Source organism: Heterocephalus glaber, unplaced genomic scaffold (assembly GCF_053883595.1).
Source record: "Heterocephalus glaber isolate CG9 unplaced genomic scaffold, H.glaber_assembly_v1.0 deba00000470, whole genome shotgun sequence".
NCBI classification, from domain to species: Eukaryota; Metazoa; Chordata; class Mammalia; order Rodentia; family Bathyergidae; genus Heterocephalus; species Heterocephalus glaber.
In genome coordinates, this window is record NW_028258145.1 from 14,090,320 (window position 1) to 14,212,215 (window position 121,896).

The window sequence follows — 121,896 nt, forward strand, 5'->3', positions numbered from 1 at the left end:
CTGGGCTGCCCCAGCTGCCACCCCTACTGTCTCCACCTGTTGGGAGCATTGCTCAGATGAAGCCTGGCTTTAGCTTCACTGGGAGGTTGGTAGAGGGTGGAGAGAGGTTCCTCTGCACCTAACTCCCTTTCCTCCTCCTCAGCTCCTAGGGCACTGACATCACAGTGCCTGTGCTGATTCAATGGAGGACACAAGAGTGTCCATGATCATTGTGCATTATGGCATCATTTTGGATTCACACAGCATTGGAGAAGCTCTTCTATGTTTTCCTCTATGTTTAAACACTTACATCATTTTCAGAGTAGAAGTAAGTTCACAACAAAATTTCTGGTGCAGAAGTGCCCCTTATACCCACCCCCCAGATACAAAGTCTCTATCACCAGCATCCCATTACAATTTTTTTGCAATCAGTCAATATCAAATTACACCAAAGTCCACAGTTCACATTGAGGTTCACTCTCAAGTTATGTGTAGTTTTCAACAGCATAAACCAACATATGATGACATAATACAACATTCTGGCATCTCAAAATGTTTCACTGTCCTAAACATACTCTATATTCCACTTGTTCTTTGTCTTTGTCCCCATATCCTGTAAGTCATTCATGATTCAGCATCCCTAGAGTTTTTCTCTTTGAAGATTGACAAACCCCTGGAATTTACAGCATGGGCTTTACAAATACTAATATAAAAATGCACTGAATTGGGCCGGGGATTTACCTTAGTGGTTTCACCACCTACTTCACAAGTGCAAGGACCCAAGTTCAATCCCCGGTACCAAAAATAACACATACACTGAATTATGGAACACAATTATGAAAAATATTGAATAATACATCTGGCTAACTTCCCTTTAGGGAGCCACTAAGGCAGCAGATCTCTGGCCAGCTCTCAGGACTCACAGGACTGTGGGGCCTTGAGCAGGATGGGCCATGTTTCTCCCACCTTCCAGTTCCTTAGTATTTCCTATTTTACTTTGTGATTGGAAACACACCTGGCTATGATGACCTTTCCTGGAAGATCCTCCCACTCAAAACTCTGGGCAAGCATTGTCACAGCATGGAAGAGATCATAACTCCCACAACTGAAGGGGAAAACAGAGCCCACAGAAGCCATCCCCATTCAGGCATGCAGAGGAGGTGCACTAGTGGATTCCCATAGGAGAGGGGAACCTGGGCAGGGAGAGAGACTGTGATTTCAGACCTATTCCCCTGTCATACACTTGAGTCCTCAGCACAGAATCCAGGTGACTGCTTTGTCCACATGAGCTGAGAGTGGATCCTGAGCCTCATGCTGCTCAGACTCTGCAGTGGGGCAGGGTCACATGATGATGCACCCACCAAGCTTTCTTTCTTTCTTTTTTTTTTTTGATACCAGGGATCAAACTCGGGTCCTTGAGCTTATGAGGCAGGTGGAGGAACCATTGAGTAAATCCCCAGCCCGAACTGACCTTTCTTCTCTTCATGTTCAATTTGCCAGAATTTACAATAATATGGTACACTGATAATAAAAATTATGATTACTATATTAAACTAACACTGTAGTTAACGTATTAAATGCACAGAACAGATAAATAATATACATATTCATTTGTTTAACACATGCTCTTAATGGTTCTAAGCCGAATAAATGCCAACTGAGTCAAGACTCTGGGAATGAGGGATTTGCTGAATTTCTTCTTGGCCTCTGCCCATACTGAGAACAGTCAGCCCATAGAGCCAGGCCCAGCTCTGAGGTCCTGGTCTCTCATGGTCTCCTCCACTGGGGGACTCTCAGCTTGGTCAGCACCCAGAGGTGTTGAGCACTTTCCTTCCCTCAATCCCCTGCCAGCCAGCACCATGGGCAGGGCCTTTGGTCCCTACCAGGTCCCCACAGCCCAGGGCCAGAGCCCAGCAGCGCTCAGCAGAGCCAGCCTGACCTAAGCCCTGATTTGAGATCCCTGTTCCAGTCTCTCCTTTTCATGCCAATGCCTGTAAGCTGTACTGGCCTTGAATTCACAGGACCTTTCCACACTTCCTGAAGCCAGCATTGCCATCTAGAGAAGTAAGATTCATCTCCACTGTCATCTTCAGTCCTTCTTGTTCCAACCCCAGCAGATAAAGTTTTCCTTCAGATTTCTTGTCTCCATTCAGTGGAAGTTATAGGCACAGGGAAATTTTTTAAAGGGTCCTTTAAAAATTTCACATGTTCACAGGAGTCATTCCTTTTCTTTTCTTTTATGAAGCACTGGCTCTGACTTGCTGTGTATGGTAAACAAAGATGAGCCTCTTCCAGCCTGGGGCAGGAACAGGGATTTGGAGGCCCATTTGACCACCTCAGGAGTGAGACATAAGAGGAATGAAGAGGATGGACAAGAACTGGAAAAGATTTCAAAATAGACCAGGTGAAAACTTCCTGAATTTCTTCCTGAAACAGCCCTGAGAGTACTTGAAACTTTGAGACACTGTAGCTCTCTTGAGATCATGAGGCATTAGGACCAACATTGAAAATTCTATATGACAAAGCAGGAATAAAGAAGTTGAAGCTTTTCTATTGTCTCTAAGTTGTTGCACCAATCCTATGTTCTTTAAAATTCAGACTTCCTTTATAGTCTTAATAATAGCCACAGTTTCTTCTATTGCTGTCTAAAGTGATTCAAAGGTATCCTGAAAACCAAATTAAGAGCAAGGACCTGGGTGAGACTTAGAACTATTCTTTGTTAGCAGACAGGCAAAATCATGTGCTTTTGTGTGTGTTGTGTGGGAGCCTCAGACATGAAGGACTAGAAACCATAATTGCTTATGTCCTCCCCTGCCATCTTAGTCATGGTGTGATGCTATGTAGAGGAACCCAGACAAGTTCAAATGGTTCATAAATTCTATTCACTTCCTGCTTTCAGTTCCTTCCTTTTTATCCTGTTCCTGAAGCATCCCCTTGTTTTGCTAAATTCCTCCTTGTCCAAGGCCCCTAAATACAGAACAGTGGTTAAGGAACTCAAGCAAAGTGTGCTCTGAACCGTGAAGAGAACAATAGCTCACTCTACCCATGGGAGAGCAGCCTGATTCTCTCCTGTGCCCAGGGGAGAAACATGTTCTCTAAAGACAAATCTCTGCCAAGCTGGTCTGGAAAGGGACACCAGGGGACACTAGTAGTATACTGATAGGAGCCAGCCCTGCAGCTGTGTCCAGGGCCTGGGGATTGGCATGAACCAGGGCACAGCCCACTACCCTGAAGCCTTCAGGAGGCTGCTCACAGCCTGTGCAGGGTCAGTCCCAGTCAGGACACAACATGGACATGAGGGCCCCCACTCAGCTCCTGAGGCTCCTGCAGTTCCTACTCCCAGGTAAAGAGGAACAGCATTGGGGATATAGTCAGTAAAATGTTGTTAGTACTGTCTGCCCATCAGGCAGGTCCTGTTTTTTCATGATTACTTGTGTTGATATTTGATATGCTTCCATTATTAGGTGCCAGATGTCCCATGCAGATGACTCAGTCTCCAACCTTACCTGCATCCTTAGAAGACAGAGTCACCATCACTTGTCAGGCCAGTGAAGATGTTAGAAAGTACTTACACTGGTATCAGCAGAAACTGGGGAAAGCTCTTAAGCTCCTGATCTATGATGCAATCAACTTACAATCTGGAGCCCATCAAGATACAATGGCAGTGGATCTGGGCAGATTATTCTCTCACCATCAGTGGTGTGGAGGCTGAAGATGGTGCAACTTATTACTGTGAACAGGGTAGCAGCTGGCCTCAGACAATGATGCAAACCATGACATAAAGCACCCAGGGAAGCAGAGTGTGAGGCTGGGCTGCCCCAGCTGCTCTTTCTGGTGTTGCCACCTGATGAGCACATTTCCCAGATGCAGCCAAGCTGTGATGGTAGCTGGGAGGTTTCAGTAGAAGGATGGAGGGAGGCTCCTCTGCTCTCTAACAATCCTTTCTCCTGCTCAGCTCCTGCAGCACACACATCACAGTTCCTGTCCTGATGTAATGCAGACACACTTGAGTGCCCTGAACAATTTGGGTGATGGCAAAATTTTAGATTCACATACCAACAGAGAAGCCCTTGTATGTATTCCAAGCAAGACTTTTACAATTCCTACATCATTTTTAACCTAGATCCAGCCACATGCAGTGTCTACCCTCGCTGTAGTGCATCTGAGCCTGGTGCAGCATTTGGGACAGACCCTTGGTTAATGCCTAGCAGCTTCCTGTTCCTAGAGATATTACTGACCATCCCCATCTAAACCTGTGCTGTGTCACAGGTAAATGTCAAAAGTACATTGCTAGACAAAACTAAATTAAAATTAAAATCTTAGTTCCTTAATTACACTATGTACATTTCTAGTGCTGACCAGGCATATATGGCACTAGGCCAGGCTACTGATCAACACAAATACACACATTTACATCATGTTAGAAAATCATTTTGATCATCACTGTTCAAATTACAAAAGTCATTCATGGTGTTACAGCCAGAGCAGAAACCTCACCAACTTGTACTCCACCAGGCCTGGGGTCCCAGATATTCTCTTGGCTGTCCAGCTGTTTTCCTTCATTTCCCCCCATACTGAACCAATATTTATCTCAGGAAAGGCCCTGCAAAAATAAATCTAAGGAGACAACCTTTCATTTAACAGTCTTAATGTGTTATAAAAAGAGTTTACAACACCATCCCTTCTTGGAGTACACCTTAGAGGTGTGTGTGGGCTGAGGGTTATCTGACAGCATTTCTCAGTGTTGTTAATCCCAAGATTGTCTGTATATTACAAGTTGACAGTTATTAAGAAGAGGAGGAAGAGGAAAGACAGGGAATTATCTCAACTAGGAGTTTTCCTGCAATGAGGAAATGAAGAAGTATGAGGTTACTTTTGTTTTCTTTTCATCTTGATACAGTGTTAACTGCTTGTTGCAACATAAATTTTGGAGGTCACGTATTTATCTCAGTGGTTCTGCTGCCTGCCTCGAAAGCACAAGGACCCAAGTTGCATCTCCCATACCAAAAAAACAAAATGAAACAAAAAAGCCACATAAATTTAGGAAACTGTTCTTGATCTGTTACTCAGAAATATCCCTCCTGAGAATAATATATTTGTAATTATGTTTATTACCTGAGAGAGCAACCTCAGAATAAGCAGCAAATTTGAAAATGATGCATTCCCAGTTTACTTTGTTCATAATATTTTAAGAGAAATACATGTCACCTCAGTGACAATGCTCTAACTAAATGCAATAAAACAACTAAAACTTGAATATTTAAAAAGTACAAAAGTTTCTATCATTTTAGATAAAAATATAATTGCATTTGAAATATAAAACCTTATCAAGATCCATGTGATAGTAATACAGTGATACTGAATCACTGTAGACAAGAGATACAGATCTAAATGTCTAATTAAGTAACTAAACTATATAGCCTTTGAAAACCAGCATTTTAAAATGCTAAAAGTAGGGAATAAACCTGAATAATATTTAGTTACCATCATCAACTTGAACACAAACATCTATTGTAAAATATGCTATTCTGAGAGGGTTCCTTCAGTTGTGAGCTTTATGTAAGATCACCTCCTCATTCTGTTTGGACTGCATCAATGCCCTTGGATGTTTTCTGGAATGACTTATCATTTGTGATACTGTGAACAACACTTGCAATAGCAGAGTCACCAAAGTACCAGCAACTGGGCTCCCCACGATTCCCGATTGCTCTGTCTCCTAGCTACAATATTATATTTCTATCTTTCAAGTTTGTTGTCTTCAATAAAAAGTCAAAGCAATTGTTGCCTAAGAGAAGTTAAAATCTGAGACATGAATCTGGTGATTCTGGTGGTTTTTAAGGGAAGGAGGTGTTGGTGGCAGCAGGGATACAACTGGGTCCCAAGGCTAGCTGTGATCCCTTCCTCACACCCTGTGCAGAGGCTAGGGAGGGAGAGGAGGAGGGTGACTTTCAGGAACCAGCACTCCTGGGACCTTCCCATGTCTCAGCTGCCACAGCTGCAACCACTGAAAGACTGCTGAGTGTGCAAGCAGGGGAGCTGCTGGGTTCTCCCAGGCTGCTCTGGAAGGGTTCTGGGATAGGGAGGATGGGCTGGCTTTACAGATGATGCCACAATCCCTGAGCACACACTCCCTGCAGGGGCTCCAGGACCCCATGGTCTTTGTAAAATCTCTATCTTTGTCATATCATGTTGGTCATTATGTAGTGTGCATTGTCCTGTGACCATTACCTTTTTAGAACTCTAGGTGAACCCTTAGTCTTTTGTTCTTAATACTTGGATGATCTATTAAGAGGAATCATTTGAGTTTTCTACAGAATCCTGCCTGGTAATGGGTAGAAAAGGATCAGCTTCATGAATACAGGTGAAGAGGTTCAGTCCAGGCCTTAGGGCCCCAAACCAAATAGCTTCTATGTTACAAATCTCCTATTAGATGGCAAGAAAACTCCACAATGCACAAAACACAGAATCTTCATCCTAGCAACACTGGGACTGCAGAAGAGATAATTTTCCTTTAGGGAACAGAGCTGAGAACTTTCACAGTGTCCCTTCTCCTGGCCACTCTCAGCTTAGTTTTCAGCAAGAGGTGCTGAGGATTTTCCTTCCCCTAATCCACTGAAAGGGAGAGCCATGGACAGGGTCTGTGGTCCCCCCATGTCCTCAGCCCCATGAGCCAGGAGAGCAGCCACTTCCTCCACAGCCCAGGGTTAGAGCCCAGCAGCTCTCAGCACTGCAAGCCAGACTTCAGCCTTTACACCCCTTTTCCAATCCTCTCCCATTTATTCCAGTGCTTGAAAATCTTTTAAGATCTTCAGTTCACTGGCTACACCTCCTCATTTCTTGAAACCACACTTAGCACTTGGAAAAGAAGGACTTGCTTCATTGCTTTCCTCTGAGTCCTGCTTGTTTCTAACACAGTACATAAATTATTCCTTTAGATTTCTTTTCTCCATCCAATATAAATTACAAACTCAGGGATGTATGTATTTTTTAAAGGGCCCATAAAAACGTAACACGTAAACATTAGTCATCCCCCTGTTCAGCCCCTGCTGATTTGCATGTGCCCAGAGCACAGCCAGCTGCTTGAAGACTTCTTAAGGGGCTGCTGCTCACACCCTGTGCAGAAATCAGGCCAAGTCAGCACACAGCATGGACATGAGGGTCCTCACTCAGCTCCTGGGGATCCTGCTGCTCTGGATACAAGGTGAGGAAAGTTTGAACTGAGAATTTATTCCACTTAGTTTGGTCAGAGTGGCAAGATCTTCTAGAAGTCCCTATTTTATCAGGATTGTGTTGATATTTGTTATGTTTCTAATCTCAGGTGCCAGATGTGACATCCAGATGACCCAGTCTCCATCTTCTCTGTCGCCATCCATAGGAGACACTGTCACCATCTCCTGTCAGGCGAGTCAGGGCATAAACTATTATTTAGCTTGGTATCAACAGAAACCAGGGAAACCTCCTAAACTTCTGATCTATTATGCATCTAACTTAGAATCTGGGGTCCCAGCAAGGTTCAGTGGCAGTGGGTCTGGGACAGATTACACTCTCACCATCAACAGTATGGAGGCTGAAGATGTAGGAACTTATTACTGTCAGCAATATGATAAGCTTCCTCCCACAGTGATACAAGCCATAACATAAACCTCCCAGGGAAGCAGAAGTGTGAGCCTGGGTTGCCCCAGCTGCCACCCCTGCTGTCACCACCTGCTGAGAGCATTGCTCAGATGAAGCCTGGCTTTAGCTTCACTAGGAGGGATTGGTAGAGGGTGGAGGGAGGCTGCTCTGCACCCTAACTCCCTTTCCTCCTCCTCAGCTCCTGGGGCACCGACATCACAGTGCCTGTGCTGATTCAATGGAGGACACAAGATGTCCCAGCACACTGTGGGTTATGGGGTCATTTTGCATTCCCACAGCATCAGAGAAAACATTCCATGTGTTACAAGCAAGAATTTTTAAAGACATGTCATTTTCAGGGTAGATGTAAGTTCACAACAAAATTTAATGTGCAGAAGTGTCCCTTATACTCAGCTCCACAGATACATAGTCTCTATCATCAATAACCAATTACAATTGTGTTACAGTCAATTAGTGTCAAGCTACACCCAAAGTGCACTGTTCACACTGAGGTTCACTCTCTGTGTTGTATGCTTCACCAGCATAAACAAATATGTGATAACATAATCCAACATTCTGGCATGAGACAATGTTGTTTCACTGCCCTCAAAATACTCTGTATTCTACCTGTTCTTTGCCTTTTCCCTCATTGCCTGTAAGTAAATTATGATTCAGTATTTCTATATTTTTTCATTTTACAGAATGACAAAACCCTGGAATTTACCACATGGGAGCTTTTTAAACACTTATATCAAAATATACTGAGTAATCCACCCTGCAAGGACCAAGGAAACCATCATGGGCCTGAAAACACCAGGAAACTTCACTGAATCCATTAAATGTTTACTGAAAATAAATATTTCTACTCATATGCAGTACTAAAGTCAATCAGTAATATAAAAATTAGATCCTTGTGATTTTATTCTCTTAAGAGTGGAAATTTTCCTAATAAATTTCAGCAAACATGTGGTCCTAGCCACACTCATGACATAAACATTGCCCTCTGTTCAGAACCCACAGGCCCTGCTGTGCACTGCTTCCTGTTCTACAAGCTCCCCAAAGCCTCTGCCTCAGGAGCCCTTAGCTGAGTTTGGTCACTATTTCAGGACAGGAATCTACCTGAGGGAGGTGTAGCAGCTGACATGGTCATGGGGACATTGATCCCCTTAGGGACCCAGGGCTCGGGCTGGAGTTGAGACAGTGGAGTATGGATAGATTCACATGACAGTGCTCACAGGTCCCAGGAGTTGAGGCCTTGATCAGTGTGCACAGCATGCACCACCCACTTGATCCCTCTGCACGACTCTTTCTGGAAGGACCATGGGTTGGGACATCATTAATTCTGAAACAAATCTGTCTTTTGTTTTTACCTTTATCTTCTAGTAATAAAATTGTGGTCTCCAAGCTCTAGCTATCCTTTCAGTGTCTCCCAGAGAGAGGGTCACCATCACTTTCCTTTCAGCAGCAGAACCAGGCAAGTTGCCACAGATCCAGCCATGCACTGTGTCTCCTTGGCTGTAGCACATCCCAGCTGGATGCAGTGACATGGGACAGTCAGAGGTTTAGACTTCAGTGTTCCATAGTTGTGTTGTGCTGTTTTATGCTTGCAGTTCACTGTTTTCAATAAAAATTCAAGCAATCATTGCCTGAGAGATGTTAAACTGTCACACATAAATCTGATGATCCTGGTAGTCCTTGAAAAGGATATATTTTTGGAAGCAGGGATGTGCCTGGGTCCCAAGTCAAGCTGGGATCCCTTCTTCCCACCCTGTGCAGAGTCTGGGAAGGGAGAGGTGGAGGGGGATTGGCAGGAGCCCAGCACTCCTGGGACCTTCCCATGTCTCAGCTGCCACAACTACAAGACTGAACAATTCCTGAGTGTGCAAGGAAGGGACCAACTGCAGTTGTCACAGGCTCCTCAAGCAGGGGCTTTGTGGATGGCAAGGATGGGGAAGGATTCACAGACCTGGACCAAGAGCTCTCACACTCCCAACACTGCCTAGCAAACCATGTGGCAAGGTGTTAGAGGACCACTACTCTTTGCCAAATTTGCATCTGTGTCATTTCATGTGGTCTCATACCTAGAGTTAATTGTCTGGTGCTCATTATCTTTTCAGAACTCCATGCAAACTGTTAGTCTTTTGTCCTTAATAGTTGGATGATTTCTTTAGAAGAATCATTTAAATTTTTCTATATACTCTTGCCTGGTAGTGGGCAGAATAGGACCAGCTTCATGAATATGGGTGAAAAGATTCTATATAGACATTGGGGCTCCAAAGCAAAAGGGTTGCTATGTAATGAATCTTCCATTAGATGGCAAACTGACCCCACAACGCACAAAGCACAGAGGCCTCATCCTAGCAACACTGGGACTGCACAAGTGATACTTTCCCACTAGCAAGCCACTAAGGTAGGGCGTTCTCTGAGGGACTCTCTAAGGTCACCTGGCTGCAGGGACTCTGAGACAATGGACCTCATCTCCTCACTTGCCAGTTCCTTAATATTTGCTATTTTACTTTGTCAATACAGGAAATACACCTGGCTATGATGACCTTTCCTGGAAGATAATCACATTCTGGACACTGGGTGAGCATTAGCACAGGATGGGTGAGAGAATATCTCCCACAATTGAAGTGGAAAACAGAGCCCACAGAAGTCATCCCCATTCAGAGATGCAGAGGAAATGCACTAGTGGATTCCCATAGGAAAGGGGAAGCTGGGCAGGGAGAGGGGCTGTGATTTCAGACCTGTTCCCCTGCTGTTCCCTAGAGTCTTCATCAATGAGCAAAGGTCACTGCTAGGTCCACAAGGGTTGAGAGTGGATCTTCAGCTGGGAGTCTGATGCTGCTGAGACTCAGCAGTGGGGCAGGGTCAGGTGATAATGTGTACACTGAGCATTCTTCTGTTCATGTTCAATTTGCCAGAATTCATAATAATATGCTACACAGATAATATAAATTATTACTACATTAAATGCACACTATAGTTAAGGCATTACATGCACACAACAGATAAATAATATACATATTCATTTGTTTAACACATGCTCTTAATGGTTCTAAGCAGCCCAAATGCCAACTGAGTCAAGACTCTCAGAATGGGGCATTTGCTGAATTTCTTCTTGGCCTCTGCTCATCCTGAGAGTAATCAGTATGAGGTCCTGGTTTCTCATGGTCCCCTTCTCTGGGGGTCTCTCAGCTTGGTCAGCACCCAGAGGGGTTGAGCACATTCCTTCCTCTGAATTCCACCCAAGCAGTGACATGGGCAGGGCCTCTGGTCCCCCCCAGGTTCCCACAGCCCAGGGCCAGAGCCCAGCAGCCATCAGCAGGGCAAGCCTGACCTCAGCCCTGGTTGAGACCCCAGTTACAAACCTCTCCATTTTAATCTAATGTCTGAAAGCTGTACTGCCCTTGAATTCACAGGCCTGTTCTATCCACACTTCCTAAAGCCAGCTTTGCACCTGGAGAAGTAGGATTCATTTCCATTGTCATCCTGAGTCCTGCTTGTTCCAACCTCATCAGATAGTTTTCATTCAGATCTCTCTTTTCTATTCAATATAAGTTAGAGGCCCATGGAAATTTTTAAAAAGGATTTAAAAAATGTAACATGTGCACAACAGCCATCCCCTCTTTATTTTATTAAGCACTGGCTCTGACCTGCTGGGCATGGTAAACACAGAAGAGACTCTTCCAGCCTAGGGCATGAGCAGGATGTGGAGCCCCATGTGACTATCTCAGAAATGAGATTTAAGAAGACTTAAGAAGATGGACAGGTACTGGGAAAGATTTTCATACATCTACAAAGAGGGAAGGAGAAACATTTTGCCTGAATTTCTTCTTGAAATTCGTATGAGAATCCTTGAAGACTAGAGACACTTTGAGTAGTCCTTTACAGAACATGAGGCATTGAGACCATCATTAAAGTCTGTGTATATTCAGTGAGAAAGTAGAAATATAGAATTTGTGTTCTTTCTGCTGTCTCCAAACTGATCCACAGATCCTATGTTCTTAAAAATCCAGACTTCCATTTATGGATTTAATAATTACTACAGTTTCTTTATTGGCTTCAAAGATGATTCTAACTTAGCCTGAAAAGAAAAATACATGCAAGAACCTGGATAGGGCTTAGAACAGCTCTTCCTGGGGTGACAGGAAAAATTACATACTCAAGTGTTTGTTTTTGAGACATGAAGGAAGAAAAACCATGAGGTGGAGAGATCTCAACATGTTCAAAGAATATATAAATTCTTCTACCTTCCTGCTTTCAATTTCCTTTCTATAGCCCAAGCCTGAAATGGCCCCTTGTTCATTGCCACTTCTCTAAGGGTCCTTAACACAAAAGTGTGTTTAAGGATCATAAGCAAAGTGTGTTCTGAACTACAGAGAATAATAGTTCACTGCACATGGGGGAGCAGCCTGGTTCTTTCTGTGCCCCAAGAGAGAAACACATTCTCTGCAGGAAATCTGTGCCACCCTGGTCTTTACAGGGAGCCCAGAGCACAGCTGGCCTGCAGTGAGAGGAGCCAGGCCTACAGCTGAGCCTTGCACCACCCAGCCCCAGCTGATTTGCATGTGCACAGAGCACAGCCCCCTGCCACGAGGACTTCTTCATAGGCTGCTCACACCCTGTGCAGGAGGCAGTCCCAGTCAGGACATAGTATGGACATAAGGACCCCCGCTTAGCTCCTGGGGCTCCTGCTGCTCTGGCTCCCATTTAAGGAGGGACAGCACTGGGAATTTACTTAACCTCCTGTGTTCAGTATTGCCTGGCCTTTCAGAGAGGCCCAGTTTGTCCTAATTAATTGTACTGATATTTGTTACACTTTGGATTTCAGGATTTCCAGATGTGACAACCAGATGACTCAGACTCCATCCTCCTTGTCTGTGTCTGTAGGAGACACAGTCACCATCACCTGTTGGGCCAGTGAGGATGTTAAACAATGGTTATGCTGGTATCAGCAGAAACCAGGGAAAGCTCCTAAACCCCTGATCTCTGCTGCATCCAATTTGCAATCTGGGGTCCCATCGAGATTCAGTGGCAGAGGATCTGGGGCAGATTATTCTCTCACTATCAACACTGTGGAGGCTGAAGATGTTGGAACTTATAACTGTCAACAGTATGATAAGCTCCCTCCCACAGTGACACAAGGCATAACATAAACCACCCAGGGAAGCAGAAGTGTGAGCCTGGGCTGCCCCAGCTGCCCCAGCTGCCATCCCCTGCTGAGAGCACTGCTCAGATACAGCCAGGCTTTAAAGGCCACTGGAAGCTTTCCTCCTAGGATGGAGGGAGAATCCTTTGCACCCTAACTCTCCCTCCTCCTCCTCAGCTCTTGCAGCACAGATCTCATAATTCCTGTGCTGATTTAATGAAAGACATAGCTGAGTCTTGCAGAGCAGTGTTGGTTATGGCAGCATTTTGGATTCACACAGCAACACAGAAGCACTTATATGTGTTCTAAGAAATAATTTTTTAAGGTTTATTTCATTTTTTAGAGCAGACTTCAATTCAGATAATATTTAAAGTGCAGCATTATCCCTTGTACCTCAGCTGCCACACTTACACAACCTCTCTATCAGCAAGATCCAATTACAATTATGTTGCACCCAGTCAAGATCAATTGGCACTTAACATCCATATTTCACATTAAGGTTCACTTAGGGTTATATTTTATTATGCATATTATACATTTCACCAGCCTAAGCCAACATGTAATGATATATACACAACATTTTGGTGTGACTCAATGTGGCTTCTCTTCCCTAAAACTCCACTAGATTTTACCTGTTAATCCTCTTTTCCCAATTTCCTGTGTGTCACTCATGTTTACCATTCCTATAGTTTTTCCTTTCAAGGACAACTAAATCTTTGAATTCCAAGTATGGAAGCTTTTCTAAAGCTACTCTCAAAATACACTATAGTATGGAATATCCTAGTGAAAATGTTGAATACAACTACTGTGGAACTCAGTATGGAGATACCTCAAAGAACTAGGAGTGGAAGTCCCATTTGACACAGCTATTTCCCTGCTGGGTATCTTCCACAAAGAATCAAAAGAATCATACCACTGTGATATATGTGCACCCATGTTCATAGCAGCACAATTCGTGATAGCTAAAACTTGGAAACAACCCAATTACCCATCAACTGGAGACTGGATAAAGAAAATGTGGGTTTTTTAAAAAATAAAATGGAGTATTACTCAGCCATAAAGAAGGAAAAATTAGAGACAGTTATAGCTAAATGGATGCACATTGACGCGATATTATTAAGTGAAATAAATAGGACACACATGTAAGTACTGAATAGTTTCTTGGTTGTGAGAAACTGAAAGTGTAAATAAGGATCAAAATGTATAATAGATAATGTGAAATTGGAAGAAAAGAGGCAAAGGGGAAGGGGAAATAGGAGTGGTATGGGAAAAGAAAGAAGGGAGTGGAATTAATATTAGAAAAAGAAAAAATGGAAACAAAGTCTTTGTAGATAGAGAGGGATGGAGGGGTTGAAGGGAGGCAGGGGAATGGGGAAAAATTAAGAACCAAGATGGATTTTGTAAAGGGGCAAATTTCAATGATGAATGTCATTATATTGTATACCTTAAATGTACCAATTTAATGGATTAAAAAAAAAGAAAATGTTGAATATACATGGTGCCACTACAAAGACTCCCTTTCCATCCTGTTACTATCCTGAATATCTAGACTTGGTGAAGGTATTGTATTAGCAGCTTTCCTAATATTGATTATGTCTTGGAGATGCAGACTTGCTTGGCCTTAATGTTAAGAGGCTACCCTAAGTTTTAAATTCTGGTGCCCTTATAATAGACTGGATTTGCAGGTGGAACACTAGAACTGTCCTTGTTCTTTTAGATCACCAAGAGCCATTCCCCATTTCATGGAACCTAGCTTTGGGTCTTTGTCTACCACTGAGCAAAGCCTCCAGCTTAGTACTTTTGCTCTTGTTGATCTGGATCTTCAGCATTAAGAAGAAAAAGAAGTCATTTTATTTCATGCTGACAAATATCTGCTACCCTAATTTTCATATTTTCTATATGCTTTTCAGGACTGTGAAACTTGAATACATCCCATAAATGAAATATCTCATCCCAGCATGAGCAACAAAGTCAAATCTTCTGGAAGACAATAGGAGGTGGCTTGGTTAACAAATGGACACTAACAGGTATTTTATTTTTCCAGCCCACATGATAGCATCAGAGGAGGTGTCAGTCACTGTAGGGACACAGTCATTAGTGTCTGCACTATTTTTTCCCCAGAAAAATCTCAGATTCGGGTATAGAATGCATCACCTGTTTTCTCTTTCCCAATTCCTCCTGTCACTAATGGGATGTTTATATTTATTCCTTACCTTACAGTACTTATTAACTTCTTCTCTACTAATTCTGCCTTTTCAGAGGATTTTATTGATGAAGATGAGTTCTAAAACATGTGAAAACACTAACAAATAAATGACAGTACATGGCTTAGTGAATTCTGGTTTGCTTGGTTATTGTTGAATATCAATTAAGTTAAATTAAGAAAAACACATGCAAGTTCTGGGAGCACCTGAAACTCTACCCATTCTTGGTGGAAACAAAGAACTTATAACCTCTTAGGAGAACAGTTTGGCAGAGGTCCAGAAAATTATTCTTCTACTCACCAGATGCATCTGGATTTGTTTCTGAAACAGTTATGAAAACAGTTGAGGCATAGAGGTACTGTAGCCCTCTTAAAATCATTAGGGCCAACATTGAATGGCTATGTGTTGAGTCCCAAAGCAAAAGTAAACAATTTGGGTCCTTTCTACTGTCTCCAAGCTGCTGTGCCATTCCTAAAATTTCCAGCACCCAGACTTCTGTTCATGGTTTTCAATATTGTCAGTTAATTACATTGGCTTCTTTAAAAGATTCTAACTTATCCTGAAAAGAAAATCAAGACCAAGAACCTGGCTGGGCCTTCGAACTGCCTTTGTTGGAAGACAGACAGGAAAATGTGTTCATGTTTATATGCCTAGGGGAAGCCTGGGGCAGGAAGGGCTAGAAAGCATGATTAGTTATGCCCTCCCTTGCTGCCTTAGTCATGCTGTGCCAGTGCATAGAGGAACCCAGACAAGTTCAAAGAGTTTATAAATTCTGCACGCTTCCTGTCTTTCTTTGTCATTTTATATCATTAACTTGAAACAACCCACTTGTTTCCCTTAATCCCTCCTTCTCAAAGGGCCAATAACATAGGACTCTGGTTAAGGAATTCAAGTGAAGTGTGTTCTGGACTGTGAGGAAAATCTCAGATTGAGCCATAGGAAGCATTCCCTCTGTATAACCCATTCTCTGCTTCCTCACCCCACTGAGGATGTTTTCCTTTATCCCTCCTCTCTAGCTTTTCCTGTATTAATTTTTGCCTTTTCAATTTTTGCTGATTAATTAAGATTAGTATTAATTAATTTTAGTTAATTAAGATTAGTTCTCAGTATTCTAAATGTGCCAAGCACAGGTAAATAATAAATTCCTTAATGACCTCTACCTTGACCTCTACCTAATCTTGTTACTATTGCATATCAATTAAATGAAATTTTACAAAGCAAGTAGTGGGAGTATCTGAAATGCTCATCAATTCCTGCTGGAAGTGGCAACCATATGACTTTTCAGGAAAATGGCTGGGCCAAGTTTTAAAAACCTACTGTCCTAGTGTCATAGCCAACAGTTCTTTGACTAATGTACTTAAAAATTCAACATCGTGTGTAAGACTATTCAAACCAGTTTTATTCATAATAGCCTGAAGTGAAAACTACCTACATTGTTATTGGCACATGAAAAAATAAATTATGACATTACCATTTATGAAATAGTACTCAGAAATAAAGAAGATCACATTATTGGTACATCAATAACATGAAATGACCTTATAAACCTGTGTAGCGCAAAAGTAGGAAGCCAGAAGAGAAGAGAAGGTATATAATTTATTTTATCTGCAATTCTAGAGAAGCAAAATCTATAGTGAAAATTAATAGATCTGAATTTGATAAGTCTATGGGGTGGAGAGAAAATTTTAAAAATTAAAAAAACATAATTTTTTTTTAAAAAGCAGGGTAAAGCTTTGCTTATTCAGGTTAATTTGTTATTCCATATAAATTTTCTGCCAGTGGAATTTTGATAGGGATACCATTGAATCTGTAATTCACTTTGGATGGTATGGACACTTTAGCAGCATTAATTCCTCCAATCCATACATGAGGTATTTTTCTATTTATTTGTCTCTTCTATAATTTCCTTCATCACTCTTACTGAAGTCTAATTTATTAATATTTATCTCCTGTGATTGTGTGTGGATGTTTGTGTCCTGTTTAAATGTTTGCCTACTTTTAGAGCCTACAGGGATCTTCCTATGCTTTCTCCAGAAGCTTCCCTACTCATACCTACAGACTATAATATTCCACCAATTAATATTTTTATCTGATGCTATATGGATCAATATTTTTTGACATGTACATAATGTCATCTTGATTGCCAATTGCTCCTCACAATTTATTGAAAACATGGCACATAAACCTATAATTCCATTTACTATCTTTGTAGAAATAACTGGGTATATGTGAGTCTTTTTTCTGGACTCTTCTTTTTGGTTGTTCTGTTTATTTATCTTTGTTGCTATGGTGCACAACAATATCTTCCTGAAGTTCTTTAATAACCCTCCACCCTCTTTTCAGAGCTGGATGCCAGAGACTACTGCAGGAAGTCTCTATTGTCCACTTGCTCATTGTGCAATGCAAGGTTGAAGAAAATCTTAAGACAGAATTAAAGAGAAAGTGTGAAATGGGACAGAAAAATGCTCCTTGGGGAAAAGGCACTTGTCTGACTCTTTCACCAAATTTTATTATTCATCAATCAGGGTGTTGTAGTCAGCAGGATTTGGCAAGGGAATACATCAAATACAAGACACATAACTTACAAGATCATTTTATGATAATTACCCAAAAAGTCAAATGCAAAGGAGTACAAGAGATTAACCACAGAATAGAAGCCCAAAGGATTCAGCTGAGGGCCTAGATCCCAGCAGTTTCCCACACAAGTCCAGCTAAAGGCTTAGAGTCCAAGGCAACATCCTGCTTGAGTTCAGCCAGTGGCCTAGAGCCTATGGCAATGTCTCTTGCTTGTCTGTATTGAGGATCTGCACTTGGAAGGCCCAAAGAACAGTGGTAGAAGCCAGAAAATCTATACTGGTGAGATGAAGGATTTGTACCACCAAGCTAAGGGATCCACATTGGAGCCAGGAAGTGGTGCTCACAGTGAAGATCAGAGCTCCCCTGATGAGAACAGTAGCCATTCTCAGAGACAGTGAGGTCCCAAGCTCCTCCTCCAAAGAGAACAGCCAAGTTTGCATCAGGAAAACCATCTGCAGCAAGCATCTCCTAGAAAATCAACAGGCCAAGATCTTCTCCAGCTCTCTTTTTATGGCTATTGGTAACAATCTTCAGGTGGATCCTCCTTCCCTAGACCACACTGATTCAGTTCAGCTGGACATTACAAGTTGACCATTAGTCAATCCACTACACAGGCTAAAAAATAAAGTATGTGTATAGATGGGCAATACATGAAATTTCCATGGAAACCAATACAGGTAAGAGTCAGGCACCCAGACGGAAGCTCCCCCACTGCCATCCCAAGCTCCTAGGGCAGTGAAGGTGAGCCTCTTGGGCACCAGAAGCACCCACACACACACACCGTGGAAATGAGAAGATACATAAACAAGCCTCAAAACCAGACTTCCAGATCACCAACAGCAACCCCAAAGGGAAATGAGATGGAACACTCTGATACTCAACAACCTGGACTCTCTGAACTAGCAACAAAAGAGGATCTGGAAAAAATGAAATCAGAAATAATTACTCAGACAACAGCAAAGATTTTGCTCATGGTGCAAGACATGATTAATAAATCTAGAGAGGATACAGATAAAAAAATAGAGGATCTGAGGAACATGATGGAATCCCAACATAGGAAACAAATGGAATCCGTAAAACAGATACAAATAGATTTCGAAGAGATTAAAACTCCATTGAGCAGCAGAATGAACCAATGTGAGGATAGAATTTCACATATAGAAGATAAGATTGCAATTAGTGAGGAGAAAAAGAAAAATTGCTTTAAAATTGTAAGGGAGCATGAGAAATCAATCCAGCAACTGCTAGACGATGCAAAGAAGAATAACATAAGACTCATTGGAGTCAATGAAGAAAGAGGAGAGAGTGCAGATGACATAAGAAAACTTCACAGAAGTGATGGCAGAAAACTTCCCAAGGAGGGGAAAAGAACTTGATATACAGATAAGTGAGGCATATAGGACTCCAGCTAGCCTTAATCAAAAAAAAGTCTACACATAGGCATATAATAGGATTCCAGAAATCCAACAGAAGAATAAAATTCTACAAGCAGTGAGAGAAAAGAAACAAATCACATACAAAGGAAAGCCCATCAGAATTACAGCAGACTTCTCAATGCGAACCTTCAAGGCAAGAAGAGCTTGGAGTGATGTATTTCAAGCCCTAAGGGAAAACAGCCTCCAACCCAGATCGATGTGCACTGCAACACTATCTTTCAAAATTGATGGAGAAATAAGATACTTTCATGATAAAGAGCACCTCAGGAACTTCATGAATACCAAATCGGCACTCCAAAAAATTTTAGACAATACCCTAGGAAAAGACAAGGAGGATCACAACCCCAGAAAACCCAGAAGAATGAATCCATTGGGCGTGACAAATTAAAAGCAAAGGGGGAGAATCCAACAAAAAGAAAAAGTCATGACAAGGCTTTTAAAACTTTTGACTTCATCTCCCTAATGAGTGTATAATTCAATCTTATTACTGTACTGATTAGTATTTTTCTGATTCTAGAATTGCACACCATTCCTTGTGCTATACTGGCTATTTATCATCTTCTTATGTCTACATTTTAATTGGGTTGTCTATTAATGAGCTCTAAGAATTCTTTATATATTCTGCTCATAGATTATATGCATTGCAAATATGGTCTGTATAAGGACTACTTTTCATTTTAATGATGTCATTTAAAGTTCTAAATTTTGATGGAATCTCATTTATCAATTTTTTTCTTTTATACATCATGTTTTTTGTATCCTAGGTAGTTCTTCCCTACCCTGAATTCATAAATATTTTCCCTTATAATTTCTTCTTAAAGTTTTATACTTTTAGGCTTTCTTATTTAGGTTCATAGATCCCTTCAAGTTATTTTCATGTATGGAAAAACAAGGTTGAGGTTAATTTTTTATATACAGATACCAGGTGTTCTAGTGCCATTTGCTGAAGACACTATCTCTTCTTCGGCTCTTGAATCAAGTTTATAGTCTATAAAATGCTGATGTTGGATAGTCTTTCAAAACTCAGTGGACCATGTGTATGTGGTTTTATTTCTAGATTTTCTGTTTTATTCAAATGATCTATATGTCTTTCCTTACACCAACACTGCCTTGATTACTGTAGCTTTAGAAGAAGTCTTAAAATTGGGTGCTAAATGTCTTCCAACATTGTTTTTGCTTTTGGCTTTTCTGGGTCCTTTGTACTCCTGCATGACTTTTAAGTTTCAATGTCCAGTTCTTCATTTATAGCAAGTGTGCACAGACCTGAATTTTTGTACGTGCCTTGTGTTTTCTGGTCCTGCTGGATTCGGGTACAGGTTCTGGGGGGCTCCTAGAGATTTCTTGGTGTTTTCTCTGTAGAGGATCGTTTCATCTACATGTAAAGATTTTGCTTCTGCCACGCCAATCTTATCCTAGTTATGTCATTTTATTGCCAGACTATTTTGGTTTGGACCTATGTTTCAGGTTCTAATGGACAGATGAAGAGTGGGCATATATGCCCTTGCTCCCCACTTGAGGGAGAAAGCATTGTATCATCTCCATTCATAGAAGGAGTTTTTTTTTGGAAGTATGGAGTACATGTCTTTGATCTGTTGAGAGGGTTCTGTTCTACTTCTGGTCTCCTGGTGGCTTTTGCTGTGAACAGCTGTAGAATTTAGTCCAGTGCTCTTTCTCCAGCTGGTGACAGGATCATGTGGCTTTCTCCTTTCTTCTGTTGAAATGATTACTTTTGGGGGTGGATCTTCCAATGCTGAGCCAACACTGCCATCCCTATAGTGAAACGACTTTCTACATACTGCCAGATCTGACTTCTAAGAGTTTGTTTTGTTCAACAAATTTCTATCTATGTTCATACTTTTTCTTCTATTATCTTTATCCAGTTTTAGGATTAGCACAATGTTGATTTCCTAAAATGAGGGGAGAAGTGTTCCTTCTTTTTTCTGCTTTAAATGTTTGATATAATTTATCAGTTAAAATGTTTATGAGTCTGCTGTTGTCATATAGGTAGATTTTCAAGCTAAGAATATACTTTCTTTAATAAGTGCTATTCAAAATTTATATTTCCTCCAGAGTTAGTTTCATTGATTTGCCTTCTAAGTTACTTCTTAGAAGTTGTCAATTTATTTCAAAAAAGATTTTTGTAATATGCTTTCTATATCCTTTTAAATTCTGTAAAATCTGTGGTAACGTCTCCTAGATCTTAATATTGTAATTTTAAAAATGTGCAACTGATATTGTGTAACAGGAAGAAAATGTCTAAAAGTCCACGGGAATTGGGAGGGGCAGGGGAAGGGAAAAAAAGGAAAGGAAAAAATATGAGAAGAGGAAACAAATGGAAACAAGGTCTTTGCAAATAGGGGACGGTGGAGGGGGTGAAGGGAGGGCAAGGAAAGGGGAAAAAAAAGAAGAACCAAGAGACTCATATAATGGTACAAGATCCCAATGATGAATGTAACTGTATTTTATAACTAAAATGTACCAATAAAGTTAATGGGGGAAAAAAATAAGAGTCAAAGCATTTTCAAATTAGAAGCAAGATAGACAAAATATATGGTTGTAATTAGAGCATTGTTCTTCAAGCTATGAAGGAACTAATTATGGGAATGGAATTTGGGGTCAATTACTCCAACCTCAGCTAAGGATGTTATCTCGCACTACCTCACAGCTTCATACTCTGATCTCAGACGGGGCCATTAGCAGGGAGGTCATATTGCCCTGTGCACTACCTCAGTACACATGAGATACTTCTATGAGTCACATAGCTTCAGTCAGACTTGCTTCTTAAAGCAAGCTAATTGCGAGATTTAACTCTTGCAGGCTCCACTGCTTACTGCATGTTTTAGGCATAATCAATATTGTGGGCTCTGGCACTGGAGATTAAACCCAGGGTCTTCTGAATGCTAGGCAAAGGCTCTACTAATGACCTATATCCCACTTCATATAATATGTCTTAAAACATAGTTTCATTCACATTCTACTTTTCTTCATTAAAAATTTGTGGATGTCATAGGTCCTCTTAATTTTCTTGTATATTCCAGAAACTGCTCATCAATTTAAATAAATCATTTGTAGATCAATTGGATTTCATTACATGAAATACATTTGTGTATGTATATGGCTTTCGAAAAAATTGAACCTCAATAATATCAAGTTTTCTACTTGATGTACATGGAAAAGTCTCTACCTAAATGTTCTTTACTGTACAAGACAGTGATTGTATTTGACAATGAACCCAGAGACTTTATGAAATTATTATTATAGTGATTTTTGGTACTGTCTTTAGGAATTTATGTAAATATTTGTTATAAGTATGTGAAAATATTCTTTTTCCCTTCAAAGCTTGTGGATTTTATTATTTTCTTGTCTTACTGCATTTCCTAGCACCTTCAGTGTAATTATGGATGAAAGTGGACATCCTTATTTTGTCCATTCTGAAGGATAAAATTCTCAACACTTTATTGGTGAAGATGATGTTTTTAGAGACTCCATGAAGACTTTAAACATAATTTTCCAAGATTGTTAAGGTGAAAGGGCCAGAGCTTGGGTTGATTGATGCATTGTAATAGAATGGTATGGAGAATCACTGAAGAAATAGTCCTTTGCCTGCATAGAAAGTTCTATTCCTGATTTCAGTGAAATGGTATCAGTATAATGAAGAAAGAGATGCCCAGAGCTGCTCATCTGTGTAGCTGTGGCTGTCCACTGACCCACACTCCTGAGCCTAATTGAAGGTTACCCTTTCCAAATCCTTACAAGGGTAAAGCAGCATTAGGGACCTTGGGAAAGATTGCAAAATGGCAAAGGAAAAGAATATCTGGAAGACAAATCAAATACAAAGATTTATCTCAACCAGACATGGTCATGCACCTAGGGAGCTAATTAGTCACATTAAAGGTGGAGAGAAGCAATGTCCCCATAGGCTTCTGTCTTGTTTCTTACAGGTTTGTACTCAACACCATCTGCCAGACACTAGAGTTTTGGTAAGACAGAAAGACACCAAGATCAAGTTCTGTGATCGCAGAGGAGAAAAGTTGATTCAGGCTGAACCAAAGGCCTTCTGACCTGACCACCTGGGCATGGCTTGCTCAAGTGTGGACAAAAATGGCCAGTGTTTCTGTATCTGCAAGGTCAGCTCATCTGGCCTTTACTGCTTTGTATGCTCCTCCCAACACCCACTGCTGTTCACAGCCCATATCAATGCCTGAGCCAGAGCTCTCAGGAAGATCTGCACCAGGGAGGACCTAGAGTGAACCCTGGAAGCCCTGGCTCGACTCTTCTGTCTCCTGTTACTCTGGGTCCTGGGTAAGAGCTATATGGGGTGTTTTTTGCTATCTGAAAACTCTTAAAGTTGACTCCTATGTACTAGCATCTGTATTCAATAAGCACAGTAATTAAATTTCAATGTAGATCAATGAGAAGACAATTGGTATGATCTAGATTACATGGGTGGCATTTCTATTTTATTTTTCTATCTTAGATTCCACTGGAGAAGACTTGTTGACCCAGTCTCCAGCCTCCCTGGCATTTTCTCCAGGAGAAACAGCCACCCTCACCTTCAGGGCCAGTCAGAGCATTGGCAGCAGTTTAGCCTGGTACCAGCAGAAACCCAGGAAGGCTCCCAAACTCCTTATCTATGATGCATCCATGAGGTCCACTGGCATCCCAGCCCGGTTCAGTGGCAGTGGGAGAGGGACAGACTTTACTCTCACCATAAGCAGCCCGGAGCCTGAAGATATTGTAGTTTATCACTGTTACCAGTATGGTAATGGGAGTCCTTCAGTGGTTCAAAATGAAACAAAAATCTCCCTGAGACCATGGTCATTACTTTGTGCATACCACGTGTTTCCTTGATGGACAGCTGCTGTGGTATCTGCTGAATCATAATGTTTCTGCCTCAATTTGAAAATCTTATGATTTTACTGATAAGATTTCAACTGAATGCTGGACTTTTCTTCAGCCTCAGTTGTGTAGCCCTGTTCAGGCACAATTTCCCTGGTACTGTTATCAGATCAGACTCACATAAGCGGACACCTATAAAGATATACATTTCATGTCCAATACAATAAGGTAACACAACAACCAAGAAAATGAAATACATTATACATATGTGAGATTTACCCTGCCAAATTTTTTGTTTCATCAAATTACAAATAATAATAATAATAATAATGATGATGATGATGATGATGATGATATAGATTCCTTTCCATATGTCATAGATGAGCCAGGGTCACCAAGTGTAAGCAGTCCAAGGGGTTACAAGTTCATGCCTTCTTAGTGTCTTCATGGACACATGTGTCACCATGATCTTTTTGTCCTGGAATGTACCTGAGTTCCAAGCTACTCAAAGTACATTGTATTATAACAGTGGTTCCCTTTCAATCTGAAGATAGGAACCAAATCATGTAACATTCATAGAATAAGAACAATTTGTTGCAGAGCACTTTTTATCTCTATGAATGAATGGAAGCCACTAACATTTTTACTCACCAAAAGGTGAAACAAAAACACACACACCTAGTCATTCCTACCACCCAATTCAGTAGAGATGACAGGAATAAAATTCAGACAGCGGTAAGAGAAAATTTTGGAATCTCATATTAGGACAAAGCTTTCTTTAGTAATTCTGAAGATGTCAATTATAATGCACAAAGGACATCTCAGAGCAACAGGTCTCAGATGCAGGTTACAAATACCTTCTGTGTATGCATTCCTATTTTTCCTCTCCCAAGGTCTCTTTGCTCTTTAAGTCTTAAAGTATAGCTAAAATCTTTATGGTAATATAATTCACATGCCATATAATTCATCAATTTATACTGTGTAATTCAATGGTTTTTCTTATATTCGCAGAATTAGGCAATCATCACAAGAATCAACTTGGAACATTTTTTTGTATCATTTTTTTTTGGTACCAGGGATTGAACTCTGGACCTTGCACTTGCAAAGCAGGCACTGGAACCACTGAGCTCAATCCCTGGCCCAACTTGGAACATTTTTATCACACCTGAAGAAACCTTTTATCTGTTAGCAGTCAGTCTCCTTTTACTCACAGTTCAACTCAGCCCTATACAGGTACAAAAAGCATCTACTGTTTCTGTCGTTTTATCTATTATTATATGTTAGGACATCTTTTCAACTTCAACAACAATTCTCTGGAATTCTGTGTGTTCAGCTTTCTGTCCCTGTTATAAAATACCTAAAAAAAAAACTTAACAGATGAAAAGTTTATTTTAGTTCAGGATTTCAAGATTTCAGTCTAGGGTCAGTGGGTGCCATTGCTTTTCAGCCTATAGATAGTGAAGCAGAAGCATCCCAACAGCGGGGGGTGGCAGAGAAAAGCTGCTCACTTCTTGGCAGCCAGGGAGCAGTGAAAAAGATAAGAACCAGAGAAGAAGGGGCAAGGGATAAGATATAGTACCTAGGGTCATGGCTCCATGACCACTCCACTTTACTAGGCCTCAGCTCCTAAAATCTACAGGCTCTCACCAATTCTATCAAATTACTCTCTATTAGCGGGTCAGTCCATGAGGACAGTTAGAGTCCTCATGTTCCCATAACCTTCTGAAAGCTCCACCTCTGACACTGTAGGGGCACATTTTCAATCTAAACCATAATACAGTCTGAGTTTTACTCTCTGTGGTCACATACACATACATACCAGGAAGGGATAGAGAGAGAGACAGAGAGAGAGAGAGAGAGAGAGAGAGAGAGAGAGAGAGAGAGAGAGAGAGAGAGAGTGCTCTGTGGCCCAGCTGCTGCCCACCTGTCTTCTGTCCAGGTGTGAGAAGTGCAGGTTTTGTCCTCCAGGATGGGCCTTTAAGGTTGAGGGTGAGGGAAGTTCCAGAAGGAGCAGGAATGCATGCTCTGGTGAGGACTCTGCCAACTATGCAGGGAGATGGTATGGAAGACTTCCACAGGCCCCTTAATACTTTGCCTCACTGGCTCCAGCCACTCTGGATGCAGAAGCAGAAGGGACAGTGAAGTAATGCAAGTGCTTTGTGAGCAACCAGCCATGATGACAGGGAGAGCAGACTGACAGCACATCCGGGTCCTCCCTGTCTGCCCAGTTGTCAAGGAAACAGCATAAGAACAAGAGAACTCATGCAAACCAATACAACGAAAGTTGAATAGATGTTGAAAATTTCAAGTTTGGGGTATATTTTTTATAGGATTACATTTGGTCACATTCAGAAATTTGTATTTTCCACTTACTCAAGTTCTAAAATCCACATTACCATTTTTTCTTTTACTAACATTGAGACAGAATCCTACAGAACCTATCCATAGGAGGAATATGCTGGGAATGATTATTGATAACTTTTCCCTTTTGAGTATTCTGGTGGACTTTTACAAATTCATAATAGGCACAAGATTCTAATAACAAGAATGTTTAATTTGCCTCAATTATTGTTTCCTAATTGAACACGGATTTCTTGCAATTTTAAAAGTGTGCTTTGAAATTCAAAAGGACAAAGTGAAATGTGAACAGTATAAAGTTTACCTCGAGGTTCTGCTGTGATGGGTGACATGAGATGAAGACCAGATTCCACATATGGTGGTTAGGGGCAGTGATAGAATACACACCAGGTGCTTATTTCTCAAAGGGCTACACTCTTGAAAGAAAATTGTGAAAAATGTGTGATTCAAGAAAACTGAGAGGGGATGTATGGGACACTCAGATGACAATCACATAGCTTGTTACAAAGAAACCTTAAAATTCAGCGAATTAAATGTGATGAGATGTCCCTGTCTTTGGCAGAACAGCCCAGAAGGAACCAGGTGTGGGCAGAAGGCAGGGGCCCTTCTCCGTGAGGTCACTCAGGGGAGCAGATGGTTCTGTTGTCCTCTGCCTGCAACTTCCCTCTCCCCCCACATAACTGCTCCTGCTGTATCCACTCCTCAGCCAACACAGGAGATAAAAGTAAGAAGAGAGAATCATTCTCTTCTTAAAAACAGTGAAACCCAGGCTTCTCATCAGTTATAGTCTGTCTGATAATTTGAGAAATCATCCATTGAGAGGATCTGTTGATAGACTCACCTATTTTGATTATGTTTGTGTGAATTTGAAAAGGCATTCCAATGAGTCTTAGAAAAAATGTTTATGAGCATAAAGTCCACTTGTTGCAGCCCTTTTGAAACAGCCATTTATTTGATTGTTGCTGTTACAAAATTGGCTGTGACTCCAAATCCTTGAAAAGAGATCTGTTTTTCCTTCAGTCTTCTTTTAGTCTCTTTACTTGTTTTGGGTTTTATATAGCTTCAATGTATTAGATGCAATTTATATATGACAAACATTCATTTTCAGTACACAAGCTACTTTCTTAGTGTTTTCACCCATGTTTTACCACATCAAACATTGCTTACAAGAATATAATTCAAATTTATACTATCTTAGGTGCAGTGAGACATACAAATATTATTATTTTTCAGTTTCTTCCACCTTGATTCATGTTTTACTTGTTCTACATCTATATATGTTATAAGTTTCAGAATGGAATTTCTGTCTAATATAGTTTTATGTGTATATAAACTTGAGAAATAAAAGAATAAGCATATATTTATGTAGTTAATTTAGTGAATTCTACCAACTTTCTAATTTATCCTTTATGGTTCTTTTCATTTGTTCATGTAGAACTGAGTTACTGTCTGGTGGCTTCTCCTCTCTCCAGTACAACTCTATCTGTGTCAATGTTATGGGAACAAATGTAAAGTTATGCATGTACTTTATACAATTGCTTTTTAGATCAATGAAGAGAGAAAAGTAGGAAATAAGTACTTTTTAATGATCCTTCATAGCTATGTATCTCCCGATTCCCAGCTCTCCAGTTCCTAGTACTACCTGTTGTACCTCTTGCTCCACAGGCTTTTGTCTTCTAGGAATCTAATGCAGTTGAGTAATATAATGTGTTTTCTTCTGTACCTGGCATATCCTATTAAGGATAATATTTATGTTGAAAACATATTGTAGAATATAGTCATGTGATGCATCATATTTTGGTCAATGACAGATCACATCTATCACTGTGGGTCCATGGGATCACAATGCAGCTGAAAAATTCATATCACCTATTGGTGTTGTAGTCAGTGTCATAGTACACTGCACTGTCCACACACTTGTGGTGACACTGGGATAATCCAACCTACCACTTGCAGTCATATAAAAACCTACAGCATGTAATGCTTGATAATGATCACAAAATCATTATGTCACTAGTTTATGTATGTATTATTCTACACTTTTGGTCATTATTTTAGTGTGGTCATTATACTTATTTAAAGCTTACTGTAAAGTAGTATGCTGTGTAAAACAGTATGCAGCCTCACACATCTCTTCTTTCTTTCTTTTAATATTGTATTGACTGCATCACTTTCTCTCATCTTTGATATATATAGTTCATGATATTGTTTTTATCATGGCTCCTAAGAATATGAAATCCACTGCAAATGTTGGTAGTAAGAAGCTATGTCAAGTGGTTGACATGGAAACAAAGTTAAATATGATTAAGTAATACAGAGGTTGAAAATCACTATAGTTGTTAATTGTCAGTAAGCCCTGTCCCATCCCACCATAACAAAGACATTTACAAACAAAAGGAAAGTGACAGAAGCTGTTAAACATCTGGGTCATTAAAAGCACCAAGACCAACAAAAGTTTCAGGAGGCCCAGCCTGAGATATGGAGAGGCTGCTAAGGACTTAGACTGAAGGACAGACTCGGAATTATATCCCTTTCATTGTTGTGACAGTCACGGTCAAAGCCCAAAGTTTGTTTGCAATTTTCAAAGGAAAAGATGGACTTCAGTATGACGATCATGCTGAGTGATTTAAAGGATTCAACTATCACTGTTCATTACATCATGTGAAAGTGAGGGCCGAGTCTGTGAGTGCTGATATGAAGACAGCTGAATAATATTTGGGAGCTCCAGAGAAGCTGACTGTAGAGAACGATTATTTGCCAGAGCAAATCCTCAATATTCTGGAAAGAGATTCCTCAAATGACTTTCACACATAAAGAAGCCCAGTCACTGCCAGCTTTCACAGCTTTGAAGTACAGGCAAGTAATCTTGTTTGGGGGCAAGATTGCAGTCAGATTTCAGGGCAAAATTGAAACCCTTTGTGATCTTAAAGCCCTGGGTCTTCAAGCATGTTAATAAGTACACAGTGCCAGTGGACTGCAGGAGTCATAAAGTTGTGGATAGTCCAGCTCTTCCTGCAAGATGCCCTCCTAAGCTGCTTTGGCATCGAAATGGAGAAGTGCCGTTTACACAGTAAATAACATGCCTTCAGAATTGCACTTTTTGGTGACAGTCCTCCTGTATGTCTTCCTTTCTTTGTAGTCTTCATTCCCATAGAAAGTGATATTTCTTTCTCCAAACACTATCTCTTCAATGGAACCAATGGATCAAGGAGGTATAACACACCAGGAAATGGTCAGCCTGGAGGCCAGAGCATCACCATGATTGAACCCTGTGGCATGTGGTCAGACACACGTATGCCCCAGCACCTGGGGAAATGAATATAAATTTAAAACTAAAAGGTGTTTTTTCACTTGGCGCAGAATCTTAGAAATTATTCTACAGATTAATTTTATATTTAAAGAGTATTACAGTAATAGTACACCCTATATAACTTTTTCTATTTGCAAAGGGTTATTTGCAACACAATCCAAATGTACACATAAGTGCAGGAGAAACATTTCAGCTGGCTGGAAATGCAGAGAATACAACTTATCCTGTAGTTCATCATCAGTATATTATTTGTTATCTAGTAAGAAAACTAAAGAAAAATTTATGAAGAAGCCCCAAAATACATCTGCCAACCCAAACCTAAGCCTACTATACCTATTAGGATCTTAATTGTGGGGCCTCCAAAAGCTGGAATAACTGCAGGTGAGCATGTACAGTATTTGTCTTTTTTTTCAAGCTAAAAGTATCCTCTGAAGCCCAGTGTCACCTCTTCAGGAAACCAATTAGCAAAATTGAGTCAAAAAGAGGAAACCAAAATAGACCAACACCCATTGAAGAGAAGTGTGTTCGTCATCTTTTCATTACTGTAACAAAACACCTAAGGTAACCAGTTTAAAGGGGAAAGGTTTACCAGGGCTCGAAGGAGTGTAAGTTTTGACCCATGGTTGACTGGCTCCATTGTTCTTGGACCTGTGGTGAGGCAGTACATTGTGATGAGAGGCACATGGCGGAGAAAAGCTGCTCACCACATGGATCCAAATGGGAGAGAAAAAGGATGAGATGGGGTGTTGTGGTTCCCTTCAGAGGTCCTCCCATGACACAAAACCTCTCACAGGGCCCCTGTCTTAAGTTCCCACCTCTCCCAGTAGCACCATGGATGGAGAGCAAGCCTGCAGCACACTGACTTTGGGGGACATTCTGGGTCCAGACTTGAGAAAGAAGGAAGTCAAAATATAACTTCATTTTAATGCACTCCAGGATCAAATAGTTTTAGAGAAAAATCATACCAAATCTTGAAAGAATGAAAAATTCAAAAAGTAATCCTATTTTTAGTAGAACATGTTTACAGTACATAATGTTTACATTAATCCTAGGGATTAACAGATTTTGTTCTTTTTATTCCCTTTTGCCTCCCCTCTCTCCTCTCTCCCACCATCACAGGATCCCCTTCCCCATTATTATTATTATTATCATCATCATCATTATTATTGATCATATTTGTGACACATAATGATTCCATTTACTCTGGGGAGCTGGGACACACACATGACACACCTTGATTCTTTTTACATCCCCTTCTTCGCACCCTCCATCTCTTGGTTCTCTTCTTATTTGAAAAGATCTCTCTCCCTTTTTCCTTTTATCTGTCTTTCACTTTGCTCTTTCTCCATACTACCTATCTCCCCAATGAGAGAAGCCATATGGTACTTAGGTGTATGTGTCTTATTTATGTAACTTAACATTATGTTTTCAAGTTGCATGTTTCTAAAAGCTTGTTCATAGCAGGAGGAAGGATAACAAGCTTTCCAATTTATTTTAATTTTATTTTTATTAAGTAATGTAGCCTATATAATCAAAAAGGAATAAAGAATACAAATATATTTTAAATTAAAACTCTGATATCCAAACCCAACTAATATAGTACAAGAAAAGAAATTGCAAGCCAATATTAACTATAATTAACCCAAATATCCTAAGTATGATAATATATAATTTACTATAAAAAGCATGTTAAAAGATTTTAGCTTAAATATTTATTAAAGTATTTTATCAACATAAACTACTATGTTAAGACCGGCATGTACTGCATAACAATGTTTCCATCAGTGGCAGACCAGGTGTACCATGATGGTCTCACAGATCATATCACCTGGTGATGTCTCAGCCATCTTAGTTTGTGTAAATCCACTCTATGATGTTTGGAAAATAACAAAACTGCTTCATGTTGGATTTCTAACAATGTACACATTTTTGAAATGACACATGACTGAAGTTTACAAAGTACCAATCAGCTGGGCAAGGTGGCACAGACTTGTAATCCCAGTGGCTCAGAAGGTTGACTCCGAAAGATCACAAGTTGGAGCCCAGGTTGGGAAACTTATAGTCACCTTGTCTCAAAATTACAAAAGAGGAAAGATTGGGGAAGAAGTTCAATGTACAGGCTTTGGGTGCAGTCCACTCTTTCTGCCTGTCATTTTTAGTCATTGGCAGAATGTGCCCACAGTTCCTAAGGAGCTGGAGAGTTATATTGTTTCAGTCTGATCTCTGAAGCCAAGAGGACACGGTGGCTGTGGGCAACTGTGAGTCTGATAGACTGTGGGGAACACAGGTTTGTACTTTTTCCACCTGGATGAGGACCACTTTGATCCCTGTCCTCTTGACACCCAGCAGTGTGAGTAGTTCACACTCCAGGGACGAGGTCCACGGTCCCTTTCCTTCATTAGAAAGGTCCTGTTCAAGTGTAGGCACCTCGTGAGTCATTTCCTCAGACCTGTACAGGACATGCATGTCTCTGAATGTGAGGGCAGAACGGGGTTTCAGACAATTCCGTCATTGACCGTTAGGTCATTCTGAGACTTGCATGATTGTTCATTGTCCTAAGGACAGGAGTCTACTGGAAAAAATGGCAGTGGGAAAGGTATGAAATTATTCCCGGGTGAAAAGAGTAGGCTATGACAATGAATGAAGAAGCAGGAATTATAATGCCTAGGACCAGTCTGTAGCCCTGGACATTCTTAGACACATGTAGAGGCTTCTGTGTCGTCACTGTTGTGCACGTTCACCCTCTTGTGGTCATATGCGGAGAGAAACCCTGAAGAGTTTTCCTGTTCTGTGACAGCACCGTTTTTAATGTATTATGAACGAATTTCTTTCTTGCACATTTCAAACCATTTTTTATGGTTTGCTTCTTTGTTGAAATACAAAAATCATAAGTTTTTCAGGCACTGGAAATGACCTTGCCCGCGCCTGCCTGTCCGCCCCCCTGGTGTCTAGACCCTGAGATTCCGAGACAATGGCCCAATTAACCATTTGCTTCTCTATTTCTATTGAAACTATGCTGTGATTTAGCACACACTGGAAATCCGAGACAGTAGGGATTGTTTTCCACCTGTAAGTTTCTTCTGCAGGCACCGCTGAAGACAGCCCCTATTAAGAGTTGCTAGGGCCCGGGGTCCTAGGTTTCTATGACAACGCAAGGCGTTCCGGGAAAAGGTGAGGCTGCCAGCGCCTGGCGAAAAACACATTTTGCTGGTTCAGCTTTCAAGTGTCCGTTTCCCTTCCGTTTAAATGAAGAAACGATGAAAGCCCTAGCGCTGCCAGCCCCCTGAGTCCCGAGGGCACTGCTTGTGGGAGAGGTTGGAGTCCCTATCTGACTGCCTAGAGCTCGCCACCGAGCTGCCGCCGGCCAGTGCGCAGGGTCAGCGGGTGGGTTGTGCGGGTGTCCTTCCCGGCCTCTGCCCAGAGCCTGACGCCCCTGCAAACTTGAGTCAGGACAGATGGCCTGAGAGATCACAGAGGACTCTGAAAGAGGGTAAACCACGGAAGAGTGATTCTGAAACCCCAGTCTAAACATAAGCACTTTAATGAGTCTTTTGTTTGTTTTGTTTTCCCTACAGGACAGTGTAGTAACCTGAAAGTCCCAGAAGTGCCTGTAGCAGACTGATTTATTTGTGAGTTATCTTTCTGAAGGAATATGTCACATTACTAAAATGGATGATGGGAAGCATTATTATGTCTCTCCCGAAAACGCCAACCTCACCGTTAAACTCTCCAGCATCTTATGACCCTAGGAAGTCAAAAGTATCGGCCCTCAAGGAGACAAGAAGTAAAGTTGAAGGATCTCAAAGACAAATGATTACAGTCATTGCTAGGTGTGGTGGCACAGGCCTGTAATCCCAGCACTCTAGGAGGCTGAGGTAGGAGAAACATAAATTCCAGCCCATTTTAGGCAGTTTAGCGACTTATCAAACACTGTCTCAAAAAACAAACCAATCAAAGTAAAATAAAAGAGGGCTGGCAAAGCAGCTCAGTGCAAAGGCCCTGAATTTTATCTCCAGTACCATGCCACCCCCACACCTGCCTAATAACAGCCACTGACAAATCACAATCCTGTATTTTCCTTATCCTTTTTTGTTTTCTGAGAAGTCTCTTTGTGTTGGCCAGGCTTGATCCCAGTGATCCTCTGACACAGCCTCCCTGTTTCAAAAGCAAAAACCAAATAATAGCAGAGATAACACATACAAGTAAGTACAAAATGACTGTATCAGGTTTTAGTAGTTTTTCTAAATGAGAGTATTTCATCCCAGCACTCTGGGAAGCTGGGGCAGGAGGATGGCACATTGGAGCCCAAATTCAGCAATTTAGCAAGACCCTGTCTCAAAAAAAAAAAAAATTGAAAAGGCCTACGTGAATCTGGCTCAGGAAGGCCCTGAGTTAATATCTTCAGTACTTCAATATATAGAATATATTGATATAGATAGATATAGATAGATATGTAAATATAATTGCAGATCTGTACCAGGATAAGAATCAGCTAGAGTCACCCCTCCCCTTGTTAGGACAAAGCTTTGTCTAACCTCACCTTCCCTAGTTTTTAGGGGAGATATGCTAAGGTCCCACCCAGCACTTCCCGCCCCCTTTCTCTTTCTCTCTCACTGTTAATTCCTTAACTTGTGACTACATACGTTATGTAGCAAAAAGGATTTTGCAGTGTGATAAAGGTTCAGGACCCTGAGATGGAGGAAATCCTGGTTTTTCAGAGTGAGCCCAACCTAGTCACCCGAATCTTTAAAGTGGAAAAAGTAGTCTCTCTCTCTCTCTCTCTCTCTCTCTCTCTCTCTCTCTCTCTCTCTCTCTATTTAATAATACAAACTTTCAGGAGTTTTTTAAATCAAAGTTTCCTTATAAAATTAATGTCAGTTGTTCCATGTGGGAGGCATTAAAAATGGTGGCAGCTCAACTCTACTGACTGAGTTCATAGAAGGCCTTTTCCAATCTTAGACCTCCTAACCATTTTTTTTCATTCCTCTGCCCTAGTAAGCTGAGTAGAATTATTTTTACAGTTTTTATTGCAATGATTTTCTCAGATTGTTCCACTTTTCATTTCCCACCATCCCAGACCTACTTTTAGTTTTCTTTTGGCCGGAGGTTGAACCCTGGGTTTTGTGGATTCCAGTTAAGCAGTCTATCATGAGATATATTCCAGTTCCTACTTTTATTTTTGAACTCAATTCAGATCCCTCCCAACCTCAGTGCAATGCAATTATTTTTACCTTTAAATTTATATAAGAAAAATTACTAAACAATCTAGTAATTTGGAGGAGAGGCTTCTTTTGTCATTTTTACATCAAAGGAAAAACAGATGTTCATTCCCATCATCTTAAGACTACCCCAGTTAATTAAGTGAAGTGAGTGTAATTTTCAACTTCGAATTTTGTATAATTCAGGTATATCTTTGCACCTGAGGTTTTGAACCTGTGTCTGATGTGATGTGAATAGGACAGGCCATATATTTCTCTTATGCAGTGTTTTAAGTATTACTTGTTACCATTCTTGTCAATTAGAAGGAGTGTTTCTCTCTTTTAGAAACAGATAGATGAGGATGATAAGGCATTCTAGGATGCTCCATTAAAAAAACTACAATAAGAGCTTTTCTTATTACTTTCTTAGGACTTCCTGACATAAGGGAGAAAAAAAAATATGGTGGATAGTTCCAAACCTCTTCCTACTTCCCTTCAGAATGAGTTCATCCCTGAGGAAGTTCTGCTTTCCCTGAGCTTTGCCACCAGTGATGGTCCTTGTCCGGAAAATGTACTGCCTCCTACGAAAGTTAAAACCCTTAAGGTGCGTGTGTATGTATGTAGAGTACTTGGGAACATTATCTTTTTGTTATCTGCTTCATTAAGTGTGAGCATATATTAGGTATTCCAGATGGTCTTAAAATTTTTTGAAAGTAATTTTCTAGATTGAAAGCTTAGATCTTTTACACCAATATTTCCAAGGCTTATTTCCATTAACCTGTTTTTATGTAAATTTACCAAAATGATTATTACTACTCATCAGTCTTAATATATTCATTCATTTTGGAATTATCCTAGTTTCAGTTTTGTCCACGTTATTGAATAAGTTCTTTCTTTCTTTATTCCATAGAGTATCCAAATTCCCCTAATGTAACTATTCAAAATCAGTTAATATTTCATTTGACTAGTGCGCCCTCTGTTGGACATTTCTGTGCTTTTTGCTTTTTCCCAGGGTACCCTTCCACGTGCTGTAGACCATGTCTGGCAGCACCCTATTCGAAGGAATAAATTCAAATACCTGATTGACCATCCTGACTCCCTAACAGGAGCTGCAAGGTAAAGAAGGAAGAGGTCAGGATAGAGGCAGATAAATAGAGTTGTCTTCTCATTTCATATGCTATCCTTGGTAGGGGCGGGATTGAAAATATAAAATCATTGATTAGAAAACATGCTGTATCTTTAGTAAATCAGAATACAGTCCAGAAGGACAAAGGATCACCATTTTGTGTGTGGTCATCATCAATATGATAGCTATAGGGCTGGGGATTTAGCTCAGTGGCACTATGTGCCTGCCTTGCAAATGCAAGGTTCTGAGTACAAAAGAAAGAAAGAAAGAAAGGAAGGAAGGAAGGAAGGAAGGAAGGAAGGAAGGAAGGAAGGAAAGAAAGGAAGAAAGAAAGATGATAGCTCTAAATGCAGACTGTACACGATTAATTTTTTTGCATGAATTTGTCTTAATTGTCTTAATACTGTCCTATTCCTTGTTTTTGTCTGTTAAAATGGATAGGGTCTGTAGGCAGAATTACTTTATAATGCATTTTTTTGGGTACTGGGGATTAAACCTTGCCTTCACACTGAGCTACATCCCATCCCTTTAAACATTTTTTAAATTTTGTAATTGGTGCCACTAAGTTGACTATGCTTGGATTAAACTTGTGATGCTGCTGTCTCTGCCTTCCGGAATGCTGGGATTGTAGGCATGTGCCACCATACCAGGTGGTGGATGCTTTTAGTGCCTCCTTTTTTTTTGTACATCTTAGAAGAAATATAGCTTCATGACATGGAAAACCTTCAAGGACAAGTGTTTAAATCCTCATTCTCTTCAAAGGGAACCCTTAACTTTACATGATTTCAGATAAAATCAGCAAATACTATTTTTTTAATGATTCGAAACATACTCTAAATGTCAAATTTTTTTCTTGTGAAGATCGTGACCTGTTCATTTTCTAAGTGTTATTTTTTTTTTAATTTTTTTCCGGTACCAGGGATCGAACTCAGGGCCTTGTGCTTGCGAGGCAGGAACCACTGAGCTAAATCCCTGGCCCCTAAGTATTATTTATCTACAGATTTTCTCCCTATCCACACCTCTCTGTATGTCTCTTTCTTTTTGTTTGTTTGCTTTTTCCTGTCATTTTCATCTGAAAGGGCTACCATACTTGGATAGGTTATCTAGTCTTTCTGAAGTTACTTTTCTCATCTGTAAGAAAGGGAGTGGTAGACTTTTTCAATTTTGTGTGCCTTCCAGGGATATTGTAAAGCACAAATGAGATAATGGATGCAAGAGCACTTGTAAAACCATTAGTGCAGTATCTAAGTATAAGGTATTGTTACTCAGCTATGTGTCAGTGCTAGAAAGAGTGGCAGAAAGGTAGCCAATTTTGACTTTTATGCCCTGAACTGTAGTATCATAAAGTACATGTACTTTGTTTTGTGCCTTCAGATCATGGTTATATTTAGTACTAATTAGTAGTTATGAAATGTTTGAAGTACTTTGAAAAATTAATTAGCTATTTCAGAATGCAACAGTAAACTGACATTAAAGTTTTGATGTCAAATGACTTCTGAGTGGGAATTTTTTAAATGTGAAGATTAGGTAAGAAGATAATGCTCCCTGCCCACTTGCTAAAATACCCTTACTTTAATCCCAGAACTTGTGATGGCATACCTCACATGGCAGAGAAGACTTTAGAAAGGGCTGGAGATGTAGCTCAGCATAGAGAGCTTGCCTAGCATGTTCAAGGTCCTGGGTTCAATCTCAAATATGATGAAAGGGAAGAGAAAAAAATGCAATTGGGTTCAGGAGTCGGGGACTTCTAGTGACAACTAAGCTGACAACTATCTAGAAAACGGGGATCTCAGTCTTACAATTTCAAGGAACTGAATTCTGTTAAACACAGATGATCACAGATATGGATCTTCCTGTAGTGTATCCAGACAGAAACAGCCCTGTCAGCACCTTGATTTTAGCCCAGCGAGACCTGCATTGGCCCTCTGACCTACAGAACTGGGATAATAAATCTGTGTTGCTTAAGCTAAGTTTGCAGTAACTCATTATGGCGGAAATATGTATATGCTCAATTAGTAGTAACAAGAGGAAACTTGCCCAGCAATCTCAAATATCCAGAGCACAGCAATAAAATACCAATGACAAATTGAATATTTTTTTCAACTCTGTCAGAGCTCAATGAAAAAATAAATTACTGTATATATTTCAAGTAGGAAAAAGCTAAAGGTAGAAACCTGAGTGTGTATAGAATCGTTGGAAGGGTTAAAGGAGTTGGTGTAAACAGTTTCCATGGGAAAAACTCCCAGTTTGGGCAGAGTTGACTCCACAAAGAAGCAACTCCCTCCAAAGCAGCCACAAGAGCTCTGGTTCAAGAATGTACCCCTCTGAGCAGACATTTGTACACAGCGCATACAATTAATTAATTAATTACTCTATGTTTTTTCTTTGTGGCCTTTTCTCTTCCCCTCTTTCTCTCTTTCTTTTTTTCTTCTTTCTCTTCCTCCTCCTTCCTCCCTCCTCTTCATCCTCTTTCTCCTTCTGGCTCCATAGAGATTTCTTTCTTTTTTCCTGTCTCTATACTGCCCTGGGAAGAAATTACAGAAATGAGTAACGTAGATCAGGACAGGAGTAGATAAAGTTATGAGAGGATCATGTGGAAGGCATCTGGGGTAACTGGTAAAGTTTGATCTTGTAATATGGTTGGTAATTACAAGGATATATATCTCAGAATAAATATTTGAGTTATACAGTTTTAAAATTTTTGTCAAAAAATTTAAAAGTGCTAATCAGAAAGAGAGCTTCAAATGTTGCTGAATATGTATTCAACATAAAAACATTCCTATACACAGGTAATCATGAATCAGAATACAGTAAAAGATCTCATTTACAACAGCAAAAACCAACACATTCAGATATCTTGAAAGGTATATAGGGAACAAATCTATCAAAAAGCAAGACCTGAGTGAATCCCCTCCACCCCTGGTACCAGGGCTCTAATTTAGGACCTTGCACTTGCAAGGCAGGTGAGATGGCAGTGAGTGTTCTGAAAATGTTCAAATGGGAAGGGGAACAAGGGAGGAGGGAGGGAGAAAGAAAGGAAGGGACAAGAAAAAAAGTGAAACTAGAAGAAAAAAGTGGAAACAAAGCTTTTGTACATAGGAAGAGGAGGGGGCTTGAGGGGGGAATGAGATAAAATAAAAAATAAAATTTATTAAAAAAATAAAATAAAATCTAAACTTTCATTAAAAAAGAAGGCCCACGTGAATAGAAATGTACCATAGCCATGAACTCAAAGAATCAGTTAGTAAGATGTCAATATTCCAAATTAATCTATAAATCCCATGTAATTTCACTTCAAATTCCAACAGATTTGTCATGGAATTCAACAAGCTAATCCCAAAATTCATATGGAAAAGAAAACAGCAATAGGCAAACTATGCATATTGTAGGTAATTAATAGAGTATAACACCACTTATGATTTAAAAACATTCAAAATTGTACTACATATTCCTTAGGATTATATTTATGTAGTAAACCTAAAACCACATACACATGGAAATGATAAATATTGAATTCCAGATAGGGAAGGAAAGATGAAGAACTTTTAATCTAAAGCAATTTGGTTAAATCTGTCAAAATTACAAATTCAAACTGTTCAATCTAGCAGTTTCACCTGTTGGAATTTATTCTGTAGATATAGTCATGTGAGCAATAGCATATTGGCAAAAATGTTAATTTTAGTTTTGTTTGTAACAGGAAAATATTGAAAAGATCATAGTATTTGGTATTAAAGAATTAATGATGGTATATTTATAATATATATATAATAGGATTCTATGTTGCCAGTTTAAAAACAATAAGGCTGAAGGGTGTAGCTCATAGTAGAGTGCTTGCCTAGTATACTTGAGGGCCTGGGTTTGCTTTCTAGTACTGCAAAAACAAACAAATACCCAACCAAAGAAACTCATTATATGCTGAGATGATGTGATTTCTAAAAAAGTAAGTAAGTTAAAAAAGCAAAGTGCAAAAAAGGATACAAATATTGAACATACATGCCCATTGCTTCTTGCTAATGTACAGTTTAATCAAAAAAAATTTTTTTGGTACCTGGAATTGAACTCAAGGCCTTTTGCTTGTGAGGCAGGAGGCAGAACCACTGAGGTAAATCTCCAGCCCTATCAAATATTTTTCTTCCCATTACCAGTTTGATGGGTAAAAAGTGGTATTTGATGGTTGTAATTTATGTTTTACTTACGATGTGCGAGGTTGAACATGTTCTCATTTGTTTAAGGTCTATTTGCATTTGTTTTTCTGTGACTATATTTACATACCCTTTGGAGCTATTTGGCATTTATTTTTTTTGTTTTTGAGGGAGATTAATTAGTTTCCTATTGAATTGATAGGTTTTTTTCACATTTATAGGAAGACTTTTAAAGGATATTGTCTCTTTGTCAATGATTTGACCAGAAAATGTGTCTTCTTAGTTTGTTTCCTTTTGAATTTGTTTTGGTGAAATTAAAAGATGTATGTAGTCAAATTTACCAGTCTTTTCTGTTATGACCTCTGCACATGAAATCAATTCCATGCAAATTGCTGAGATTTTAAATAACAAAATGACTATACACACCATAGTATCAGAGTCTGGGTGATAAATTGTGACTATTCAACAAATTTATTCCAAAAATATTTAATTACATCTGCCATGTGGAAAGCCTGGCTCTGCATATTCTGAGAAAGTCCACATGCTACATAGAAAGAGTTCAAGGGTAGAAGAGACATACTTTGCTGGGAATGGCAGGCATGTTTTCATGAAGGTAATACTTTGCAGTGGATCCTGAGAATTTGGACTTGTCTGGGGAAGAGGGACTTATTGGGTACTTGATGCTTAGTTAAGAAGCTATCTAGTTTGTGGAAACTATAATCTGAAAGTTAAAAGTAGAACACAGGCTTGAAAGAAAAACTGAAGAATCAGACTCAGAAATACTGTATAAGAGTCTAAGGTAGCTCTAGGGAAACTGTTAGCAGCACAACATATGTTTCCATCTAATGGAAAATCATTAGGGGTTTGTTGTGGCAATAAATTAATGCCTACTATTTTCTGTTTTGGAAATCTTAAGATTCAATCACTCAAGGTTCAGTTTCTTGGGAAGGTGTATTTAGCTTAACTTAGACTGCTTGTGCTGTGGCTAAGAGGACTTACTTGGTTTTTCATTTTTTCTTTATTTTGTTTTATTATTTTGAATAATTTTAGACTTTTGGAAAAGCTGCAAAAATAGTTCAATTTCATTTTCTTCATTACCCAGCCTCAGCTTTCCAAAATGTATATTTAAATTTTTTTTATTTTAATTGGTATGTGCTTACAGTACAATAATGATTACATTTCTTGTGGGAAGTTAGTATGTGTGCATAACAAATCTTAATTCTTGGGCTTGGGATTTAGCTCCGTGGTTCTGGTGTGCAAGGTCCTGAGTCCGATCCCCAGTAGCAAAAAAAAAAAACCCAAAAAAATGTTAATTCTTTTTAAAATTCCCCTTTTCCCTCCATCTCTTAGTCCCTTTGCCTTTTACAAAAGATCGATCTCCCTATTTCTTGTTATCTATCTTTTATTTTACTCTTCATTTATGTTTTGGGTTTCTCATGTCAGAGAAAGCATGTGATATTTAAGCTTGTGTGTCTGATTTATTTTATTATGGTCTCATCCTTTTTTCTACAAATGAATCACATTTATCCTTCTCAACTATTATCTAGAATATATAAAGAACTCAAAAAATCAGACCACCCAAATTTAAAGACCCAATGCAAAAATGGGCATGTGAAATAGAATGACACTTCCCAGATGAAGAATTAGAAATGTGGAATGTGGGAATAAGGACTGAAATGTATAGTAGATGTTGGGAAGTGGGAAGAAAATGTTCAAGTGGGAAGGGGAACAGGGAGGAGGGAGGGAGAAAGGAAGGAAGGGACAAAAAAGATGAAAATTGAAGGAATAAATGGAAACAAAGCTTTTGTATGTAGGGAGGGGAGGGGGCTTGAAGGGGGGAAAGGGATAAAATAAAATTTATTTAAAAATAAAATAAAAACAATTTTTTTCTTTCTTATGGAATCTCCACAGTGATTTCCACAGTGGTCGCACCAGTCTATACTCCTACCAACAGTGGAGAAGCGCTCCTTTTTCCCAACAGCTTCTCCAGCATTTGTTATTGGCTGTTTTCTTGATAGCAGCCATTCTTTCTGGAGAGAGATGGAATCTCAGTGTTGTTTTAATTTGCATCTCTTGAATGACCAGTGATGTTGAGCATTTTTTCATATATTTATTTGCCATTTGTATTTCTTCATCTGAGCAGTGTCTATTGATTTCAGATGCCCAGTTTTGGATTGGGTCTTTAAATTTGGGTGGTCTGGTTTTATTGAGTTCTTTATATATTCTACATAGTAGTCCTTTATCTGAGGAACTGATGACAAAATTTTTTTCTTACATTGTGCATTGTCTTTTCACTCTGTTGGTGGTTTCTTTCCCTGTGGAAAGAAAAAGCTTTTTTTGTTTGATTCTGAGGATCAAACTCGGGTCCTTGCACTTGCACAGGAGGCGGTGAAACCACTGAGCTAAATCCCCGGCCCTAAAGCTTTTTTAATAAGATGAGATCCCGCTTGTTGATTCTTTGTGATAGTACCAATGTGACTGAGGTTTTATTCATAAAATCTTTACTTACACCAATGTCTTCAAGAGTTCTGCCTATTCTATCTTTTAGCAGTTAAGTGTTTATGTTTTAATACTTAGATCTTTGATCCATTTTGATTTTAGTTTAGTGCATGGTGAAAGACATGTGTCCCATTTTAATCTTTGGCAAGTAGGAAGCCAGTTTTTTCAGCACCATCTATTAAAGAGGTTATCTTTCTTCTAGCAAAGGTGTTTGGCTACTTTGTGAAGGATAAGGTGGCTGAGTATGTCTGGAATTGTTTCTTCATCTTCCAGTCTGTTCCATTCATCCTCAGGTCTGTTTTTTTGTTTTGTTTTGTTTTGGTTTTTTGCCAGTACTAAGCTGTTTTTCTCACAGTAGATTTGTAGTATAATTTCAAGTCAGGGATTGTGATGCCTCCTGCCTTGCCTTTCTTGCCCAGGACAGCCTTTGCTATTCAGGGTCTCTTCTGATTCCAAATGAATTTAGGATTATTTTTGTTAATTCTGTGAGATATGCTGTTGGAATTTTGATTGGAATTGCATTAAATCTGTGTAACAGGCCAGGGATTTAGCCCAGTGTCACTGTGTCTGCTTTGCAAGTGCAAAGTCCTGAGTTCAATCCCCAGTACCCCCTGAAAAATCTGTACAACAATTTTTCAAGTATGGCCATTTCCACCATATTGTTTCTTTCTACCCGAAAATAAGGCATATCTTTCCATTTTCTGATATCTTCTTCAATATCCTTTTTTCAGAGTACAGTAGTTTTCAATGTAGAGGTTTTCTACTTCTTTTGTTAGTATGATTCCTAGGTATTTCATTTTTTGGATGCTATTGTTTTTTTCTTGTTGTTGTTTTGTGGGGTTTTTTTGGTGCCGTGGATCAAATTCAGGATCTTGTACTTGCCTGGCAGGCTCTATGCCACTGAGCTAAATTCCAAGCCACAGATGCTATTGTGAAAAATGTTGTTTCCTTAATTTCTCTCTCTGTGAGTCTGTTATTTATGTACAGGAAGGTGTGGGGGGCCTTGCCCCCCCGCTAGAAATCTTGAGTGCCTTTTACGGACATATCCGGGCCTGCTGCAAATCTACCCGGCAACAAGGAAGTAGCCCCAGTACCCTCCTCTTGCTCCTCCCCTCTAGCCCTACGGTATATATGTTGTAACAGCTTCTGCAATAAACGAGACTTGATAAGAAACCTGTCTTGTCTCCATCTCTCGTGTCCCCTGTCCTTTGTCATTCTCGCTCCCCCTCTAGGGTCTCCATTGACTTACCCGCGGGCTGGGACAGGAAGGCTACTGATTTTTGAGTGTTGACTTTATTTCCAGCTATGCTGCTAAATTTGGCTATTAAATCTAGAAGTCTTTTGGTGAGGTTTTTGGGATCTTCTATGTACAGTTATCATGTCATCCACAAATAATGATAATTTGAGTTCTTCCTTTTCTATCCTTATTCCTTTTTTCTTTCCTCTTGTCTAATTGGTCTGGCTAAAGTTTCCAGAATTATGTTGGATAGGAGTAGAGATAGTGGACATCCTTGTCTTGTTCCTGATTTTAGAGGGAAAGCTTTCAATTTTTGCCCATTAATATGATATTGGTTGTTGGTTTGTCATAGATGGCTTTTATCAGATTGAGATAAAGACTTCCAATTTTCTGTAGAGTTTTTATTATGAATGAATGTTGGACTTTGTCAAATGCTTTTTCTGCATCTATTGAGATGATCATGTAGTTTTTGTCCTTGGCTCTGTTAATATAGTATATTACACTTGTTGATTTGCATATATTGAACCATCCCTGGATCCCTGGGATGAATCCTACTTGGTCATGTGTGTAATCCTCTTGATAATTTGATGCATTATGTTTGCCACTATCTTATTGATGATTTTTGTGTCTATGTTCATTAGGGAGATTGGCCTGTAGTCCTCTTTTTGGTTGGCTCCTTCTCTGGCACTGGTATCAGGATAACACTTGCTTCTAGGAATGAATTTGGGAGTATTGTTTCCCTTTGAATTTCATTAAAGAGTTTGAGAAATAGCAGCATTAGGTTTTCTCTAAATTTCTTTTTTTTTTGCACATCATTTTATCTCTTATCACTTACATCATGCCTGGCACACAGAAAATATCCAGTAAGTACTTTTTTAAAAAGTGAATGGCATCCCTATTCAATCTTTAGGAAAGCTATTGATAGGCTTCTAGCACATTATGGATGCCATGGCAACTCTAAACTTTTCTTTTTCTTTTTTTTTCCTAAAATTTTTTTATTGGTACATTTTAGGTATACAATATGTTTACATTTACATTGGGTGCTTGTACCTGTACATGGTGTATCTTGGTTCTTATGTTTTTCCCCATTACCTGTGCACCCTTCAGCCCCTATACCCTTCCCTATTTACATAGATTTCATTTCCATTTTTTCTTTTCTCATAATTTTTTTCTTTCCTTTCTTCCCCCCCCCCACGCCCAACACCCCTACACTTTTGGAACTTTTTGTCCCGGCCCACGGGTAAGTCAACAGAGACCCTAGAGGGGGAGTGAGAGTGACAAGGGACAAGAGACACGAGAGATGGAGACAAGACAGGTTTCTGATCAAGTCTTGTTTATTGTGGAAGCTGCTACAGCATATATACCGTAGGGCTAGAGGGAAGGAGCAAGGGGAGGGTACTGGGGCTACTTCCTTGTTGCCGGGTAGACTTGCAGCAGGCCCAGACATGCCCGTAAAAGACACTCAAGAGTTCTAGCGGGGGGGGGGGGTGGGGCAAGGCCCCCCACAGGTCCTCCCTTTAAAATTATAACTATAGTAGAAAGGCATCAGGAGAGCCAAGCCTGTGGGGGCTGAGCCTGTCTTGGGTCAGAGCGACATACGTGTCTGCACCGTGCACCTTACCCATCATCGGTTAACCAGAGAATCAAGGCTCTGGCACCTGTCTTAGGCGGCGCACGAGGGCTCTCTCATTGCATGGCATGCTTGCTCAGTTGCCCGTCATTGGCTTGCCAGCCCACTCACCAGGTGGGGTGAGAACACTTTGCCATGGCAAGGACCTAATCGATGATCCGGCATTTGTCCTGGTCAGCCATTGTCAATCTATGATAGTGGACCTGTATGGGCACTGTTTTGTACTCGCTCTTCCCTGAGCTGATCTGAAGGCCCGCCACCATCAGATATATGAATTGGGGCCTGTGGCAGCCAGCAGACATCTTTGCCGGGATTGCCGCTGCAAGAGGCTTGGCCAAATTTCGGATATCCAGTGGGACTGGAAAAGTCTCAGTCACCCCCGACGGAGCCCCTGTAAGTTTTTGTAGAACAGCAGTTAGATATATTTTTCCATTGGAATGTGCACATTGTTGGACTTCAATGTAACAGGTAGAATGTATCTCTGTGGCCATGGTACAGCCGGTAGGGCATGGCCCTGGTTTGCCATTGATTGTTAGTATGACTTTAGGCTTAGTGACACAATCCCATTCTTGGTTATATCCTCCCGTTATCGAGGCCTCATAAACCAAGTAGGCAGTCTTGCTGCCGCAATCAGTACTACGGGTGTAACCTGTGGGTACGGGCCCGCCAGAACCCCCGGCACAGTCACAGGGGTTACCAGACAGGGCAATGAGCAGTTGTTCCTTGTTAACTGGTTGAAATCCACTTTTTGCTGTCGGTGCCAGGAGCAGCAACAGGCCATGTAACAGAATCAGGGATGTCATCTTTTTTAACCTGTAAGCAAAATTTCGTCCTGTGATGTAAGCAAGGCTGGGCTGTAGATAAGAGAATTAGGCTAACCTGATTAAGCTTTTGAAGATGACCAATGTGGACATATTACAATAACATATTTAGAACTTAACCAATGTAAACATTTTGTAATAACATATTCAGTGCTTAAATATCAAGGATAACCAATGTAATCAATTTATAACATATTTAGACAATATTCGTTGTGATGTGTCTCCCATGAGATCATAATATAAAATTTACTAGGGGGTCCCTTTAATGAATTAAGACCAGAATAATCATTTTCTGGGTGGCCACTTCTATATTCATCAAAGGGAGTCCCCATAGTCTCTAATCATTTTGACAAGCAATTAAGAATATATATATATCTTTTTATTTTACAACTGTTTATTGTAATTTGATTATTGCCTGTAGGTGACAATACACATTACTTTTATAAAATAAATTTGTGGCACTTTAATTAATTAGCAACCTGGGAAGGAAGGCATGCCTTTAATTTAATAACATTTATCTGTAAGCCAATTTAATGACAGGCAAGTATCTTTTGAAAAGGAAGGAAAAGAAATATTGAGCTCAACTATACGAACACAAACAACAGACAACAGACAAACATATGAGACAGTTTATAAAATTAGGGTGCACTCAAATATATCTGGCCAAATTGAATTATACTATTCTCTTTATGATTATTAGATTATAATTGTAGGTGCCATTGTTAACTGGTTGAAATTGGACAATATTAGGTCATCGGTATCATCAATACGCTTATCAACTTGTTTTACTAAGCATTCTGGAAGCCACCTGGCCGACTTCATTTCCTTGGAGTAAACACGCACTGACCCTCGGCCCCAGATGAGTATGGGGTCAGGCCCATGCCATGAGTGGTCCAGGGGGTCTCTCCACATCACAGAGGCAAATTGTTGTTGCGTCTCTGGTTGCCAGAAACGGTTAGCTGCGAATAATCCCTTAGCATCCAAATTTAAAAAGTTAAGAATAAATAGTGCATGTGATATTAGGTTTCTGGGTGACCCCTTGATAGGGTACCATTCCCCCCTTTTTATTTTATCTAATGTAATTTTGAGTGTGAGGTTGGCTCTTTTTATAATGTCTTGTCCTTGTGGATTATATGGGATTCTCATTATGTGTTATATCTAATTGTTTGTAAAATTTTGAGACGCTAGAGCTGGTATAGCCTGGACCATTATCAGTTTTAATTTGTTGTGGACATCCAAGTACTGAGAAGGCAACTAGAAGGTGGGCAATTACATGTTTAGTAGCCTCCCCGGATTGTAGGGTGGCAAATATAAATCCACTACATGTATCAATGTTGACATGTATATATTTAAGGTTTTCAAATTCAGGGTAATGTATGACGTCTATTTGCCATAGGCCATTTGGAATTAATCCACGAGGATTAACTCCCAGATGAGGTGTGGGAAGATGGAGGGTGCACGTAGGACAGGTTTTAACAATTTGTCTAGCTTGTTCCCTAGTAAGTTTATACATGAGGCAAAGCATGTGGGCACTAAGATGATGTAGCTGGTGTGCCTTCTGTGCCTGGTCAATTTGAACGGGGGCATCAATATTTAGTGAGTAGGCAGAAGCCTGAGGTCTTGTGGCCAGGTTTGTTAGTCGATTACCCTCTGTAAGCGGCCCAGGTAGGTTAGAGTGGGCACTAAGATGTCCAATAAAAAAGGGCTTAGATTTTTTTCTAATTAGACCTTGTAATTGGATAAAAAGGTTACCTGTCTGGGAAACATTTTTTATCTGTCCACATGTTTTTAACAGAGGTATCGATTGGGCAGTGTAAGCACTGTCTGTAAAAAGATTAATGGCCTCTTCAGGGAAGGCCGAAAAAAGCGCTGTGACCACATGTAACTTGGTCATTTGGGTGGAGGAATAACTGGTCTGGAATTGGATGGTGTTAGTGTCCCACACATAGGCAGCCACCCCTGTGGAGGAACCATCTGTGAAGATCAACAGGGCCTCAGTTAATGGAGTAGGCGAGGTGACCTTTGGAAAAATAAAATCATGTCTATTGGCAAAATCAATAAGTTTATCTGGAGGATAATGATTATCTATAAGGCCTGTATAAGAGGCGAGGGCAATTGGCCAAAAGTCAGTAACTTGCATAAGCCAGTCAATTTGTTCTTTACTGTAAGGTTGGAGGATAATGTCAGGCTCCTTTCCAAAATGGCACTTTTCAAGGTGTTTGCCCCGGGCAATAAGGTCAGAAACAGCCTTATAATAGGGGGTGATGATCCATTTGGGCAAAACGGGAAGGTGCACCCACATGAGGGGTGCGGTCTGCCAAAAAACAGCAGTGGGGGAAAGTGTAGTCTTGCAGATAATATATTGTAGCGGTAAGTCATAATCCATAAAGGTAACAGTTTGACGAAGAATTGCTTGTTCTACCAAGGTGATGGCCTCGCGACCGGCGGGGGTGAGCTCCCGAGGTGAGGCGGGGTGACTATCTCCTTTTAGGATATCATAAAGGGGCCTTAGTTCTCCTTTAGCTAATTTAAGATAGGGCATAAGGCAATTTATATCTCTAAGTAATTTTTGAAAATCATGAAGAGTTTTTAGGGTATCAAGGCGAAGGGTAAGTCTTTGGGGCGAAATGTGGGGTCTGGCCATTTGGAAACCTAAAAAGGTATAAGGGTCCTTTAGCTGTACCTTATGGGGGCAACCTGGAGGCCACGAGCCTCAAGGGCTGGGCAGAGCTCGGCATAACAGGTTAAAACCTCATTGCTATGTTGTCCAGCAAGCAGAATATCATCCATATAGTGTATAACATACATTTGGGCCCAAGATTCACATACGGCCTGAATAGCTGAAGCTACAAAGGACTGGCAGAGCGTGGGGCTATTTGCCATGTCTTGAGGGAGCACCCGCCATTGGAAGCGTTGCATTGGAGCACAGATATTGGTCACCAGAAGGCTAAATGCGAAGCGTTTTTGATCAGCAGGATGTAAGGGAATGGTGAAAAAACAGTCTTTTAAATCAATGACAACCTTATAATATCCAAGGGGGATGGCTACCGGTGAGGGAAGACCAGGTTGTAAAGGTCCCATAAATACCGTGGTCTTATTGACTGCTCTAAGATCTTGTAAGAGTCTCCATTTTTCTGACTTTTTTTAATGACAAAGATGGGAGTATTTTATGGGGAATTGCTGGGGATGATATGGCCAGCGTGAAGCTGTTCCTGTACCAGCTGCTGAGCCGCTAATAACTTATCTTTGGAAAGGGGCCATTGATCGACCCATACCGGATCATCTGAGAGCCAGGTGATCTTTTCAGCATGGTCCGCAGGAGTGTCAATGACCCCTATGGAAAATGGCCTAACCCTGCTCGGGGGGGTCGAAGGACTGGCTCAATGGGCTGTATAATACCTGTAGAGTTTTTACCTAGCCCTTTTTCTGGAATGTACCCATTTTTAAACATCTGTATAGTGACGACTTCATTAGGGCTAGAGATAATCATCCCCATTTGTGATAATAGGTCTCTCCCCCATAGATTAATGGGTAACCCTGAGATGATATAAGGTTGAATGGTGCCCTGATTGTCATCTTGGTCTTTCCAGGTCAGATCTTTGGCACTTTGTTTAGGGTTTTGACTCTGACCTATGCCCTTGAGGTGGGTGAGGGTGTCTTTTAATGGCCACGCCTGAGGCCAATCTTTTTTTTTTTGATGATAGTTACATCAGCACTGGTGTCTACCAATCTAGAAAACTGTCTCCCATCTAACCATAAGGTCATGAGAGGCTTCTGGGCTGAGAGTATTTTTGACCAGTAGACATCGGATGAGCCGAATCCCTGGCTGCCTCTGACGTTGTTAAGAGCCTTATTAGTGGTAGGGAGAAGGGGAAGGAGCAACAATTGAGCAAATCTATGGCCTGACTGAATGGTGTTAATGGCTTTGGGGGAAGAAACCATAACTTTAATCTCTCTGGAGTAATCACTATCAATCACCCCAGGGTAGATCAGCAGCCCATCCATAGTGCTGCTGCTCCTGCCTATTACAAGCCCAAAGGTCTCTTTAGGTAGGGGTCCAAAGACCCCTGTCGGGAGGGCCTGTACCCCCATTTTTGGAGTCAATACTGTGTGGGTGGTGGAACTGAGGTCCAGTCCGCCACTTCCCGTTGTTGCTCTGAAGAGGTCTGAAATGGATTGTTGTTTGCTGGAGCAAAGTTGAGTGCCCCGTAAATTTGTTTGGGTCTGGGGCCCGGGGCTGGCCCCCTTTCCCGTTTCCCTGGTCCGGGTTATGGGCAAGCCAGAGGGGCTGGCCCTGAGCGTCCGTCTTGGACCTGCACTCATTCGCCCAATGTCTCCCCTTATTGTATCGAGGGCAAGGCCCCGGGGGTGTGGCCCTAGGGGCCGACGCCCTAGGGGTCTGACATTCCTTGGCAAAGTGACCCGTTGCCCTGCACCGGAAACACTTGTTACCCGGGCGGCGTGACAAAAACTGTCTGACCGTGTAACCCTGTATGGCGGCAGCCATAGCAAGCCCCTGTTGGTAGGTGGTCCCAATTTCTGAGCAAAGGCGAATGTAACCTGAGAGATCAGTTTTCTTTTTATAAGGGCGGATGGCGGCCTGGCAAGCAGCATTGGCATTTTCAAAAGCAAGCTGTTTCACAAAATCTGTCCCTATTTCTGCGCTCTCAGAAATCTGACCTGCTGCTGTGAGCAGGCAGTGAACAAAATCCGCGAAGGGCTTATCAGGCCCCTGTTGGATATTGGTGAAAGAAGCACACACGTCTCCTTTAGAAGGGAGCTTTTTCCAAGCTCTAGTGGCTGCGGTCTGAATCTGGGCATACAACCCCACATCAAATTGTATCTGTTGATCGCTGGCAGCATAGGCTCCATCCCCCAGAAGCATATCGAGTATCCAACCATTACCCGCCTGAGCATTGCGTCTAGCAGTATCTCGGCAATTTTCTACATATTCAGATTTCCATAGTAAATAGTCACCTCCTGTAAGGGTGGCGCGGGCCAGAGTCTGCCAATCGATTGGGGCGAGGCAATTTTTTGCCACCGATTCTAAAATGCCCATTGTGTAAGGTGCAGTGGCCCCGTATTGAGCTGCGGCCATTTTAAATTCTTTAATGACCTTAAAATTGAAACCACTGTGGTGTCTCTACGCCTGTCCCTGCTCGTCAGTAGTTTTAGTTACGGGAAAGGCTTCTACATTTTTAAGTTCTAGGGATACTCCTGACCCGGATGGCACCCTAGGGGCCGCCCCTCTAACGGGGGGTCGTGGCTTAGGTTTGTCCTCTCTACGGACATTTTTATGGGTTTTGCCTGTTCTTAAGCCCTCGAGCTGGGTAATAAGTTTCTGGTGTTCCTTTTTTAATCTTATTTGTTCTTTTAGAAATTTTATCTTGTCCCAGAGTTTCTTTTGGGGATCAACAGCAGGGCATGTCAAAACGGGCGCAGTGGGAGTGTTGGGTACCAGAACATAAGGAGGCGGACATTGGACTACGGGTGGCCAGTCAGGATTATGATATCTGGCTGCCTCCTCCTCAAGATTGGCCCAGTCAGCCTCCCCTGGATCGTTCTGTGGCAAGGGGGGCTGTCTGAGGTGGTGGAGGGAAGGGTACAAGGTCGGTTCCTCTTTCACTGGGGGGGCGGGGTTAGAGGCAGGGGCTGAAAGGGCGGAGGTGGAAGCTGAGGAGTGCCGAAGCTTTTTTTTAAAAGGCTTGGATGAGGCAGAGCCCGCCTGTAAACCCTCATGGGTTGCATTTTTTTTTTTTGTCTGACTCATCGTCACTATTAAAAGACATCAAGTCTTCTTCCTCATTCTTTGAGGAAGTCCCGTCCCGCAGGGGCTCGGGCCTCGGCGCCATCTTGGCATCTTGGGGGGTATTTACACACTCCTCACTCCGAGGGAGAGTGACCAACCCTTCCTCTGATCGGAGAGCTGTCTCCCTGACCTGGATGGCTTGAGCCACCACCGGATCTTTGGTTTTTTGGGAGATAATTTCATCAATAAGATTCCAATAAGAAAATGCAGTAATCGGGACCTTTCCTGGTGCACAAGTAGCATAATAATCCTTAAGGGCCTCCCCTACTCTTTTCCATCTCCTCTCATCGATGGTACCCTCGGCGGGAAACCAAGGGCAGAGATCTCTAATATAATCAAAATATTTTAACAACTGTTTGACTGTAACCTTTACCCCTCATGCCTGTAAAGTTTTTTTTTTTTTAAGACCTTCTACAAACAACTCATGTTGGCTAATCTCCTGTCCCATAATCGCTGCTCAACTCACTGAGGTGCAGGAAAGACGGCAGGTTCACGTCAGACGCAATCCTCTTTTTTCTATTTTATTTGTCTCTTCTATTTTATTGGGCCCCCGAGCAGCGTTCTTCACTGGATCCCCCGTTCTCGGGCCCCACGTTGGGTGCCACTTGTCCCGGCCCGCGGGTAAGTCAACAGAGACCCTAGAGGGGGAGTGAGAGTGACAAGGGACAAGAGACACGAGAGATGGAGACAAGACAGGTTTCTGATCAAGTCTCATTTATTGTGGAAGCTGCTACAGCATATATACCGTAGGGCTAGAGGGAAGGAGCAAGGGGAGGGTACTGGGGCTACTTCCCTGTTGCTGGGTAGACTTGCAGCAGGCCCAGACATGCCCGTAAAAGGCACTCAAGAGTTCTAGCGGGGGGGGGCAAGGCCCCCCACAACTTTTCCTATGTCAGATTATCAGTTATTCATTTTAATCATTTTAATTCTTATTTACACTTTCAGTTTCTCACATTAGAGAAACTATTTGGTATTTACACATGTGTGTCCTATTTATTTCACTTAAGGGTATGACCTCAATATGCATCCATTTAGCTATAAATGTCTTTATTTTCTCATTCTTTATGGTTGAGTAGTACTCCATTTTATTAAAAAAACACATCTTCTTTATCCATTTTCCAGTTGATGGGCACTTGGGGTGTTTCCAAGCTTTACCAATTACAAACTGCTGCTATAAACATGGGTGCACACATATTGCTGTGGTATGATTCTTTGAATTCTTTGGGGAAGATACCCAGCAGGGGTATAGCTGGGTCAAATGGGACCTGTAGTCCTAGTTCTTTGGGGTAACTCCATACTGATTTCCATAGTGGTTGCACCAGTCTGTGCTCCCACCAACAATGCAGAAGGGTTCCTTTCTCCCCACACCCCACCAGCATTTGTTATTGGTTGATTTCTTGATAGCAGCCATTCTTTCTGGGGTGAGGTGGAATCTCAGTGTTATTTTCATCTGCATCTCTCAAATGACCAGTGATGTTGAACATTTTTTCATATATTTATTTGCTGCCTTTACTTCTTTGTCTGAGAAATGTCTGTTCATTTCAGATGCCCATGTTTGAATTGGGTCTTTGAATTTGGGGGAGTCTGATTATTTTAAGTTCTTTATATATTCTAGATAGTAGTCCTTTGTCTGAGGTACAGCTGATAAATTTTTTTCCCACATTGTAGGTTGTCTCTTAGTTCTGTTGGTGGTATCTCTTGCAGTGCAGAAGGTTTTTAGTAAGATGAGATCCCAGTTGTTGATTCTTTGTGCTAGTTCCCATGCTACTGAGGTTCTGTTCATAAAGTCTTTTCCTATGCCAGTATCTTCAAGAGCTCTACCTAACTTATCTTCCAGCAAGTTTAGTGTTTCTGTCTTAATATTTAGATCTTTAATCCACTTCAGTCTTAGTTTAGTGCATGGTGATAGGTATGGGTCTAGTTTTAATCTTTGGCAGGTTGAAATCCAGTTTTCCAACACCATTTATTCAATAGGCTATCTTTCCTCCAATGAGGGTGGTTGGCTACTTTGTCAAAGATGAGGTAGCTGAGTATGTCTGAAGTTGTTTCTGCATCTTCTAATGTATTCCACTGATCTTCAGGTCTGTTTCTTTGCCAATACCATGCTGTTTTTATCACAGTAGCTTTGTAGTATAGTTTCAAGTTGGGGACTGTGATAACCCCAGCCATGTCTCTGTTACCTAGAATTGCTTTTGCTTTTATAGGTCTCTTCTGGTTCCAAATGAATTTTTGGATTGTTTTGTCTAGTTCTGTGAAGTATATTGTTGGAATTTCAATTGGCATTGCATTAAATCTATATAGCAGTTTTAGAATTATGGCCATTATCACTATATTGGTTCTTCCTACCCAGGAACAAGGAATGCCTTTCCATTTTCTTATATCTTCCTCAATCTCCTTTTTCAGAATGCTGTAGTTTTTAGTGTAATGGTCTTTTGCTTCCTTTAGTAGGTTGGTTCCTAGATATTTCATTATTTTGGATGCTATTGTAAAAGGAATGGTTTCCCTAATTTCTCTCTCAATGAGTCTGTTATTTGTGTATAAGAAGGCTATTGTTTTTTGAGTGTTGACCTTTATCCAGCTACTCTACTGAATCTGTCAAGTCTAGAAGTCTTTTGGCGGAGTTTTTTAAGTCTTCTATGTAAAGTATCATATTGTCAGCAAATTAATGGCAGTTTAACTTCTTCCTTTCCTATATTTATTCCTTTTATTTCTTTCTGTTTTCTAATTGCTATGGCTAATGTTTCCAGAACAATATTTAACAGGAGTGGTGATAGTGGGCATCCTTGTCTTGTTCCTGATTTTAGCGTGAAAGTTTTCAGTTTTTGGCCATCTAGTATGATGTTGGCTGTTGATTTTTCATAGATAGCCTTAATCAGGTTGAGATAAAGACCTTCTATTCCAAATTTCTGTAGGGTTTTTATCATGAATGGGTGTTGGATTTTGTCAAATACCTTTTCTGCATCTATTGAGATAATCATATGGTTTTTGTCCTTGACTTTGTTAATATAGTATATTACATTTATTGATTTACAAATGTGGAACCATCCTTGCATCCCTGGCATAAATCCTACTTGGTCAGGGTGTATGATCTTCTTGATGACCCTCTGTATTCTGCTTGCCAGTATCTTGTTGAGGATTTTTGCATCTATGTTCATTAGGGAGCTGGCCTGTAGTTCTCTTTTTCGGTTGGATCTTTCCCTGGTTTTGGAATCAAAGTAACACTTGCTTCCAGGAATGAATTTGGAAGCCTTGCTTCCCTTTCAGTTTCTTTGATGAGTTTAAAGAGTAATGGTGATAGTTCTTTAAATGTCTTGTAGAATTCAGCAGTGAAGCCAGCAGGACCTGAGCTTTTCTTTGTTGATAAATTTTTTATTACATTTTCAATTTCACTCATTGTAATTGGGGTGTTTAGAATTTCTATATCTTTTTCATTTAACTTTGACAATTTGTGTGTATCTAGGAATCTGTCCATTTCTTGTGTGTTTTCCATTTTATTGGAGTACAGGTCCTTGAAATATATATTGCTGATCCTCTGGAGTTCTGCTGGGTCTATTGTGACTTTACCTTTTTTGTTCTTAGTTGCATGGATTTGAGCCTTTTCTTTTGATAAGGTTGGCTAAAGGTTTATTGATTTTATTTATTCTTTCAAAAAACCAACTCTTTGATTCATTACTTTTGTTGTATCATTCTCTTAGTCTCTATTGCATTGATTTCTGCTCTGATCTTTATAATTTCCTCTCTTGTACAAGCTTTGCATTTGTTATGCTCTTCTTTTTGTAGATGCTTGAGGTTCTGGATTAGGTTATTTATCTGAGTTCTCTGTTTTCCTAATATGAGCATTCACTGCTATGAATTTCCCACTTAGAACTGCTTTCATTGTGTTCCATAGATTCCTGTATTTTGTACTGGCATTATCATTTACTTGTAGAAACTGTCTAATTTCTTCTTTAATTTCCTCTGTGACCCATTGGCTATTCAGGAGGGTGTTATTCAATTTCCATGTATTTGTGGGAGTTTTGCGGTTTCTTATGTTATTGACCTCCAATTTTATTGCATTATGGTCTGATAATATACAGGGGCTAACTTCAATTCTTTTACATTTACTTAGACATGTCGTAAGAGCTAGCATGTGGTCTATTTTGGAGAATGACCTGTGTGCAGCCAAAAAGAATGTGTATTTTGTTTTTGTGGGGTAGAACACTCTGTAAACATCTATTAAGTCTGTTTGTTTAATAGCTTGGCTCAGTTCTAGAATTTCTTTGTTAATTTTTTGTCTAGATGATCTGTCTATTTGTGATAGTGGGGTATTGAGGTCCCCCACTACACATGTATTAGTGCTTATTTGGTTTTTCATGTCCACTAATATTTGTTTTGTATAGTTGGGGGCATTCATATTTGGTGCATACACATTTAGGATTGTCATCTCTTCCTCTGGGATTGTTCACTTCACAAGGATGTTGTGACCATCTTTGTCTCTCTTAATTAGTTTTGGTTTGAAATCTACTTTGTCTGCAAATAAGAGTGCTAGCCCTGCTTTTTTCTGGGTTCTTGTGGTGTGCAGAACTGTTTTCCATCCTTTTACTTTCAGTCTGTGAATTTCTTTTTGAGTTAGGTGTGTTTCTTGTATACAGCATATTGATGGATTTTGCTTCTTAATCCATTCTGTCTGTCTATTTCTTTTGATTGGTGAATTGAGGCCATTAACACTGAGTTATAATTGATAAATATTGACTCATCCTTGTCACGATGTTTTGCTGTTTTTGGCTCTTCTATTTCTTATTTTTTTCCCCCTTTCCCTTTAGTTTCTTACCTTTCCTGGTGGCTTCCCTCTGTTGGGCCTCATTCTCTAAATTTCTTGTAGAATTCAGCAGTGAATCCTTCAGGGCCTGAGCTTTTTTTGTTGTTGTTAGTAGATTTTTAATTACAGCTTCACTTTCATTGGCTGATACTGGTTTATTTAGAATTTTTATATATTCTTGATTCAGTTTTGATAATTCATATGTATCTAGGAATCTGTCAATTTCTATTGGACTTTCCCTATTATTAGAATACAGGTTTCAAAGTAGGTATTGATGATCTTCTGGATTTCTGTGGAATCTGTTGTGATTTCACACTTTTCATTCCTAATTGTGTAGATTTGAGTCTTTTCTTTCCTTTTTTTTATAAGGTTGTCTAAAGGTTTGTCCATTTAATCTTTCAAAGAACCAATTCTTCAATTCATTGATTCTTTGTATCATTTTCTTAGTCTCCATTGCATTAAAGTTTACTCTGATCTTTACATTTTCCTTCCTTTGGGCTTGGGCTTGACATGCTTTTTTTCTGGAAGCTTGAGGTTCAACATTAGGTTGTTCATTTGAGCCCACTCTGTTTTTCTGATATGGGTATTCACCTCTTAAATTTCTCTCATTGGACTGCTTTCATTGCATTCCATATATTGTATTGGCATTATTGTTTAATTTTGGAAAATGTCTAATTTCTTCTTTACTTTCATCAGTGATGCATTGGTTGTTCAGGAGTGTTATTTAATTTCTATGTGTTTATGAAGTTCTTGTGGTTTCTTTTGCCATTGATTTCCAATTTCATTGCACTATGGTCTGATAATTTGCATGGGACAGTTTCTTTTGTATTTACTTAGTCATATTCTATGAGCTAGCATGTCATCTATTTTGGAGAATGTCCTGTGTTCACCTAAGAAGAATGTGTATTCTGATGTTGTTGGGTGGAATACTCTGTAGGCATCTACTAAGTCCATTTGTTCAAAAGTCTGGTTCAGTTCTAATATTCTAATATTTCATTGTTGATGTTTTGTCTACTTGATCTCTTTGTGACAATGAGATATTCAGGTGTCCCTCATTATAATTATATTAGTGTTTATTTGATTTTTCATGTCCACTAATATTTGTTTTATATAGTTGGGTGCACTGCTATTTGGTGCATATCTATTTATGATTGTTATGCCTTCCTCTTGGATTGTTCCCTTTGTAAGGATGTACTGACCTTTGTCTCTGTTAATCATTCTTGGCTAAGCCAGGGATTTAGCTCAGTGGTTCCAGTGCCTGCCTCACAAGTGCAAGGTCTTGAGTTTGTTTGATCCCTGTACCAAAAAAAAAAAAAAAAAAGCAAGAATTAATCATTCTTGGCTAGAAATCCACTTTGTCTGGAAATAGAATAGCTACCCTTGCTTTTCTTCTGGGTTCCTGTCACATGGAGTATTGTTTTCCATCCCTTGGCTTTCAGTCTATCAATTTCCTTTTGAATTAAATGTGTTTTTTGTATGCAGCATGTTGTTGGATCTTGCCTCTTGATCCATTCTGCGAAACTTCTCCTTTTGATTAATGAATTGAGACTATTAATATTTATGGTTATAACTAATGTATTGACTTAGCCCTGTCATGTTATTTTCCTGTTATTGGCTTCCTTTTTTCCTCATTGTTTAATTTCTTGCCTTGCATGTTGGATTCATTCTGTTGGGGTTCATTGAGTTATAATCCTTGTTATCTCTTTCTAGAATATCCTTCAGAGAACTTTTGAGTGCTGGTTTGGTGTTCATGAATTTCCTCAGGTGTTCCTTTTCACAGAATTACCTTATTTCTCCATCAATTCTGAAAGATCATTTTACAGGTTACATCAGTCTGGGTTGGAGATTGTTTTCCTTTAGGGCTTGAAATACTTCATTCCATGTTGACTTGAGGGTTTGTGTTGAGAAATCTGCTGTGATTCTGATGGGCTTTCCTTTATAGGTGATTTTTTAATTTTCTCTAACAGAGAAAAGAATGTGTTCAATTTCCGTGTTCTGAATCTTTACTATTATATGCCTTAGGGAAGATTTTTATAAATCATGGTTAATTGGAGTTCTGTATGCCTCAATTATCTGAATGTCCAATTCTTTTTCATTGTCTGGGAAGTTTTCTGCCATCACTCACATTGTTGTGAGTCTGGACTGTGGAACAAATTGCTGCCTGCCACTTCCCTCTTTTTCACTGAAGTCTCTCTTTGCTCTCCCTGTGGCTTCAATTCTTGCTTGAGATACTTCCTGGGCCCCACTTTCCTCCTTTCCCTTCTCAGGACACCAAATCTCAGAGGGGCTCTTTCTCTGCTGCCCACCACTCTGTCATCTTTCTGGAAGTCTCTGAATTTGGTTATTAATTTTAAGAGTCTTTTAGTGGAATTTTTTGGTCTTCTATGTTGAAGAGTATGTTAGACAACATAATGTTATTAATGTAATGACAAATAATGATAATTTGACTGCTTCCTTTCCTGTACATATCCTTTCTATTTCTGTTTCTTGCCTGATTGCACTAGCTAGTATTTTGAGTATTATATTAAACATGTGTAATGATAATGGACATTTTTGTCTTGTTCCTGATTTTAGAGGAAAAGCTTTCAGCTTTTCTCATTTAATATGATGTTGGCAGTAGGTTTATCCTAAATGCCTTTTACTAGATTGCAGTAAGGTCCTTCTATCTCTATTTTCTTTAGGGTTTTTTTTTTTATCATGAATGGATGTTGGATTTTGTCAAAGGCTTTGTCTGCATCTATTGTGATCATGTGATTTTTTTTTTGTTCTAGCTTCTGTTTCTGTGATGTATTATATTTATTGATTTGTGTATTTTGACCATCCCTTCACACCTGGCATGAGGCTTACTTGGTTATAATATATGACATTTTTCATGATTTGTTGAATTCTGTTTGCCAGTATCTTGTTGAGGATTTTTGTGTCTATGTTTATTAAAGAGATTGGCTTGTAGTTCTCTTTTTTGGTTAGATCCTTTTCAGGTTTTGGAATCAGGATAATGCTAGCTTCCAGAAATGACTTTAGCAGTACTCCTTCCCTTTGAATTTCACTATAGATTTTGAAGAGTACTAGCATTACATCTTTTCTGAAGTACATGTGGAATTCAGGGGTGAATCCACTGATTCCTAGGCTTTTCTTAGTAGGGTTTTTTTTTCTTTTGGTCCCAGAGATCAAACTCGGGACCTTGTGCTTGTGAGGCAGGTGGTGGACCCACTGAGCTAAATCCCCTGCCCCAGTTAGTAGGTTTTTAAAAAATTGCTACTCAATTTCATTGCCATTTATTGGATTATTCAGGGGTTTTCTATTTTTCTAAGTTCACTTTTAGTATTTCATATATATCTAGGAATTTATCTATTTCTTCTGGATTCTCCAATTTCCTGGACGACAGATTTTCAAAGCAGTTACTAGTAGTATTCCAGACTTCAGTAGTGTCTATTGTGATTTCATCTTTTTCATTTCTAATTGTGTTGATATGGGTCTTTCCTTTTTTGGCAAGACTGGCTAAGAATTTGTCTATTTGGCTTAATCTTTTGAAGAAACTGCTCTTCATTAGTTCTTTATATATTTTTTAGTCTCAATTTCATCAATTTCTTCTCTGAGCTTTAAAAATTCCTTCTTTGAATTAGCTTTAGATTTGGATCATTCTTGTGTTTCTAGGATCTTGAGGTGCATTATTAAGTTATTACTTTTGGCTCACTCTGTTTTTATGATGTGGGCATTCACAGCTACAAACTTCTCTCTCAGGACTACTTTCTTTGTATCTCATAAGTTCTGGCATTATCCTTTGATTGTAGGAAGTAATTTCTTCCTTGATTTCTTCTGTGAGCCATTGATTACCCAAGAAAGTATTTTTTTTTTTTGGTACTGGGGATCGAACTGCAGACCTTGTGTTTGTGAGGCAGGTGGTGGAACCACTGAGCTAAATCCCCGGCCCCTCAAGAGAGTATTTTTAATTTCTTTATATTTGCATAATTTCTGTGGTTTCTTTTGCCATTTGTTTTCTTTTATTTTGCTGTGATGTGATTCATTGGCATTTACTTAAGCAGGTTTTATGGACTAGCATGTGATGCGTTTTGGAGATGGTTCAATGTGCTGTTAAGAAATATGTGTATTATGTTGTAATTGGGTGGAATACTATATATATATATATACATATATATATATACATATATATATATGTATGCCCATTTGTTCCAAGATTTGGTTCCACTCTGGTATTTCTTTGTTGATTTCTTTTGTCCAGTTGGTGTATTTGTGACAGTGGGGTATTGAGGTCTCTCACTATAAGCGTGTGTATGTTTGGCCATATCTTTTTTTTCTTTTTTGGTACTGGGGATTGAACTAAGGACCTGGCACATGCAAGGCAAGCAGGAGAACCACTGAGCTAAATCCCAGGCCCTGTGTTTATGTTTATCTGAACTTTTAAGTCTAGTCATGTTTGATTTATGAAGTTGGGTCCACTGGTATTTGGTGCACATATGTTTATAATTTTTATCATTCCAATATGTAGTAGTCTGCTTTACCTCTTCTGAGCAGTTTTGGCTTGAAGTCTACTTTGTCTGAAAATAAGGTAGCTACTCCTGCTTGTTTGGGCATTCTCATTGGATAGAATATTGTTTTCCATTTTTTGACTTTTATTATTTATTTATTTTGTTTGTTTTTTGAGACAGGATCTCGCTATGTGTTCAGACTGGCCTTGAACTCACCATGTAGCCCAGGCTGGCCTCAAACTCTCAATGATCCTCCTGCCTCAGTCCCCCAAGTGCTGGGATTACAGGCATGCACCAGCACACCCAGCCATCCTTTACTTTTAGTCTATGAATTTCTTTTTGGATTAAATATGTTTCTTGTATACACCATATCACTGTTTTGTTTTTCCTTGATCCATTCTGCCAATCTGTGGCAGATTTTGATTAAGGAATTGAGACCATGCACATTGAGCATTATTACTGAGAGGTATTGACTTATTCCTGTCATTGAATTATTTTCCTGTTGCTGATTGGTTTTTACTTCTGCTTAACTGCTCACCTTGCCTTGTGTGTTAATTCTATTAGACTTTTTTTTTAGCAGCTTTAGCTTTATTATCTCTTTCAAGGATATTCTTGAATATTTTTTGTAATGCTGGTTTGGTGGTCATGAATTTCTTGCAGGCTTTTTTTTTTATATACCAGGGATTGAACTCAGGATTTTGTGCTTGTGAGGCAGGCACAGCACCACTGAGCTAAATCCCTGATCCCTTGGTGATTATAAATTTCTTAAAGTGCTAATTGTCATGGAAAGATCTTATTTCTCCATTCTGAAAGATAGGTCTGTAGAATATCAGTCTGGGTTGGAAGTTGTTTTCATTTAAGAGTTGAAACCCTTCACCCAAGCTCTCTTAACCTTTAAGGTTTGTGTTGAGAAATCTACTATAATACTAATGGGTTTACTATTAATTGTTGATTTTCTCTAATAGCTTTCAAAATTTTGTCCTTGTGTTGGACTTTTGGGATTTTAACTATGATGTGTTGTATAGAAGTTCTTTTCTAATTGTGGCTATTTGGGGTTCTATATGCCTTGGTTATCTTTATGTTTAATTCTTTTCTCATATTTGGAAAGCTTTCTGCTATTATTTCCTTTTGTTTGTTTTTGAGACAGGGTCTCACTATGTCATTCTGGTTAGCCTTGCACTCACTATGTACCCCAATATGTCCTTGAACTAATGGCAGTCATCCTGTTTCAACCTCCCGAGTGCTGAGATTCCAGGTCTGTGCCACCATGCCTAGGTGTTATTTCTGCAAACATCTTTTTTTTTGTGCCATCTGTGTTGTCTTTTGATTTTTCTAATTCCAATTCATCTTAGATTAGTTTTCTTTGCATCATTAGCAGCTGTTGGATTTATATATATATTTTGGTACCAGGGATTGAACTCGGGACCTTGCGCTTGTGAGGCAGGTGCTGGAACCACTGAACTAAATCCCCAGACCTGTTGGATTGATTTTTCATGTTCTCTTTGTTTTCAAGGTATGTAAGGGTAATTGCTCTTTGATATCAGCCACATCTCTAGTTATGACACATTGTTCTTGCAGCCATCACATTTGCTGCCCACATATTCCATATAGTTTTAATCTCCTGAATTTCTGTTTGATACCATTTCATGGACTCAAATTCTTTGTTAAATTGGTCATTCATGTCTAGAACTGTTTTATATAGCTCATCTACTTTTTATTAGTGTCTTCTGTAAACTTGATGATAATTTTGTTTGTTAAGTCCATTATCATTTTAGTTATATTGTCTTTGAACTCGCTGAGCATGTTATTGATCTGTTTTTTAATCTTTTATCATTTTGAATAATTTAGGTGTGTGGCTTTTGATTTTTTCCCCTTCAGTGCCTCAGGAATCAGTTTCAGGAGACTTGTGGGTTTGGGGAGGCATGTTCCTGTGTGTGTGTGTGTGTGTGTTGAGGTTTTGGGCACTAATCATGGAAAGACTTGGTTGTTAGTATAGAGATCTCTTAATTAGTGTCTGCTTTTCAGTGATGCACGGTGGGAATGGCTAACTATAGGTCTTTGCCTCTATCCAAGATCCAACTCTGTTTATTCAGGAGGGGAGGCTGCAGTGTATTTCGCTGAGCACCTAGTTCTCTGGGAATGGGCCATAGTATTGTTAATGACACAAAAGCATGCCAGAAATTGTCATGCAGAGAAAATCAGTTAATAGCAACAACTATTTCACCCTGGCAAGAGCAATTATTATAGAGTCAAAGACAAACTGGATATTGATATTCCCTAATAACCAATAATGCACCACCCTAACTATAGAAAAACTTATAAACACCAAGACAAACCAAATATTGAAATAGAGTAAATATGTATAAATATATATAAATATGTATAATATAAAGAATTCAACAATAATACCATAGAATTAACTATCTAAAGATGAATAAAGATTAATGGTTATACTACTAAAGATAAAGGTGATGTGGAATGAGAGATTAAAAAAATAAGATTTGAAAAATTGAGCAATAGAAGTTGAGAAGTAGGAGGGAAAAGTGAAATAAAGGATCCTATTAAGGAGTAAATGAAATTAATAGAATTAGATAACGGCAACAGAAAACAACAAACAAAAAGAAGAAAACAAGATGAAAAAATAAGAAAAAGAAAATATTAAAAAGAAAGTAAAAAAGGAAAATTAAAAAAATGCAACCCCTCCCAAACCAATAAAGAAGGAGGAGGAGGAGGGGGAGGGGAGAGGGAAGGGGAGAAGAAAAGAGTAAAAATATTCGTCTGTATTTTTGAATGAGTGGTTTCATTCCTGGATATGCAGTCTTGTAATCCAACAAGTCAGATTTTTTTTTTTTTACACCTACCTTTATGGCCTGTGAGTTTGTAAACTGGCCTCTCCTGCACTGGCTCCTCTATCCATACCCCAGACTGAGGCAGTTATTCTAGCTGAAAGGTGTCCTTGCTCATGTTGGTAGATTGGGAACACAATCAGACCTCTGATCTGTGCTGGATGTAGGCAGCAGGGGAGAGAAATTCATCAGACTTAAGGCCAACACTTTCAGACCCCTCCCCCTCTGCTTGTACACAAGCTGGCCCTGGCTTTTCACCAGAAAGGGCAGAGCCCTGTGTCCTTCCCAGTCTGAGCTTAAACTTCTTAGGGTGTCTGTGTCTAAAGCCTACATTTTATCCACTGTTGTCTCCCGTGGTTGTCTTTCACCCAGTCACTGTTGGAGGGTAACATTGGAAACCCTAAAGCAAAGTTATTTTGTAGTTGTTCTGTGTCATAGTCTTAAACAATCAATTCCTTCCTCAAGTGGCTCTTGAGTGAACATCCTCTGGCAACATGGTGGGTACTACCCTAGATTTCTTCTGCAACTCTAGCCTGCCCTGTGGAAGGAGTCACTTTGATAGTAAATCCCCATAGTGTCTTTGCAGTTTACAGCAGCCATGGGCTTTTCTTGGGAATAGTGCTGCTGGATCCATCAGTTGTTTCTCCTTGGAGCTCCTGATCCTGAGGGTTTACTTTGTGTCTGCAGAGGCAAGTTTCCTTCCCCAGGAGCCAGCATGAGCTTTCTGGCCTGCTTCATCCTTTTCTTTGTTCTGTTTCTCCATCTTCTCTGTAGTTTCTCATTTCCTGTCAGCTCCCTCCAAATTCCTGGAGATCTACTTTTTTTTCTCTTTACCAAGTTATTATTTCCCAAGTGTGTCTGGATTCTGGGTCCTGGAGAGACTGTATTTTGCTGCTGATCACCCACTACTCAGCCATTTTTCCTTTCCAGCTTTCCACAATATTAACATTTTACATAATCATGGTACATCTGTGAGAAGTGTGAAGTTAATGTTGATAAAACATTGATAACTAAAATTTATTAGAATTTCTTTCACTTTTCTACTAATGTAGAGATTTTGTTTTGTATGAAGGATGGAAACCAAGGAGTGTTGAGGTACATCTGTGTATTTTTGTTTTTGTTGTTGGGAACAGGGGTCTCACTAACTTGCTCAGGCTGACCTCAAACTTGTAATTCTCCTGCCTCATCTTCTTGAGTAGATGGAATTATAGGCTCTGTAATTTGTTTTTTAAAAAATTTATTGGTACATTTTAGGTATACAATGTAATGACATTAATCATTGGAGATTTGTACCTTTACATAATATATCTTGATTCTAACTTTTTCCCCATTCCCCTGCCCTCCCTTCACCCCCTTCACCCCTCCCTATCTACAAAGACTTTGTTTCCAGTTTTTCATTTTCTCAAATTAATTCCATTACCTTCTTTCTTTTCACCAATTTCACCATTTTCTCATTTTTTCTTTTTCTTCTTTCCTTTCCCCTCCTCCTCCCACTTCTTCTTCCCTTTTGCACCTTTTCTTCCTATTTCACATTATCTGTTATACATTTTGATCCTTATTTCCACTTTCATTTTCTCACACCAGAGAGACTATTCGGTATTTACACATGCATGTCCTATTTATTTCACTTAAGAGTATTGCCTCAGTATGCATCCATTTAGCTATAAATGCCTCTAATTTCTCATTCTTTATGGCTGAGTAGTACTCCATTTTATAAAAAACCACATTATTCTTTATCCATCCTCTAGTTGGTGAGCAATTGGGGTGTTTCCATATTTTAGCTCTTACAAACTGTAAGCCTCTGTAATTTATGTATCCAGTAATAGAACATTTTTGATAGTCTCTTTGTTTTGGAGAGCTTCTTCTGAAAGTGGCTTGCCACATAAATGGTACCCAAACATTTTGGGTTTCTCACTTCTTCTGGAGTTTGATTCCAGATTCTTCTCATCTCAAACAAAGAGTTGAACAAAATGAGCCCAAAGCAGTGGCAAAGTTTATTTGAAAAATAAAAATGAAGTGTGAGGATGAAACTAGTTCTGCAGAGTGAGCTTGAGCTAAATAAAAGAGGAAAAAGGAAGATAAAAGCACATCCTGGAGGATGCAGCAACTTCTTCATGGGGCTTCTTTTGTACTGTCCAAATCTTGAGGAAACCCATGAGAACTTCTACATGTGGATCCTGAGAGTTGGTGCTGGGATCCCATGCTTCAGGTTGACATCAGGTCTAGGCTAACCCATTGAAAACCTGAGTTTTCTTGGGAAGTCCACATGCAGAGCTGTGGGAACTGTTCTGCACATGTGTTCTGGGACCTTGTAATTAACAGGTCAGGCCTAAGTCCCAGCCAGCTTTGCCATGCCCTAATCTGTCTCATCTTCAGCAGGGGAATAGGGTAGTTCCTCAAAGGGAAATCAGATATTATTATTTCAAATAAGAGAATAAGCATACATGGCTAGCAAAAACCAATAAATGTCCACTATAGGTAGACAGTAATAGTGTATAGAATACACTCCAGAATAAGAATTGAAACTGAGCTTGGGACCGGGAATTTAGCTCAGTGATTCTGCCGCCTGCCTCGCAAGTGGAAGGGCCTGAGTTCGATCCCCAGTACCAAAAAAAAAATGAATTTGAATCTGACCAAAGATGACTTTAAAATTGGGTACAGGGACAAAGACATCTGAAAAGGTGGTTTTTGTTTTGTTTTGTTTACAATAAGTGGCATGATTAAAACAATGCTATAGATGACTGGAGGTATACCTTAGTGGTAGAGTGTGTGTTTAGCAAGCACAAGAATCTTGATCCTTAGCAGGTTTGCTGGGACTAACCAGTAGTCTTCCTCTGTCCTTCAGCCTTGCTTTAAATCTCTTTCTCTTTTATATCTCTAGTTTTTCCTCTTATCCCTTTTCAGTTATCTCCTCTTAGGGTAAAATCACTCTATTGAGTGAATATTAACTGTCTATAATTTTCTGATTTGTCTTAGAGTTTGTTATATAACTATAAATTATATACCTGTGGTTAAAGGTGGCAAATTAGTAGTTTCAGAGTTTGTCATTTTCCAGTCTGTGCTTGATGCTAGTGTTATTACTGATTATACTACTTTAGCCAAGGTAACAGTTGTGATCAGTTAATCTTCCTTGTTTGCCAATACCTAGATTGCCTGGTGGGAGGGGGTCGTAAATAATACTATAGTCCAGTCTCAGAGAACTGAGTGCTAGGCCAAACAGGCAGCAACTTTTCATCCCTAATAAATTGAAAACGCAGGATCCTGGGATAGACTCAAAAGCCAATGGCCAGCTACACCTACAGGACATCTCTGAAAAGTCATTCCCTAAAGAGGTCACAGTAGTGCTAATAAAGCTACCTATTAGAAGCAATTTATAAGCCTTAAAGCAGAAAACAAAACAAAAACAAGAAATAAAAAAGAAAGAAAGAAAGAAAGAAAAGAAAGAAGGAGAGAACACAGAACCAAGATGCAACTCATAACCCTCAACTCACCCCAAGGCAAATCAAGGGGGCATTGAGGTGGTAGAAATAAAAAAACCATCCAGCTGAATTTTATGAAATGGTTGCAGCAGAATAAAACAAATGAATAAGCCTCTTGACAAAACCAAAACAGAGATAATTAAAGAGCTGATGACTATAATGAAGGAAACGGTTAGTGAATCTAGAGCAAATACAGATTTAAAAAAATAGAGGCGATTAGGAAAGACCTGAAAACCATGAATGCCAAACATAGGAAAGGACTGGATTCCCTACAACAGGTTCAAACAGATATCCAGGAGATTAAAAGTTCTAGTGAAAGTATATGCAGCAGAGTCAACTAATGTGAAGATCTAGCACATGGGATTGTGATTAGTGATCATCAAATGAAAGACCTCTTAAAATTAGCAAGGGACCACAAAAAATCAATCCAATAGCTGCTAGATGATGGAAAGAAGAATAATATAAGATTAGTCAAAATCAATCAAAATCAGAAGATAGCACAAAGGATATAAAAAACCTGTTTTCAAAAAAAAAACCTGTTCGCAGAAGTAATAACAGAAAACTTCCCAAGCATGGAAAAAGAATTTGAGATACAGAGAAATGAGGCATATAGAACTCCAATTAGCCATGATCAGAAAAAAACTACACAAAGGCATGTAATAGTCAACATTCCAGAAATTCAACACAAGAACAGAATATTAAAAGCTGTTAGAGAAAAGAAACAAAGAATCACATCAGAATCACAGTGGACTTCTCAACACAAACTTTCAAATCAAGGAGAGCTTGGAGTGAAGTATTTCAGGCCCTAAAAGAAAACAATCTCCAACTCAGATTGATGTACCCTGCAAAACTATCTTTCAAAATTGATGGAGAAGTAACATACTTCCATAATAAAGAATACCTGAAGAAATTCACCAAACAAACCAGCACTGCAAAGTGCTCTGAAGTATATTCCAGAAAAAGACAACAAAGACAACAATACCAAGAATCCCAAAAGACTGAATTCACCAGGCAAAGCAAGGAGTTAGAAGGGGAAGAAAGGGAATGAACAACAGGAAAATAACATGACAAGGAAAAGTCAATATATATAGGTTATAACCATGAATGTGAATAGTCTCAATTCACCAGTCAAAAGAAATAGACTGACAGAATGGATCAAGAAACAGTGTACATAAAGGTGCAAGTTTCCAATGATGAATGTCATTATATCATATACCTAAAATGTTGCAATAAAATTAAATTAAAAAGAACAATGAACAACAATATACTGCATACAAGAAACGTTTGACTGAAAAAGCAATTCATAGACTGAAAGTCAAAGGATGGAAAACAGCACTCCATATGACAGGAACCTGGAAAAAAGCCAGGATAGCTATTCTATTAGTAGACAAAATGGATTTCAAGCTAAGACTGATCAGAAAGAGACAAAGGTCACCACATAATTGCTAAGGGAACAATCCAAGAGGAAGGGATAATCATAAATATATATGGACCAAATACTGGCACACCCAACTACATAAAACAAATACTAATGAATATGAAAAGTCAGATAAGCACTAATACAGTTGTAATGGGGGACCTCAATACCCCACTGTCACAAATAGATGGATCAACTGAAAAAAAAAAAACCTAAAAAAATCAACAAAGAAATATCACGGCTGAACAAAACCTTTGAATAGATGGACTTAGTAGATATCTGTGTAGTGTTTATCCAGCAAGAACAGAGTGCACATTCCTCTCAGCAACACATGGGGCTTTCTCCAAATAAGACCACATACTAGCTCATAGAACATGCTTAAGTACATCTAAAGGAATTTAAATCATCAATGCATATTATCAGATCATAGTGCAATGAATTGGAAATTAGTGACATAAGAAATCTCAAAAAGTACATAAATGCATGGAAATGATATAACACCTTCCTGAACACCAATGGGTCGCAGATAAAATTAAAGGAATCAGACAGTTTCTACAATTAAACAAAGTCAATATGACATGGGAGTCAATGGAAGCAATCCTATGAGGAAAACTTATAGCAGTGAGTTCCCACATCAAAAAACAGTGAGCTCCAATAAATAGCCTAATATTCAAACTCAAGGTTGTAGAAAAAGAAGAGCAAGTTAAACCCCTAGTCCATACAAGGAGGAAATTGTAGAGATCAGAGCAGCAGTTAATGCTATTGAGGTTATGAAAACAGTCCAAAAAATTAATGAATGAAAGAGATAGTTCTTTGAAAAATTAAATAGACAAACCCCTAGTCAACCTTATCAAAAAAGGAAAAACCCAAATCCATGCAATTAGGAATGAAAAGGGTGAAATCACAATAGATCCTGCAGAAATAGAGGATCATCAATACCTACTTTGAGAACCTACACATACTCTAAGAAGATAGAAAACTCAGAAGAAATTGACAGATTCCTAGACACATATGAATTACCGAAGCTGAATCAAGAAGGTATAAAAATTCTAAATAACCCAATATCAATCAGTGAAATTGAAGAAGTTTTAAAAACCACCAACAAGGAAACGCCCAGGTCTTGAGGGGTTCACTGCTAAATTCTACAAGAACTTTAGAGAGGATCTAATACAATTATGCCTCAAACTCTAATGAAACTGAGAGGGAAACAATATTCCCAAACTCATTCCTGGAACCAAGCATTACCCTGATATCAAAACCAGAAAAGGATCGAACCAAAAAGGAACTACGGGCTAATCTCCCTAATGAACATAGATGCTAAAATAAGACACTGGCAAACAATGCAGCAAATTATCAAAAAGATTATACACCATGACTAAGTAGGATTCATCCCAGGGATGCAGGTATGATTCAACATATGCAAATCGATAAATATAATACAGCACATTAACAGAATGAAGGACATAACCATGATCACCTCAATAGACGCAGAGAAAGCATTTGACAATGTCCAGTACACACTCATTATAAAAACCGTACAGAAAATTGGAATAGAAAGTCCTTATCTCAGTTTGATAAAAGCCATGGATGACAAACCAACAGCCAACATCATACTAAATCAGCAAAACCTAAAAGCTTTCACTCTAAAATCAGGAACAAGATAAGGGTGACCACTATCACCATTCCTGTTCAATATAGTTCTGTAAACATTAACCAGAGCAATTAGACAAGAGAAAGAAATGAAAGGAATATGTATAGGAAAGGAAGAAATTAAATTATCATTACTTGCTGATGACATGGTACTCTACATAGAAGACCTCAAAAACTCCACCAAAGGACTCCTAGAATTAATAACCAAATTTGGCAACATAACAGGATACAAAGTGAACACTCAAAAATCAATAGAATTCCTGAACATGAATAACAAACTCACTGAGACAGAAATTAGGGAAACAATATCTTTCACAATAGCATCAAGAAAAATGAAATACTTATGAATCAATCTAATGAAGGAAGTAAAAGTCATATATTGAAAACTAAAATACTTTGAAAAACATCAAAGAGGATATCAGAAAATGGAAAGATGTCCCTTGTTCTTGAATAGGCAGAACTAATATAGTAAAAATGGTCATACTTCCAAAGCCAATGTACAGATTTAATGGAATTACAATGAAAATGCCAGTAACATGCCTTACATAAAAAAAGAAAACAATCCTAAAATTCGTTTGGAACCAGAAGAGACCTTGAATAGCAAAAGCAATTCTGGGCAACAAGGGCAAGGCAGAAAGCATCACAATCCCCAATTTGAAGTTATAGTACAAAACTATTGTGACAAAAACAGTATGGTACTGGCAAAAAAAGATTCAAGGGTCAGTGGAACAGAATAGAAGATGCAGTAAGCACTCCGAGCACACTCAGCTATCTTACCTTTGACAAAGGGGCCAAACACCTTCACTGGATGAAAGATAGCCTCTTTAATAAATGGTTCTGGAAAACTGGCTTTCCACATGCCAAAGACTCAAACTAGACCCATATCTCTCACCATGCACTGATCTAAAATAAAAATAGATCAAAGATCTAAATATTAAAACAGAAACACTAAATCTGCTAGAAGAGAGAATAAGTGGAAGTCTTGAAGACATAGGTGTAGGCAAAGACTTTATGAACAAAACCTGAGATACACAGGAAATATTACAAAGAATCAACAACTAGGACCATATCAGATTAAAAAGTTTTTGCACAAGAGAAGCCACCGATGGAGTGAAGAGACACACCATAATGTAGAAAAAAATCTTACCAGGTATTCCTCAGGCAAAGGACTAAAATCTAGTATAAATATAGAACTCAAAGGAATCAGACCCACCTAAATTTAAAGACCCAATCCAAAAATGAACATCTGAAATCAACAGACACTTCTCAGGTGAAGATGTACAAATAGAAACAAATTATGAAAAATGCTCAACATCCTTGGTCATTTGAGAAATGAGAGTCCATCTCATTCTAGAAAGAATGGCTATCATCAGGAAATCAACCACTAACAAATGATGTTGAGACTAGGCAAAAAAGGAACCCTTCTTTATTGTGATGGGAGTGTAGTCTGGTACAACACTGTGGAAATCAGTATGGCGATTCCTCAAAAAATTAAAAATAGAAGTCCCATTTGACTCTGCTGTTCCCTTTCTAGGTATCTTCCTGAAAGAGTTAAAAGCATCATACCACAGTGATACATACATACCCATGTTTATAGCAGCACAACTTATAACAGCTAAATCTTAGAAACAGCCCAAATGCCCAACAACAGATGAATGGATGGAGAAACTGTGCCATGTGTATACAATGGAGTATTACACTGCCATGAATGACTCATAAACTTCAGTCATTTGTAGGAAAATGGATGCACCTTTAGACTATAATCTTAAGTGAAATAAATCAGACACAAAAGTTTAAACATCATACTGTGTCTGTTGTGTAAGAAACCCAAAAGGTAAATAAAGAGCATAATGATGGATAAATATTTGGAAGTAGGAAGAACATGTTCAAATAGGAAGGGGAATAAGAGACAGGAAGAAGGGAAGGGGGAGAGGAGGAAAAAATGGTAACAAAGCTTTTGTAAATAAAGAGGGGAAGAGAGTTTGAAGGGAGGGGAGGGGAATGGGAAAAAAAAGAAAAATCAAGATATGTATAGGTACAAATTCCTTATGATTGTGATCAATGTGTATGACAAATATGTACTAATAAAAAAAGTTTACAAAAGGGTTACAAATGGGAGAGTCTCAATAATTCTAGTGAGATTTAGATGAGGCAAGGATAGTGCTAATTGACAGAATTAGTGAATACAAGAGGAGGAAATGATAGAATGGAAGGAGTCAGTTGTTCCTGGAAGTAACATTTGGGATAAGGTGAGATTTGATGACATTGCCAAGGGAGAAAAAGTACAGGAAAAAGAGTAGAGGTATGAGGACACGCATTTGTGGAGGATTTCCATTTAGTAGCAGGAGGACACAGGGAAGTCTAAGATGGAGCAGTTAGGACAAAAAACCAGGAATGTCTAGTAACCCAGATAATAGAGGAAGAGAGTTTTTAGGCAGAGAGGTGGTCAATTTTGGAAAATAAACCAGAGAAATGTAGTGGAAGATAGCTAATAAGAGATAATTTCACTTTACAGTGGCAAATCATCATGAGCTTTTTGGAAAATGGTTTCAGAATAGAGATGTGGGTGGAAATCAGATTGTAGGGAAGTTTGATGAATGGAAATTGAGAGATGATAGATAGATAGATAGGCCAATCATGATGAAATGATAGCAGTGTATGGTAAAGCAAAGTTTTTAGAAGGGGAAAAGACTGGTTATAGACCAAGAGGAATGTTTCAATAGAGTAGGAAAAGCACAGAAGTTATGACTGATGGACCAGAATACTCAGTGATATAGGCAAGGATGGAATCAAGTGGATAAGTGGAAGGAATAACCATGGCAAAGAGAATTTATCTTAGCCTAAGATTGACGGAAAGAGTTTGTGATGTGAATTAGATTTCATATAGAGGAAGAATATTGGAGAAACTTGTATGTAATGGTCTAATTTTCTTAGGAAGTCTGTGGTAAGGAGATCAGTTTTGCTGACATAAATGACCAATTTATTCACTAGTAGGATATGTGTGGATCTTACTCCCTCTTATTTAGTAGCCAGAATGAAATTTTTGAAATATGTATTTTTCTTATTTTTAAGGATATTTCTTTTCTGTGTGATGTTAAATATGTAAAAGAAGAGACTAGAGAGAATGCAATTTGTCCCCCACATTTGGACCATGCATTACAATCCAAAGATGATCATGAGAAACATGATGGTGTCCTCATGCCTCAGAAGGTAAAACACTTGATAAGTAATCTTCTCTCCCTCTCTCTACTCTCTAAATAACTTCCCCCAAATAGATTGCTTACTTTCTTATTTCCTTAAAAAGCTATTTAGTGGGTGAAGATCAAAAATACCTTAAGCTGTTTTCCAAACCACAGTTGCCACTTTAGAAAATACAATGGGAAGACTAGATTTCTCCTTCCAGAAATCCACATACAAAGTTGTAGATTTCTTATTCATGGTATGATGCTAAGCTGAATTTTAGTTTTCCTACTAAGTTAAAAAAATAATGAATTTCTTTCTTTTTGTTTTGTTTTGTTTTGTTTGTTTTTTGTGATAAGATCTTCTATGTAGCTCAGGTTGGCCTTAAACTGACTATGTAGCCCATGCTGACCTTGAACTTGAAGTGATCCTGCTGCCTCCGCCTTCTTCTGCATGCTGGGATTATAGGCATGTGCCACCATGCTTGGCCTAATAATGAATTTCTGAATACACTTAGATCTCTATATCTGAGAGGTCCTCATCTGCATATCCAACCACCCACAAATGTGAAATAGTTTTCAAAAGTTGCATCTGTTGTGAACCTGTATAGACTTTTTCTTGTCATTATTTCCTCAATAATTCAGTATCTGCCTTTGTCAGATATTGAGGGGCGATTACATTAGAACTAAACTTGTTCTTAAATTCATGCTTACTTTTAAAAATGTATGCTCTGCTTAAAGGTTTGTTCCTGTTGTTTGCTATCATGTACATTACTAAAATACTATTATTTCTGTAATCAAGATCCCTCAACATAATAAATAGTATCCCTTTTGTGTATAGGAAAGGAATAAGCTGAACTATTCTTATTCACAGGTGACATGATCCTATACATAGAAGATCCCAAAAAATTCCACCAAAAAGCCCCTAGAACTAATAAACAAATTCAGCAAAGTAGCAGGATACAAAATCAGTACACAAAATTCAATAGCATTTCAATACACAAACAATGAATATACTGAGAAATAAATCAAGAAAATAATACCTTCATATTAGCTTCAAAAATATTAGTATTAAACTAACCAAGGAAATGAAAGACCTCTATAAGGAAAATTATAGTACTCTGAAAAAGGAGATTGAATAGAACACCAGAAAATGCAAAGGCATTCTTTGTTCCCGGATAGACAGAACTAATATTGTCAAAGTGGCCATATATCAAAACTAATGTATACATTTAATGCAAATCCAATCAAAATACCAACATGTCATTTCACACAGAACTAGAAAAACAGTCCTACAATTCATATGGAACAGGAAGAGACCCAGAACAGCAAAAGGAATCCTAGGGAAGAAAAACAAAGCAGCAGGCATCACAATCCTGGATCTCAAGCTATATTACAAACCTATGGTGATTAAAACAACATGGTACAGCACAAAAATAGATATGTGGATTACAGGAACAGAGTAGAGGATGTAGAATCAACTCCAGGCACACTCAGACATCTGATCTTTGTCAAGGGGAGAAAAACAGAGGCTGAAGAAAAGAGAGCTTCTTCAGCAAATAGTGCTGGGAAAACTAGTTGTCCACATGCAGAAGATTGAATCTAGACCCATCTCTTTTTTTAAATTTAATTTTATTGGTACATTTAAGGTATACAGTATAATGACATTCATCATTGGAAATTTGCACCTTTACATAATCTCTCTTGGTTCTTATTTTTCCCCCTTCCCCTGCCCTCCCTTTAACCCCTCTACCCCTCCCTATTTATGTTCCCATCTTTTCATTTTCTCATATTAATTCCATTTCCTTCTTTCCTTTCCCCTACCCCTCTCACTTCCTCTTCCCCTTTGCCCCTTTTCTTCCTATTTAACATTGTCTGTTATACCTTTTACAGACTTATCTCTTTAACCATGTACTAAACTAAAATTAAAATGATCAAATATCTAGGTATTAAAACAGAACCAATCTGCTGGAAAATGAAATGGGTAAAACTATTGAAGACATAGGCTTAGGCAAGTAGTTTCTGAACAGAACTCCAATGACACAAGAAATAGAACCAAGAGTCAACAAATGGGATTATATCAAATTAAAGTCTTCTGCACAGCAATAGAAACCACCAACAGAGTAAAAAGACAACCTACACAATGGGAAAACATTTTTCCAGCTATATCTGAAACAGGACTAATATCTACAATATATAAAGAACTTAAAACATATTAGAACCCCTAAATAAAAGACCCAATCAAAAAAATTCAGTTGAAATGAATAGACACTTCTCAAGAGGAAACATACAAATGGCTAAAAGTACATGAAGAAATGTCCAACATCTCTGGTCATTAGAGAAATGCAAATTAAAACAGCACTGAGATTCCATCTTACTCCAGAAAGGATGACTATCATCAAGAAATCAAGTAACAAATGCTGGCGAGGTTGTGTGTGTGTGGAAGGAACCCTCCTACATTGTTGGTGGGAATGTAAACTAACACAACCACTATGGAAATAAGTATGGAATTCCCCAAAGAAGTAGAAATTTCAATTGACCCAACTTTCCCCTTCTAGATATCCTTCAAAAAGTGTTAAAGATATCACATTATAGTGCTACATGCATACCCATGTTGATAGCAGCACAACTCATAATAGCTAAATCTTGAGTGGCCTGTATGTCCACAAACAGATGAATGGATAAAGAAAAAGTGGTGTACACACATAATGGAGTACTATTCAAGCATAAATAAGGATAAATTTGAGTCATTTGTAGGAAAATAAACTTGAGGCCATAATCTTAAGTGAAATCAGGCAAGAAAATCAAATATCACATGGTTTTTCTTATATATAAAACCCAAAGTATAAATAATTCAGAGCAAAATAAATGATAGATTATAGGAAACAAGAAGCAAATGGGAAGGGATGGAGGGAAAAGGGGGAGGGGGAGGGAAGGGGAAAGGGATGTAGAAGGATTGAGGTGTGATGTGTATGTGTGCCAGCCCTCCAAGAGGAATGTATTCATTATGTGTCGCACATGTATACTAAGAAAAAATACATAGTATCCCTTTGGAGTAGGAATTAGGGTTTTCACAAATCAACTTTCTCATCTATTAATATATTTATTCTTCTCTTTTTTCATTTTTTAAGCCAAAGAGATTAACAGACACTTTAATTCCTGAAGAATTTCATGTTGTGTCAAGTACAGGAGTTTCAGGTTTGGAGTGCTACGATGAATGAGTATATGACACACGTCAAATACCTGACATGTTGAAGTATTTTCTCCTTCCCATGCCTAGAAAAACCTGGGGACAGCACAGTTGTATCCTGGTGTAATGAGAAAATGCAGGCTAGCTGCCCTAATATAATTGAACAAAAATTTTTAAAAAGCTAATGACTTCATGGTTTGGGATTTTAGTAATTAAATGACTAAATTGTTCTCTGTTCCTTTCTGCAGTTTTAAATTTAAAGTTTAAAAACTGGGACTTTGTTCCAAATATTGACTGTATTTTTTCAGTATGGGTTGTACATGGTCATAACCATGCAGACAAAGGAAAGTAGCCCTGTGAGTCAGAATCTCATACTGCAGACTTGTCATCTCATTGTCTTTGATTCTCTGCTTATGGGATTGAAAATGAGATCTTGGTTATATTTGCTGAGACAACATTTGAATGTTTCATAGTTTTTTGTTTTGTTTTGTTTTGTTTTGTTTTGTTTTTGGTACCGGGGATCAAACTCGGGTCCTTGTGCTTGCATGGCCGGTGGTAAGACCACTGAGCTAAATCCCCGGCCCTGAATGTTTCATAGTTTAAAAAGGAACTTTGGATTTTTGTTTTTTTTTTCTTTCTGGGACAGGATCTTGCTATGTAGTTTAGGCTGGCCTTGAACTCACCAAATGGCCTTGAGCTTTTGGCAATTCTCTTGCCTCAGCCTCTTGGGTGTTGGCATTATAGGCATGTGCCATCACACCTGGCTATAAAACAACTAGAACTTTGGACTAACGTTTTATAATAAAGCATGGAGAAGCTGCCACTCCTCGATTGTTATGTAATATGTATGTTATATGAGATTTCATTGTGAGAGTGTTTCAAACAACAGTTGGCCAAAGACAACCAAATGGAACTCATTTTTTTGGGTATTTTTAAATTTTAATTTAATTCCAAACTCATGAAAAAGTTGTAAAAACAGGACAAGGAATTCCAATATACCTTCTTTCCTGATTCTGAATGTTTGTTATATTTGGCCTCATTTGTTTTACACACTCACACATGAATGTAAAACTATTTAAGAGTAAATTTGAGGGCTGGGGATTTAGCTCTGTGGTTACACCGCCTGTAGCACAAGTGCAAGGACCCAAGTTTGATCCCCAGTACCAAAAAAAAAAAAGAGTAAATTTAAGACATCATATTCCTGTACTACCGAATAATGAAATGTATATTTCCTGGAAATCCATTAGTTAGGGATCTTTGGATGACTTTTTTAAGCTACATCTTTTTTTTTTATATTTATTAGCTGGTAGTTTACCACCTAGACTCATTGATTTCTGTCATATTTGATGGTTTTTTTAGTAGCACTTGAACTATGTGACATTGTAAGTGTCACATTTATTTAGGAATTTTTTAAAATAGTGTATATTTTAATATAGGATAGTGACGTTTATTTTGGGGAATTAGTACATGCATATAATGTATGTTGATTTTCAATCCCTTTCCTCCTGTTTTCCCTTTTCTCTCTACTCCCCCATCACCTTCCCCATTTCCAAGACTCTATCTTCTAGGTTCCTGTCATCTCTCCTTTATTAGTTTAGTTAGTTTATTTTTGAGATAGGGTCTCATCATGTAGTTCAGGCTGGCCTTGAACTCACTATATGTAGCCCAGGCTGAACTCAAACTCACGGAAGTCCTCCTGCCTCAGCCTCCCAAGTGCTGGATTTATAGGCATGTGTCACCACACCCAGCCTTAGTCTGTTTCTTTTTAAAGCTTATTTATTTATTTATTTTGATACCAGGGATCAAACTTAGGACCTTGTGCTTGTAAGGCAGGCAGTGGCACCACAGAGCTAAATCTCCAGCCCTCTTAGTCTGTTTATTTATATTTTAGGTTTCTTGTATAAGACAAAATGTAATATTTAACTTTCTGAGTCTAGCTTATTTTTCTTAAGGTGATGGTCTCAAGTTCCATCCATTTTCTGCAAATGACCTGATTTCATCTTTCATTGTGACCAAATAATATTCCCGTGTGTATATATACTGCATTTTCTATATCCATTCATGAGTTTGTGGGCATCTAGGTTGTTTCTGAAGCTTAGCTATTGTGAATTATGCCACTGCAAACACATATGTATGTATCACTATAATATTATGTCTTTAATTCTTCTGAGAACATACCTAGAAGTGGTAATGCTGGGTCATTATTTCTATTTCTAATTACTTTCAGGAATTTCCATACTGATATCAGTAGCTATACTAGTTTACCTTCTCACCAAAGAAACAGGAGGGTTTCTTTTTCCTCCAGATGTTCATTTGTTGTATTTTGTGTTCTTCTTCTCTTTTTTTTTTTTTTTTTTTTTTTTTGTACCAGGGATCAAACTCAGGATCTTGTGCTTGCTAGACAGCTAAATCCCCAGCCCCATATTTTGTGTTCTTAATGACAGCCATGCTGATTGGGATAAAATGACATCTCAAAATTGTTCTGATTTGTATTTCCCTAGTGGCTAATGATGTTGAATATTTTAATGTATCTAATGTACTTCATATACCACTTGTACTTTTTTTGAGAAGTGTCCATTCAGTTCATTTGTCCTTTTTTTGATTGAGTCATTTATTTTGGGAGGGTTAGCTCTTCAGTTCTTTATATATTATTGGTATTAATCCTCAGTGGGAAGAGAAGCTCTCTGTGCTGCTGAGGCCAGAGCCAGCCCTTTGTGCATGCTAAGCATGTAATCTAACACTGAACTACATCCCCGGGCCCCAGTCATTCTCTTAAAATAACAATTTCTTGTCTTATTCATGGTAGCAAATATACTACTCTTCTCATGCATAGTGAAAACAGGCTATTGCTCTTCCCATCCATGTACGTATGGTCTATTTTACAATGTTGTTTAGAAAGAATGATTATGTTCACATGTATTCTTTTTGTTGATATTTTATTAAACAAAAGTATAGCAGGAACCCAAAACAATAATTTTCTACAGTTCTGTTATCTAATTAGTTGTTTTCACATGTCCAATTGCATATTCAAATCTACATAAATGTAAATAGTATTTAGTATGAAACAGTTATATTCTACATTTAACGATTAGTATTTTGTTGCGGTCTTCTTTCCTTTGTCCTTTTTCTTCTCTCACACTGGGTGTTGGTCTCTCCACATTTTTTATATGTTCCGACCATCTTACATAATAGTTATATAGAATCTTTGGAGGGGAGAATTATTTTCTTTTAAGAAAAGGATCATACTATTTACATGTTTTCTTGGTTTTTAAAAATTCTATTATTAATATCCCACTAGATGAATAGATACAGGTCTAGTGCTTTGAAATATTACTGTTAATATTCCATAATTATATATTTTATTATATATTTTATTTATACATTTTATATTCTTTTTGTTATTTGAGCATCAGATGTTAAAATGTTATTTTCTAGGAAACCTAATAGAAGAGTGGAAGTGGTCCAACTGACTGAAGTGATGAACACTATGCTAGAGAGGGCTGGTGTAGAAAATGAGGAATATGCAGGACCAACCAAGGCAATTGCAAAAAATCAGTGTAATTCAGTGTTCAAGACCGCGGGCTCTGGAGGCAGAGTACCTGAGTTAGAATAATAAAAAACATAAGGTGCCCAGAAAAGTGCCTGGCATGTGATAAAATTATATAATTAATTATTAGTATAGTCAATCATTATTTAATAATAAGGATGTTTTCTGAGAAATGCATCATTAGACAATTTTGTCATTGTGAGAACATCATTACACAAACCTACATGGTATAGCTTGCTGTGCACACAGGCTGTATGATGTAGCCTATGACTACAGCAAATTAACTATACTGACTGCTATAGGCACTTGTAATACAATGGCAAGTATTTGTGCATCATCTTCTGGGACCACTGTCATATATGTGGTCTGTTGTTTACTGAAATGTCATTATGTAGCAAATGACTGTATTGTTACATGTGTCACTGAACATAGGCATCACTTCTTGTAAGATCCTTATTATGTATTTATTTTCAATTGATATATAATGTGCATATTTATGAGATAAGTAGGATATTTGAATATATGTCTGAAACTTGGAATGATCAGCCTGGAGTAATTGACATAACCAGCACCTCTAACATTTATCGTTTCTTTGTGTTGTGAACATTTAAAATCCTCTGCATGGGGTATGTTGAAATATACAAGTAATTGTCAGTTATACTTATGCTATTGTGCTATAGAACATTAGAAATTATTAATCATCAACCATTCTTTCTCCATCCCCTTCCCAGGCTCTGGTAACCATTATTCTACTTTCTACTTCTATGAGATCAGTGTTTTTAGCTTCCATGTATAAGTGAGAAGATACAGTACCTGCCTTTTTGTGCTTTACTTATTTTACCCAACACAGTGTGTAATGATGGGATATCATGCCTTTTTACGGCTAAGTAGTATTCCATTATGTATGTGCACCACATTTTCTTTATCCATTCTTTGCTTCATGCAATTTCCATTTTTTTGCTGTTATGAATAGTAGTGTAATAAATACAGAAGTGCAGCTATCTCCCTGACACACTAATTTTCTTTCCTTTCGATATATTTCTAAGTAGAGGGATTTCTGGATCATACTGTAGTTGTATTTGTAGTGCTTTGAAGAACCCCTATACTGTTTTCCATAGTGGCTATACTAATTTACATTCCCTCTAAAATGTGTGCTTCCCTTTTAGAGTATCCTTACCAGCATTTATTATTTCCTTTAAAAGACTCATTTCTTTATATCCTACTAAAAACTCTGCCAGTTAAACCATGCTTTCTTACCACTTGTAACTTTTTTTTGTACTTAATGAAAAAACTCTTCAACTTTACATAGAAATTTTTTTCTTTATTGGGGCTATTTCTTTCTTTCTTTTTTTCCTTTTCTTTTTTTTTTTTTTTTTTTTTTTTGGTACCGAGGATCGAACTTAGGACCTTGTGCTTGCAAGGCAGGTGCTGGAACCACTGATCTAAATCCCTGGCCTGGGGCTATTTCTTTTTTGTTTGATATATTTTTTACTTGTATAGTGTTTAAACCTTACAAAAAAAATTAGTAGAAGATAATCTGATGGAGCCTTTACCCAGTGCCTTAGTCTATCTTCTGCTGCTATAATGGAGCACACAATGTCTCAAATTTATAAACAGTAGGAGTTTATTTGACTTATGGATCTGGAGGCTGTGTGGCAGCAGCATCTGGCAAGGGCTTTCATGCTACATCAACCATGGTGGAAGGTGGAAGGGCAAGTGATCTCATAAAATAGGGAGAAGAAATTGGCCTGAAGTAAGCAGGAGGCTATTTCTGTGATGATGACAGCATTAATCCACTTATAAGGCCAGAGCCCTCATGTTCTATTCACCCCTTAAAGGCCCACTTTTTGTTTTTGTTTGGTTTTGGGGACAGGGTCTTGCTATGCAGTTCAGGCTGGTCTTGAACTCACTATGTAGCCCATGCCATCCTTGAACTCGCAGTGATCCTCCTGCCTTAGCCCCACACATGCTGGGATTACAGATACATGGCACCACATGTGGACAAAAGTCCTACCTTTTAATATTGTTACAATAGCAGTTAAATGTCAGCATATATTTTGAAGGGTCATTCAAGTCTAGCACCCAAATTCTCCCACCTGTTATTTACATGGCTCCCTATTTGTTTTTTCATCCTCATTCCCTATTATATATGCCTAGTTTTTTTTTTTTTGGTCTATTCTAAATTGGAGACATCTAGCCTCTACTACCATATATCACAGGGTTTATTTGTACCAATAAGGACATTCTCTCAAATATCCATAGTATTAAAATCAGGACATTACCTAGCATAGTCCATAGCCAAATTTCATCTTTCATCAGTTATCCCTGTAATGGCTTTCATAGCTACTTCCGCTTAGCCTGGCATCTGAGCATCACACAGTACTTCTAGTTATCATGTTCCTTTGGACACAGTTCTGTGGCCTTTATTGTTTTTCTTGACCTTGATCATTTTGAACAGCACAGGCCAGTTATTCTGTCAGATATTCCTTAGTTTTGGCTTGTCTGATGTGTGCTCATGGTTACATTCATGTTTTAACATTTTTTGGAAGGCATAGCATACAAGCGATATTGTCACCTTCTCAGTGTGCCATACAAAAATGTGCACAATTAAACAGATTTTAAAAATCATATATGATTTTGTGTGTGTGTATATGTGAAAAAGCAATGAAATAAATTAATCCTGTTACTAAAACTTGTTCAGAGTTCTCACCTCCTAGAATGTCTTTTTAACTGTTAACACTGTCCTAAGTACTGATTATTTTACTTATCTTTGGCCAGTTGCACCAGCTATTACATACGTTAGAGAAGGAGCAGAGCATCTACAACACAGTATTTCATGAACTTACTCGACAAGTCAGTGTGGATGTGCAGATAGAAAAGAGCTACTGTCCAAAATCAGGTTAGAGCTATTGTTAGTCTTTTATTTGTTTCTTTTTTTTTGGTAGTACTTAGGACTGAACCCTGGAATTATAGATGTGTACCACCATGTGGGCTCCTTTTTATTTTTAATTTTGAAACAGAGTCTCCTTAAGTTGTCCACATTGGGCTCAGACTTGCAGCCCTCCTGCCTCAGCCTTTTGAGCTGCTCAAATTACAGGCATGCACCATTGTGGTTGGCCTAGTTTCCTTTTGAATTTTATTTTATTTTATTTTTTTTGGTACCGGGGATCAAACTTGGAACCTTGGACTTGCCAGGCAGGCAGCAGAACCACTGAACTAAATCCCAGGCCCTACAAGTCTCTTATCAGATAACATAGTTTGAAAATACTCTCTCTCATTCTCTGTGTAGTCTTTACTTAATGGTGATGTTTGATGTGTGTAAAGTTCAGACTCTGATGAATCTAATTTGTTTGGGTTTTTGTTGTTGCTTGTGCTTTTTGTATCATATCTAAAAACCCATTGCCATCCCATTGTCCCTTTGTTATCTGGGTCCAAAGGTTCCTTTACAGGAAAGTTTAAAAATTATAATTCAGTTTCTTGGATATATACTATATATATATAGGTTATCTTCACATTCTTGTTTTAAAAATTAATTTTATTGGTACATTTTAGGTATATAGTATTATGACATTCATCATTGGAGATTTGTACCTTTACATAATCTCTCTTGATTCTTATTTTTTCCCCATTCCCCTGCCCTCCCTTCACCCCCTCCATCCCTCCCTATCTACAAAGACTTTGTTTCCATTTTTTCATTTTCTCATGTTAATTCCATTCCCTTCTTTCCTTTCCCTTATCCTTCCCACTTCCCCTTCCCCTTTGCACCTTTTGCATGGTGTGTTTCCCTTGTTTCTTATACAGAGAGAGGTATGTGCAGATGCTTGACCAAATTGCCAAGCAGATGATTGAATTCATAAGGAGTTGGTAACTCAGTCAATAATGAATCAGTGCATTTTAGAAGAACTGTATAATTTCAAGAATGTTATTGAGGAATTGACCAGGTAAAAACTGATTATCTTGAATACAACATTCAGAGCCATGTCTTTAAATAAAGGAAAAGATATTCATAGAAAGTGGAATGGTTAAAGGTGAAGACTCTTTTGTCTCCTCTTCATGTTTAGGAAGAGAACTGCAAGAACTGGATATTGTAAATAGATGCAGAGAAATGGATTGTGTAGTTTATCACAAAATTCAGGCTTTGTATATATTTGACAGTGAAGAGACTCTCTTCCAAGATACAGATGTTTACCTTTATCAGGTTTACAGAGTAGTATAGGAATTATGGACATTAAGATTCAAATACCAAAGAGAATAAGCATTCTATAGCAATCAAGGACAGGTTAGTGATCATCTAACTGTGGTATGATGCTTAGTGGCGAGAATAAAGGGGACAGGATAAACAGACCAGCGGGTGAGGCAGAGCAATGTGGCAGCCTTGTCTGTCAGCATCGGGCTGCACTCTATTCCAGAGGATGCCCCCACCATGTCTTCTTTCTTCCTTTTCTTGGCAGCTTGATTCTTTTGCCAAGCTTGGCAAGATTCCATCCAGAATTACACTAGATTTCTTAATTTGAGTTATAAAGTGGAAAAACTAGAAAACTGAGAAGATGTCTGAGTGTAAATCTGATTTCCTGGGTAGAAACTTTGGAAGTCTCCAATTATGAATTTGAAATTTCTTTTCCTTCCTTCCTTCCTTCTTTTCTTTCCTTTCTTTCTTTCTTTTTTTTTTTTTTTTTTTGGTACTGGGGATCGAACCCAGGACCTTGAGCTTGTAAGGCAGGCACTGTGCCACTGAGCTAAATCCCCAGCCCAAATTTGAAATTTCTTTGCTTTGTTTCAGAGAACTGTGTCTGGTTTAGTCACATTATATGGAATTAACAAAGAAACAGAGAAAGCCCACAAGGATTTGGCACAAGCTGTTTTAGATGCTGAAAAGAATGCCAGGTGAGTTGCTTAAAGTTTATGTACCATATGTTGGGGAAATTATATATCACTTCTGAAGTAATATGAGGTCTGCCCAAAAAAGGTATATATCAAGAAAAGAAAAACTTGTATAAATATTTTAATACTAAATTTATTGAGACATCGTGAAGTTAATATAAGTTATGGGCCTGGGGATTTAGCTCAGTGGCATTGTGCTTGTCTTGCAATCCCTGGTACCAGAAAAAAAAAATTCATACAAGTTATCTTTGGCCTCTACAATTACAAGAGGTGCTCAAAGTGATGGCCATTAGCATCTAGACATTTATTAGTACAACAGACTGTTAAAGTGTGTATATATTTTTTGGGTGGACTCTGTATATATGATACCAACTTCTTGAAAAACACATACAGCTTCTAAAAACACATATACCTTCTTTATCTGACTTTAGTTGATTTCTCCTTCTAGGTGGAAAGAAAATAAAACCTGTTTTTTTCTCTGGGAGCATACAGATTGTTGGTTTCAGCATCAATCATTTCGTTGCATGAAGTTTGTAGGCTGTTACTTTCAGGATTTTTAGGAGAAGATGTGTGAAGGAGTGTGCATAGCACAAACTCTAGAACCGTACTGCTTGTTATGCAACTTTGGACAAGTCACATAACTATTCTGGGCTTCTGTTTGCTCCCATAAAAAATTGGGATTTTAATATTACCTATTTTTAGGGTTATTATGAGGATGAAAATTGTTAATATAAATGACACATTTAGAATGGTACCTGGCACCTGAGTATTCAGTGCTGACAGAAGAGATACTTCTATTTTAGTACCTACCTTTCTGTAAAATTTTAAGTTATGAAATATTTCAAATATTCAGAAATATAAAACATTATAATGAACACTTGTGAAATACCCTGAATTACTGAATGTTAGCTATTACAGTGTACTTTTTTTTTTTTTTTTGGAGACAGGGTCTTGCTTTGTAGTTCATGCTAGCCTTGACCTCACTATATAGTTCAGTGTGGCCTCAAACTCCTAGCAATTCTCCTGCTTCAGCCTCCCGAGTGCTGGGATTACAGCCATGTGCCACCATCCCCAGCTATGAATGTTAATTATTACAATGGTGCCTCAGTTCACAAACTTAATTCTCTCCATGATTCTGGTCACTAACTGAATTAGATGAGAACTGAATCAAATTTCCCCACAAGTCAACATCGAACCTTACTATTGAATTTGATTTGGTTCTTGTGCAATTCAGTTTACAACCAGAACTGTAAAAGTTTGTGAACCAAAGTAACACTGTATTTCATACTTGCTTCATACCTTTTTTTTTAGGAAACTGAATTTTATAGAAGCATTTGAAATTAAAAAAAAATACTTCTTTCCATTATCCTCCTTCTCTTTCCAGAGTTAATTACTAGTCAGCAGATGTTATGTAACTTTCCTGTCCACTTTTTTATATTTCACTATATATTTACATATCAAAAACAATATAGTATATTGTTTCATATATTTTCAAAATTTAGTTTTACCAACCAAATCTATGCTTTTATGATTTGTCCATTCTAATGCATATAGAATAAATTATTTTTATTGCTATCTAACATTAAATTATATGACTAAATAATAATTTATGCATCTATTTCTCAGTAGAAATTGATTGTTTAATTAATATTTTATTATTAATATAGCTAACATTTATGAAGTACTTGCTATATGTCAGGCACTATACTAAGCTCTTAGCTATGCCAACTCCTCCAGGGAGTGTTATAATATACGTCTTGTAAATTTCTCCTCTTCTTTTTTTTGTTTTTGGTACCGGGAATCAGAACTCGGGTCCTTGCGCTTGCACAGCAGGCGGCGAAACCATGGAGCTAAATCCCCTGCCCTCCTTGTTTGAGAGTTTTCTATTGGTATAAACCTAGAAGTAGACATGCCTATCCTTATCCTTGCTAAATTTCAGGAAAGTGTTCCACAAAGTGGTTGTACCAGTGTGTCAGTGTATGAGACCTCTATATTTTGTCCACATCTTTCACCAGTGTGCTGGGCATGATATTGCTTTTCCTAGGGGTATAGGTGAGTTTAGTAGTTCTGTTTTAAATTTAGTGCATCTACTCCATCTTAAAGTTTTTGCTCTATTTCAGAGGTTAGCAAACTTCCTATACAGGGCCAGATAGTAAGATAGGGTTTCTGACAAAACTGTTAACCTTTGTAACACGAGCTGTTGTAGAAACAAAGCAACCAAGGACAATATGTGAACCTGCTTGTGCCTCTCAAAGCTTTATTTATTGACACTAAAAGTTGAATTTTGGGCCAGGGATGTAGCTCAGTAGTTCTGCTGCCTGCCTTGCAAGCTCAAGGTCCTGAGTTCGAACTCTGGTATAAAAAAAATTGAATTTCATAAAATTTTCATTTATTATGAAAAAATATTCTGTTTTTTAACTAGCAAAAAATATAAAAAAGAAAATTAAAATGTAAAAACTAAACATGTAAAATTCTTAACTCATCGATCATACAAATATAAAAATGGTAGGCAGATTTAACCTACAGGCTCTAAGTTTGCTAACCCTAGACTCTTTTTCTGCTAAAATTTCATTTACTAGAGGCTATTGTATACAAGAGGATATATTTGATTGCATTTTAATTTTTTATTTTATTAAAAATAAAATGACAAAGTATATGTGTCATAAAATTTTTAAAAAATACAAACAAAAATGAAGAAAAATCAGTGTCATAGCCCACAGATTACTACTCTAAATACCATTGCTCAGATTATGTAATTTCTCTGCTCAAAATTGTGCATGACCAGGATGGGATTTAGCTCAGTAGCTCTGCTGCCTGCCTCAAAAGCACAAGGTCCCAAGTTCTATCCCTGGTACCAAGAACAAAAACAAAAACAAAAAAAACAAAAACAAAAGTGTGCATTACCTCTCCATCTAAGTAAACAGCAGTTTTTATTTTTTTCTTTTTTTTTTTTGGTACTGGGGTTCTAACTCCGATCCTTGTGCTTTCGAGCCAGGCCCCGGAACCACTGAGCTAAATCCCCAGCCCTTGTTTTTTGGTTTTTGGTTTTTTGGTACCAGGGATCTATCTCTCTTGCAAGGCAGACATGGTGCCACTGAGCTAAATCCCTGGCCCAGCAGTGCTTTTCAAATGGCTTTATAAGAGCCAATGTGTCTAAATTTCTCTGAGTTTTCCTGCTTTATTCTGGACACACTGGCCTTTATTGAACACAAAAGAATTCTCTGCTCTTGTGAAACTGTGCAGCATCCTTCCTCCTTCCTTAAGTCCTTTACTCAAATGTCATTTTTCTCAGTAAGATCTTTCTTGATTGCTTTATTGATTATTTAAAATTGCACACAGTTTGCATTCCCAAACTTATTTCTCTGACCTTTTGTTGTTGTTGTTCCTTGTTTTTTGAGCCAGGGTCTCACTGTATAGTTTAGGGTGGGCTTGCACTCACTGTGTAACCCAGGCTGGCCTCAAATGCATGGTGATCCTCCTGCCACAGGCTCCCAAGTGCTGGGACTAGAGATGTGTGCCACCACACCCACCTCTCTGATTTATTTTTATCCATTTTATCACTACCTAATGTATTTTACTTTGTTTATTGTCTCTCCATTAAGGGAAAAGATTTGTCTTGTTTTGAATAGTACCTACTATAGCATAGGCACTACACAGATAGCTGTTGAATGAATTAAAACAAAATACACAACAAAAGCTGGGCTTGGTGGTACATGCCTATAATCCTAGCACTCTCTGAGGCTGAGGCAAGAGAATTGTTAAATTCCAGCCCAGACTGGGTAAGTTAGTGATTTAGCAAGACCCTGTCTCAAAATAAAAATAAATAAAATAAAATAACATAAAATAAAAAGATCTGGAGATAGAGCTTAGTGCAAAGCTTGGGTTCAATCCTCATTACCCTGCGCAATCATACACGGAACAAAAAACCTAGAACTCTTTTTATGCTACTGTCCATTTTAAGGAAAATAAATTTTTTTTCAAACCAGAGAGTTTGATGGTTCTAGTGTAGGACTTTTTTGGGGGGGGGGTAGTATGGGGGATTGACCCTAGTGCCTTGACACTGAACTAAGACCCCAGACTTTCTTTTATTTTTCATTTGATATAGGACTTCACTGAGTTGGTAAGTTGGTTGGGCTGGGTTCCAGTTGTGTTCTCACTGCTATTATTATTTTTTCAAGCATTATTTTGGTATACTATGTCCTTCTTTTTGCTATGTATTTTTAATAGAATGAATCAAGTTGAATATATCTTTTTATCACTTGGATTTTATTCATTTTATATTATAATGTGAAATTTTCCCATGTACCAAAATATTAAGAACCCGATCTTTTTGCTTCAGTGTTTTCATCATATTTGATCATATTTTATCTGACCAATCTTTCCTTTTGTTGGACATTGAGGTTGTTTCTGAATTTTTTGCTTTTTCTGTTATAAATAAGGATAATTAATTCCTTAAAAAATCGATATCTAATTTTCAGACAGTAAAGTGCACAATCTTAAAGATTTCTTTTCAGTTACTTTGAACAAATAGAAGCTTACAGATGGAGGAAGATGTAAGAACTGATATGGTGGCTCTTGATTTGCACTAAGAATAGAGTTCTGTGTCGCTGGCCCTTAAATCTTATAGCAAAACGAACATGTCTTAGGAGGAAGAGTTCCAAAAGATTTATGAACTACTACTTGTCACTTTAAAAATTCTGTATTTGAATTTAATCTCAGAAGGACTTTTAGTTCTAAGAGAAGTTTCAGTGTAAATTAGAAGGGAAAGATATGCTCTGGTAGACATGAAGAAGTAATATTTTAAAAAGAAGTAAAAAAAAAAAGAGTACTCAATTATAATTAAGTCTTTGGATAGCTAGGAGAGATTTTTTTTAAAAAACATCTTGTATCAGTTATGTATAATTTTAAAAATTGGTGGTTCATAGTTATTGGGCTTTATACCTTTAATAAAGAATCCTAAGCTTATGTGCAAAGAAGCTTAAAAAAAAAGCTATGTTAATGTTACTTGTATTCCTAAATTTTTATTAGATATAGTGAAAAATTCTACTCAATAAAGGAGAAGGATGAAAACTATTTAGAGCAGGGAATATTACACTGGATTTTTTACTTTCATATGATTTTATAAGATACAGAATTGAAATTTGAATATTTTTTCTTCTATTTTACTATATATTTTTTCAATATATCCAGCAATTATACCACAATTTAATGGAATAAATTGCCTGTTTTGTAGCAGAGTTTTAAAAACTTTGTTTGTATAGCTGTTTCTTAATTATTTTGCTTTTAGGATTGTAGAAGAGTACCATGACTGATATACATTACAAAGAGGAAGTATTGGCACTGGTAGTAAACAGTTAATGGAAGAAAGAGATATCTGGAGCTCAACTACATATAAGTTGGCCCTAAAGATTTGTTCATCTGGACTCACAACTCAAACTTCTTTATTAGCTAAAGTTTCATTTTATAATTTTTTTTTTGATACTGGGGATCAAACTCGGAACCTTGCACTTGTGAGGCAGGTGCCAGAACCACCGAGCTAAATCCCCGGCCCTCATTTTATAATTTTTAACAATAGAGACAAAAATTGATTTAAAAGGTGGCTTTTAATTATTGATGCATAATGTAGCTTTTGTGGATCTTAAAAGTGGGAAGTTAAATTTTTTTGTTGTTTGTTTCCCCACCACGGTTGGGTACCTATCTGTTGTACAATTCAGGGCTCTTTTTTTTCACCAGAACCTGTACAGCACAAACAAATATTCTCTTTTTGCTGGTAGTGTTTGGGAACATGATAAAAATTTCAACTTTTATTGATACTAATAGTAAACTAGAAAAGATGGTTTTAGGCTTTATATAAAGTAAACATATTAGGATCATTGGATATCACACAGTATTTTTATTACATTGGTACACAGATGTGAAATACGGTAGCCTGTGGAACATGTTGGCTTTGGAGAACTACCAGCAAAGTTCCACTGTATTCTATATTTCTAAAATGTTTACCTGTTGGTTGCCTATTCTGATGTCTGGTATTTGTAGGTATTACAAGTGAATTATGACCCATATAGATTAAAAGATTGCTCCAGTTTGATTGGTTCTTTAGTCCACTGGTGTCAGGTCACAGGGTTCTCCATAGAAGCCTGCATAATATACTTGCATTAGAGTTCTGCATTAGACCCTACTCTGTGTAGTAGCTTTTGGATGAAAATGTAGCAGACATCCCTGTCAAAGTGTGAAGATATCCAAAACTAGAGAGAAAGGTAACATACTGTATGGTGAAATCAAGACTTGTGCATTTGGGGAACTTCATTTACTTGACAGAGGTCATTATTAGATTTCTAGAGCATTAATGGGGATATGTTAAGAGACATTCCCAAAAGAACAGACCTGAGGATCAGTGGAACAGACTAGAAGATGGAGAAACAACTCTGGACATACTCAGCCACCTAATCTTTGATGAAGGAGCCAAACACCTTCACTGGAAGAAAGATAGCCCCTTTAATAAATGGTGCTGGGAAACCTGGCTTTCCACATGCCAAAGATTGAAAATAGACCCATATCTCTCACCATGTACTAACCTAAAGTCAAAATGGATCAAAGATCTAAGCATTAAAACAGAAATACTAAATCTGCTGGAAGAGAAAATAGGTAGAATACTTTAGGATATAGGAGCAGGCAAAGACTTCATGAACAATACCCAGACTGCATGGGAAATACTATGAAGAATCAACAACCAGGACCTCATCTTATTAAAAAGCTTTTGGACAGCAAGAGAAACCACCAATGGAGTGGAGACAACTGACAGCATGGGAAATATTTTTTTACCAGCTGTTCATCAGACAAAGAACTACTATCTAGAATATATAAAGAACTCAAAAAAAAAAAATCACACCCCCCAAATTTAAACACTCAATTCAAAAGTGGGCATCTGAAATGAAAAGCACTTCTCAGGTGTGAAGTAGAAACACAAATAAATATATGAAAAAATGTTCAACATCACTGGGAATTGATGAAATGCAAATTAAAACAACACTGAGATTCCATCTCTCTCCAGAAAGAATGGCTGCTATCAAGAAATCAACCAATAACAAATGCTGGAGGGACTGTGGGGAAAAAGGAACGCTTCTCCACTGTTGGTGGGAGTGTAGACTGGTGCAACTACTGTGGAAATCAGTGTGGAGATTCCTCAGAAAACTAAAACTAGAGGTTCCATTTGACCCAGCTATTTCTCTTTTTGGTATCTTCCTGCAAGAATTAAAAGTATCACACCACAGCGATACATGCACACCCACACTTATGGCAATACAGTTTGTAATAGCTAAATCTTGGAAGTAGTCCAAATGCTCATCAATTGATGAATGGATAAAGAAGATGTGGTTTTTTAAAAAATAAATTTTATTTTTTCTCATTCCCCCCCTTAAGTCCCCTCCCTTCCCTGTGTACAAAACTTTGTTTCCATTTATTCGATTTTCACCTTTTTTCTTATCCCTTCTTTCCTTTCTCTCTTCTCCTTTGTCCCCTTCCCATTTGAATACTTTCTTCCCATTTCCCAACATCCATTATACATCTCACTCCTTAGTTCCACAATTCTTATTTCCACATTCAGTTTCTCACACCAGAGAAACAAAACAATGTATTTTTCATATACAGTGTAGTACTACTTTGCCATAAAGAAGGATGAGCTTCAGACATTTATAGCTAAATGGATGGATCTTGAGACCATACTCTGAAGTGAAATAAATCGAACAGACATGTTTAAATGCTGCATTGTTTCTCTGGTGTGAGAAACTGAAAGTGGGAATAAGTACTAAAATGTATAATAGATTTTGGGAAATGGGAAATGGAAAGAAAATGTTCCAGTGGGAAGGGGAACAAGGGAGGAGGGAGGGAGAAAAGAAGGAAGGAAAGGACAAGAAAAGTGAAAATAGAAGGAAAAAATAGAAACAAAGCTTTTGTACATAGGGAAGGGAGGGGGCTTGAGGGGGTGGGGGATGGAAAAAAGGGGCGGGATGTACCATATACAGGTGAAAGGTATTCCCATTGGAGAGGAAAAGAGATTTATTTATTACTTCATTTTCACTCGCATTCACTCATGAGTATACAGCAGATATTTCTAGAAGTTATATGACATGAGATATTGCAACAGTTTGATTGTAGAAGCAAATATGAGAATCCAGCTCTCTTCTTTGAAGAGACATAAAGGATATTTATAAAAATGTTGAAAAAAATGGTACTCTTGTCATTATTTTTTGAAAAATGTTATATTTTTATAAAATACTATTTATGTTAACATGAGTTTATTAATATGTTTAAATGAATAAGTAGATTCATATTGTAAATAATTTTAACTTAGTTTTTAGTGCAGCAAATGTCACTAGATATAATCTATATAAATAAAAGCACTTTAGAGTCCTCAGTAATTTTTAACAGCATTAAAGTGTCTTGAGATAAAATTGTTTAGAACATATACTCTTTAGTTTGGTTCCAGTTCTGTGGTTTCAGACAATGTGAATTTGTGATTCATATTAGTTGATTTAAATAAGAAATTTTGGTTGATATAATTATTCATGAAAGATTGACTTTGAAATAACTGTAATAAATTATAGTGATTTGTTAATGTTCTTGGTTCCTGATTAGAGTACATTATTTTTATAGGTAATTGAAAGAAATGGAGTCATATTGGCCAAAAGTCTCTGCCTCAATGAAAAAAGCTGTAATAAATATACTAAGCATTTCATCACATTACTGTCAAACAAGGTAAGGCTCAGTTTACTTAAGTAATGAGAGAAAAGACTCCAAGTATTGAGGTGTCAGACAATTGGGACTTGCTTTGCTAAATTTATAAATTTTTAAATATAGTTTTGTATTTGTGCTTTATTGTGGGCAGAATGAAAAAATCTAAGATAAATAAATCCTCTTATTTCCTTATTTATATTCTATTGTAATTAAATAATTTCAGTTTTATAATACTACAAAGTTATTCATATTTATTTATTCATATTTACAATAAAAGTAAGTAGCTTTATTTATTGAAATAGTTGTATTATCAATGTATTCTATGCAATTTTTTTAGAAATTCAGTGAGTACTGTAGGGAGAAAAAGAAAGAGCTGGCATTTGTGTGTTTCTACTCATCAAACCATTTATATCAATCATTTTCATTTAACTCTTAAAACAATCCTTTAAGACATGTATTGGTGACTTTATTTTATGAATAATAAAAATTAACTTCAAATAAAATAAATGCTATCCAAGGCTATACAGCCATTAAATGTGTAGGATTCATATTTGGTTCTGTGTGGTTTGATGGTTTCTATTCTTTCCAGTGTACTCTACTGCCCCTGTGAAAGTCCTAGAGGAAAATTAGGTTCATGGGGAAAAAAAATCTTCTCCTTGATACTGTGCTAATACTTTATGTGTCATTGAAAACCCATCACCAAACAAACATGTCATTGATGTTTTGAAAGAGTAATATTGTCTCATTTTCTCAGATTTATTTCCTATGTATTTCTCTAGTTTTACAGTATTACTACTGTATATATGGTCTGTTGTATGTTAATAAATACTTGTTATATGAATAAATAAATTGATTCTATGCATTTTAGGACACTGCAGACCTTGCATTGTTGCAGAAATTGACACACAAATGGAGAAACTTACTGAACAAATTTAAACAGGATGTGGAACAAACGGAAGAGTCTACAAGGGAGAAATTGCAAATTGTTAAGGATGGCCTTATGAAATGGCAGCAGTTCTATGAAAATAAGTGAGTCTCTAAGAATCCTCTTTTTCTGATTATAGCATGTCTAAATAACTCAGTACAGTTCTCATTCTGTCTTTCTCTGTCCACACCCCTCCTCCTACCTTATAATTACTTAAATATTGATTTTTGTGGAGGTAACCAGGATCACTTACTAGGGCAAATCTTGTTAAGGACCTTGAACACTCTGATGCTTTCTAGTGATAATTAACAGTACTTCTAGATCAGCCTGCTCAACTGTTGCTTCCTTCATTTAAGTCTACCTCCTTTTTTTTTTTGCACTTTATTAAATTCTCTTATTGGTACATTGTAGGTATACAACACAATTACATTTCTCATTGGGAATTGTACATTTACATAATGCATCTTGGCTCTTATTTTTTCCCCATTCCTAGCCCTCCCTTCACCCCCTCTACCCTTACCTATTTACAAAGACTTTATTTCCATTTTATCCATTTCTCATCATTTTTCCTTTCTCTACTTTCCTTTCCCTTGCCCCTCCCAATACCCCTACCCCTTTGGACTTTTTCTTCCTATTTTGCATTATCGATTATTCATTCTAATCATTGGTACATTTTAGGTATACAATATAATGACATTCATCATTGGAAATTTGCACCTCTACATAGTCTCTCTTGGTTCTTATTTTTCACCCTTGCCCAGCCCTCCCTTCAACCCACCTCTTTTTTATCTTTTTTTTTTTGTACTGGGGATCGAACTCGGGGCCTTGTGCTTGCAAGGCAGGTGGTGGCACTACTTTTTCTATCTTTTTAAAATAAAGTCAATTTATTTCATTACTTTTGGAAAACTTGAGTGTCTGGATCCCATCTGCAAATTCTGTAGCACAGTGTATGTGCAGAAAAGTAGAATCAATGTAGAATAGTTATAGGGAGATGCATTTTGATTAAATATCATACTTTGTAATGACTAGGGTAATTTGATAATAGAAGGAAATAGTAAGAAAGTAGTTAACTTGAGGCTTGGTAATTAAGTCAAAGCCAGAAAAGGTCAGTGACAATGTCTGGTTTGGATATAAACTGGACTGGATGATTTCTATCGGTTTTTTTTTCTTCTGCTTCCAACTCTTTCTATTGCAATAATAAAATTTTGCATAACCAATCTGGTCTTTCATATCAAAAATCTGTCCAGGATCATATAGCCAATTGCTACTTGATTTTTTTTTTGTTACCGAGCTTCAAACTCGATTCCTTGTGCTTGTGAGACAGGCGGTAGAACCACTGCGTTAAATCCCCGGCCCTGCTACTTGATTTTTTTAAATTAATGCATATTGCTTTTATAGAGTAGTGGTTTTCTTTTTGGCATCTTCATAAATGTATGTAATGTACTTTGATCAGTTACCTTACCATTACCTTCCCTCTCCTCCCCTATTCTCCAATCTTCTTGTCTTCTTTAATAGTCTCCCTTCTACTTTCATGTGTTCTCTCTCTCCTTAGATGCTTCATGTAGAGGAAACACGTGATATGTCTTTCTTAGTCTGGTTTATTTCATTTAATATGATAGTATCCAGTTCCACTCATTTTCTTGCATATGACATGATTTTGTTTTTCCTTCCTTCCCTTCTTCTCCCTTTTTCTTCCTTTCTTTTTGAGTGCTTATCTGGGTTTGCCATCATTGTGATACTGGTTTAGTAGAATGAATTTAGAAGCATTCCTTCCCTTTCTATGTCATGGAATAATTTGAAGAGCAATAGTGACAGTTCTTTAAAAGTCTAGAAAAATTGACCAATAAATTTGTCCAGTAAATTAGTCCTGGGGTTCTCTTTGTTGAGAGACATTTTATTACTGGTTCATTCTTTTTGCTTATTGTTGATCTATTTAGAAGATTATATATCTTCTTGGTTCACTTTTGGTAGTTATATGTATCTAGAAGTTTATTTCTTCTATATTCTCTAATTTGTTGAAATAAATGTTTTCAAAATAGTTTTTAATACTCATCTGGATTTCAGTGGTATCTCTTGAAATATCAAATTTTTGCTTTTAATTTTATTAATTTCAATCTTATTCTTTTGGTTAGTTGGGCTAATAGTTTGTCATCTTATCTTTTCAAAGAACGGATTCTTTGATTAATGAATCCTTTGTATTCTTTTAGTTTCTATTTCATTAATTTCAGCTCTGATCTTTATATTTTCTTTGCTTCTAGTAGTTTCAGGTATGGCTTTTCTTATCTTCTTGAGGACTTCAAGATGCATCATGAGGCTATTTATTTGAGATTGTTCTGTTTTTCCAAAATAGGCACTCATAGTTATAAGTTTCCCTCTTAGTACTGTCTTCACTATATCCCACAGATTCTAGTATATTATGTTTCCACTATTATTTGATTCTAAGGAGTTTTGAATTTTTCCTAGTTTCTTCAGGGACTTACTCATTGTTCAAACTATTTTATTCAATCTTCATTGTGTAGTTTCTGTGTTTTCTCTTGTTGTGGATGTCGTTTCATTTCCTTGTGATCTGATAGGATACATGAGATTATTTCAACTTGTTATATTTACGACTTGCTGTTCAGACTAATATGGTCCATTTTGCAGAAAATGTCATAAGCTGCTGAAAGAATGTGTATTCTGCTATTGTTGGATGGAATACTCTATAGGTGTCTGTTAAGTCCATTTAGCCTGAAATGTAGTTTAATTCTCACTTGTTAATTTTTTATCTAGATGACCTATGTATTTGTGAAAGTGGAGTATTGAAATCAGCCACTATTTTGTTTTATAAGTATGCTCATGCAATTATTCATTGGTTATCTGAAATTAAAGCAGACCTAGAATCCCATATTTTTTCTTTTTGTTACTAAATCACCAGAGCTTAGCATCTAGCCTTTCCTACTCTTGGCTTATCTCTCATCAAATATCTCTTGTCTTCTGTCTCAAGCATATTCTTCAGAATCTGGACTAGGCTATGTCCACTCCTACCTCAGGGCTTTTGCTGTTCTGTTGTAAATGCCTCATCCTTTGCTAGGAATGCTTTTAGCTTCTATTGATTTGTTTAATTTATTTAATTGCCACTCACCTTTTAGATTTTAGTCTCTTCTGAATAGCTTCCTTTCCCATGTGTTATATCTCTCCTAGCATGATGTAACTTTTCTTCATTGATCCTGTATCTAGTAGCAACTGCACATTTATTTTTGTGATTATATAATTATGACATATCTTTCCCTTTAAACTATAAAGTCAGAAATCAAATTTATTTTTTCTTAATTTTGTATTCTCTATACCTCTGTTGGTACTTGATATATGTTAAACACTGCAGAAAGAAGGAAGAAAGGAGGGAAGGTAGGAAGAAATGAAGGTTAGAGGGAAAGAGGGAGGAAAGGAAGGAAAGAAAGAAGAATGACTACTGTTTGCTCTATGAAATTGAGTGCACCAATGCTTAGTGTGTTGGTTTGCAATAGTTATGTCTTCTTGGTGGATTGTTCTCTTACCAATACCTAATGACTAATCCTGGTTGTTTTCAGATTCCATTTGAATGATTTCCTTTTGAATATATATATATATATATATATATATATATATATATATGCGCCTGATCCACAAAGATATATTTGTATATTATATATATATACCTGATCCACAGAGATATATTTATATATTATATATATACCCGATCCACAAAGATATATTTATATATTATATATATACCTCATCCACAAAGATATATTTATATATTATATATATACCTCATCCACAAAGATATATTTATATATTATATATATACCTCATCCACAAAGATATATTTATATATTATTTATATATACATCTCATCCACAAAGATATATTTCTATATTATATGTATACCTCATCCACAAAGATATATTTCTATATTATATGTATACCTCATCCACAAAGATACATTTATACATTATATATATACCTCATCCAAAAAGATATATTTTTATATTATATATATGGAATGGGGTGGATCGTCCTGTTTCGCTCAACGAGGGACCCCACGATGGAATTGACAGGTGTGCCTGTCTGGAACGGGATGGAGCAGTGTGTTCCTCATGACGAGGGACGCTGCAATGGCATCCACTGGTGTGCCTGTCTGGAAAGGTCTGGATTGGCATGTTCCCTGTGAGGAGGGACCCCAGAATGGCATTCACAGGTGTGCCTGTCTGGAATGGGCTGGAGGGATGTGTTTCCCATGACAAGGGACCACGCGACGGCATCCACAGGAGTGCCGGTCTGGAATGGGCTGGGCTGGAGCAGCATGTTCCACACAATGATGGCCCCCACACTGGCATCCATAGGTGTGCTTTTCTGGAAAGGGCTGGAGCAGCATGTTCCCTGCAACAAGGGATCCCGCGATGGCATCCACAGGTGTACCTGTCTGGAACTGGGTGGATCATCCTGTTCCCCTCAATGAGGGACCCCACGATGGCATTGACAGGTGTGCCTGTCTGGAATGGGAGGGAGCAGCATGATCCTCGTGATGAGGGTCCCCACGATGGCGTCCACAGGTGTGCCTGTCTGGAATGGGCAGGAGTGGCATTTTCCCCATGTCGAGGGACACTGCGACGGCATCCACAGGTATGCCTGCCTGTAATGGGCTGGATAGGTGTGTTCCCAGTGACGAGGGAAGCCTGCAATGGTGTCCACAGGTGTGCCTGTCTGGAATGGGCTGGAGGGGTCTGTTCCCTCCGACGAGGGACCATGTGACGGCGTCCACAGGTGTGCCTGTCTGGAACGGGCTGGAGCAGCATGTTCCCCACAATGGGGTAACCCGTGCTGCCGTCGTCCACATGTGTGCTTGTTTGGAAAGGGCTGGAGCAGCATGTTCCCTGCAACAAGGGAAGCCGCAGTGATGTCCACAGGTTTGCCTGTCTGGAATGGGGTGGATCAGTGTGTGCCCTGTGATGAGAGATGCGATGATAGTGTCCACAGCTGTGCCTTTCAGGAACGGGCTGGGTTGGCATGCCCTCCTGATGAGGGACGCCGCGATGGTGTCCAGTTTTGCCTGTCTGGAATGGGGTGGAATGGTGTGTTCCGCATGATGAGAGATGCCACAATGGCGTCCACAGGTGTGCCTGTCTGGAACGGGCTGTATCGGTGTGTTCATCATGAAGAGGGACCCCTCAGTGGCATCCACAGGTGTGACTGGATCTTGGTGGAGGGGTTTCCCCCAATGAGGGACCCCACGATGGTGTCCACAGGTTTGCCTGTCTGGAATGGGGTGGATCCTTGTGGTCTCCATGAGAAGAGACACCATGACAGCATCCACAGGGGTGCCTGCGTGGAACAGGCTGGATTGGCACGTTCCCCATGATGAGGGAACCCTCGACATCATCCACAGGTGTGACTGTCTAAATCGGGCAGGAGCAGCATGTTCCCTGTTTCGAGGGACCCTGTGACAGTGTCCACAGGTGTACCAGTCTGGATAGGGCAGGAGCGGTGTGTTCTCTGTGATGAGGTACCCTGTGGTGGCAACTACATGTGTGCCAGTCTAGAATGGGATGGACTGGCATGTTCCCTGCAATGAGAAACCCCACCATGGCATCCTCAGGAGTGCCTGTCTGGAATGGGCTGGAGCGCTGTATTCCTTGCGATGAGGGACCCTGTAACGACGGCCACAAGTGTGTCAGTATGGAATGGGCTCGAGTGTCATGTTCACGTCAAAGAGGAACTCCGCAATGGCTTCCACAGGTGTGCCTGTCTGGAACAGGCTGGAGCACTGTGTTTCATGCAAGGAGGAATTCCACGATGGCGTCAGCAGTTGGGCTTGTCTGGAACAGGCTGGAGTGGTGCATTCCCCAAGACAAGGGACCCTGCCATGGCATGCACAGGTGTGCCTGTCTGGAAAGGGCTGGAGTGGCATGTTCCCCTCAATGAGGGACCCCTTGCCATTCTCCACAGGTGTGCCTGTCTGGAAAGTGCTGTAGCAGCATGTCCCCTGTGACAAGGGACCCTGCAATAGTGTCCACAGGTTTGCCTGTCTGGCATTGGGTGGATCAGCATGTGCCCTGCAATGAGAGATGCCACGATGGTGTCCACAGCTGTGCCTTTCTGGAGCGGGCTGTATTGGCTTGTTTCCCACAAGGAGGGACTCCATGATGGTGTCCACAGTTTTGCCAGCCTGAAATGGGGTGGATTGGTGTGTTCCCCATAAGGAGAGACACCATGACGGCATCCACATGTGCACCTCTATTTAAGGGGCTGGATCGGCGTGTTCCATGTGATGAGTGACCCAATGATGTCATCCACAGGTGTGCTTGTCTGGAAAGGGTGGGACTGGCATGTTCCTTGTGATCAGGGACCCCGGGATGGCATCCAGACTTGTGCTGGTCTGGAATGTTCTGGAGCAGTGTGCTCCCCACAATGAGGGAAGAAATGTCAACAGCCACAAGTATGTCTTTCTGGAATGGGCTGGAGTGGCATGTTCCCTACAAAGAGGAACCACGCGTCGGTGTCCACAGTTTTGCCTGTCTGGAATGGGCTGGATCGGCATATTGCCATGTCGAGGGACCCCATGATGGTGTCCACAGGTGTGCATGTCTGGAACAGGCTGGATCATCATGTTCTCCTTGATAGGGGACACTGTGATGGAGTTCACAGGTGTGCCTGTCTGGAATGGTGTGGTTTGGTATGTTCCCCGTGATAAGAGATGCCACAACATCATCCAAAGATGTGCCTGTGTGGAATGGGCTGTACTGGCTCTTTATGACAAGAGAACCCATGATGGCTTCCACAGGTGTGCCTATGTAGAATGGGCAGGTGCAGAGTTTTCCCTGTGTCAAAGGACCCTGTGACCACTTCACCAGGTGTGCCTGTGTGTAATGTCCTAGATAGGCATGTTTTGTGGGGCGAGGTCTCATGTAATGGCGTCCACATGTGTCCCTGTCTGGACTGAGATGGATCGGCAGGTTATCCACAATGAGGAACCCCATGAGGGTGTCCAAAGGTGTGCCTGTCTGGAACGGGCTGGAGCAGCATGTTCCCCATGATGAAGGATCCCAAAATGGCATCCACAGGTCTGCCTGTCTGGAACTAGTACAGTGGCGTGTTCCCTGTGAAGAGGGACCGTGTGACCATGTCCACAAGTGTGTCAGTCTGGAATGGGCCAGAGTGGCATATTCCATGTGACAAGGAACTCTGCAATGGTGTCTACAGGTGTGCCTGTCTGGAACATGCTGGAGCAGCATGTTCCCTGTGATGAGGAACCATGTGTTGGTGTGTACAGGTGAGACTGTCTGGAAGGGGATGGATTGGCATGTTCCCTGTGATCAGGAACCCATCGATGGCATCCACAGGTGTGCCTGTCTGGAATGAGTACAAGCAGGGTTTTCCCCATATTGAGTGACTCTTCCATGGCATCCACAGGTGTGCCTGCCTGTAAGGGGCTGGATAGGCATGTTCCCTGAGACTAGGTACCCTGTGATGTCGTCCTCATGTGTGCCTGTCTGGAGCGGGAGGGATCAACATGTTCCCCATGAGGAAGAACCCCGTGATAGTGGCCACAGGTGTGCCTGTCTGAAACGGGCTGGAGCAGTGTGTTCCAAGTGATGAAGGAACCCGTGATGGCATCCACAGGTGTGCCTGTATGGAAAGGGCTGGAGGGGTGTGTGCCTTGCTATGAGGGACCCTGCAGTGGCGTCCACAGGTTTGCTTCTGGAATGGGCTGGAGCAGCATGTTCCCTGCCACTAGGGTCCCCGTGACTTCATCCACAGTTGTACCTGCCTGGAACAGGATGGTGCAGCCTGTTCCCCATGATGAGGGATTCCGCAATGGAGTCCACAGGTGTGCTTGTATAGAACAGTCTTGAGCGGCATGTTCCCCAGGATGAGGGACCCTGTGACAGTGTCCCAAGGTGTGCCTGTCTGGAACCGGCTGGAGGGTAGTGTTCCCCAAGACCACTGACCCTGGATGGCATCCACATGTGTGCCTGTCTGGAGCTGGGTGGATTGGCATGTTCCCTGCAACAAGGAACCCCGAGATGCTATCCATAGGTGTACCTGTCTGGAACAGGATGAAGGGGTGTGTTCCCCATGATGAGGGACCCCATGACAGAGTTCACGGTATTCCTGTAAGGAACAGGCTGGAGCAGCATGTTCCCTGAACCTAGGGTCCCTGTGATTTTGTCCACAGCTGTGCCTGTCTGGAATGGGTTGGATTGATGTGTTCTCTGCAGCAAGGGGTCTAGCAACAGCGTCCACAGGTGTGCCTGTCTGGAATGGGCTGGAGCAGAATGTTCCCCATGACAAGGGACCCAGTGCCATTGTCCACAAGTGTGTCTGTCTGGAAAGGGTTGTAGAAGTATGTTTCCTGCGACAAGGGACCCCGTGATGGTATCCACAGGTTTGCCTGTCTGGAATGGGGTGGATCAGCACGTTCCCTGTGATGAGATGCCACAATGGTGTCCACAGCTGTGCCTTTCTGGAATGGTCTGTATCGGCTTGTTCCCCACAAGGAGGGACTCTGTGATGGTGTCCACACTTTTGCCGGTCTGGAATGGGGTGGATCAGTGTGTTCCCCATGATGGGAGACACCATGATGGCATCCACATGTGTGCCTGTCTTAAAGGGGCTGGATTGGCATGTTCCAATTGATGAGGTACCCCACAATGTTGTCCACAGGTGTGCTTGTCTGGAAAGGATGGGACTGGCATGTTCCCTGTGATCAGGGACCCCACGATGGCATCCACAGTTGTGCTTGTCTGGAATGTTCTGGAGTGGCATGCTCCCTGTGATGAGGGAACCAACATCATCGTCCACAAGTATGCCTTTATGGAATGGGCTGGAGTGGCATGTTCCCCATGACTAGCACCACATGTTGGGGTCCACAGGTGAGACTGTCTGGAAAGGGATGGATTGGCATGTTCCCCATGATGAAGAACCCCTCATCAGCATCCACAGTTGTGCCTGTCTGGAATGGGCACAAGCTGGTTTTTCCCTATGTTGAGTGACCCTACTGTGGCATCCACAGGTGTACCTGCCTGTAATGGGATGGATAGGCATGTTCTCTGAGACAGTGTTCCCTGTGATGTCATCCACATGTGTGCCTTTCTGTAGAGAGAGGGATCGGCATGTTCCCCATGACCAAGAAACCTGTGACATTGTCCACAGTTGTGCCTGTCTGAAACGGGCTGGAGCAGCATGTTCCAAGTGATGAAGAAACCCGTGATGGCATCCACAGGTGTGCCTGTATGGAAAGGGCTGGAGGGGTGTGTTCCCTGGTATGAGGGACCCTGGAATAGCGTCCACAGGTTTACCTGTCTAGAACGGGCTGGAGTTGTGTGTTCCCCGCCACTAGGGTCCTCATGACTTTGTCCACAGTTGTGACTGCCAGGAATGGGATAGTGCAGCCTGTTCCCCATGATGAGGGATTCTGCAATGGAGTCCACAGGTGTGCCTGTCTAGAACAGTCTCAAGTGGCATGTTCCCCAGGATGAGGGACCCTGTGACAGTGTCCCAAGGTGTGCCTGTCTGGAACCGGCTGGAGGGTAGTGTTCCCCAAGACCACTGACCTTGGATGGTGTCCTGTCTGGAGCTGGATGGATTTTTCATGTTCCCTGCAACAAGGAACCCTGTGATGCCATCCATAGGTGTACCTGTCTGGAACGGGATGGAGGGGCATGTTCCCCATGATGAGGGACCCCATGACAGAGTCCAAGTTGTGCCTGTAAGGATCAGGCTGGAGCAGCATGTTCCCTGAACCTAGGATCCCTGTGACTTCGTCTGCAGCTGTGCCTGGCAGGAATGGGCTGGATTGGTGTGTTCTCTGTGATAAGGGATCGAGTAACAGCGTCCACTGGTGTGCCTGTCTGTAATGGCCTGGATAGGCATGTTTTGTTGGACAAGGTCTCATGTATTGGCATCCAAATGTGTCCCTGTCTGGAGTGGGATCGATCAACATGTTAACCACAATGAGGAACCTCATGAGTTCATCCACAGGTGTGCCTTGTCTGGAACGGGCTGGAGCAGCATATTCGTTGTGATGGAGGAGCCCACGATGGCATCCACAGGTCTGCCTGTCTGGGACTGGTTTAGTGGTGTGTTCCCTGTGAAGAGGGACCCTGTGACCATGTCCACAAGTGTATTAGTCTGGAAAGGGCCAGAGTGGCATATTCCATGTGACAAGGAACTCTGCAATGGTGTCTACAGGTATGCCTGTCTGGAACATCCTGGAGCAGCATGTTTCCTGTGATGAGGAACTTCAGTGTGGTGTCTACAGGTATGCCTGTATGGAATAGGCTGGAGCGGAATGTTCCCCACGATGAGGAACCATATGTTGGTGTGCACAGGTGTGACTGTCTGGAAGGGGATTGTTTGGTGTTTTCCCAATGATGAGTAACCCCTCAATGTCATCCCCAGGTGTGCCTGTCTAGAACGTGCACAAGCAGAGTTTTCCCCATGTTGAGTGACCCACGGCATCCACAGGTGTGCCTGACTGTAAGGGGCTGGATAGGCGTGTTACCCGAGACAGGGTACCCTGTGATGTCATCCACATGTGTGCCTGTCTGGAGCGGGAGGGATCTAAATGTTCCCCATGAGGAAGAACCCCGTGATAGTGTCCACAGGTGTGCCTGTCTGAAACAGTCTGGAGCAGCATGTTCCAAATGATGAAGGAACCCGCGATGGCATCCACAAGTGTGCCTGTATGAAAAGGGCTGGAGGGGTGTGTTCCATGCTATGAGGGACCCTGCAATGGTATCCACAGGTTTGCCTATCTGGAATGGGCTGGAGTGGCGTGTTCTCCACCACTTGGGTCCCCGTGACTTCGTCCGCAGTTATGCCTGACTGGAACGAGATGATGTAGCCTGTTCCCCATGATGAGGGATTCCACAATGGAGTCCACAGGTGTGCCTGTCTAGAATGGTCTCAATCAGCATGTTCCCCAGGATGAGGGACCCTGTGACAGTGTCCCAAGGTGTGCCTGTCTGGAACGAGCTGGAGGGTAGTGTTCCCCAAGATCACTGACACTGGATGGTGTCCTGTCTGGAGCTGGATGGATTGGCATGTTCCCTGCAATGATGAACCCCATGACGCCATCCATAGGTGTACCTGTCTGGAATGGGATGGAGGGGCATGTTCCTCATGATGAGGGACCCCATGACAGAGTCCAAGTTGTGCCTGTAACAAACAGGCTGGAGCAGCATGTTCCCTGAACCTAGGGTCCCAGTAACTTCATCTGCAGCTGTGCCTGTCTAGAGTGGGCTGGATTGATGTGTTCTCTGCGACAAGTGATCTAGCAACAGCATCCACATGTATGCCTGTGTGTAATGGCCTGGATAGGCCTGTTTTGTGGGACGAAGTCTCCTGTAATGTCGTCCACATGTGTCCCTGTCTGGATTGGGATGGATTGGCATGTTACCCACAATGAGGAATCCCATGAGGGCGTCCGCTGGAGTGCCTGTCTGGAATGGGCTGGAGCAATATGTTCCCCATGATGAAGGACCCCACGTCGGCATCCACAGGTCTGCCTGTCTGGAACTGGTACAGTGGCATGTTCCCTGTGAAGAAGGACCCTGTGTCCATGTCCACAAGTGTATTGATCTGGAAAGGGACAGAGTGGCATATTCCATATGACAAGGAACCCTGCAATGGTGTCTACATTTGTGCCTGTCTGGAACAGGCTGGAGCAGCATTTTCCCTTTGATGAGGGACTCCAGGGTGGTGTCTATAGGTATGCCTGTATGGAACAGGCTGGAGCAGCATGTTTCCTGTCATGAAGGACTCTCCCACGGCATCCACATATGTGCCTGTCTGGAATGGGCTGGAGCATCATGTTCCCCATGATGAGGCCACCCACAATGGTGTCAGAGGTGTGCCTGTCTGGAATTTACTGCAGCACTGTGTTAGCCATGATGAGGGTCCCCACAACAGCTTACACAGGTGTGTTTGTCTGCAATGCGCTAGAGTGGTGTGCTCCCCGTGACATGGGACCCAGCATTGGTGTCCGCATTTGTGCCTGTCTGGAATGGGCTGGAGAAGCATGTTCCCCATGACAAGGGACTATGTGATGAGGATTGGCATATTACCCACATTGAGGGACCCTTGCAGGTGTCCACAGTTGTACCTGTCTGGAACGGGATGGAGTGGCATGTTCCCCCTGACAAGACAGCATCCACTGGTGTGCTTGTCTGGAAGGGGCTGGATCAGTGTGTTCCCCACGATGAGGAACCCCTTGATGGCATCCACAGGTGTGCCTGTCTGGAACAGGCTGGAGCAGCATCTTCCCTGTGACATGGGAACCTGCAATGGTGTCCACAGGTTTTCCTGTATGGAATGGGATGGATCAGTGTGTTCCCCACAACAATGTACCCTGCGACAGCATCCACAGGTGTGCTTGTCTGGAACTGGGTTGATCGTCCTGTTCCCCTCAACAAGTGACTCTGCAACAGCTTTCACAGGTGTGCCTGTATGGAATGGGATGGAGCAGAATGTTCCCCATGACGAGGGACCCAGTGACATTGTCCACAGGTATGCCTGTCTGGAAAGGGCTGGATCAGCATATTACCTGATTCGAGGGACCCTACAAGAGGGTCCACAGGTATGCATGTCTGGAGTGGGCTGGAGCAGCATGTTCCACACAACAAGGAGCCCTTCGATGTTGTCCACAGGTGTGGCTGTCTGGAAAGGGCTGGATTGGCATTTTTCCCACAATGAGGGATCCCACAACAGTGTGCACAAGTGTGCCTGTGTGGACCGGGCTTGAGTGGCGTGTTCCCCATGACGAGGAACCCCGTGACAGCCTCCACAAATGTGCCTGTCTGGAATGGGCTGCAGCAGCATGTTCCCCACCACGAGGTACCCTGCACCATGGTGCACAGGTGTTCCTGTCTGTAAAGGGCTGGAGCAGCATTTTCCCTGTGAAAAGGGACCCCGTGACAGTGTCCACAGTTTTGCCTGTCTTGAATGGGGTGGATTGGCATGTGCCCTGCAATGAGAGACTCCATGACGGTGTCAACAACTGTGCCTTTGTGGATTGTTCTGTATTGGCTTGTTCCCCACATTGAGGGACCCCGCAATGGTGTCTACAGGTTTGCCTGTCTGGAATGGGGTGGATCAGTGTGTTCCACATGATGAGAAATGCCACAACTGCATGCACAGGTGTGCCTGCCTAGAAGAAGCAGGAGCAGAGTTTTCCCCATGTCTAGGTACCCCAGGATGGCATCCCCAGATGTGCTTGTCTGTAACGGGCTAGGTAGGTGTGTTCCTTCAACAAAGTCCCCTGTGATGGTGTCCACATGTCTGCCTGTCTGGAGTGGGATGGTTCGGCATGTTCCTCATGACAAGGAACTCCATGACAATGTCCACATGTGTGCCTGTCTGGAAAGGGCTGGAACAGTGTGTTCCTCATAAGGAAGGACTCCTCGATAGTATCCACATGTGTGCCTGTCTGGAATGGGTGGATCCGCATGTTAGCCATGACAAGGGTCCCCGCAACAGCGTCCACATATGTGCCTGTCTGGAACCGGAGTTAGTGGCATGTTTCCCATGACAAGGGAACCTCTGACAGTGTCCACAGGTGAGGTTGTTTGAAATGGGATGGAGTGGCATATTCCCTGCAATGAAGGACCCTGCAACAACCTCCACATGTGTCTGTCTGGAATGGGCTGAACCGGGATGTTCCCCATGACGAGGGACCACACGACGGTGTCCACAGATTTGCCTCTTTGGAATGGGCTGGATCAGCTTATAACCCACATCAAGGACCCTGGATGGCGTCCACAGTTGTGCCTGTCTAGAATGGGCAGGAGTGGCCTGTTCCCCATATCAAGGGACCCCTCAACAGTTTCCACAAGTTTGCCTGTCTGGAACAGGCTGGTTAGTCATATTCCTCACAATGAGAGACCCCGTAACGGTGTCCACAAGTGTGTCTGTCTGGAGCGGGCTTGAGGGGTGTGTTCTCCATGATGAGGGACCCTGTGATGGTGTCCACAAGTGTGCCTGTCTGGAATGGGCTGGAGCAGCATGTTCCCCATGATGAGGGACCCTGCGCCATCGTCCACAGGTGTGCCTGTGTGGAAGAGGCTGTATCATTGTGTTCCCCACAATGAGGGACACTACCATGGCATCCAAAGCTGTGCCTGTCTTGAACGGGGTGGAGGGGAATTTTCCCCTGATGAGGGACCCTGTGATGACATCCACAGGTGTGCCTGTCTGGAATGGGCAGGAGCAGCCTGTTCTCCATTTCACGGGACCCCAGGATGGCCTCCACAGCTGTGCCTGTATGGAATAGGCTGGATCAGCGTGTTCCCTGTGAGGATATACCCCACAATGGCATCCACAGGTGTGCCTTTCTGGCAGAGTAAATCATCTTATTCCCCTCAACGACGGACCTCATGATGTCATCCACAGGTGTGCCTGTCTGGAACAGGATGGAGCAGCATGTTCCCCGTGATGAGGGACCCCACAACAGTGTCCACCAGTTTGCCTGTCTGGAATGAGCTGGATTGGCTTATAACCTGTGTCAAGGACCCCACAATGGTGTCCACAGTTGTTCCTGTCTGGAATGATGTGGATTGGCATGTTCCCCTCATCGAGGGTCACCACAACAGCATCCACAGGTGGACCTGTCTGAAACAGGCAGGAGCAGCCTGTTCTCCATTTCAAGGGACCCCTCGACAGCATCCACATGTGTGCCTGTCTGGAACGGGCTGGATAGGCTTTTCCCCCATGATGAGAGACCCTGTAATGGCATCCACATGTGTGCCTGTCTGGAATGGGCTTGAAGGGTGTGTTCCCCATGTTGAGGTACCCCACAACAGAGTCCACATGTATGCCTGTCTAGAATGGGCTGGAGCAGCATGTTCCCCATGACGAGGAACCCCGCACCATCATCCACAGGTGTGCTAGTCTCAAAAGCACTGGAGTGGCATGTTCCCTGTGACAAGAGACCCCACGATGGTGTCCACAGGTTTGCCTGTCTGGAATGGAGTTGATTGGTGTGTTCCCCGTGATGAGAGAAGCCACAAAAGCATCCACAGGTGTGCTCTTCTGGAACGAGCTCTATCAGAGTTTTCCCCATGTTGAGGGGCCACGTGATGGTGCCCACAGTTTTGCCTGTCTGGAATGGGGTGGAATGGTGTGTTCCCTGTGGTGAGAGATGCCACAGCAGTGTTCACAGGTGTGTCTGTCTGGAATGGGCTGTATTGGCATGTTCCCCATGATGATCAACCCCGTGATGTTGTCCAAAGGTGTGCCTGTCTGGAATGGGGCAGAGGGGAGTTTTCCCCCAACAAGGGACCCTGTGATGGCATCCACAGTTGTGCCTGTCTGGAATGGACAGGAGCGGACTGTTCCCCTCGATGGTGTCCACAAGTTTGCCTGTCTGGAATGGGCTGGATCAGTGTGTTGCCCACGATATACCCCGTGATGGCATCCACAGGTGTGCCTGTCTGGAATGGACAGGAGTGGAGTTTTCCCCCTGTCTAGGGACACCACGACAGCATCCCCAGGTGTGCCTTTCTGTAACAGGCTGGATAGGCATGTTTCCCATGATGAAGTCCCCTGCGATGGTGTCCACATGTGTACCTGTCTGGAGTGGGATGGATCAGCATTTTCCCCATGATGAGGAACCCCACAAGAATATCCACAGGTGTGCCTGTCTGGAATGGGCTGGAGCAGAGTGTTCCCTGTGATGAAGGACCCCACAATGGCATCCACATGTGTGCTTGTCTGGAACAGGTGAAGCAGCGTGTTCCCTGTGACATGGGAACCCACATCGATGTCCACAAGTGTTTTGGTCTATAATGGGCCCAAGTGGCATATTCCATGTGATGAGGAACTCCACAATGTCGTCCACAGGTGTGCCTGTCTGGAACCAGCTGGAGCGGCATGTTCCCCATGATGAGGGAACCTGCGACAGCATCCAGAGGTGAAGAGGGGATGGAGCAGTGTATAACCTGCAGCAAGGGACCCCATAATGGCGTTTACAGTTGTGCCTGTCTGGAACAATGTGGTTCAGCATGTTCATCTCACCAAGAGTCACCATGATGGCATCCACATGTGGACCTGTCTCGAATAGGCAGGAGCGGCCAGTTCCCTGTTTCAAGGGACCCCGCGATGGCATTCACAGTTGTGCCTGTCTGCAATGGGATGGAGTGGCATGTTCCCCATGACAAGGGACCCCACAATGACATCCACAGGTTTGCCTGCCTGGAAAGGGCTGGTTTGGCATGTTCCCCACGAAGAGGGATCCCACAACGGTGTGCACAAGTGTGCCTGTCTGGAATGGGCTGGAGCAGCATATTCCCCACAATGAGGTACCACGCGCCATCATCCATAGGTGTGCCTATCTGGAAAGGGCTGACCCAGAATGTTCCCTGTGACCAGGGACCCCTCGACAATGTCCACGTTTGTCTGTCTGGAATGGGTGGATCTGCATGTGCTCCTCGACAAGAGAGGCCATGATGGTGTCAACAGCTATGCCTTTTGGGAATAGGATGTATTAGCTTGTTACCCTTGTTGAGGGAGCTTGCGACAGTGTCCATAGGTTTGCCTCTCTGGAATGGGGTGGATCCGTGTGTTACCCACAATAAGAGATCCCACAATGGCATCCACAAGTGTGCCTGTATGGAACGGCCTGAATTGGCATGTTCCCCACGAAGACCGAACCTGCAATGGCTTCCACAGTTGTGCCTGTCTGGAAAGGGCAGGAATTGAGTTTTCCCCATGTTGAGGGACCCACAATGGTGTCCCCAGGTGTGCCTGTCTGTAACGGGCTGGATAGGTGTGTTCCCTGCGACAAGGTACCCTGCAATGGTGTCCACATGTGTGCCTGTCTGGAGTGGGAAGGATTGGCATGTTCCCCACAGTGAGGAACCCCATGACTGCATCCACAGCTGTGACTGTCTGGAATGGGCTGGAGCAACATTTTCCCCACAATGAAGGACCCCGCGATGGCATCCACAGTTGTGCCTGTCTGGAACAGTTGACGCAGCATATTCCCTGGATGAGGGACCCTGCAATGACGTCCACAAGTGTGTTAATTTGGAAGGAGATGGTTTGGCACATTCCCTGTGTTGAGGGTCTCCACGACAGCACCCTCAGGTGTGCCTGTCTGGAATGGGGTGGATTGGTGTGTTCCCCATGATGAGCTTCTCTGCAACAGTGTCCACAGGTGTGCCTGTCTGGAACAGGATGGAGTGGCATGTTCCCTGTGACAAGGGACCCCACTACACCATCCACAGCTGTGCCTATCTGGAATGGGCTGGAGGGGAGTGTTCCCTGCAATTAGGGTCCCCATGATGGTGTCGACATGTGTGCCTGTCTGGAATGGGTGAGAGTGGCATGTTCCCCATGACAAATGACCCTGTGATATCATCCACATGTGTGTGTGTCTGGCAAGGGATGGAACAGCATGTTTCCCATGATGAGGGAACCCTTGAAAGCCTCCACAAGTGTGCCTGTCTGGAAGGAGATTGTTCAGATTGTTCCCCACGTTAAGGGTCCCCGTGACAGCATCCACATGTGTGCCTGTTTAGAATGGCCTGGATCAACCTATTCTCCTCAACTAGGGACCCCATGACTGCACAATTTTTCCTGTCTGGAATGGTCCAGAGCTGCATGTTCCCCTGACAAGGGACCTTGCAACAGCATCCACAGCTGTGCCTGTCTGGAACAGGCTGGAAGGGCATGTTCCCTGTGACAAGGGACCAAACAATGGCATCCACAGGTGTGCCTGTCTGGAACAGGATGCAGCAGTGTGTTCCCTGTGACAAGGGACCCTGTGATGATATCCACAGGTGTGCCTGTCTGGAACATCTGAAGTGGCATGTTCCCCATGATAAGTGACCCCTCGATGAGGTCCACAGGTGTTCCTGTCTGGAATGGGTTGGATCAGCATGTTCACCATGTTGAGGGACCCCACGACCTCATCCTCAGGTGTGCCTGTCTGGAATGGGGTGGAATGGCATGTTCCTTGCCACGAGATACCTCGTGATGGTGTTCACAGGTGTGCGTATATGGAATGGGCTGGATTGGCATGTTCCCCATGATGAGGGGCCCCACCTCCATGTTCACAGGTGTGCCTGTCTGGAATGGGCTGGAGGGGAGTGTTCCCCATGAGGAGGGACCCCGCAATGGTGTCCACAGATGTGCCTGTCTGGAATGGGCTGGAGCAGCCTGTTTCCCACAACTAGGGTCCCTGCTACTTGGTCCACTGGTGTACCTATCTGGAACAAGATGGTGTGGGCTGTTCCCCGAGACGAGGGACCCTGCGATGAGGGACCCTGTGAAGGTGTCCACCCTGATCCCTGCCCCAATGTTGCAGTCTCTATCATCAAGTTCCAGTGAGGTGATGTGGTACAGGCCTGTAATCCCAGGAGTCAGGATGGTTAGACAGGAGGATCTTCCAGAGTTTGAGGCCACCCTTGGCTACATAGCAAGTTCAAGGCCAGCCTGGACTACATACCAAGTCCTTGTCTCAAACTCAGAACTAGGACCACCACAAAAAACCCCCAGAACTTCCAGTTTCAATTTTGTTGCATTCAGTCATGATCAAATTGCACATAAAGTTCATAGTTCACATTGAGGTTCACTCTCATGTTGTACACATCACCAACATAAACAAATATAAAATGACATACTCCAACACTCTGGCATGACATGATGTTGTTTCACTGCCCTAAAAATGCTCTATATCCTGCATCTTCTGTGACTTTTTTCCCATTTCCAGTAAGACATTCATGCTTCACTGTTCCTATAGTATTTTTCTTTTCCAGAATGACAAAATACTGGAATTTATAGTATAGGAGATTTTTCAAATGCTAATCTCAAAATACACTCTATTATGGAATAGAGTAATGAAAAATATTGCATAATACATCTTGTTACTAGCAACACTTCCTTTTTATCCTCTGTTATTATCCTCAATATCCTGGGTTAGTGAAGGTGTTGGATTAGGGGCTTTCGTAGTTTTGATTGTGTCTTGGAGGTTATGAAAGGATACAGACTTACTTGGACTGAATACTATGAGTCTACACTAATCTTAAAATGTGAGGAATTTCAAAATTCTGATGCCCTTACTATTGTCTGTTTTTGCAGACACTTAAACTGTCACTGTTCTTCTTTTATATTGGTGAAAGCTACTTGTTTCACTGAACCTGCTTGGTGTCTTTCTCTGCTCCTTAGGGAATTCCCCAGCTTGGTAGCCTTGCTCTCACTGATCTGGTTCCTAAGCGTTGAGAAGAAGAGGTGATTTCATTTCATGCTGATAAATATCTCCTGTCTTTATTTTCACATCTTCCTATGTGGGTCCAGGACTGTACTTGAACACTTCCCATAATCACAGCCCAGTGTGAGAAAAACTTAAATGTTGTGGAAGACAATAAGATATGGCTTGGTTAACACCAGCCACTAGCATAATTTTTGTTTTCCAACCATGACAGCAGCAGCAACAGATATGTTAGACACTCTAGGGACACAGTCTTCAAGCTCTGCACTATTTTTTCCCATACAAACCTGGGTTTCAGCCACAGGAGCATTCATTCTCTCTCTTTTTTAAAAAATTAAGTTTATTGGTACATTTTAGTTATACATTATGACCACATTCATCATTGAGAATATGTACCTGTACAATACATATCTTGGTTCTTATTTTTGCCCACACCTCTTCCCTCCAACCCCTCCACCCCTCCTTATTTACATAAGATTTTTGTTTTTTCTTTTTTTATGTTTTTCTTTCTTTTCTAGCCTTCTCCCCTCCCCACCCAATCCCATTCCCTTCTGAACATTTTCTTCCTATTTCACAATATCTGTTATATATTTTGATCCTCATTTACGCTGTTTATTTTTGAACTATGCATATTTTAGGGCCCGAATCAAAATCACAAATGTGGTTTAGCCTAAAATACTTAGTAAAAGGGAAATTATAGAAAAAAGTCCTCCTAATATTTATGTCTAACTTTCCATTTTCCTGTCATTAATATAGGATCCGTGGGGGATATTGTGATGACCCAGAGTCCAATCTCCCTGTCCATCACCTCTGGAGAGTAGGCTTCCATCTCATGCACTTCTAGTCAGAGCTTGCTACATAGTAATGAAATCACCTATTTGCATTGGTACCTGCAGAAGCCAGGTCAGTCTCCACAACTTCTGATCTATAGGCCCTCCAACTGGGCCCTTGGGGTCTCAGATAGATTCAGTAATGGTTTTTCAGGGACAGATTTCACACTGAAAATCAGCAGAGTGCAGGCTGAGGATATGGGAGTTTATTACTGCATGCAAACTATAAAATATCCTCCCACAGTGTTACAGCCCTGAACACAAACCTCTCTGCTTGGTGTGGCCCAGGTGCCTTCATGGGTTGCTCATCTGGGGAAAAGCACAGCAGATTTTCTGAGTGTGTGTGAGAGGAAGCTGATGGGGAACTCAGAACAAGAACTTGCAGTTGAGTGTCTGTCCCATGGTTGCCTTGGCTACACTCAGGCAAACTCCATTAAAGGGCCTGCCAGCTCCCACAGCCTGGGCATGGCATACTGGCAGAAAAAGAGTTGAGATCCCTGTACCTTCTGAACAAATGGACACCACTGCAGTGAGATCTGAATGAAATCTCAAGCTATTCCTCCTAGCACTGCTTCTTTTTGTTAATGATCAGTTTAATGGCAATGTGATTAATACAGACTTGGATAACACATGTAGACTATGTCTTGAAGTTTGTTAATGCTTATATTCTACGAGGATTATATTTGGTAATATTTAGAAATGAGTATTTTCCCACTTTCCCAACTTCTTTGTTCTTTTACTACTTATGATCCCAGTCAGTGCAGATGGCATGGATAGCATTCCACAGGATGACCTCTTGCCTGAGTTCTGAGGACAACTCATGAAAATCTTGGGCTTTGAGTCTGAAAATAGACTTTTGTAAATTTATAGAAAATAGAAGATTCTGATGCTGAAACTCTTTCATTTGCTCAAATTATTTTTCACTCTTAGAGAAAAGGGAGTCCTTGAAATTCCAGAAGTTGAGTATTATAAAAATGTACCATAAATTGGAAGATGTAAAGTATAGAAGTTACTTTGTCCACCATTATGATAACATGGAATAGTATGAGACCATTTTTCTCTCCAAAAAGTTCAGAATTTTAATGCTGTGTCAGTGTGATAGGAATATATCAAAGGTTAACTCAGGTGAAGTAATTTGATTTTTGGCTTGTATTTGGTTCAGTCCTGGGTGATGATACAATTGTCTCACCTGTGCTTCCTACATGAAGGAAGTATCTTTACAGCAGAACATTGTCCACATTCCAGAAATGGTATTTTTATTTTTTTGAGAAGCTGTCATTGTGAGAGGCTGACTGTTGTGTTGCTCACATTAAAGTATCCCAACATCTTCAGCTTTCACTCACTTTATGTTTGAGATTCTCATAGAAGTCAATCCACATGATATTTGAGCTTGTGTCTGACTTAGTTCACTTTAATATTGTGCTCTCAAGTTGCATTCATTTTGGAGTCCCATTCAGGGCATTTTTGCCTGTGCCTGTGTTTAAAGCATTTTGTCTATGTTATCTCTCAGCAGTTTTGGTTTCTGGTTTTGTATGTAGTGCTTTGATTCATTTGGATTTGATTTTTATACCAGGGAAGAGATGGGCAATCTTCTCCATGTAGATACCGAGGTTTCTTAGCACAATTTGTTAAATTTCCTATCATTTCTTTGCTGAATAAGAACTCCTTTGATACTTTATGTATATCATTTCTCTAAACAAAATATTTTATACATTTTATTCATTGTGTTATCATACCATCATAATTTGTCAATAATCAAGGTTACTCAGCACTGTCCAACAAGAGCTCATTCAAGCTGGTTTCTAACATTTTTAAATTTTATACCAACATTCTCTGAGGCTTTCATGAGTTTAGAGCACAACTTGGTCCATGCCCACCTTGTATTTTACCTATCCTAAACCTGAAATAAGTCCTTTAACAAAGAATTTCTTATTTGTGTTTCTGGAGATGGGCATTCAAAAGAGGAAAAAGATTTAGCACTAAAAATGTTCACAGATCAGAAAATAATTTTTCTGATCCATATATTCTATGGCTTCTTATCTATTTAACTTCATGTGTTTAATCTATTAAACCATGCATTTATACATCTTGATGATAATAGAAAATCACAATTTGTTCTGTTATTATCTATTTTCATATTCATAATATTTCCTCAAAGCTGAGACTCATGGCTTTAATTGTGTGGACTGCATTAATTCAGTTGATTACGTTTTCTCTAAAACCAATTTCTGGTCACTGTTGGTATTTGCACGATGTCACAGCTTCTGTCTTCAGGTGTCCACACACCTGCAATACTGCTATTGCAACTTACCAGCTCACTAATGATTGGCTCCTTACATTAGTGCCCTCCTCTGACAGCCTGGGCTCTGCCTAGAGGAACAGTGACTGCCAGGGTGAATGCTCTTCTCTTCCTTGTGCAGCTGTGACATCCTCATCTGACTGATGTTGCTTCTCTCTCCTCCTGGACACCCATATGGGGACACTACCCTCCCTCCAGTCTGATTAAAGTCCCCAATCATCTTTGCTCTCCATGACATGGTGTAGAAGGCACTTCCATACCTTTGTCAAGAGCATCTCTGGACATTGATTCTAGAGATGTATGACAGAGACACAGAGGGCCCAGTGAGAAAGGAGAAGGAAGAAGTGGGGGCATTTGCCTGTGGGCTTCAATCTACACACAAAGATGAACTCTCCACCGACCTTTGTGTGCTAGTAGTGTTTTAACAAAATTGCATAGAGGATCAGCTACTAAAGAGCCAAGATGTATATTAGGAAGAATTTTAAAATGAGCAGAGTCATTAGTAGTGTATCTTCTTTTTTTGGTACCAGGGATCAAACTCAGGACCTTTTGCTTGTGAGGCAGGCGCCAAAACCACTGAGCTAAATCCCTGGCCCAGTAGTGTATCATTAAATGGGAAATAAACATAAAAACTGATATTTTACAGATGTTCAAGGTTTTTCTGCACACTCATTCAAGAGATGCATGATAGAGACATAAATGGAAAAAATGAAGAAAATGGCTCAGCATATAGGGGCTCAGGAGAGAAGTGAATGTTATGAAAATAGACCAAATGGGAATCCTACAACTGGAAAGTAAAATAACCAAAGAACAATCCACTAGATAAGTATAACAAGAATAAATAATGCCAGAAGAATCAGAAAGTGGACCCAAAGATGGAGTGGGGGGAGGCAAAATGGGAAGAGAAGCAGAAGGTAAAAGAACTGAGCTGTGTTATGTGCATGTACTGATTCTCCATGCTGAATGCAATCATTGTACACTGCAACCATCCATCATTAAAAAATTTAAAAATTAAAAAAGAACTTTCCTAAAGAAAACATGACTCATGGAAATGAAGACCTTAGAAATTTGTAGATCATTATTAGATACAGCAACAAATGTGTATGAGAATCACAAAAAGGATAGAAGATACATGAGAAAATATTAGCAAAACCTTTTCAAATGCAATGAAACACAATAATGCACAAAGAAAGTCTATGAAACTCCTTTAAGTGAAACACAAAAAATCCTTTGCTCGTTTCAAATTAAACACCCATATATGATGAAAAAGTAAAGTCTCTAAGAAAAAAACTCATTGTACATAGGGAAACACTAATCATACAAAAACAAACTTTTTGACATAACCAATGAAGAATACATGATTGTGGAATGATATATTCTCATGTTCATTGAGAAAAAATAAATCTGGCAAAAATTTGATGTTCAATGATAATGTACTTTAAAACTAGAGTAAAAACATGCTCTTTAAGCTAAAACTAAAGGAAAATTACTATGCAGAGACACTCCTCATAAGAAATCCAAGAGACTACCCTGAGAAGCAGAAGTATCAGTTTTTATTATAAGTATGGAGGCTTGAATTGTGAATAAATACTTTTATATTTAAGGAAATAAGGATGTACACATGAATGTATTCATTTTATAGCACATTACTGACTCCAAGTTTTAAATAAACAAATGATTCTTCATAACAAAAATCTAGATGGAGTAATGCCAGAAGACAAGTAAAGCACTTGTATTCATAAGAAAACAATAAAGGCCTCAAAAATATTGAAGAAACCAGAAAAAGCTGAAAAGAGAAAAATAATGCTTAGTTTAATTTATATGCCATTTAAGTCTAGAAAACTCTGAACTACTGTGACAAATATCAGAAGTACAGTTACTTTGGTAGGTTTAGTGGGAACATATATGGACAGTAAAGGGCTGGAGGAGGGCATCTGAGGATCTGGATATATCATTCTACAGTTTGTCTGGTCACAAATTATGTTAAACTATGTTTATTGTACATTTAACACCTCTGCTCTTGACACTATATGTGTTTCATCTTAATTAAAAAATAAAAAGACCAAATGTAAACTCTGCAAAACCAACATGTACTAAAAAAATAGGAACCACCAACCATGCATGGAAACTTATCCTCATTAAAATTGTAAAATGTGCCAGGAAAAGTGGTGAAGAACTAGAAAGCAGGACACATAGAGGAAATATACACACATTTCCATCTGCTGCTGAACAGAAATTTGGTCTCTGTTAGTTTTCCTAGAATCCCAGATGTTTCATGCAACTTTGCTCATAGGAGAGGTCCTGAGCTTCCTATTCACACTCATTCCAATTGACTTGGCAGATTTCTGCACACCACTTCACTCACCATGGCATTTACATATTGCTCCCAAAGCAGGACCTTCCTTTACTAGTCAGAGATAAAACTCAGTTCTACTTTGTGTTTACTGAACAAGACTCCTCAGATCACCTCAAAATGAGGCTCCCCATTCAGCTCCTGGGACTGCTGGCACTCTGAAACCCTGGTAAGTTCAGGGGAGATGAGGGAGGAGATGGGGTGAGAGGTGAACTCTGAGACCCGACTGCTTCCCCTGTGTGTTCTGTCCATGAGATGTGCAGGACTTGACTACCAAGATGGGAAATGGGCTGTTCACATCTGTGAGCCTGAGAAAGATTCCAGAAGATCAGGGTCCTGTACTCTAGTCAAGATTGTCATGTAGAAAGAGGAGGATGGTGTAGGAAAATCTAGACGCTCTTTGAAGATTGAAATATTGAAACTTTTCAAAAAACTTGAATATTTCTTTTGTGTAAATCAAAATAAAAGATTACATTGTCTAGCAGGACAGAAATAAACTGGGCAAGTGGTGCATAATGTCTGTTCATACTCTTTCACTTGCCACTATTTTAGGAACTAGCAGGGATGTTGTGTTGACTCAGATGCCACTCTCCTTGTGTGTCAACCCTGGAGAGCTGGTCTACATCTCCTGGAGGTCCAGGCAGTCTCTGATGCAGTGAGGGGAAAACCTACTTGTATTGGTTCCTCCAGAAACCAGACCAGTCTCCAAGGTGCCTGATCTATTTGGTTTCAAACCGAGACTCTTGGATCCCAGACAGGTTCAGTGGCACTGGGTCAGGGACAGATTTTACAATGAAAAGCAGCAGGGTGAAAGCTGAGGATGTTGGAGTTTATTACTGCATGCAGTGGACAGAATTTCCTTTCACAGTGAAACAGCCTGGAACAAAAACCACCCTGCTTGGGGAGGCCCAGCTCCCCTCATGTTTCACTCCTGTGTGGAGCAGCACAGCAGAGTCTCTGAGTCTGTGTGAGGGGAGGTGGGGAAGAACACAAGGGAGTGGGTTGCTGCTGAGGGCCCTGTACAGTGTGTTCCTCTGCTATAGCTCAAGCACCGCAGGCTAAGCACCTTTTCCTCTGTGACATGGTGTGAACAATAGGAAGACTGCAGGGTGTTCACTTGCCATTTAGGCAACCAGACATGATGGAACAGAAGCATAAATGAGAGCTCAGTGTAATACACTCTGCCTTAGTACTGTATCAATTAAATTCACTCAAATCACAGCCACATGTTTCAGTCTGAGTTGTGGCAACATAAATATAATGTAGTATTTTTTATATATTGGTGTAATGCTTACTAATGTCCATGTAGGAGGATTTGTTTGGTGGCAGTGAGACTCTTCCTGTCCCCACATTCACACTTGTGTTTCTCTGGACATATCTCTCTCCTGGACGAGGTCAGGCACAATGTTTTACACTTATCTTCTGGAAAAACCCAATGTGGTGTTAAAGTTCAGCTTTTATCTCATCTGGTAAGCCTGCTCCATGAACCTGCTAAAGCTCAGAGGGATTCTCATATAGAGTGCTTCTGCATGGGCCAAGCCTGTATTTCTGGTGATATTCACATTTAGAAAATTGCAAATGGAAACAAAAGATAGTTCAACTTACCTTCACTTAAAGGGCTTCTTCTCCCTCTGGGATGTTTGGTCTATTTAAATTTCTTCCTTTGCTTCTGAGAATAATTATAAGCTTGATTTTCAAATCAATGTTTTTGCTGTTATTTTTTCTGTATTTTTCTTGCAGTGTGTGTGTTAATACACTAAAAGACATTTCTTTTCAAATGAAAGAAGTTTATATGTAATAAAATTTATAATAATAGCATAGGTATAATATATAATAATAGCATAGGTAATTCACTTTTGGTATTAAATTTTGAAAATGAAGTTCTAACATCTAGATAGTTCAATACCTATTCATGATATGGTCAAACAATATTGAATAGGATGAAAAAAGCTGAAGAATGGATGGTGTTCAAAGCACAATTTACCATAATGAATGAGGAATGATGTCTATAGTCCAGACATGAGTGGATTTGCTTTAAGGAAACATGATTTTGGAGGTCCCCAGTCATGCAAAAGACGCTGAATCACCCCGCTGCAGACAGGCAGGACTGCCCATGCCCTACC

General features: G+C 40.0%; 1 pseudogene across 1 annotated transcript; it reads left to right on the plus strand.

Annotated features, from left to right (window-relative positions):
• The first annotated feature begins 32,614 nt into the window (after window positions 1-32,614).
• Window positions 32,615-119,304, plus strand: LOC101708939 (axonemal dynein light chain domain-containing protein 1-like; annotated as a pseudogene). The gene is made up of 17 exons (XR_015447589.1): window positions 32,615-32,959; window positions 33,045-33,318; window positions 34,122-34,188; window positions 35,114-35,271; window positions 35,680-35,778; window positions 45,061-45,066; window positions 73,681-73,818; window positions 76,919-77,004; window positions 79,784-79,840; window positions 80,413-80,515; window positions 83,303-83,423; window positions 84,326-84,465; window positions 85,305-85,408; window positions 90,693-90,811; window positions 94,056-94,159; window positions 95,007-95,167; window positions 115,048-119,304. The product of XR_015447589.1 is annotated as an axonemal dynein light chain domain-containing protein 1-like (transcript).
• Window positions 119,305-121,896: the final 2,592 nt, after the last annotated feature.